This window comes from Equus caballus, chromosome 9 (genome assembly GCF_041296265.1).
Source record: "Equus caballus isolate H_3958 breed thoroughbred chromosome 9, TB-T2T, whole genome shotgun sequence".
NCBI classification, from domain to species: Eukaryota; Metazoa; Chordata; class Mammalia; order Perissodactyla; family Equidae; genus Equus; species Equus caballus.
In genome coordinates, this window is record NC_091692.1 from 30101740 (window position 1) to 30245918 (window position 144179).

The following is a 144179-nucleotide window of genomic DNA, read 5'->3' on the forward strand; positions in this document are numbered from 1 at the left end:
AGATTTCTGTAACAAGCAGCTGAAAAAAATTTTTAAATCCTAAATTGTTTTGGATGAATATTTTAGTTAAGTAAATGTATAATTATTCTAAATAAAAGTACTGCTATCAGAACATCAAAGCCTGTGAAAGTGCTCAGATTTCAGTTACTTGCAGAAGCATAAGTGATCTGGAAGGACCATTAGAGTCACAGGTGAGTATCAGGCTGATTTATCTCAGGATTGTTTCAGTGATCTGTTCATCTTCTCCCCCCCCCCACAATAATTGCTGTCCTAATTCTCTTTAAATTCATCAAAACATGTCCATAAGACCAAATGCTTGTTAATCCTCTACGTGGTAAAATTTTTTAATAGAGGTATAATTGACATATATAACGTATTAGTTTTAGGGGTACAACATAATGATTTGATAAATGTATATGTTGTGAAATGATTACGTTAGGTTTAGTTAACATCCATCACCACACGTAGTTAGAAGGTATTTTTCTTGTGATGAGAACTTATAAGGTCTCTCTCAGCAACTTTCAAATATCCAATACAGTATTGTTAACTATAGTGACCGTGCTGTTAATTTTAAAAAGTTTATGTTTAAATACATACAGGCATACCTTGTTTTATTGAACTTTGCGGATAACTGCATTTTTTACGAGACGTCCCCCCCCACCAGCAAAAAGATTATGACTGGCTGAAGGCTTATATGATGGTTAGCACTTTTTTAGCCATGAGGTATTTTTTTAATTAAGGTATGTATATACATTGTTTTTTTTCTTTTTTAGACATAATGCTGTTGCACTTAATAGACTACATGTAGTGTAAACATAACTTGTATGCACACTGGGAAACCAGCAAGTTCATGTGACATGCTTTATTGTGATACTGGCTTTGTTGCAGTGGTCTGGAACCGAACCTGCAACATCTCAAGTATGCCTGTAATTATTTTTTTATTCAGACTTCCCATTCTTAGGCTACTACTCCAAGCATTAACACTTAGTTTTCTTATAGTTAATATTTTGATTATTATCCTTTCCAGAATATTTCACTGGGACAGTTAATTCAAGTGGATAGATTATAATGTCAAGGCCACTATTTCATCTCCCATGAGATTAAGTTGGCGTTATTCAGGAAAAACCCTGTTTGGTGACTGTTGTGCTTTACATGACTCAAAATAGGAATTTTTGATTATGCACATGTCGGGAAAGAAAGCTTAGATGGTTTTGCTCCAAGATCAGTAACTAATAGAATAAAACCCCTCACTATTTGATTTAAGACAGCAGTATCATCTTTATACATGAAGGCTGGTCTTTTATAAATTTTTTTTTGTCATGTTATATTCAGTAAGAAAAACTGGCTACCTGAGCCTCTACAAGTTCTCAGAGCAGAGCTGACTGGTTGATTGGTATTCTTGTTTGTTTGTGTTTTGTTGGTTTTTTTTTTTTTTTTTTTTTTGGTGAGGAAGATTCGCCCTGAGCTAACATCTCTGTCAGTCTTTTTCTATTTTGTATGTGGGATGCCTCCACAGCATGGCTGATGAGTGGAGTAGGTCCATACCCCAGATTGAACCTACAGATCTGGGCTGCTGAAGTGGAGCACAAGTAACTTTAACCATTGGCCATGGGCTGGCCCCCAGTTGATTGGTATTCTTCCACCTTGTGAAACTGGTTTTATTATCTCTGTCTTTTAAGTCAAAATCATAAACTGGAGAAAATGATCTCCTTGGCTCTGTAATTTTCTCGATTTCATTTCTGTGAGTTATGTGTACGTGCTTGTTACCAGGCTATCTAGTCCTCTTTTCCTAGGAAATTGACGTTGCACAATGGTTAAGAGCAGGGGCTTTTGATCTGCTCAGATTCAAATCTAACTGCCACTTACTACCTGTGGGACTTTGATCCAGGTGCTTTGCCTCTGCCTCATCTGTAAAGGGGAACACCATCCTCCCTTATAGGGTTGTGAGTAAGGACTGAATGATTTGTAAAGACCTTGGAGTAGTACCCAGCTCAATCAATGAGGGGAATTTTTTTGGGACTGCCATTATTCACATTATAAATGGGCACATACACATATTCTACAACTTGCTTTTATCATTTGACGGTTTCCCTGAGAACAGTGCCAGTGCACATAGATATATGGCATTCATTTTCACCATAGAGCCATCTGTGGGTAGGTACCATTCCCTTTAAAACCTCTTCTCCCGTGGGTGGTTCTTGTTTTGATGTTTTGTAGGATAGATTCTTAGGAGGTTAACTGCTTAGCGTGTGGATGTACATTTGGAACGATGGATGTTGCCAGATTACTTTCCAAAGAGTCAAACTAGTTTAGCCGCCTGTCAACAGGATATAAATGCCCATTTTTTTACACTTTTGCTAATACTGAATTTTATCAATCCTTTTGATTTTTGCAAATCTAGGGGGAAATAGTAATACCACTATCATCTCGTTTTAATTTGTGTTCAAATGATTATCTTTTTGTGTATATTATGCTCATCTTTCCTTGTTTATTAGCTGGTTGATTTCTGTTGTTTTTATTGTGTCTTTCCTTTTCAGTCTATAGAGTTGTCCTATTAATTTGTAGGCACTCCTAATACATTCTGCATAGTAATCTTTAGTTTGTTTTATAGTCTGATGTTTGTGTTTTAATTATTTTTATGTTGTCTTTTGTGGTACAAAATTTAAATTTTTTAAATATCCAATCAGTATTTTCTTTTATAGTTCTGGATTTTATGTTTTAGTTAAGAAGAGCTTTTCCATCTGAAGTTATAAAAATATTGCCTACATTTTCTTCCAATATTCTTAGAATGTTCTTTTTTTAAAAAAACTTTTAGGAGGCTGGCCCCGTAGCTGAGTGGTTCAAGTTCTGCATGCTCTGCTTCGACGGCCCAGGGTTCACAGGTTCGGATCCTGGGTGCAGACCTACTCCACTCATTAGCCATGCAGTGGAGGCATCCCACATACCAAGTAGAGGAAGATTGCCACAGATGTTAGCTGAAGGCTAATCTTCCTCAAGCAAAAGAAGAGGAGGATTGGCAATGGATGTTAGCTCAGGGTGAATCTTCCTCATACAAAAACAAACAAACTTTTAGATCTTTAATCATTTGGTATTTACACTTGTTTATGTATACATTTTTCCAAATGGAGAACCATCCATCCCAACAAAATCAGCTTGTCAAGTTTTACTGAAAAGTTTCTTAAAACCTTGGAATTGCATTGAATTTGTAGGATACTTTGGGGGTGGCTTCAGGATTCATCATGTGCATAGATGGCACTACAGCTTTACCCACTGGATTGGTTTGCTGTAGTAGTGAGTTCTGTAATCACATGGGCTGTGACGATGTCTTTCTGAGATGTGACACGTGAAACAAATTTGGAATGGAATTTTATTTTATAGCTATGGGAAGTTCAGTTTTCATGCTGTAACTCTTCAGTCCTACAAACATTTATATGCTCTTAGCCAGATACTGTATATAAAAATCATGGATAAGGTGTATTTTCAATGCCTCTGGAGCATACAGTGTAAAGGGAAAGACAGATATGTAAACAGATGATTTGTAATAGCTCATAAGTATTTGTACAGGGTATTCTTGGAATACTGAAGAATGACACTCAACACAGTGGACGTATGACTTAGCAGGTCAGGTAAGAGCTTGTGGAGGAGGTAACATGTGAAGTAAATCTTAAAGGAAGGATAAGAGTCCGCTGAGTGCAGGGTGGCATTTTAGAGAGGGGATGAGGGGTAACAAAGGATGGACCAACTTCTCATGAGCAGGTCTGACAGTATGAAGTGATATATGTGCCTTTTCTATAAGTATATATTCTTGAGTCTAAAAGGTGGGGTTGGCTGGGGAGCCAGTAGCCCAACTATAGAGGCCCTTGCTTGTACAGCATGCTAATTTGGTATTTGTACTCCAAGAAACCCGTGACTACTAAGATTCTAAGGAGTAGAGGGGTGGTGACAAACAGTTTTGCACCTTAGGCATTGTGAAAGATGTGTTTGCATGGCTGAGATGGGTGTGGGGAGGCAGTTAGGAGGCTCTTCTGGCAATGATAACAGGCAGTGAGAGAGAATGGAGGTGAGAAGAAGGAAGGAGGGACACATGAGAAATGTTTAGGAAGTCAAATCAGTAGGGCTTGGTGATTATGTTTGGGAAAAGAAAGAGAGGGAAGAGTCAAAGTTAACACCCAGGTAAGAGCTCAGGTGACCAGCTGGGTGACTGGGGATAGAGGCAGGGGCTGGGCTTGGATGTGGGGAGGGAGTGGCGTGGGTAAGTCAAAATTTAGACATAGTTTCACTCATCTGTGGGATAGACAAGTGGAGATGTCCAACTGGCAGCTGATTCTGGAGTGCCAGAGAAAGCTCTAGACCAGATCCTGATTTTGTGCCTTGAGTCTATTGTTAGTTATTTAAACAATGAGAAGGGGATGTGAGAACCAAGGGAGAGCATAAAGGTTAGTTAAAAAAGTAAGCCAAAGCCCAAACCTTAGGGGCCATGACATTTAGTGGACAAGTAATAGTAGCAATAACTAACATGTAATAAACGCTTACTGTATTTTACATGGGTTAGTTTTAATCCTCATAGCAATGCTAGGGATAAGGTACCATTATTATTCTGTTTTTATAGAAGAGGAAACAGGCCCAGAAAGTCTGTGTACCCACTATCACACAGTAAGTGGAGGAGTCAGAATGTCTGGCTCCAGAGCCCAAACCCTTGCTGCTGTGCCCTACTGCGTGGGAAGGAAATGGGTACAGATGAAGGAAAATGTGGAGAGCTAGAAGAGCACCTCAGGAGACGAGGTAGTGTTTGAAGTAAGGCCGTGTCAGTGAGGAAGCCGAGAAGCCCACTGAGAAGACTGGGAGCACAGTGGGGTTAGACCCGGCTGGCGGAGGCCTCCCTGGAGCAGTTGGGTGCACTGTGGTCGATGGAGGAGTGAGGGGGGACGGCAAGAGTGGCCTATTGTGAAAAGGCTGATGTGAAAGGAAGAGAGGAGAATCAGCAGTTATGTAGTGCAAGTTTTGTTTTTAATTGGGAAATTCACGAATGTTTACAGTATGAGAAAAAGTCAAGGAGAAGTTGACGATATAGGAGAGTGGGGGGAAATCGATGGAGCAGATTTTGAGGTAAGAGCATTTAATTTACCACCCTCCCTTTGAAACACTCCCATTCATTTGCTGACATGTCCCCACATGTCCTTGACTTTCTTCTGACCTATATTGAGAAGGTGAATCCTTCTGAATCTCCTTTGGGAACTCTTGTTTCTCTGGCCATCCTTGCAAAGATTTCCCCTCAGCTCTTTTCATGCTATAATTCCAGGTAATCTCATTCATCTTTGTGTTGAAAAATCCCAAATCAATACTCGAGCCTAATATCTTGACCACTCAGCTCCCTCCATCCAATTGATTTCTTGACATCTTTTATATGTCTTACAGTTTCCTTATCCTTAGCATGTCCATGACTGGACTCATTTGGGATTGCTTCAATTGTGACTACCTTCCCTACACCTCTGCCTCAACACACACACACACACTCTTCTGTAGGTTTTAGCTTTGGCGTTACCTCTGCCAAAATCTTTCCGTAGCCCTTCAAGACTTCCATAGCTCAGTTCTTCCCTGTCTTCCTACAGTATATTGTAGCTGCCATGGACACATCTGTCATCCTCAACTGAATGTAAACTGCTAGGGGGTAGGGTTTATGCCTTAATCACAATTATATCCTCTTTGTCTAATGAAAAAAATTAGACTGTAGTATATGGAATCAAAAGCACGTAAGGTGTTGATGCCTTGAAAAGGAGGAAAGAACATATTCTCTGAGACTGGACTGAAGGAGGTGAGAATAGATGCTTACCTATACATATTTATAGGTTACACAGGAAGTTGATGGGGTTAGGGAACCCATTTTCACAGTAAAGTAGGAGGTAAATGTTTTACTTAGAATGAGAGTGAGGGGCTTAGGTTTGGGGCTTGAAGAGGGTAATGAAGAAATTGTCAGGCTAAAGGGCCAGGTAAGGGAGACGACCGAGAGGAGAGCTATCCATTTAGAGCTGAAGCCTGCTGTAGGCCTCTTGCAAATTAATTTCTAACCCACGACTCAAACCATGCCAGATTCTGGATGTCTTTCACATTCACTTCATTTTGGAATGTCTTTCCCATTCGTTGTAGTTATGGATTTCTTCAGGATGGTTAGGTCTACAAACCAGTACTTTTACCTGTAAGCTATGAAGTTATCCCATTTGCCTATGATTAAAATAGTGGGATTTAAAAACAAAATCCTAGTTTGGGAGCTAAAAGATACCTTGTGTATATCCTTCCTTACTTAATGTTATATTTCCCAAATATTTACATGTGAAAAAAATAAAGATTGAGATAAAACTCTTGTGCTTTATTTTTTAGAGTGAAAATACCCATATTTCTTTCAGTAATAAAAATGGAAATATGCTTGTTTAGAAGTTTTGTTGTGAACGTGACTAAGTTGTGAAATTAAAAATTCATTCTGTAGGTTCACAGATTCTCATAATAAAATAACTTTTCGACAAAAAAATTTTCTAACACGACTTCTCTTACCAAACCTTTGAGATGGATCCACTTAAGAGACAGTCCTTAACATTGACCATGTGTAGATACATATATGTGCATGTGTATCTACATACCTATATTCCAAGATAAAGTGGAACAGCATTTTCACAAGTAGTGGTCACATCTTTATAAAAAGGAAATTTAGGTCCTGTAATGTCACTCAGAAGTGAAATATTCGAAACTGAGCTTGATGGAAGGAAGAAGTAGCTGAGAAACACTTGCTGAATGTCTTTTTGGGGGGAGGAGAGTAATCAGGTACTGAACTCATGCAAAACAAAAGCAGTCCTGTTTGCTCCCATGGCTGGACGTGCTCCAGGCAGTGTGGAGTCTTTTAGTGTATCCTCTGCCACTGGGAACATGCTACTGTTATTGTAAATGTAAATATACTGTCTTTCTAAAACAGGCATACCCCATTTTTTCTAAAGTATCACTAAAGGTGGCTGCAATTTACATTGTGGATATATAGCCTTCTGTAGAAGGCAGCATCTGTTATTAAAATAGCCCCAGTATTACTCCATCAGAAGATACCACTGCCTCTAAATTCCCTGTACTGGACGTAGTCCACGAGTTCTTTTATTAATTTATTAATAATAAATATGCTTGATAACATCCTATGCTTCAACTGATTTCTCAGATAGGGACTGAAGCAAATCTTTATAGAGAGCAGAGTTCATGAATCTGGGATATGAGTCTCTGTGCATTAAGGTGTAAATCTGAAGCTGGGCATCATCGAATATGTGTTGGGATGGCTCCACCATGTTCCTATTGATGACTTCTCTTACTCGGGAGTCTAAGCTGACCTGTCAATAGAAACAAGAGTTGTATTAGACACTTTTCTCTTTGGAAATCCATCCGAAACTCCCATAGCTTATTTTGTTTTTCAAAAATCCCAAACCAAACAAGGTCATCCAAAAATCCAAACTTCCAAAAGAGAAACTGAACGCATAACGAACCAGGACGCTCAAGCTTTAGTGGCATCAGGAGAGCCTGGAAGTCTTGTTAAACAGATAGCTGAGCCCTCCCCGCAGAGGGGCTGACTCAGCAGGTCGGGGGAGGCACCTGATAGTATGGGCGGGGGGTTGTATTTCTCACAAGTTCTCAGTAATGCTGGTGGGGATCACACTGCTTTCGAAAACCACAACACTGTTTTGCTTTTTAAAAATGAGTCTATTATGTCCTTTGAAGAAAAAAGGTAGCATGCATGGACTTACCCCTTGCTAATTTCCTGATAACATTAGGGTGAAAACCCGGAGGTCCCAGGCTGTAACCAGCTAGAACACAGGGACAGACTTCTGGGAATGAGTGCCAGCCAGGCTGGCTGGTGAAGTGGAAGCTGACTCAGAAGCACCATGTGGAAGTGTTAAAATCTTGGGGCCTGTGTGTAAATCTCAGCTCTGTTACCGCTTGGTTGGTGGGCCTTAGGCAAAGTAAACTGTGCCCTGATGAACTCCTCCACAGAGTGGCGATGATGACGGTAGTTGTTGGATTTTTGAACGAGAATTTATTTAAAGTGCTTGGAATTCAGTAAGTCCCTAGAAGATGTTGGTTCTTCTTACTCTGATGTTTTGCTCATTCTAGATGAGGCTCTCTCTCAGACCAGAGCAAGCTCCTGGGCTCAGACTTTTCCCATAGGATGCCAGACAAACAAGAGGACAGGCCACTGCTGCAAAGATGAACTCACACATCTTCTCTTCTGTGGGAAGAACCTTAGCCGAACCCTCTCCACACCTGTAGGCCATGACAGTTCTAATGCTCTGCAATGCACATGCTATTGTGTAATATAAAACCAAAAATAGGATTAGCTAAATCATTAAATATGGATTTCAGTGATCTATCTTTCCAGATGCATATATCCATCTTCCTCTTAGAAAGCTCCTTTTGCTTACCTACAGGTAACTCAAACCTAATACATTCAAAACGGATTCCCAGCAAACTAGACATGCAAAAGAATGAAACTGGACCACTTTCTTACACCATATACAAAAATAAACTCAAAAGGGATTATAGACTTAAATGTAAGACCTGAAAATATAAAACCCCTAGAAGAAAACATAGGTAGTAAAACTCTTTGACATCAGTCTTAGCAATATTTCTTGGATCTGTCTCTTCAGGCAAGGGCAACAAAAGCAAAAATAAACAAATGGGACTACATCAAACGAAAAAGATTTTGCATAGTGAAGGATGCCATGAATGAAACAAAAAGGCAACCTACTGAATGGGAGAAGATATTTGCAATTCATATATCTGATAAGGGGTTAATATCCAAAATGTATAAAGAACTCAATACCACTCAATATCAAAAAAACAATCTGATTAAAAAATGGGCAGAGGACCTGAATAGACATTTTCCAAAGAAGCCATGCAGATGGCCAAGAGGCAAATGAAAAGATGCTCAGTGTCACTAATCAGGGAACAAATAATAAGTGTTGGAGAGGATGTGAAGAAAAGGGAACCTCATGCACTGTTGGTGGGAATGTAAATTGCATAGTGCAGCCACTATGGAAAACAGTATAGAGCTTCCTCAAAAAATTAAAAAATAGAACTACCATACAATCCAGCCATTCCACTACTGGGTATTTATCCGAAGAAAATGAAAACACTAATTCAAAAAGATATCTCCCCACCTACGTTCACTGCAGCATTATTTACAGTAGCCAAGATATGGAAGCAACTTAAGTACCCATGGGTAGATGAATGGATAAAAATAATGTGGTATATATACAAATGAAATACCACTCAGCCATACAAAGAAGGAAATTCTGTCATTTGAGACACTGATGGACCATGATGGGCACCATGCTAAGTGAAATAAGTCAGAGAAAGAAGAATACTGTATGATTTCACTTATATGTGGAATCTAAAAAAAAACCCAAATGAACAAACAGGACAAACAGAAACAGACTCAGATACAGGAAACCAGTGGTTGCCAGAGGGAGGAGGGGGTGAGGGAAAGGGCAAAATATGTGAGGGGGATTAAGAGGCACAAACGTCCAGTGGTAAAATAAGTCATGGGGATGTAACGCAGAGCATAGAGAATATAGTCAGCAATATTATAACTTTTGTATGATGACAAATGGTTACTAGTCTTATCAGGGTGGTTATTTTGTAATGTATATAAATGATGAATCACAATGTTGTACCCTGGAAACTAATACAATATTGTATGTCAACTATATTTCAATTAAAAACAAAAACCCAGATTCCCAGCATCTCCAGATCTCTTTCTTGTACAGCTTGTGAAGGAATGGAACTATTTATTCCCACCTAGTTCAGAGTCCTGCTCCTCCCTCAGTTTCCCTCTGGCTCTATATTCAGCCACAAAATCCTTGGGACTCTTCCTCTTTAACACCTCTCGAATCTGTCCACCTCTTCCCTCCTCTCTGCCATGACCCTTATGGAGGTCACTCAGCGTTTCCGGCTGGATTTGTTCACCAGCCTCTTAACTGGTCTCCGGCTGTCCGTCTAGTGCCTCTCCCAATCACTCCACGGTTAGGCCAGAGGGATCTTTCTAAAGTGCAAAGCCCACGCTGACACTCCAGCTTCAGACCTTGCACTGGCTGGTCAGTGCTCTCAGGATCAGGTCGTAAGCCCACAAGTTCCAAGTTTAAACTTTTGAGGCCCTTAACGATCTGCTTCCACTAATTCCCCAGCTCTACCTCACTATTACACTCAAGAATTTAAAGAATTTCACTTGAAACTTAAAGAAAGTAAGAGTTAGGACGAGCTGGTCTTTGTCCTTCTGTCTGAATAATCTTTCCCCCTACTCTGTCTCGCTCAGTCTACTTCTCCTTCCCGTCTTGGTTTAGATGTCCTCCACCCGTCCTGGGAAGCCTTCTCCAACCACCTAGATGTGGGTCCCGTGCTCCCTAAGCTATCCCTGTGGCAGCACTCACCACTAGAAAAGCCTCTCCTAGAAGCTTCTAGAATATAAAGGCCCAGTGCTTAGGAGCACAGCTCCTGCACAAAACAGGGGGACTCAGAACACATTGTTGGCTGGATGGAGGAAAGCTCCTACGCTTGTTAGAGAATTAGGCTAAGAGTTACTGCAGAAAACACTAAAAAATATTCTAGTTCACAAAGAGGGCACAAATGGAACTATTTCATTCTGTACAGCCTTCATCTGAAGAATATCCCTGTGAGTGCTCGGCGGGGATGGTGTCTGCTCAGGATGGTGAATGGACACAGAGGGTCACGGAGAGTGGCCGGCTGGGGTGTGCCTGCTCCGGCGGGCACTGAGGCAGGGTCTGCTCCCGTCCTGCCTTCCAGTCCTCCCGAAAGTTCGAGCCAGGGGTGATGTCCCATTCATACAGAAATACACTCAAGGGGATGTAGCGATTAAAGGAGAGAACTGGGGTTCAAACCCAAGTGAATCTGACCCCAAAGTCTATGCTCTTAAAATTTTTAAGCTTTTACATTTCAAGTAATAGACGCTTATATCTGGGAGGAAAGGGTCATCTTTTTATATCATTTTTGCTTCATAAATTTGCTAAAAAGTTTTTTGGTTGTATAATGCTTTAAAAGACAGTGATGAAAATCTTGCCTAAAAAAAAGGAAAATCATGACGAAATAAAAATACATGGAAGCCACAAATTAAAGGACAAAAATTCTCTTGCTTTTTATCAATTCAAAATGGAAATAAATTTCTGAACCTCGTATTCATACATCTGTCAGCTGAATACTGCCACTTCACAATGCAAACCTAAGTAAGCAAATTGAGCCCCACTCCCTTTCTCCCAGGCATGCTCCCCACCCTATCAGTGAACTACGCCACCCCCTGGTCTGTCCAGACCAGGCCTGTTGGAGTCACTGGAGACTCAGCTTGAGCTCAGCTCAAAGCCTTCCTCTCTCATTTCTCTTCAGCTGGCCTACTGAGGCCCTCCTCATGTTCAGTTTGGACAACTGAGTTGGTCCTTCAACTGTCTTCTGCCTCTAGTCTTCATCTCCTAATGCATTCTGCAGCCATATTGGCCTTTGAAAAATCCAAATTTGATGATATTACCAGGCTAAAATCCAACAGCTTCCCAGGAGATACATCAGAAAACCTCAGCATGGCTCCCAAACCTCTTGATCCTCTCAGACCATCCCCTTTTCTAAACTCTCCTCCCGCTGCCTGCTGCCAGCCCAAAGAGTTTGGAAAACAGCTACACTTCAGCCACAGCAAGCTGCTGACACCCTCAGTGTCCATGCACCTGCATGCTTTTATCCTTGGTCCGCCTATTTCTATTCTCTGTGTTTCTGGTAATTTCCTTTCATTACCCTTGGTCCATCTGTGTCCTCCCCCTCATTCCTGCCCACCTCACTGCTGATGGCTCCCCCCACCAGCCCCTGTTAGGAACCTGAGGCAGCTCACCATGGGCTCCATGTCTGTTGGCCTCTTGTCTATGAGTTCCCTGACAGGAGAGGCCTGTTTTATTAACTTTATATTCTTAGCCACATACAGTAGGAAATAATGCATGATTTTTAAAGTTAGAGCTACAAGGCACTTAGTTTTGAGACCAACTTAACTTCCTAGATTTTAGATTTCAAGGCACAAAACCTCTGAGAGATGGAAACTTGCTTGATTTCACCCATCTGATAATTTCCCTGACATAAAAAGGACACCCTGGGGAAACCTTTGTAGCATCAGTGATGCTATTACTATCTAAACAATAATGATACCTGTAAAAAAGATTTTGCTCAGAATAAAAGGATAATTTTATTTAAAGCAATGCTTATAGGGTGTGACTTTTAAAAACAGTGTTAATGATAAAATGCATAGACTCCCTCTTCTGGAGAATGTGATGAAAGTTCTGGATACTTTTTCCAGAAAAATAGTCTTTCACAGATTTTAGGGGCATTCGGAGCCCACTGGTGGGACCATGGTCAAAGGGATTTCAATATTATGAATAGTGGTGGAGTCATTTCCTATATTTTGGGAATAGCTGGAACTATGCCAGGTGAACAGGCCCAAATTGTTCATTTCACTAATGGCCTCCTGGGAAAACACCTTCCGGTGGGTACATACCTCTTTAGGAGAAAGAATAGAAACGTAGTCTTCATATATTATCCTTGCTTTCTCTTCAATAATGTTTTTATTAGCTTCTTTTTTCAGTTCCTCACACGCCATCCAGAAAAGCATATTTTCTTCGCTGAATTCTGTTCGGAGGAATTCTCGGAAAGCATTCCTTCCCGCGGGAGTGAGCATCAGCTTGTCGAACGACTGAGCCCAGGCGCTGACTTCTTCCAAAGTGGGAGCTGGGCTTGGTGGAGACCGAAAGAATCGGGCAAAAGGGAGCTCTGTTATTGTCAGTTAATTTGAATTTCATCATGAGAAACATGTCTTTGTCCCCTCTGAAAATGAAAGTGTGCACTTAGGCCCTTTTAGGAAGGGAAAGAACTGTTCTCACTTCCTTAAGCCTTTGGCCAAAACACAGGAGTATGATACTTTCAACCTGTCTAGCTGGACTGCACGGCTACTGCCTAAATGCTTGCAAATGAAATGGCTGGAACAACTGCTAAGAACATACTTGTTTACATCTAGGCACATCCTGCCAAGGTCTTTAAATTATAGAAGTAAAGAAAAATCCTATAACCGCCTGACCAAAACTCCCAGGCACCTGTCACAGACCTAAGTCAGACCTGAGCACACTAACCTCCAGAGCAGCGAAGGGGGTGGTGTCTGTTTAGTGTTTTTCAAAACTCTGTACTATTTGAGAAAGAGAAAAGAATATGTTATATAAATGCAAGTTACAAAGGTTGACAACAAAATGAACCCTTAGGAATTCACCATTTCCCTTCAGAACCAGGCCACCACCAGCAGCTGCGTTCACCTCGGCGCTGCATCCACACGGGGCTCGCCTGACGCCCCCATCCCCAGGAGAACCACTATCCATGATTTGCGGCCTACCTTTTTTCATTTGTTTTTATTTTAATTGTATTGGGGTCAGAAAACACAGTCTAGTAATTATCTGTGCTGTCTCTTTTCCATTACTCTGTTTTTCAGTTTTTATGTATGTATGTAGCTCTGAAGAATATATTTTCTACTTTTTGTTTTAACTGTATAAAATTGGCTTACTATATGTTGTCCCCTGCCACTCGCTTTTTTCACCCCAGGTGTCTGAGATGCACCCGTGGTGGTGTATGTGGCCAGAGTTCCTGAGGAGGATGCATCTCTAATTTTGCATTCTTGTACCATCCTCAGCTGGTGTTGGTGTCACTGTTACATTGGCCTCTTAGACATCTGGGTGATTACACAAGACATGGATAACCTTGGAATGATCTTCTCCTGGAACTAACCCATAAAACCAATTGGATCCAGTGTTTATTTTGTAGGAAGGGTTGAATTTTGTCATGGGTTGAATCGTGTTCCCTAAAAAACTTGTGTTGAAGTCCTAACACCCAGGACCTCAGGATGTGACCTTATTTGGAAATAGGGCCTTTGCAGATTTAACCAAGTCAAGATGAGGTCATCACAGGGAGCCCTAATCCAACATGACGGGTGTTCTTTTAAAAAGGGGAATTTGGACACAGAGATGGACACATGGGGAAAAGGAGGTCATGTGACTGGCTTGATGTAGCTACAAGCCAAGGAATACTAAGGATTCTTGGCAACTACCAGAAGCTGGAAGAGCAAGGAAGGATCCCCCCCCTTAGAGCAGTGAGATCGCGTGGCTCTGCCAACACCTTGATTTTGGACTTCTGGCCTCAAAAAAATTTAAAAATTAAGAAAAAAATACAGAGGGATCTCACATATCACTTGCCCAGTTTTCCCTGTTGTAACATCTTGCAGAATTATAGTACAATGTCACAGGACTCCTGGACATTTGTGATAGTTGAATGCTGCTTACTCATTTTTGTGATTCCATCTTTAGGTGGTTTAAACATTTCAGAGACCATTTTATTTTTTATTAGCTTATATTTTATTACATTTTATGTTTTATATTTTTATTACAGATGATTCTAACATCTGAAGTCCTTCGGGTTCTAAATCTGAATGTTGTTTCTACTGACTCTCATTTGTGGTATGTTGTTTCCTTGTAGTTTCATAATTTTTGGTTGATCTTAATCTTTGGGAAACCAAGAGTCAAAATTGAGGATGCTTTCTTTCCTGCAGAGAGGTTGTGTTTGCTTCTTCTGAGATATAGGAAGTGCTCCTGACCCAGGACCGCCCTAGCTCCTTTCGCAGATCAAGGCTTAATCGGGAAATCTCAATTTCAACAGCTTGTCCCACACCCATGCGGCCTCCAGCAATTGTCTTCCCGGCCTTGCCCTCAGAGAAAACCCCACTCTCCTGTGCTGAGCAGTCTCCACTCAGGGTTTTGTTTTTCAGGTACTTTGTCATTTTCCTTACTTTCTGTGGGCCCAGCAATGCAAAAACTTTGAGATTTATGTAGAATCTGTTGTTTTTAAGATAAAAGCTGTTTTTAACAAACTCATAAATTGTGGAAGATTTTAATATGCTTCCCAGACTTTGAAAAATCTGGGTAAGGATAAATAAGATGAACAAAGAAGAAAAACATTTAAGTAAACTTTTGGGCTTCTTGTATTTTTTCCCCTCAGAAATAAGCAATTTAATACAAGTCCTATTTGAACAATGCGTTTAGGCGATTTGTCTAGTATGTGCAATTATATAGGCATAATACCAAGAAAAGGTGTAAGGACAGTTAAGTGAAAGGAAATCAATTGATAGTATAGGAAGGAAAAAAGACAATTTTAAAATTTGGCACTATGGAAAGTCATTTATTTGTTGCTTTTCAACTTTTTCTCAAAATACTTAAACTTAAAAAATAAGGGGCCGGCTGGTGGCGCAGGGGTTAAGTTCACATGTTCCGCTTGAGCGCCTGGGATTCACTGGTTAGGATCCTGGGTGCGGACATGGCACCGCTTGGCACACCATGCTGTGGCATGCGTCCCATGTATTAAAAAAAAAAAAGTAGTGGGATAGCTGGATCGTATGGTGGTTCCATTTTTAATTTTTTGAGGAATCTCCATACTGTTTTCCATAATGGCTGCACCAGTTTGCATTCCCACCAGCAGTGTATGGGCGTTCCTTTTTCTCCACAACCTCTCCAACATTTGTTACTATTAGTTTTAGATATTTTTGTCATTCTAATGGGTGTAAGGTGCTATCTTAGTGTAGTTTTTTTTTATTGAGTTAATGATAGATTACAATCTTGTGAAATTTCAGTTGTACATTAATGTTTGTCATTCGCGTTGTAGGTGCACCACTTCACCCTTTGTGCCCACCCCCCACCCCACCTTTGCCCTGGTATCCACTAAACTGTTCTTAGTCCACATTTTTAAATTCCTTATATGAGTGGAGTCATGCACAGATTATCCTTCTCTAGCTGGCTTATTTCACTTAACATAATTCCCTCAAGGTCCATCCATGTTATTGCAAATGGAATGATTTTGTTCTGTTTTGCAGCTGAATTGTATTCCATTGTATATATGTACCACATCTTCTTTATCCATTCGTCTGTTGATGGGCACTTAGGTTGCTTCCATGTCTTGGCTATTGTAAATAATGCTGCAGTGAACATTGGGGTACATAGGACTTTTGGGATTGCTGACTTCAAGCTCTTTGGATAAATACCCAGTAGTGGGATGGCTGGATCCTATGGTAGTTCTATTTTTAATTTTTTGAGGAATCTCCATACTCTTGTCCATAGTGGCTGCACCACTTTGCATTCCCACCAGCAGTGTATGAGGGTTCCTTTTTCTCCACAACCTCTCCAACATTTGTTACTATTAGTTTTAGATATTTTTGTCATTCTAATGGGTGTAAGGTGATATCTCAGTGTAGTTTTGATTTGCATTTCCCTGATGATCAGTGATGATGAGCATCTTTTCATGTGCCTATTGGGCCATCCGTATATCTTCTTTGGAGAAATGTCTGTTCATGTCTCCAGCCCATTTTTTGATTGGGTTGTTTGATGTTTTGTGGTTGAGTTGTGAGAGTTCTTTATATATTATGTATATTAAGCCTTTGTCAGATATATGACTTGCGAATATTTTTTCCCAGTTAGTGGGTTGTTTTTTTGTTTTCAATCCTGTTTTCATTTGCCTTGAAGAAGCTCTTTAGTCTGATGAAGTCCCATTTGTTTATTCTTTCTATTGTTTCCCTTCTCTGAGAAGGCATTGTGTCCAAAGAGATCCTTTTAATACTGATGTCAAAGAGTGTACTGCCTACGTTTTCTTCTAGAAGCCTTATGGTTTCAGGTCTCACCTTTAGGTCTTTGATCCATTTTGAGTTTATTTTGGTGAATGGTGAAAAAGAATGGTCAATTTTCATTCTTTTACATGTGGCTTTCCAGTTTGCCCAGCACCATTTGTTGAAAAGACTTTCTTTTCTCCATTGTATGCCCTCAGTTCCTTTGTCGAAGATAAGCTGTCCATAGATGTGTGGTTTTATTTCTGGGCTTTCAATTCTGTTCCATTGATCTGTGCACCTGTTTTTGTACCAGTACCATGCTGTTTTGATTACTGTAGCTTTGTAGTATGTTTTGAAGTCAGGGACTGTGATGCCTCCCGTTTTGTTCTTTTTTCTCAGGATTGCTTTAGAAATTCGGGGTCTTTTGTTGCCCCATATGAATTTTAGGATTCTTTGTTCTATTTCTGTAAAGAATGTCATTGGGATTCTGATTGGGATGGTGTTGAATCTGTAGATTGCTTTAGGTAGAACGGACATTTTAATTATGTTTATTCTTCCAATCCATGTACATGGAATGTCTTTCCATCTCCTTATGTAGTCATCCAATTCTCTCAGAAAGGCCTTGTAATTTTCATTATATAGGTCCTTCACTTCTTAGCTAAATTTACCCAAAGGTATTTTATTCTTTTTGTTGCGATTGTGAATGGTATTGTGTTCTTGAGTTCTTTTTCTGTTAGTTCGTTATTGGAGTAGAGAAATGCTACTGACTTATGCAAATTGATTTTGTACCCTGCAACTTTGCTGTAGTTGTTGATTACTTCTAACAGTTTTCCAGTGGATTCTTTGGGGTTTTCTGTATATGAGATCATGTCATCTGCAAACAGCAAGAGTTTCACTTCTTCCCTCCCTATTTGGATTCCTTTTATTCCTTTTTCTTGCCTGATTGCTTGGCCAGGACCTCCAGTACTATGCTGAATAAGAGTGGTGATAGAGGGCATCCTTGTCTTGTTCCTGTTTTCAGGGGGATGGCGTTCAGTTTTTGCCCATTGAGTATGATGTTGGCTATGGGTTTGTCATATATGGCCTTTATTATGTTGAGGTAGTTTCCTTCTAAGCCCATTTTGTTCAGAGTTTTTATCATAAATGGCTGTTGGATCTTGTCAAATGCCTTCTCTGCATCTATTTGAGATGATGATGTGGTTTTTATTCCTCAGTTTGTTGATGTGGTGTATCACATTGATTGATTTGCGGATGTTGAACCATCCCTGTGTCCCTGGTATGAATCCCACCTGATCCTGATGTATGATTCTTTTGATGAATTGCTGAATTCTGGTTGCCAAAATTTTGTTTAGAATTTTTGCATCTATGTTCATCAGTGATATTGGCCTGTAGTTCTCTTTTCTCGTGGTGTCCTTGTCAGGTTTTGGTATCAGCATGATGTTGGCCTCATAGAATGTGTTAGGAAGTGTTCCATCTTCCCTAATTTTTTGGAATAGCTTGAAAAGGATAGGTATTAAATCCTCTCTGAAAGTTTGGTAGAATTCCCCAGGAAAGCCATCTGGTCCTGGGGTTTTATTCTTTGGGATGTTTTTGATTGCTGTCTCAATCTCTTTCCTTGTGATTGGTCTGCTCAAATTGTCTGCCTCTTCTTGAGTGAGCTTTGGGAGATTGTAGGAGTCCAAGAATTTATCCATTTCCTCTAGGTTATCCATTCTGTTGGCATACAGTTTTTCATAGTATTCTCTTATCATCCGTTGTGTTTCTGCAGAGTCTGTTGTTATTTCTCCTCTTTCATTTCTGATTTTGTTTATTTGAGCTTTCTCTCTTTTTTTCTTTGTAAGTCTGGCTAGGGGTTTGTCAATTTTATTTATCTTCTCAAAAAACCAGCTCTTTGTCTCATTGATCCTTTCTACTGCCTTTTTCATTTCAATAATATTTATTTCTGCTCTGATTTTTATTATTTCTCTCCTTCTGCTGACTTTGGGCTTCATTTGTTCTTTTTTCTCTAGTTCAGTTAGGTGGAGTTTAAGGTTGCTTATTTGGGATTTTTCTTGTTTGTTAAGATATGCCTGTATTGCGATGAATTTTCCTCTTAATACAGCTTTTGCTGTATCCCATATGAGTTGGTATGGCATGCTATCATTTTCATTTGTTTCCGGTATCTTTTATTTCTTCTTTAATTTCTTCAATGATCCATTGCTTGTTCAGTAGTGTGTTGTTTAGTCTCCACATCTTTGTGCCTTTCTCAGCTTTTTTCTTGTAATGAATTTCTAGCCCTATAGCATTATGATCGGAGAAGATGCTTGTTATTATTTCAATTTTTTTCAATTTGTAGAGGCTTGCCTTGTTTCCCAACATACGGTCTATCCTTGAGAATGTTCCATGTGCACTTGAGAAGAATGTGTATTCAGCTCCTTCAGGGTGGAGTGATCTATATATGTCTATTAAGTCCAATTGTTTTAGTTTTTCATTCAGCTCCACTATTTCCTTGTTGATTTTCTGCCTGGATGATCTGTCCATTGATGTGAGTGGGGTGTTGAGGTCCCCTACTATTATTGTGTTGTTTTTAACATCTTCCTTTAGGTCTGTTAATAGTTGCTTTATGAATCTTGGTGCTCCTGTGTTGGGTGCATAGATATTTATAAGCGTTATTTCTTCTTGATGAAGTGTCCCTTTGATCATTATATATTGTCCCTCTGTGTCTCTCTATCCCTGTCTTATTTTAAAATCCACTTTGTCTGATATAAGAATTGCAACACCTGCCTTTTTTTCCTTGCTATTAGCTTGAAGTATTGTCCTCCACCCCTTCACCCTGAGCCTGTGTTTGTCCTTGGGGCTGAGGTGTGTTTCTTGGAGGCAACAAATTGTTGGATCTTGTTCTTTAATCCATTTTGCCACTCTGTGTCTTTTTATTGGAGAGTTCAATCCATTCACATTGAGAGTGATTATTGATGCATGTGGACTTAATGCTGTCAATCTGTCGCTCATTATCTTGTTTTCCTGCATTTCTTTTCCTGTGTGCTTTAGCCTACCCATTTAATACTGCAATTTCTTATGCTGGGTTTCTTAGATTTTTCCTTATTTATGATTTGTGACTCTGTTCTGTATTTTATTTTAGTGTCTACCCTGAAGTTTGTATTTAGAATCTCGTGTATAATATAGTCTATTCTCTGCTGGTCTCTTACTTACTTGGCCAATACTGATTTAGACCCTTTGCTCTTCCCCTCCTAAATTATTATTTTCATTTCTTATTCTAACTTGTGTTATGAATTTGTAGTTAGGGTGCTAAGATCGTCCTTGTTTTGGTAGTTTCCTTATTTTTACCCTAATGCTATAGTTGAATATTTGCTATCCTGTTTTGGTTCTATCCATCGGTCTCCCTAGTCTGTGGATTGTGACCTCTTTCTCCCTTTTTTCTTTTTTCAGGTATGAGAGCCTTCTTGAGGATTTCTTGTAGTGGAGGGCTTTTAGTTACAAATTCCCTTAACTTTTGTTTGTCTGGAAAAGATTTAATTTCTCCCTCATATCTGAAGGAAATTCTTGCTGGACAGAGTATTCTTGGCTGAAGATTTTTATCTTTTAAAGCTTTGAATATGTCACTCCATTCTCTCCTAGCTTGTAAGGTTTCTGTAGAGAAATCTGCTGAAAGTCTGATAGGGGCTCCTTTATAGGTTATTCTCTTCTTTTTTCTTACTTCCCTGAGTATTCTTTCTTTATCTTTCCTTCTTGCCAATTGTACTACTATGTGCCTTGCGGTAGGTCTTTTTACATTGACAAATCTAGGAGATCTGAAAGCTTCCTCTACACACATTTCTCCGTCAATTCCTAGATTTGGGAAGTTCTCGTCAATAATTTCGTTAAGCACACTTTCTGCTCCATTTTCCTTTTCCATGTTCTCAGGAATTCCTATGATCTCTAAGTTCTTACTCCTCATTGAATCCACTATCACTTGGAGATTTTCCTCTTTTTTAAAAATTTTTAGTTCTCTTTCTTCCTCTGTCTGGAGCCATTCAGCCTGTCTATCTTCAATTATGTTAATTTTCTCTTCTATGGTGTCTACACAGCCATTCAGGGAATCCGTATTCTGTTTTATCTGGTCCATTGTGTTTTTCATCTCAAGTAATTCTGTTTGATTCTTCTTTATGATTTGAATCTCTTTTGTGAAGTAACTCCAGAACTCATTGGCTTGTTTTTCTATCTTTCTCTCTACCTCATTGAGTTTTTTGATTATAGCTGCTCTGAACTCATTATCACTTAGTTTACCTAATTCCAAGTCCTCAGGACTTAATTCTATGTTTTTATTGTTTTCCTTCTGGTCTGGGGCTTTTATAAATTGCTGGATGGTAGAGGAGCGGTTTTTTCGCATGGCGGTAGAATTCGGTTGCAGTTAAAGCCTGTCGCCACTAGACGGGGGGTCGAGAGCCACGTGTTCTGAGCTCTCCGCCTTTGGGCAAGATGGTGGTGCCCAGTGCGCTTTTCTGTGAGGGAGGGGCTGCTATTCTCATTCACCGATCTGGATTCAGATCAGTTCTGTTCTCTGGTCTCCCGAGGCCCTGGGTTTATGGGGTCCCTGCACACGGAAGCTTTCCCCCGTCAGTGGGTTTCCACTGAACCAGTGGCAGGAGTCCTGGATGATCCCCTAGTCATGCGGTGCCTCCCCAGCTCCTTCCCAACCCGTGCCGCAGTGATCGCAGACTCTAGGGGAGGAAGCGATGTTCTCTCCTACCCGTTCCAGTGCCTCCGAGGCTGTGAGCAAGGTTTATGATCTCCGCCTTCTTGGTATTGTAGGTCTCTAATGTGTTGGCATTAGATTTATTCTCTGAAATTCAGTTTTTCCAATCCTTTGTTGTATTTTGGAGGGGAGAGAATCCTGGGTCAGCTCACCCCACCATTTTGCTCCACCCTTTCTCTATATTAGTGTAGTTTGGGTTTGCATTTCCCTGATGCACAGTGATGATCAACATCTTTTCATGTGCCTATATGATCCAGCTATCCCACTACTGGGTATCTATCCAAAGAACCTGAAATCAGCAATTCCAAAAGTCCCATGCACCTCTATGTTCATTGCAGCATTATTTACAATAGCCAAGACGTGGAAGCAACCTAAGTGCCCATCAACAGATGATTGGATAAAGAAGATGTGGTATATATATACAATGGAATACTACTCAGCCATAAAAAAGAACAAAATTGTCCCATTCACAACAACATGGATGGACCTTGAGGGAATTATGTTAAGTGAAATAAGCCAGATAGAGAAGGACAATCTCTGTATGACTCCACTCATATGAGGAATTTAAAAATGTAGACAAAGAGAACAGATTAGTGGCTACCAGGGGAAAGGTGGGGTGGAGGGTGGGCACAAAGGGTGAAGGGGTGCACCTACAACACGACTGACAGACAATAATATACAACTGAAATTTCACAAGATTGTAAGCTATCATTAACTCAATAAAAAATAAAAGAAATAAATAAATAAACAAAGTAGAGGAAGATGGGCATGGATGTTAGCTCAGGGCCAGTCTTTCTCAGCAAAAAGAGGAGGATTGGCAGCAGTTAGCTCAGGGCTAATATTCCTAAAAAAAATAAATAAATAAAAATAAAAAATAATACATTAGCTAAAGTATAAGTTTATAATTAAGAAAAACATGGACTTTTAAAACTTTCTTGAAAACCGAACATGTGTTTCATTATGGTCTTTTATTGTAAAAGCATATCATGTAAAAACAAAACAATGTCATACGTTTTGTCAAGAAGCATCGATTTTTATTTATGATATGCAGGGATGGGATTATAATGGAACTAAGTTTTCTCCCTGTCACCCAATGAACTAAAAGGAATTCTTTAGGGTGAAAATGTGATGGCTGTTATGATTTGATATTATTAAAGTGCATTTGGAGAAACTGTGTGTTCTGTTGAAACATATAATGCAAAAAAAGTCAAACTAATAACGTTGCCATTTCTGTCCATTTAGTGAGCTAACCCATATGAGAGATTACCTTTCTTCACAGGTTGGAAGGTCTTCTCTTCCGAGCTCATGGGAAGCCCTCATGGGTCTCTGTTCTTCTTGGTTTCTAACAGTGAGACTGCACGAGACAAGACGTTTACATGTCAGTTGAGATCATTCTGTAGCAAGGAAAGACTTTTTAGAAATATTTTAAAGAGAACTACAGATTACGAAGTAGAATTTCTTCTTTTTCTTGAAAAAAATGACCCTGATTAAAGGTTTTCTTAAGAAAACCAAAAGCAGGACAATGAAGTATTAGCAAAATAAATTGTATTTATAATATTGTGGTCTACACTAATTGAGGGAGAGTTAAAATTATTATTCAATTACAATTAGAAGAATAATCTTTTCTTTTTTTAAAGATTGGCACCTGAGCTAACAACTGTTGCCAATCTTTTTTCTTTTTTCTGCTTTCCCCCCCCCAAATTCCCCAGTACATAGTTGCATATTGTTAGTTGTGCGTCCTTCTAGTTGTGGCATGTGAGACGCCACCTCAGGGTGGCCTGACAAGCGGTGCCATGTCTGCACCCAGCATCCGAACCAGCAAAACACTGGGCCACCAAAGTGGAGTGCATGAACTTAACCACTCAGCCACAGGGCCAGCCCTGGAATAATAATTCTTTTCATGAATATACATCCATTAGAAAGTAGTAAAAAAGTAAGATTATCATAATGTTTTGGGTTTTCATTTCATATCCTGCACCTTGAAAAAAAGTATACATTCTCCAGACTTCGTTTCCAGTTGAAATGGAAGTTTTATAAATTTGTAGGGACACATACAAAAGTATTAGAGAAAACTGTGAAAGAGTACAATCAAAATCTACTACAGCCATGCATCCCTTAACTATGGGGGTATGTTCTGAAGAATGTGTTGTTAGGCTATTTCATCACTGTGTGGACATCGTAGTGTGTGCTGTGCAATCCTTGATGGACTAGCCTACCACACACATAGGCTCTATGGTACTAATCTTATGGGACCACTGTCATAGATACGGTCTGTCATTGACAGAAACATCACTAGGAAGCTCACGACTGTATTGTATCTTTCAAGAGAGTTCAAATTTGCTTATATACACTTTGTACATTTCATTGTAAATTTATTCCAAATATTTTTGTTGTTATTGTAAATGGAATTTTCACTTACATCTCATCTTCTAACTGGTTATTATTTATACACACGAAGGCTGTTACTTTCTTAATAGCATTATTGAGCTATCATTTATATATCATAAAGTTACCCACTTAAAGTATTCAATCCCGTGGTTCTTAGCATAATCACCAGGCTGTACCACCATTACTACTACCTAATTTCAGAACATTTTCATCACCCCCCAAAGAAGCCCCATACCGGTTAGTAGTCACTCCTCCTTACCTCCTATCTCCCACCTCCACTAGCCCTAGACATACACTAATCTACTTCCTGTCTCTGTGGATTTGCCTATTCAGAATTATACAATATGTGGTCTTTTGTGGCTTCTTTCACGTGGCATAATGTTTTTAAGGTTCACCATGTTGTAGCATGTATCAGTACTTCATTCCTTTTTGTGGCTGAGTAATATTTCATTGTATGGCTATACCACATGTTGTTATCCATTCATCAGTTGATGGACATTTAGCCTGTTTGCAGTTTTTGGCTATTGTGAATAATTTGACTAGGAATAGCCACATACAAGTTTTTGTGTTCACGTCAGTTCTTATTTCTCTTGGGTAGATACCTAGGAGTGCAAATGCTGTCATATAGTAACTATATTTTTAAAATTTTCAGGAAGTCCCAAAGTGTTTTCCAAAGCAGTTGCACTATTTTACATTCCCACTAGCAATGCTGGAGGAACTTATTTCTCCATTTCCTTGCCAACATTTGTTATCCTCTGTCGTTTTTGTTCTGGCCATTTAAGCAGGTATGAAGTAATATCATATTGTGATTTTGATTTGCATTTTGCTAATGGCTAATGACATTGAGCATCTTTTCATGTGTTTATTGGCTATTTGTACATCTTCTTTGGAGACATGTTTATTCAGATCCTTTGCCCATTTTTAAATTGGCTTATCTGTCTTTTTATTTTTGAATTGTAAGAGTTCTTTACATTCTGAAGGCTATTATTTTTTACGTTAATTTTATATCTTTCTTCTTCACTGAATTCTTTTGTGTTTGCATCAGTGTAGCAACAATTCTCTGGGGTTTCCAGGTGTACTACTCTCATATTATCTGCAAATAGGGAGTTTTTCCTCTTCTTTTCCAGTGCTTAGGCCTCAGGTTGTTTTCTCTTGTCTAACTGCATTGAATAACACCTAAAATACAGTGTTACGAGTGGAGATAATGGACATCCTGCCTTGTTCTTGACTTTAGCAGGAATGCTTTCAGTTTCCTATTAATATCAAAATGGATTTTTATCTTTATTTGAGTTTGCTTTATCTTACTACTGCTACTGTATTATCTTTTCTATTCCCTTTATGATATCTTTCCTTAATAATCTACACCATTTTATAAAAGTGTTTCAGCCTATTTTCAGCACATCTGCTTATGAATTTTTAGTAACTGTGTGTGTAGTTCTATTTTTCTTTAAATGCAGTCATTAGACATGCAGGAACTCTTTTGACTTACTGCTTTCATGATGCCAGAGCTAAAAAGTTTCAGTAAATAATGGTTTCTTAAAACAAGAACAAAACAAAAACACACTTGAGAGGCACTTGGGTGGTATTCTCTCTGTAGGAGCATGAATAATGCCTGATGTCCTAAGCTGCTTTTGTAAGCAGAAAACATTACTAAAAAGAAAGGAGGAATTTGACACAAGATTCCTAAGACAACTGGAAGTTACATTGTGACTAAATAATGCAATATTTATTTAAGCTTTGACATTTTTTCCATGTCTTGTTCTTTTAAAAGTAGGAATATTTCTTAAGGAGACAATGTGTTCTTGAAAAAGTGAAGAACATATTTTCTGTCAATTTGTTTTAACCTGAGTTTATTGTTATTGTTATACTAGAACAAGAAAATGGCAATAGAGGGGCCAGCCTCGTAGTGTAGTGGTTAAGTTTGCTCGCTCTGCTTCGGCGGCCCAGGCTTCGGGGCTTCACATCCTGGGCAGAGACCTAGCCCTGCTTGTTAAGCCATGCTGTGGTAGCAACCCACATGAAGTAGAGGAAGACTGGCACAGATGTTAGCTCAGCGACAATCTTCCTCAAGCAAAAAGAGGAGGATTGGCAACAGATGTTAGCTTAGGGCCAGTCTTCCTCACAAAAAAAAAAAAAAAAAAATGTCAATAGAAGCCAAAATGGTTGCTCACTATGTTCTAGAACTATTCAGTAAAAGAATACCCATGATTAGACATATTTTGGTAAGTTTTTGAGTTACAAAGAGGAAAAATTCTTCAACCTTCTAGAAAGGAAAAAAATCAGTTTATTTTTAAGAGATCAAGAATTTGCATGACTTCTTTCACAAAATGGAATTTCAGAAGGACATGAAGCAGAATTTTGAGAAAGATAATACAAGGGCTTAGAAAACATGTTGCCATTTACCTTTGTTGAAAACCGACTTTACTATGTATTATCAACATGGATAAATCTCAAAAGCATGTTGAGAAAAAAAAGTCTAGGAAATTAAATATTGAAACAGTTGAAGTTTGCTGTGTGCTTGGACTTGTTTTCCATCTCATCTTTCCCCCCTCTACCCCTGAGATAACAATGGGCCTTAATTGTTGTTTATCATTACCATTCATAGTTAAGCTACACTCTCTATATATGTATAAATCTATAAATCCAAACATATTTTCAAACTCTGTAGATGTTATTATACAATATGCATTGCTTTACAATTTGCTTTTTTTCGCTAGCACATGAATTTAAGTGCTGTATATGGTGTTACATTGTATCACATACTACAATGTATTTATCCATTCTTCTGTTCATGAACTTCACAGACATTTTCAGTTTTTCTTAGTTTCTCATCCATGTCTCCCTTTGCAGATGTGTGAGAGGTTTTTCTAGGGAAAAGTGTTAGATTTAGAAGGGTATGTATTTAACTTTCTTATATTGGATCCTTGTTAGTAGGAGCTCAAGTGGATTATCTTTTCTGTTTCATTTCATTTGCTTACTTTTCTTTTCGTCATTATTTTCCTATTAATCTCCTAAAGTTCTTTGTATATTCTAGATTTGAATTTTTTGTTAAATGCATTGTAACTATCTTCTCCCAATATGTTTTAGTTTTTCATTTCATTTCTGATGTCTCTTGTTGAACACACATTTTTCAAACAGCTTTATTAAGATATAATTCACGCATCATACAACTCAGAAATTTAAATGATACAAATCAATGGTTTTTAGTATGTTTATACAGTTGTGCAGCCATCACCCTGATTTTAGAACATGTCATCACTCCAGAAAGAGACTCTGCACACATTAGCAGTCACTCCCGTTTCCCCAGCCCTCGGCAACCACTGTTCTACTCTCCGTCTCTGTGGATTTACTTATTCTGTACAGTTCACATAAACGGAATTGTAAAATATGTGGTCTTTTGTATTTGGCTTCTTTCACGTAACATAATGCCTTCAAGGTTCATCCAGGCTTTACCAGTATCAATATATCATTCCTTTTTATGGTGGAATAATATTCCATTGTATCAGTTGATGGACACTTGGCTTATTTCTACTTTTTGGCTACTCTGAATCATGCTGCTAAGAATATCCAAGCGCAAGTCTTTGTGTGGACATATGTTTTTACCTCTCTTGTTGAACCCATTTTTATATTTTAATGTAGTGAAATATAAGAATCTTTTCCTTTTATAGATTTTGCTTTTATTTTTAAAAGTAATTCTTCCCAACACCAAGATAATAAAGATATTATCTTGTATTTTCTTCCTGGCTATTCACATCAGGCCTATAAGCCATCTGCAACTGATCTTTTTTTTGGTGGGGGGATTGATTTTTACATATGGTGCAATATAGGAATATAAACCCATCTTTATGGATTTGGATACTAGGTAGGGTGAGCAATCTTCCCGGTTTGCCTGGGACTTGAGGGTTTTCTGGGATATGGGTTTTCAATGCTAAAATCAAGGAAGTCTCAGGCAACTGGGATGAGCTGGTCACCCTAATATCCTGGTATTTATAGAACAGTTCATTCTCTCTTTGCTGATGCCAGCTTTGTCCTATGCTGATAAAGTTTTCTATATTTATTTTGCTGTCTTCCATTAATGTGGAGCCTGTATGTAGTATTTCTGGACCAATCATGAATACCATTAATTTTGAAAGGAAATGTTACAGTTTTTTCTAAGGAAGTCTGAAGTTGTTTGATTTATCCATCATTAACATGGGATTATTTGTTTACAGCTTTGAAATTAAATACCTTGTTTTATAGCCATATTTGATTCCCACTTGTGTCTGTCATTGTTACTTGTTTCCTACGACTATACTCTGGGTTCACTTTTTTTCCTGAAGTATACCCTTTCTTAGTTCTTTTAGGGAGAGTCTGAAGGTAGTTAATTCTCTTGGCCTTTGTATGTCTGAAAATGTCTTTTTTCACCTAACTCCTGAATTATAGTTTGACTCTGTTTTTAGTCGCTTTGCTCCAGTATTTTGTGGGCATTGCTCTATTGTCTTTTATATATACACATAATATGTGCTGCGTAAGTGGTGGCTATCATCATGATGTCTAGGTATAGATTTATATTTTATTTGTCCTAGTTGGTGCTAGTAGGAGGAGCCTGCTCTGGGATCAGCCACCACCATCAGTCCCATACATTGTGCCTTCCCAAGGCAGCAGAGAAGGCGGGGAGGGGGGTACACACCAGCTCGGAGTCTCACCATTGCACATCTCAGATGATCACCTCTAATCATCTCACTGAGATGATTAGCAGAGTGAAAGAGTGGGAAAGCGTCCTAAACATAGTTTCTTCACCATTGTTGGGTGTCCTCCCCATCTAGGGTGGGTCCTGGACACCCACATGTGTAAGGTGTGCCAACATGTGCCTCTCCTCTGGTTTCTGGAGTCCTCTAGGTTCCTTCGAGGGGCTGAACGAAGTCTTACCTTCAATGCCAGACTGCTTAGCTGTTGCCAGCCCCATTTCCCCCATATTCCTACTTGCTGTCTGGGGCTCTACCCTGAAAGAACAGACCACCCAGAATCACGATTCCGTTAGTGCTTGGAGTGTCATATTGCTGGGCCCCACCACCAGACTGGAACTTCTGGGAAATTAACACTGGCCCAAGTCAAGCAGGAGCAGACCAAACTTTCCCAGACATTTCATTTTCAGCCTCCAGCTCCCTGTCAGTCCTAATGTCACTGTTCTTGATCAGTCCCAATATCAGTTTTTCTTCTCCACTGGATAGCAAGGTCTTGGTACAACTTGTAGTCAAGCTGACACAAATTTACAATAATTTAATTGCCTAAAGTTATGCACACATTTTGCTGGCACCAAGCACTTTTCACATCCAAGATTCCAGAAATGCAATCTCATGTTCCTACGATTTCTAGGTGTAAATCATATACATTTCTCCAGACCTTTAACAGTGACTCAAACAGTCAAGGATGCTTTCCATTCAGGTTGTACATCTCTTTTTTTAAAGCAGTGACTGTGTCTCTTCCTCTACTAGTAAGTTAGCCTATGTTTTTAGATTTTTCTCTCTGTTAAGAAAATATTTTGACATTTTTCATTATTAAAAAGCAAAATTAATAAAACAGCAGCAGCAGAAGATAAAATCCCAGCTCTCTCTACTTCATAACCCTATTCCTTTAAGACCTATCTTAAATTCCAGCTCCTTCCCAAAGCCTTTGTCACCAACTAGAGAACCTTGAGCTCATGCCTTTCCAACCATCCGGGCATTATTTCTGCTCAAATGTTAATATTCGGTCATCAACTGCCTTAGACTGCTCTGTAGTTGTTAACATACATGAGCCTGATTTCAGGGCTTGGAATACGCATCCTTCAAGGGCTGGGGTGAAGCCTCTTCTTGTTTTTTGGTTGTTGTCGTTCACAGAACCCAAATCAGTGTCAGGCACATAGCAGTTGTTTAAAAAACACTTACTGAATTAATCATAAACTGGCACTCTTCAGGGGTGCCATTTCCCAATCAGGAGCGCAATTAATAAAAAAGCCCCCAGCCTTACCAAGAACAGCTACAACAGCAGCACCAGCAGAAGCAGCAAGCATTGGACCCTCGGTTCCCCACTCCGTGCTGGCCTACGGTGGAGCCCGGTGTCTCCTGGGCTGCAGACATCTGCCGCTTCCGCATCTCCATCCGTTCAGATCCCATTGGCTGCAACAGGCAAAGTCAAAGGGGGCGGGGGGAGGGGGCCAGAGTTACCACAAAAGAAGCGCAGAGAGTCAGTTGTTTGGATCATTGTGAAGATGCAATGTGACTAAACCCAGGTCATTCCTGCTAATTCCCGTAAAATTTGGTGCTTTGAATCTTAGAATCCATTAATTTATCAAATATTTATTTAATGTTTAGCATCTGCTAAGCACTATGATAAATTCCAGGAATAAAATGACAGAAGGAGGGTCCCTGCCCCCAGGTGCTAGCGGTTTAGTAAAGGAGACAGACAAACACAGACATCACATACATTTAAGATGGTGCAGTAAGGGCTACAACAGGGGCATTTCCCAGCTCCAGAGTTCCCTCTGGGCTGAACCAATGGGTAGCAGCTATAGGTAACAGCTGAATTACAGCTGTCCACAAGGCCAGCACACAGATGCACGGGGAAGCCATGCCAAAAAGGTCAGGCATGCTAACAGAGCAGTAGGAGGAAATGTCAAGAAGTCCTGGGAGGCTGCCCAGTTCTGAGGCCCAACGACAGATCAAATCCTTACTAGCTGCCAGACCTTGAAGAAGTCACTCAACTCAAGTATGTGCAAAACACTCAGAACTCAGCCTGGTATGTAGTATTGCTCAATTATTCCCAGGACGTGAGGCGGGACTGTGGCCTGTGGCCTGGCCAGACCTGTCCTGCCGTTTGCAAAGACAGTTGTCCTGGCCTACCTCAGTGGAGATCAAGCCATCAGAAACAAGGTCCATGCCTCTGACCCTCTTCTTTCTCTGAGGACTACAAGAACGGCTGAAGGAGAGAAGCATGAAAGCAGCAGAAGAAATGAGAAATTGCTGAGCCCACTTTTGCTTTTGATACTATTGTTGAATTGTTGGTGGAGTAAAAGCAAAAAATATCAAAGCCACATTAAAGAACCTTAAATAAGACTTTGGAAGTAAATTCTGGATTTGTTAGTCTATTCCAACATTAGATTTCTCTCTTCCTACTATTACCAATTCTTATATGCTATTGGACTTTGTTTTAATTATTATAGTTTTATTATATGTTTTCATATTGGGTAGGTCAAGTTCTCTTCATGAATTAAAAACAATTATTTTTGGCTGTTCTTGCCTGTTTTTTCTTCCTATTGAATTTTGGAATCAGCTTGCCAACCCATGGTGGGATTTTGATTAGGCCCATACTGAATTTATAAGAAATATTTATGACAAATGACATCTGTTTTAGTATCTGCCTAATCAGGAATGACTCCTCTGGAGTAGCTCTTTTGCTGTAATTATACCAGACGTAACTTCCAGGATAGCAAGGGAGACCCATCAAAGGGTTTTACTGTCCCTTCATCCACAGCCAAAATGACACTCACAACCCCTGTTGACACCACCTGAGCAGTCCAGGCCTCCTGAGCTGGGGCGGTTCACCTGGTCAAAGGGGTGGAGGTAGAGACACCTGCCCAACTCACGGCCACGTTTTATGCGCACCACTGGGAGACAGACCCCTTTAACGCCCCTGGGGGAGAAACTCTGGGCTCCTCTGGGCATCTCCTTCTCAACACATCTGCAGCATTTCAATGGAGACAGAGACTGGGGACGGTTTACTTCATTCAGGACACTGAGGGGCAAGAACAAGACAGTACAATCCGCAAACAAAGATGCTTTGAGCTAAAGACGTTCCAGGGAACTGTTATTTTCTAAGAGATGTTGATGCAACTTGCCTCATTAAAAAAAAACCCCAATTGCTTCTCAAAAGAAGGAAGGATTGTGACGTGGTAATGTCAACAGGTTTCAGGGGACTATTTCAACATCTTTGCAAGAATAGGTCTTCCCAATCAGTACATGAATTATTTATTCATTTAATCTTCTCTCATGTATAGTTTAAGAGTTTTCCTCCAACAGGTCTTACATGTTTTTGGTAGGCTTATTCCTGAATATTTTATAGATCAATTTTTGCTGCTGTTGTAAACTCCCCCTCCCCCACCATGTTTCTAAATAGTTACTTCAGAGTATAGGAAACCTAAGGATACTATATCTGGCCTTTCTACTGAATTCTCTTATTACTTCTAGAAGTCTTCTTGCTGTTTCTCTTGGGTTTTCTAGTTTGATGACCATACTGTCTAATAATAATCACTCTTGTCTGCTGACTTTCTGTACTTTTCCAAGCTATAAACATCTTTCCCCTCCTTGGTCTTATTTCATTGGCTGGGCAGTTCAGTAAATATTGAAAAGCAGTAAGAATATTAGGCACCTTTGCCTTCTTCATGACTTCAATGAGATTGTTAATACTTTGCCCATATGTGTGACATGTGTTGGAGGTTTCTGGGAGAAGGTAACTTTACCGAGTTAAGCAAGCTTTATTCTATTTACATAGTATAAAATAAGTTGTGCCAGCCTATGATATTAGTTAACGTATTTTATTTGTTTGTATACACCTATTTCTTTGTAAATACCTGGAAGAATCTTAAGGATTCAGTGAGCAAACTCTTAGAGAATATCCTAAGGTTGCTCAGGACTAAATACAGCCTTCAGCTATCAGAGGCAAACTCCATCAAAGTCTGTTCTCACACACTTTTGAAAACAGCTTTACGGAGGCCTATCGGACATACAGTGAACGACACGTGTTTGAAGGGTACCATTTGGTAAGTTTTGAAATGTATATACCCTTGATACTACCACCACAATCCAGACCACATCATCAACCTCAAAAGTTCCCTCACACCCCTTGGGAAGCCCCTGTCTTCCCCTCCCTCCTGCTCCTGCCTGCCCCGGACAGTCACTGACCCACTTTCTCCCGCTATATGTTAATTTGCATTTTTCAGAATTTTGCACAAATGGAATCATACAATATACACTCTTTTTTGTCTGGCTGCCTTCACTCAGCATAATTATTCTGCAATTGTTGTGTGTATCAATCGTTCTTTCCTTTTTATTTCCTAGCAGTGTTCCATTGTATAGATGCACCACAATTTGCTTACCCTGCACCTACTGACGGACATAACACCTTTTTGATCATTGCTGAAAAGATTACATATGTCAGACACTGTCTGTTTTGAACATGTAAGTCTTTTATCAGACAAAATAAGAAGTGCATGTTGCTGAGACTGTATTAAAATTTGCTGCACTGTATACGGTTGTAACACATTTCTACAGATGTTTTTCCACATTGAGCAATGCCTGATGATTATGTTCTTTTGGTATTTCTATTGGATTAGTCCTGGGTTCTTAACCATTTTCCTAATTTATAAGTGCCTCATTTCTTTTTTCAATGTTCTATGTCTCAATTCCTCTTTGTAGAGTTTCACCTGGTCTCATAACCCATTTAATTTTTCCTCTGTATATCATTAGAACTTCTTGTTTAGTTTCTTGGAATTCTTACACATGGTTCTGTATTTCGGCATCTTAAGTCATTTTAAGCTTTGAATGAACATGTGTACAGAAATACATGCTATTCCAACAAATTTGCTAATAACCTATCATCTCTCATTCCAAGAATTCTAAATTAATAGGCATGGTTTTCACTCAATTACTGGATGCTGGAGCGTTTAGTGGCGAGAGTGGTCATGAATACTCATGCCCTGCTGAGTCGTGGTGAAATAGGAGAGCCTGAGATGAAGCTAGAAGTGTTAATAAAACATGAATATTAAAGATAAGCAAAATGTTGATACTTGAAGTTGTGTCATGAACACGTGAGGTTTGTTATACTATCCTCTACATTTATGTATGTTTGAAAATTTTCCTTGATAAAGCTTTTAAAATGTTGAATTCTATCATATTAAAAAAATCTATTGAGATGATCATATGAATTTCCTCCTTTCAGTAGTTAATGAAGTGAATTATGTTAATGCATTTCTTAATGTTGAATCACCCTTACCTTACTAAGTAAACCCTCGTTGGGTACAAAATATGATTATTCTTCTATTATACCACTGAAATTGATTTGGCAATATTTTATAAGGAGTTTTTTTAAATCTATCTTTATAAGAGAATTATTTTTTCCCTGAAGATTTGTAGAATTTGCCTGCAAAATTACTGGAAGCTTTTAGGAGTGGTTTGTTGACTATGTTTTCAATTTCTTCTTTGATTTCTGTTCTCTTCATAGTTTCTTCCTCTCTTTGAGTCAATATGGCAATTTTCACTTCCTGAAAAAAAATCCATCGACATTTCATCTAATTTTCAGATTTACTGGAAGTTATTATTATCAGTCATTTTCTGATTGTCAGAATGAGATGCTTTAAATAACTCCATGCTTGTTTGAGAGATAAATATGTACTTGCTTATGGGAGAGTTGCATATTTAATGTCACTAAATATTTGTAGAGAATTAATTTTTTAATATAATAGCTAATTAGTATGAAGCCTGACAACATATATTAAATGAATGCTACCTATTTACAAGACTTTAAAAATAGGCCATGAGCACATATGTTCATTCAGCTAGTCCTTTCAGACATTGATATATAATCTGACTAGCCAAACTAGCTTCATGCGTCTTTTCCTTTGCCTTCATCACATCTGAGGGAGAACTACGTACACATTTCATTTCCATTTGTTCTTTCCAAATACCATGAAATCAGTGCTTCTTTAACATTGCTTTTCTATTCCTCTTTTGGTCTGTCTGGCATAGACTGCTGGGCACTGTTTTAGTGCCTGTTGGGACGACTCAAGCACGTCACACGCATCATGCCCCAGTAACTGGCTGCCTTTGCTTGAGGGTCCTGAGACTCAGAAGTTAAAGGAATGTAAAACCAATGTCAGTGAATTCAGATGCTTTTTTCCTTAATTTATGGCATTCTAAAAGCAGCCTGAGGAAATGGGGCTAATACAGCTTGGCAGTTCATTAAATATTCAGATCTTAACCAAGAGATAATCCTACTCAAACATGGCTTTTTCAAATCCCTAGGAACACAGCAGTTAAGAGAACTCTTTCAAATTTCAAGTAAAGGCAAAGGCAAACTCTTAATCTTATCACAATCTTTTACTAATTTGGAATCAAAAACAATAAGTAGTTAGAAAAAAATTTAACCTAACCATAATTAGCTCAGAGAAGTTATTTCTTATTTTCTGGTAAACTTAAACTTGATGGTTGGATTCCATTAATAGCTGCTTATTTTCATTATAGTTTCTAAATTCTGAAAATGGCTATTATTGAATTACACATTGGGACCATGATGAAACATCAAGTATCGTGTAAAAAAAAGTCTTATCTCTTAAGGCCAAAGACCTGAGTTCCTGTTCCACAGGGTAAAGAATCATAGACAAGATCCCAATGAGGGAGAACCAAGAACCTAAAGGACATAAATTCAAAACCATCCTCAGCAACCCTTAGAAACATGATCCTACCATCAGGGGACAGTTTTGGGTCCTGAAAGAGTTAAATCAGAATAAGAGGAAATTTGAAAGGACAGATTTCCCTGGAGGTGACCCAAATCCCAAATCTACTTATACAGCCTCTGAGTTACTTTTTCTTTAACAAACCTTGGCCTTTGGGCATTACTGCTAGGTAGATAATGAGTGCTTCTGGATAACAAGATGTCTGTCAGAGCAAAGTGCTGCTCAAAGTACTTCTCAGTACTACCTCCGTTACCTGCTTTAGACACTGACTTGAAACATCTTGCCTAGTTTTAACTTCCTTATTTCGTTAGCCTGCCTAGAATCCAGCTTATGATTCATTTTCTTGCCCTTGCCCTTGTGAACCCTGCCACAGGCTTCACCATTACCTGATCCAAACTCTGCTCCTGCTCCTGTGTCTTGTTGATCCATTCCACTCATCACTCTCCAGAGAGATATCCCGAAAGCTACTGTGAACGTTCCAGAGGAACTAAAGACACTAAAGACTGAAGTGTTTGAATTCAAATTCTGGAAGTCTTGGGACTCTAGTCAAGCTGGGGCAATGAGTTCCCACTTTGATCACTCCCTCCATTCCAAACAAAAGCAATGATAAGAACAATCCAAAAAGAAATGGGGGAGCTGAAAAGCAAGATAAGTATATCTGAAAACCAGACAGGAAATGGACATGTCAGTGAAGGGGCAGAGTAGAAGCAGTGGCCTGCTTGGCTCTGGGGCCAAGAAACAGACAGAGGCAACATTAGTCTGGAAGGTGAAAGTGACTAAAATTGCTCCAGGAAAAATGGGGACTGGAGATGTGTTCACTGCTTTACAAACAGAAAGGAGTCTTGTCTTTCTTATGAAAGAAGCTGTAAAAGAAACAACAACTGTGGCTGCCCTCTGCTGGGCTTCAGAAAGCTGGAGGCCTAGTTATGGGACAGAGGGAGGATGCAGACACCCTCACAGTCAGGAATGAGCCAGAACTGCCGGCGCTGAGATCAAATCTGGCATAATCGCAGTATCCCATGGGGCAGAAATTCTGAATTGCCATCATATCTGGTTCTCAGTAGGATGCTCACATGTCCACTGGAGAAAATCTTAGTGTTTCATAACAGATAGTTGAAAACAAGAAAGACAGACAAATCATCAAAAAGAAAAAAACCCAATTCCTTCAAAATGAACATGTAAACCAAAATCCAAAACACACTTAGAAATATAAGGCTAAGAAAGATAGTCATCAAAGTTGCCCATTGGAATATGAATTTAATCGTATGGAAGAAGATGAAAAATAAATGTTAAAGCGATCAAAGAAACAATGAAGAAATCATTTCCATTAAAAGAGAAAAAAATTAGGAAACAAAACCAGATAAAAATGAAATAAGAACAGATGCATAGGGGCCAGCCCCATGGCCGAGTGGTTAAGTTCACGTGCTCCACTTCAGCAGCCCAGGGTTTGGCCGGTTCGGATCCTGGGCACGGACATGGCACGGCTGGTCAGGCCATGCTGAGGCGGCATCCTACATGCCACAACTAGAAGGACCTACAACTAAAATATACAACTATGTACTGCGGGGATTTGGGGAGAAAAAGCAGGAAAAAAAACAAAAAAGAAGATTGGTAACAGTTGTTAGCTTAGGTGCCAATCTTTAAAAAATAAAAAAAAAAAAAATAGGGTCTGGCCCCGTGGCCGAGTGGTTAAGTTCGCGCGCGGCTCTGCTGCAGGCGGCCCAGTGTTTCGTTGGTTCGAATCCTGGGCGTGGACATGGCACTGCTCATCAAACCACGCTGAGGCAGCGTCCCACATGCCACAACTAGAAGGACCCACAACAAAGAATATACAACTATGTACTGGGGGACTTTGGGGAGAAAAAGGAATAAAATAAAAAAAAATCTTTAAAAAAATAAAATAAATACAATAAAATAAGAAAAGATGGATAGCAGAAAGTACCAAGTAGAAAGTTTCAAGGAAATTAGAAAATAGTACTGAAGGATTAATTTAGAATTTTATGCAGAGAGACTAAGAGATAAAGAAACAGGGAGGGGTGAGACCTCCAGAACCGCTATGTGAGGCACTCAGACCCTCTCCCTAGCAAATATTTAACTGGTATAAAAAAAAAATCTCTGGAGTTTTAAATAAAAAGTTACAAAAAGTCTTGGGAAATTGACTTACATATAACGTAGGTAAAATTACATGCAGCAAATGGAGAAACATGTATCCAAGAAAATCTACCTAATGTTAGTAAGAGTCGGTGGCATTTGAGCCATGACCAGCTCCCATCCTCCCCATGCTCAGCTCTGTGTGCTAGAAACTGTACTCTTGGTTGGTGTAGCCGAGAAGACACCAGTGTCCTCTCCCCTCAGTTTCCAATGTCGGGCTCTAGTTTTACCCCAGGAGGGTAGCAGCAACAGCCTCTCTCATTCCGCCCTAGCTCTGTGTTGCAGAACCTCTATTCCATGTGACCATAGCCAAGAAGACTAGGTCTCACTCCTCCCGCCCAGTCCCCATTTGTAGGGTCGAAGCTCAAGCTTGCTTGCAGGGCAAAGATTCTACAATGGGAGGAGCAAGCTGAGAAGACCTGGGGCTTCCACCCCACCTCACCTCCAAGCTTGCTTGTAGAGCTGGAGTGTAACTGCAGGAGAAGCAGGCTGCAATCCCCGGCCCCAGCTCTGGTGCAGTGGTTCCAAGGTTCTTCCCAGGGGCCGGGCAGACCTTCAAGACAGAGCGCTCCACAGGGTACTAACTTTATTTTGGTTGGAGCACGGAAGAGTTCCTGCCTAAGGGCACTGTCAGAAACATTGGAGATTTTAGTGGCAAGCATTTAAGAATGGGCTGGTAACTCCATGACACTAGTAGCAATAAGAACAAAAGCGGCCAGCCCACACAGAACAGAATCAGCAAGGGAAAAAGACAGAAGTGGAGACTGAGAAATCCATGTGCAGGCTTCCCTCAGCTTTCTCCTTCTCATGAGGAATCACACAGAGCACACTTTCCAGCAACAAAAATGCAGCAACATGTCTGTGATGTTTCTGCCCAGTTAGTCCATTAGAGATTCAATACCCAAGATTTTTGTTGGGGGGCTGGTCACATAGGCACCTTCTGGCCGGCACATACCAAAACTCCAGACTTCCAGAAGGAAAGCAGGTATTCAGCATAAAACATACTGTTTGCACAAACATTCTAGGCACGTTGAATGATCGCTATGAATTAACTGTTGATTGAAAACACTTTGAGAGTCAATTCCCAGTCGCCAGCCAAGAGCAAATATTGCCAGCAGGACTGGAAAGATTCTAGGATAGCAGTCTCAAACTTACTATAATACGTTTTTGCACAAGGACAGAAAAAAATATTTGAAGACACAATGGCTATAAACTTCCCAAATTTGATGAAAAACATTAATCTACATAACAATCAACTTCAAGCAGGATAAGATCAGAGATCCGCACTGAGACACATCACAAAGTTAAATGCTGAAAGCCAAAGATAAAGAGAAAATCCTAAAGTAGCAAGAGAAAAATGACTCATCACAAACAAGTAAATTGCAGTAAGTTTAACAGCTGACTTCTCATCATAAACAACAGAGACCAGGAAGCAGTGGGATAACATATTCAAAGTGCCAAAAGACAAAAACTGTCAACAGATTCATATATCCCAAAAAGCTATCTTTAAAAACTGAAGGCAAAATATATTCCCAGATAAGCAAAAACTGAGCAAATTTGTTGCAAGCAGGCTTGCCTTATCAGAGACACTAAAGTAAGTTCTTCAGTTTGAAAGGAAGTGACAGCAGATAATAATTCACACACACACACACACATGCTCCAGTAAAGGTAATTATGTAGGTGATGATAAAAGACAGTATGATTACATACTTATTTTTTTCTCTTAACTGATTTAAAGGCCAATCACAAAAAAGAATATCTATAAAATTGTATTGTACTTATAGTGTATAAAAATGTAATATCTTTGACAAAAACAACAACTATATACTGTCTATAGGAGACACTTTAAATTCAAAAATACAAATAGATTGAAAGTAAAAGGATGGGAAAATGAGAGATGTGCCAAAGAGCAACCATACGACAGCTCGAGTGGCTATGCTAACAGAAAACAAAATACACTTAAACACAAAATGCTACTAGAGATGAAGAGGGGACATTTCATAATGATAAAAGGATCAATCTCTTAGGAAGATATAACAACTTCAAATATATATATATATCTAACAATTCAGCCCCAAAATACATGAAGCAAAAATTGACAGAATTGACAATTGAACAACAATAGTAGTGGAATTCAATGCCCCACTTTCAATAATGGATAGAACAACTAGGTAGAAGATCAACAAGGATACAGAGGACATGAAAATACAGTCACGCACTGCATAACGATGTTTCAGTCAACGAGGGACTGCAAATACAGCAGTGGTCCTATAAGATAAGTACTATAGAGCCTAGGTGTGTGGTAGGCTATACGATCTAGGTTTGTGTAAGTATACTTTATGATGTTTATCCAATGACAAAATCACCTAACGATGCATTTCTCAGAATGTATCCCCATCATTAAGCGATGCATGTTTGTACTATAATCTAACTAGACATAACTAGACATCTATAGAGTACTCCATCCTACATCAGTGGAATATACATTCTTCTCAACTACACATGGAATATTCTCCAGAACAGATCATATGCTAGGCCATAAAGCAGCCTCAATAGATTTTAAATGACTAATATTATACAAAGTATGCTTCCCAACAACAACGGAATTAATTTAGAAATCAGAATGAAAGATATTTGGGAAATTCAAAACATGTGGAAACTAAACAAACAGGAAACAAAGAGGTGGTATTACTACTGCTCTTAGAGAAATAAAAATAATTATAAGGGAACACTATGACCAACAATATACTAAGAAATTAGAAAACTTAGATGAAATGGAAAAATTCCTAGAAAGACACAAACTACCAAAACTGACTGAAGAAGAAAAGAAAAATTTAAAGACATTGAATTAATAATAATATAAAAGAATCTCACAAAGAAAAGCCCAGATTGAGATGGTTTCACTGATGAATACTACAAAACACTTAAAGAAGAATTAATACAAATTCTTCACAAACTTTCCCAAAAAATAGAAGAGAAGGTAATACTTTGCAACTCATTCTATGAGGCCGGCATTACTCTGATACCAAAACCAAGTAAAGATATCAAAATCATCTCCTACGAACACAGTTGCAAAAATATTCAACAAAATACTAGCAAACTGAACACAGCAACATGTAAAAAGAGTCCCATCACCAAATGGAAGTTATCCCAAGATCGCCAGGTTAGTTTAATATAAAAAAATCAAACAATGTAATAACCATATTAATAGAATAAAGGACAAAAATCATATGATCCTCTCAAGAGACACAGAAAAAACATTCAACAAAATCCAACATATTTAATGATAAAAACATTCAACAAAATAAAAATGGAAGGAAGCTTCTTCAACTTGATCAAGGGCATCTGCAAAACACCTGTAGCTAACACCATACTAAATACTGAAAGACTGATGGCTCTTCCTCTGAGATTAGTAATAAGAAAAGAATGTTTACTCTTGCCACTTCATTCAATACATTGTATTGGAGGTTCCATCCAGGACAATTGGACAAGAAAAAGAAATAAATAAAGGGTATTCAAATTAAAAAAGAAGTGAATGAAGCTAGACACAAAAGGCTACATGTTGTATGATCCCATTTGTAAGAAATATTCAGATTAGGTAATGCTATAAAGACTGAAAGTAGACTAGTGATTGCCAGGAGTTAGGGGCAGGGGGAAGGAGGGAGTGATGCCTAATAGGTATGGGGTTTCTCTTTTTATGAAGAAGATTAGCCCTGAGCTAACATCTGCTGCTAATCTTCCTCTTTTTGCTGAGGAAGACTGGCTGTGAGCTAACATCCATGCCCATCTTCCTCTACTTTATATGTGGGACGCCTACCACAGCATGGTGTGCCAAGTGGTACCATGTCCACACCCAGGATCCAAACTGGCGAAGCCCAGGCTGCTGAAGCAGAATGTGCGAACTTAACCACTGTGCCACTGAGCCAGCCCCTGGGGGTTCTTTTTGAGGTGATGAAAGGGTTTTGGGTTTAGATAGTGGTGACTGTTGCACAATTTTGTGAATATACTAAACACCACTAAACTGAACACTTTAAAATGGTGAATTTTATGGTATGTGATTTAGATATCAATTCTTAAAAAGGAATGAAGTACTGATATATGCTATCACAGGAATAAATCTTGAAAACATTATGCTATATGAAAGAAGGAAGACACACAAGACTGCACGTTGTATAACACCATTTATAGGAAATGTGCAGAATAAGTAAATCTAGGGAGACAGAAGGTAGAGCAGTGGTTGCCTAGGGCTGTGGAGTAGGGGGAAAGAATGGAGAATAATTACTAATGGGTATAATAAGGTTTCTTTGTGTTGATGAAAATGCCCTAAAATTAGATTAGTGTGATGTTTACACAACTCTTTAAATATACTAAAAACCATTGATTATTCACTTGAAACAAGTGAATTTCATGGTATGTAAATTTTATCTCCACAGTGCTGTTTAAAGGAAAAAGAGGGAGTACAGAATTATCAGTTTCAATATACATTTAACAGGAGTTTCATACGAAGAAAATAATGGGAGGACAGAGGTTCTCAGCGGGGACCAGGTTGTCTCTGAACTCCCATGACAGATTTACAAACACTTCCTTGTTCTTGACTTTGCTGTGGCTGAGGCAGCAGAGGAACCAATGGAGAGAAAGTGAAGAAGTGACAAAGAGATAACATCCTTTTCTGCCTTCTGACTGCCGCTCTGGTGAATCTCTGAAGAGGCCTGAGCTGGGTGAGGGGAAACTGAATTGGATGAGACTACAGTTCTGATTTAGACTAGACTGAGCATTTTGAATGACAGAAAATGAAACTGTTCTAATACTGACACTGACCTGAAAGCTACGGGACCTGCCCAAGACAGAATCAAAGGGAGAGGAAGGGAGATGCAACAGTGTTTGAAGGTGGTGTAGAAGAAGAAATTCATCACTTGTTTGCACTTGAGTCCAGCTTGTTTAATTAGTGAAGTATGTAAAGAAATACGAGAAAATCTAGCATGGGAGAGAGGCAAAAGTTGGCAAAGGTCACACATTAGATTCTGGGTGCAGGGACATTAATAGAGATCAATAAGGGGTGAGATAAAAAATAGGCGTCTTAGTGGAGAAAGAAGGAGACTTGTGGAATCCAAAGTGGATGCAAAGTGTCAGGGCTAAGAACATAAAATTGGGTTGCTATCAAAGAACTTAGAAGGGAGACAGTAAAGCCAGGAGGTCATAGGGCCGGAATCCAGTTGTGATGAAAATAGCCATGCCCGCACAGCTTTTCTTAGAAACCAGAAGGATGTCCTCCATTTCCATGTAAGAGGAAACCTTAATGTCTATCTTAGTTTCCTAAGGCTGCCACAGGAAATTACCACAAACTGGATGGCTTTAAACAACAGAAATTTATTGTCTCACAGTTCTTGAGGCTAGAAGTTCAAAATCAAGGTGTTAGCAGGGCCAGGATCCCTCTGAAGTCTCTAGGGAAAAATCCTTCCTTGCCCACTCATGTCTGGTAGTTGCCAGAAATCCTTAGCCTTCTTTGACTTGTGGCACCATAACCGCTAACTCTGCCTCCATCATCACATGGTCGTCTTCCGTCTGTGTCTGTCTGTGTCCCAAGCTCACTCTCTCTTTGTAAGGATACCACTCATTGGACTGAGGGCCCACTCTAATCCAGTATGAACTCATCTTAACTTGATTGTACCTGCAAAGACCCTATTTTCAAGTAAAGTCACATTTATAGGTACCAGGATTAGGACTTTGTCTTAGTCTGCAAGGGCTGCTATAACAAAATACCGCAGACTGGGTGGGTAGCTTTTAAATAACAGAAATGTATTTCTCACAGATCTGGGACTGGAACCGATCAAGAATCCAAGATGAAGGTGCCAGCATGGTTGTGTTCTGTTGAGGACCCTCTTCCTGGCTCATAGCTGGCACCTTCCTGTTGCGCTCTCACATGGTGGAAGAAGCCAGGAATCTGTCTGGGGCCTCTTTCATAAGGTACTAATCCCATTCACGAGGGCCCCACCTAATGATTTAGGACCTCCCAAAGGTCCCACCTCCTAATACCATCATCTTTGGGGGCCACCGTTTCAACATATGAATTTGGGAAGGCACAAACACTTCAACCATAGCAGACTTCTAACATATTTTAGCGGGGGACACAATTCAACCTACAATGTCTAACGTGGAATGTGGGCTCCTGTGAAAAGATTTTAATGCTTCTATCCGGAACTATCATGTGCATGAGCATCGAGATGACTGAGGACTTCAACCTGCAGCTGAGACAATGAAACAATGTGCTAATTATGATATTACTTTAAAAAGTCACTTTAAAAGATGGTAACACATGCACATGGTAGGAAAAACCATACAATACTGGCGGATTTACTATAAAAGCTGTTCCCCAGAGGACAACACTGCCGTCTGTCTTTTTGTATATCCTTCCAGATATCTACACACATACATACATTTTTAAGAGAATGGGAGCACGGTACACAGACTATCCTGTGCCTCTCTTTTTCACCTGACAAAGTATCTCGAAGTTCTTTTTACATTAGGACATGTGGTGTTCTGCTCACACCAGTATGAATTAGGTTTCTCCAACTTACAATAGTCCCCAGAGCTCAGTATCTCAGAAACAACAAAGCACACCCAAAATGCTTTGCTTATATAGTGTTCGGGTATACCAAGATTATGAATTCATTTATTCAATAAATAAAAACACATGTAGAAAAGCAGAGTCTAGGGCCAGCCCCAGTGCCCTAGTGGTTAAGTTCAGTGTGCTCTGCTTCAGTGGCCTGAGTTCAGTTCCTGCGCATGGATCTACACCGCTCTGTTAGCTGCCATGCTGTGCTGGCAGCCCACATACTAAAAAATAGAGAAAGATTAGCACAAATGTTATCTCAGGGCAAATCTTCCTCAGCAAAAAAGAGAAAGAAAAGAAAAAGAAAAAAATATAAAAAAAAAAAAGAAAAGGAGAGTCTAATAACATCTTAAGGAGTTTTCTTATCCTTCTACAGGGAGTATCAGCTATCACTCTGAGGCCAAGCATGGCTGGGGGTGGAACTTCTGTGCTCAGCTGAGTAGATGGCAAGAAAAGGTCTGTTGAATGAATGAACATTTAGAACAAAAACAGATGCTTTGTTTTAACATCACATCCCATATAAAATAATGACTATACTTTTGCTATGCTAAAGAGTTTCTCCTAGTCCTTTTACTGCACCATAGATAGAAAAAATAGTTCCATTAATATCATATTTGAAAGCCCCAATTTGATGAGCAAACTTCAAGGCCAATTAAGAGAAGAATGCTTTATATTTTTATAGGGCTTTATAGATTACAAGAGACTTTTATATGTCTTACCTCATTCTTTCCTTCCCACAGTGCTGTAAGCCAGGAAAGGCAGTTATTATTTCCACTTTTCAGGTGAAGAAACCAAGGCTTAAAGAGGCATAACTCATTCCCTGACGTGACTCAGATGACCTGTAACCCAGGTCACCAACCCTCCGTCCAACACTTTCATCACACCAGCCTGTCAGTGCAAGTGGCTCTGTCAGAAATATGACAGCTCAGTGTAGACACATGCATTTTAAAAGACAGCAATGTGGGAATATTTCCAGTTATGATGTTCACTGTTACTTTACTGTGATCTAATCTACTTAATTTTTAGGCCAAAAGAGCAAAGGTGACTTGTCCACGATCACATGGCTAGTTGAGAGCATGTACGTGACTGGAATCCTACAAACTGCTAACACACACACACACACACACACACACACACACACACTCACACACAGAGTCCCTCTTTCCTTCCAGTACATCATGCTATTTCCCATGAGATTCCACTTACTTTTATAAACATTTACATGCACTTGACTTAGATCTTTAAACATTCCAACCAATTTTTGAGATTTCTCTTGGCCCAAAATGCAGAAACCATTTGCAAATGAAATTGACAGATAGAAAATTTAACCAAAGGCAGAACATTAATTCAAACCTGAGCTTGAAAACAGTAAAACTAATTTTAAACAAAAAGCAATATCCCAAATAAAATAGGAATACATGCTGCTGAGCCTTCAACCCCGCTTCCATCCACAGCACAGAGCACACAGAGAAAGGGCAGCTCCCCGCACGCTCTAACTCTTCTCCCATCCCCAGAAGTAATTAGTGTTAAGATTTTGATATGAATCTTTCTAGAAGTGTTTCTATGAAATTAACAACATATAATTAACTATACTTTAAAACAGATTTAGTATGTTTATCTAAATGGCATTAGATGATATGTATGATTCTGTGCCTTATAATTTTTACTTTAAAAATGTCTCAGAGGGCCAGCCTGGTGGCGCAGCTGTTAAGTTCACATATTCCGCTTCTTGGTGGCCGGGGTTCGCTGGTTTGGATCCTGGGTGCGGACATGGCACCGCTTGGCAAAAGCCATGCTGTGGTAGGCGTCCCACATATAAAGTAGAGGAACATGGGCATGGATGCTAGCTCAAGGCCAGGCTTCCTCAAAAAAAAAAGTCTCAGGAATCTTTGATAGTACACGTAGTTCTCTCTCATGCATTTTAACAGTTGGAGCTCTATCTCATTTGTTTCATTGTATCTCATAGTTTAGATACTCAGATGTATCATAATATTTTTACTATCTCTGCCAGGGATCATAAAAGATTTGCAGATTTGATTATATAAAAATGCTAAACTTCTGAGCCACAAGAGACAACATAAACAAGGCTGCTCCTGACCAAGCATGGGGAAGTTTAAGTATCAATAAGAATAATAACTGCAACGAATTGGAACACGTCCGATATGTGTAAATCCATGATTTTGGAATGATACTAAAACACTCACTGATTACTTTTTAGAAGATGTTAGGAAACCAACTGATTTTGAAAACTGGTAAATAAGGACAAAGAACCAAGTGTTTACCCTTCCTTTCCTATAAAGCATTACTTCAGGATAACCTAATAGTTGATAAGGAGAAGTTTCCTTTTACAAAATTTTACGAGCTAATAAATGAAGAAATCGTACACACACACACAGAGGCACACGCATACATATAAATCATCTATGAAAAAATGTTCAGTTTTACCAAAAGTAAAATTTGCAAGACTATTGGCATTCTCAATGGAGTCTCAGAAACAGTAGCTGAGAGCAAGTAGGATTAACTCATCTGAGAGGAGAATGGAATAATGAAGGATTCCATAAACACTGAAGATGCAAAATCAAAACTAAAGTGATTCAAGAACAAAGATCAAAATTTACATGGCAGAAAATCATAGAAGGAAAAGAGATGTGAATAAAACCAGGTATCACTTTTTAATTATGAGACTGGCAAAAAAATTTTTCAAGATTATTACATCCATTGTAACTGAGGATTTAGGGAAATCGGTTTAAGTCCTAACTCCGCCAGCAATTAGCAATGTGACCTTGGAGAAGTCAGCTCATCTCCCTGAGCCTCGGTTCCCTCACGCATAGAACTGGGATAGTAAGGAACCTGGAGGTGAAGGTCGAATGGAGCAAAACCAGTGAAGCACTTGAACGGTGCTCACAACATGGAGTGAGCACTCAATAAATCTCTGTAGTCTTGTGCTTTGTGTTGCTATTATGAATGGGATCTTCACTCACTTCGTGAGATTGGTGTAGAATTTTATTTTTTGGGCTATCCTTGTCCAGTTTTGATCTTCTTGTTCTGCTCTCTGTTTAAACTAAGCTGGAAAAATTTCCATCTGTTTTAATGCACTGGAACATTAGAATCACCTGGTTTTTAAAGATATGCTAGAACCCATAAAAATCATCTTATCTTAATCAGATTTGCCAAAGGTTAGTCTGTATTTCTGCTTTCCAAAGAACTGACTTTAGGTTTTTATGGATCAATTTCACTTTCTGTTGACTGTAAATTTCATTCATTTCTGCTTTCATTTCCATAATTCTTTATCTAAAGCTACTTCGTTAGTTTTCTCTGGTACTAAATTTTTAGTTCATTTATTTCTGGTCATCACTGTTTTCTAATTGATGCATTTAGGGCTACACATTTTTATCCACTTGCTGCCTTGATCCTATTCTATGAGTTTTGCTATATGGTATTATTGTTTAATTCCAAATAGCTCAGATCTAACAGCTCAGCTCCAAAGAGCTCAGATCTAATTTCAGTTCAGAATTCTCTTTTATCCAAGGTTCCACGGAAGCTTATTTCTAATTTCTTGACTAGCCTGTCATTAGCTTATAATTTTTTTGCATTGTGATTTGAAAATGTGGCCTGTATGATTTTACCATTTTTGAATATGTTGAGGTTTTGTAACTTTCTTCAAGATTTAAAAAAAATGTAGCTATAGTTACCTATAGTTTTGCCTTTTCCAGAATGTCATATAAATGAAATCATACAGTTTTTAGCCATCTCTAGAATTTTCTATTCATTTTCTGGATCACTGGATGCAACATGTTAATCTACTGGCCACTTGCCTCACTGTAGCATCTTTACTTCCGAAACCAATGATGTCTCTCTGATTCTTTATTTTGGAAAGATTCTTTAAATCTTTATAGATACAAGAAGGCTGTCAAAACATAGAAAATATCAACTGTTTCGCAAGAAAAGTGACTTATAAACACAAGGAATTCTGTGGCTCCCTTATGTGAGATAATGAAGAGTGGGACCAGTCAGAAGAGGTGGGAATATTGCACAGGATACTGACCCGTGCCACCGACCAACTCAATCATTCCTACCAGATTTCCGGATGGTGCAAAAGTAACTGATTTGAGTTTTGCCCCTTTTCTATTTTCACACTGAGGAAGTTACTAATGAAGTTAAAATGGGGTAGGAGGTGAAGATAGAGACTATTTCTGCGTATTTTATAGGCTTTAGTAATTCTAAATGTACCAACTATACTAGACTGACAACAAATAAGGAGAGTCTCCCCTCCTAGACCATAAACCTAAGACTTCCTCTTGCATTATACTAGGGCACGCTAATTTTACCTTATTTCCTCAGGTGTGCCCTATAAATATCTCTCCCAGAATTTTTTTGAGCCTATTCAAATGACCAGGGCTTTGTTGCTGCTCTGTCTTAGGAACAAAGCTCCTTTCCTCATGAGCCCCTTCTCCTGTTCATTTTTCTCTCGCTGCTTTGTGAGTTCCCACTGATGGTGGTAGCCAGGTGCATCAAAAGAATGGCGATATTCCAGGAATCTTCTCTGTACTGCGGCCTCAAGAGAATCTCATTTCCTTGTTCTCTGCAGTCATGTTTCTGAGTATTTAGCACAGTTTGCTGCTGACTTTACTCTCCTTTTGGGCTTCCTGCCTTCTAAGTTTCCCCAGCCTGGGAAAGCTTTTTCTAACATTATTTTCCCCTGGAAGAAGGATGATTTTTCACAGAAAGTAGGTTTAGTTGTATATTCTACATCACAACACTGCCTGCTGGGCAAGCATATCCAGCGTGTATTCAATAGTGATGTGGTAGAGGGTTGAGTGTTAGCCCCTTGTAGGTTCTTCTGCAAACATTTCTTCTTAAAATTGGGTGCTCACCTGTGAGTGGGGGTGAGGGAGTTATGATCCAGGTCCCTCTCTGCCAGTGCCTCTCACTTCTGGTAGAACTGGAAGAAATCAAGTGAAGAAGCTGGGGAAAGGGAACTGTTAAAAGCTCTTAAGTGTGTTGGAAGGAGGTACAAATCTGGCATGATGAGCACCAGGCTTCCAGAACCTGAAGGGAGCTGTTTCTGAGGATGTTGGCTTTGAGGCTGATGAATCCACGGGAAGTCTTTTTTGGCTGCTCATTCTCTCTCATTTAAGAATCCACACAATGAAGTTTGAAGAACAGACCAACCGCAACCAGCAGGGCCTATTTTACTGCTGAACTCTTCCCTAGGTTTAGCTACCTACTCTGTAAATAGCAACAGGTGAATATAGCTTTCTCTGAATCCCACACCCCAAGCATAAACACTGATCACCTGATGCTAATTAAGTCACAAACAGGTCCTCTGCCTGCCCAAGCCTTCCACCTGTTATTATTAGCTCCTGGGAAATGAGCTGACTCCCAGTCAACAGTGATGTTTCTATTTTGTTTAGTAGGATCCTGAAATAAGCCAATTTTAAGTTTGAGAGAACGCTGGCATGTTATCCTATGGTATAGTCATCACCAGAAAAAAGTCCAACTGACTCTACCTCATGAAATATTAACGAAGAGCTGCAGTCACTTGCACTGACTTCAGCACAGTCAAAAAGACCAAAAATCAAAGCTGTATCTTCCACTTTACAGGACACAGAAAGCTATAACTTTTAATAGCTAGTGAATTTTAGCTGGAGTTCTTAACTGTTCCTCTGTGCAAAACTATGAGTTTTCAAAATTTTCTGTCTTTTGGTTTTACTGTCTGAATATTTTAGGGCTATTTTAAGAAAAAGCTGGTTCATTGTTCTAGTAGGGGAAGTCAACTGAAAGCTTAATAATAACAATAAACTTTTTAGAATTATAATTACTTCCAGATGGATGCTTACACATGTCCTCACCTTTAAAAAAACTACTTAAGTATGTCACCATCTGTTTTTCAGTGACTTTGCATGGAAATCTTACTCTTTTGTTTATACAGCTGTTGCCAAGTTTGTAACTTAAGCCACTGAGGATTTAAGACCATAATGGTAATGTCTTTCTCTTCTCTTCTGCTGTTACTAAATGAACATATTGTATTACTCAACTTTTACAACTGCCTTTGGGAAATATCAGAAATAACAAGAGAATATGATCTGAAGGAAATTAATAAATTATGCATATTTTTACTTGTTGTTGCATAATACCAACCAACAATTAAACAGCATTTTGGAAGTACTAATTGAAATCTTTACATTGGGCCTTTCTTATCCCAGGAGACCAAGGGAATTTCTCAGGGAGATTGCAGATGGGTGCATTCGCAATGATAACTCAGCCCAGGGGAACCTCTGAAAGCATTAAACACTTATTAAAATCTTTGTCTGTGGGCTGCTTTAAGCAATCTTCAAATCGCTGAAGAATGTGTCAGGCAGTCATTAACAGTTTGCATGAGAATTCCTGCCAGCTTTTTAGTGTTCCACAGGAAGGAATAGGCTCCCCAACAGAATTTCTGAGCAATCACTGCAAATTACAGAAAAAACCAGGACAAAATATTTGCAACATGGAAAAATCAATGTCTAAAATCAAACGTATCATTTCCCTGGACAAACCTACCCTCCTTTCCCTTTCTGATCTTGGGAAGCAGCGGTACTACCTATCCTGGTCCAAAAGCTTGAAGTTACCCTCAACTCCTCCCTCTTCCAGCTCGTGGCAAAACCAAATGAAGTCTATCTGCCCGCATGTCTCTCACGTCCACCCTCTGTTCTCTCTGCATGTGCCCCGGCCCCAGACGACACCTCCGGCCTTGGGTCATGAAGGAAGTCTCCATATCAATCACTCTGCTTCCATTCTTGCCTTGGATCACTAGAAAAAACGTAAAATTCTGGAAAGAACAATGAGAGAGTTATAAACGTGCTTCCTCCCTCTGTGGTGCTTCTTTTCACTCCTTCTAAAGAAGTATTTTAGGTGGTGAGACGTGGTAGGGAGGGAGGTGACTTCGGATGAATGTGCTTGCTTGGGAAATACAGTCGACCCCGGGTATCCTCTCCCTCCTCCGCCCCCATCAAAATCCACTGACGCTGGAATCACTTATATAAAATGGCGTCATATTTGCATAAAACCTACACACACTCTCCTGCATACTTTAAAACATCTCTAGATTACTTATGATACTTAATATAATATAAAGGCTATGTAAATGGTTGTTATACTGTATTGTTTAGGGGATAATGACAAGAAAAGAAGTCTATAGGTGCACGTTCAGTACAGACACAACCAACCGTCATAGACCTTTGGATCTGCGGTTGGTTGAATCCGCGGATGCGGAGCCTGCAGATATCCAGGGCTGGCTGTACATTTTCATTTTGGGTAGCTGAGAAGGTATGGTCGAGGTACAGAAGAGCAGGCTATCCCGTGCTGCTCTGGCTTAGGTGCAGAAGCCCTGCCAGAGAAGAAGCATGCAGAGTGAGAGACTGTCACCCTAAGGTCATCAGAGTTAGAGTCCTTGCAAAGATGGTGGGCAGAAACCTGAGGAATATGGTTTGCTTTTGGTAGTTTCTTGTGTGCAATCTCTCAGGCACTATGCTGTGGAAGGTGGCTAGCTGGAGTGCACATGTAGCCAAGATCAAGGTTAAAATTAGCATTCCAGGGTAGGCAAATTTGACAAGTTTTTCTAAACTGATATCCCTCTTCCTATAACAACTATTGGATGTCTCATTGTTTGTTCACCATCTCCAAAATATTTTAAAAAGAAAACTACATTAAAACATTAATGCAGTGATTTTTTCATGCAAAATAGATGGCAAAATAGTGCCCAGCATACAGTAGGCACTAGAAACATTATAAATATATGTGTCAAACAAAACATATATTTATATATGTATGTATATACATATGTCCATAACATGCATGTATACACACACATGCGCAGTATTGATGACACGACTGCTAAATAAATTAACTTGCCCATTCTGATTTAGAGGAAATAAAATTAATCGCCAGTATATGGACTGATCCACCTGACCCTTCTGTCAAAAACATAAAAATCAGTCATTTTGTTTTTACATTTTAAAGCCTATCTTTTTCTTCATTTTCATAATAGTATCCACAACCTAATAGTATAATGATCCAGTGCAGATATTGCAACTATTAAAACATAGAGAATGGCATGCACATGCGCGCACACACACACAGAGACACACACACACACACACCCCAGAATGGCTAAAATAATGAAGAAAATGCCAAGTGATGATGATATGGAGCAATCTACACTGCTGATGAAAGTCCCAAGTGGTACAACCTAAAGCTGACCATATGCACACCCTCTGACCCAGACATTCCTGTCCTTTTTATTATGTACCCCCCAGAAAGGTTGCACCAAAAGCATGCATTAGGATGTTCCTGGATATACTACAGATAACAGCCTAAAACTACAGTCATGCATCACTTAACAAACAGAGTATGTTCTAAGAAATGTGTCGTTAGGTGATTTTATCGTTGTGCAAACATCATAGAGTGTACTTACACAAACCTGGATGGTATAACCTACTATACACCTGGGCTATGTGGTACTAATCTTATGAGACCACCGTCATATATGCAGTCCACTGTTGACTGAAATGTCGTTATGCAGCATGTGACTGTACTCAAATGTTCATCAACAGCAGAATGGATAAATTGTGGTATATTCATACAACGGAATATTATTCCGTAATGAGGATGAACCGTCTACAACTACCTCAACCTGTGGGTGAATCTTACCAACAACATTGAGTGAAAGCAGCCAGACAACAAAACCTATAGACCTAAACCTGTATGAGTCTTTTAAAGGAAATATAAAACTGTTCTATGCTGTCAGGAGTCAAAATAGTGCTCGCCCTTGATGAGGAAGTTTCTGGGAGCTGCTGCACAATTTGGGTGCTTATTACACGGGTGTGTTCAGTTTGTGAAAATTTATCAAACCGTATGTGCACTTTTCTATTTGTATGGCATAATTTTAAAGAAAGCTAAAGTGAAAACAGGAAAGGCTAGAAGGAGGTATGCTAATGGAAGAAGGATGGAACACAGATTTTATAATTATCAGGATGCCTGTCACCCACCAGGGCACTGGACTTCCATGAGCCTCACAAGGAACATGAGGCAGGTGAACCACTTGCCTGGGAAGTCTTTGCAGCTCTAACAGCATGCACGTTGGACACCAGACACTTGCTTGCCTACTCTCTCATATTAAATATTCCTTCACAGATTTTACTCTTACTGCAAGTTGTTTTCTTTGTCCTTTCAATGTTTTTGACTCTTGTGTTCAAGAAATGGAAAGCATGATGGAGGAGGAACTTTTTAAAAAAGTATAATAGTGATTGAGATGGCATCTGTTTCATGCAGAAACCCTACAAAGCTCTTTGCATAAATCTGGAGTCCACTAAGCACAATCATGGCCTTGCAAAAGATTTTTATATTCCCGCAGCATCCTGGGATATTGTCAACAAGACACTGTAAAAAATGGTAGAGGGGATAATGTTCTTCACATCCTTCCTGGCTGCTTTGTTTCAGAGTTTCTCAAATGTTGAAAATATGCCGGGTCTTTGTTTGATGACTTATCAGAAGGATGAGGTAAAGAATGACCCTATTATAAATCTGGGTAAAAAGGTTAAAAAAATGACTCTTGTTTGTTTTCAAAGTGTTTTCCTGTTGAACTGGTCACAGATGTTTCTGAGCGCCACCTATACCAGTCAGTGTTGCTGGCACTGGGCCTACAGGGGTGAGCTAGAGTGTCTCTGCCAAGGGTTTATATTCTAGTGAGAGAACAGACAAAAACCATGAAAGAAATAAGAAAGAGAACTTCACGTCTAAGAAGTGCTACAAAAATGGTAAAATGGTTGATACATGACAGCATGATGAGAGGAGGGTACCATTACAGTTAGTGGCCAGGGAAGGTCTCTCAAGAGGAAACACCTGACCTGAGAACAATGATACGGAGGGTGGGCATACAAAAATGTGGGGGATGAGGCTTGTAAGAAGAAGGAACTGCAAATACTAATGAGATTGGCATGCTCCTGGAACATGCAGGAGGTGTGGTGAATGAGGAAGAGAATGAGGACACGTGAGAGTCAGGGAGATGAGAAGGGGCTAGAGGCCTTAGAGACCAGAGAACTCATGGAGGAAAGGACCAGAGTGAGTCAGTGTGAGGGAAGGGAGGTGCGGGTCACAGCTGGGGGTTTGCTGATGAGATTTCTGAGGAGGTTGGTAATGGCAGATTCTAGGGGATGGTCATGTGAGTGAGGGCTGAGGTGTGGCAGAGGAATAGATTTCTGGGGTCAAGAAATGAAGGAGCTGGGAGGCCAGAGGGTAGCACAGGTCATTTACAAGGATGTTGAAGAAATCGAGAATGATGACAAGAACAATGCTGGCGAGGAAATGGTGGCCCACATGCTGGAGTGTTCTACATGAGGGGCAGGAACCAGAGGGTGTGCAGACTGAAAGGAGCAGTAGTGACGGTTCAGTCTAAGACATGCATTCAAAAGAGGTATTTAAAAAAAAATTGTGGTAAAGTTAAATAACATAAAATTTACAATTTTTCCCGTTTTTAAGTGTACAGTTCAGTGGCATTAAGTACATTCACACTGTGGTACAGCTATCATCCCATCTGTTTATTTCATCTGCCCACACCGAAACTCTGTACCCATGAAACATGAAGTCCCCAACACCTCCCTTCCTCCAGCCCCTGGTAGCTACCATTCTACTTTCTGTCTCCATGAATCTGACTATTCTAGGAACCTCACATAATATTTGCCCTTTTACGACGGGCTTATTTCACTTAGCATAATGTCTTCAAGGTTCACCCATGTTGTAGCCTGTGTCAGAACTTAAGAGGTAGGGTTTTTGAGGGAAGACATGTTTTGGAATTGGCAACAGAGAGCAAAGAGAAACCTGCCTTTACTTTTAAGATTGGAAGTAAGTAGTGGAATTTCAACAGAACGATGTCTCCAATTATCAGGCCATGGGGGAAGCCCTGTGTGCAAAGAGTAGCCAGATTTCTGTGAGGGATGAAAGGGACATTAAAAGACAGTTGTGAAGAATTAGGGCATTTTGCTGATTATAGACTGAGTTCCACAGAGCGCAATGGATGATGGGAGGTAGAAGTGTCCGACGAAGTCAGATCACGAGATGAGCATCCTTGTGGTGACCAGGTCAGAGAGGCCAAGTGGGAGTATCAAGTTTATTTGGAGGAGTCCTGCAAGTCCAGGGCTGGCCTTCCAGCCCACAGCTGGTACTTACAGAAGAATCATTGAAAAATAATGAACAATGGATCAAGAATGTCAAGAAGTCCATGTAGTGGCCTGTGCCATATAGGGAAGAAAGCATGGGGTTTCAAGTCAGAGGTCCTCTTCCATTCTGCCCTCTGCCCTCTGTGAGGCCTGGACCAAATATCTTCACCTTTCTAAGCCTCCTGCTCCTCATTTGTATAATATTAGCTATATCGATTTGTTAAAAGTAGTAAATGAGAGAATGTATATGAAAACTATTAAGTGCTACTAATGCCATTATTATTATTATTATTTTAACTTAGTATTTACTGATGATATTTAATGTAAAAGATAGGATGAGTAATGTGGAAAGTCCTTAAATTGTATTTTGAGATCATAAACAAATTGATCCTATACCTTGCGTCTATATTTAGCAGAGAGTCAAGTAGCCAGGTCCCCAATTATCTACACTCAGGCATCTGGCACCTCAACCATTCACAAACCTAGAAGGAACACAGCATGTCACGAGTGCATGCAAGTAGTGACAAAAATAGCTGAGAAAGCTGAAAATGGAAAGACTAGAGAAGAGGGGTGTAAGTCTGTTAGCTGGCCAAGCAGAGCGGAGAGTACTTTTTGCACTTTGACTAGGGAGGCGTGAGGAAAACCCAACGGTGGGCTGAGCAGGCCGAGGGTGGGTCCAGCTTTACTCTCCACACTTAGGCTTTGTGACCTCAGCAATGGGCCACCTCCCTGGGCCTCGGTTTTCTCGTCTGCAAACTGAAGGAGCAAGATGATCGTTAAGCTTTTCTTCTTATTCTATGATGCCGTTATTACATGGGTAAATCATGCAAATATTGATAAGTGAAAAGGCCAGATATAAAAGGCCACGTGTTGCATAAACCCATTTATGTGAAATGTCCAAAACAGGGAAATCTGTAGAAAGAGAAAGTAGTTGCCAGAGGCCACAGGAGAAAGGGGCTTGGAGGGTGACTGCTAAGGGGTGTTGGGTTTCTTCTTGGGGTGACGAAAATGTTCTAAAGAGGTTTATGGTGATAGTTACACACTCTCAATGTACTGAAAGCCATTGAACTGTATGCTTCAAATAGGTGAATTGTATGGTTTGTAATTATATCTCCATAAAACAGTTTTAAAACGCTGTTATTTTAATTTACTTGAAAGGCAGCATGGTGGACTCGAACAAGTGCCGAAAGAACAGGAATGCTGGATGTGGGTTCTGTTCTGTCCCTATATTGGTGACCTTATAAAAGTCATTTGCCTGCAGTGGGCTTTGGCTAGCCAAGTCATTCCCCCTTTCTGTTCCATAAAGTTAATTTTAATTGGGCATTGTTAATTTTGTTGGGTATGACAAAGCTGAGACCATAAGAAAAGGAAAGAAAAAATATCCAAGGAAAAAGAGTAAGGAGGGATAAAAGAGAGCAGGAACACCAGCTGTGGGTGCCCGTGCAGTGGGAGCAGTGACAGACATGAGTGCCGCAGGCATCATGGCGACGAGGAGGAGAGAACAAGAGCCTCAGACAGCACTGGGGAGGTGAGCAGCCTGACTCCTGAGGGAGATGCTCCGTCAAAGCCAAGAACTACATATAGTTCCTACTACTTAGCAGAAATGTTAAAGTGTGTATTTGGGAAAAAAAAATACATCATGAAAATACTTTCCCTGAACATCATGTTACAGTGAGAAATTCAGATAAACATGCCAGTCATATTACGTAGCATTTCCATAACCTCCTTTATAGACACAGGTTGGTATAAAGATCAGGAATGCAGGCTCTTTCCTCGGTTAAAAGCACTTGAAGTGCTCTTTGGCCCAGAGAATTACTACAATTATAGTCTTTCCTACTTCAACAGTGGAGAAGTGGGTCCCCAAAGTGCATTGGGAGAAACAGAAATGCATAAAACTTAACTAATTACATTTCAGGTTGTATTTAATAGAAAAGACAATGAATAAGTGCAATTAATGCCACATAAGCCCTTACTACGTTCAATCTCATACATATTTCATATCTATCTCTGGTTTTGAAATCTAAATAAATCTAGAGCCCAGGGAGTATCGTGTATTATGTGTGCTTCAATATAACCCTAAGAATGTGAATTGAAATTTGATGTGAATTCAAATCCTCTACATATCCACACTTCTATGAAAGTGCCTGAAGTAATGATGAAAGCAATAGAGCATTAAGAATCAAGTCAGTATCATCAAGAAGACAAACAAGTTGGTGAGGATGTGATGAAAAGGCAATCCTTATACGCTGTTGGTGGGAATGTAAGTTGGTCCAACGACTATGGAAAACCATATGGAGGTTCCTCAAAAAATTAAAAATAGATCTACTATATGATCCAGCAATTCCACTACTCAGTATATACCCAAAGGAAATGAAAACAGGATTTCGACAAGATATATGCACTCTCATGTTTACCGCAGCATTAGTCACAATAGCCAAGATATGAAAACAATGTAAGTGCCCATCAAGGAGTGAATGGATAAAAAAAGATGTGGTACATATACACAATGGAATATTATTTAGCCATGAGAAAGGAAGATATCCTCCCATTTGCAGCAACATGGATGGATCTTGAGCACATTTTGCTAAGCAAGATAAGTCATACAGAAAAAGACAAGTACTGTATGATATCACTTATATGTGGAATCTAAAAAAGTTAAACCTATAAAAAATAGAGTAAAATGGTGATTACCAGGGGATGGTGGTGGGGTTGGATAAAAGAGATGGTGCTTAAGGGTACAAATTAGTAAATAAGCCATTGAGATCTAATGCGTAGTATAAAGAATATAGACAATAACGTTGTACTATAATGATGTAATGTGATAAACATTGCTACATTGGCACTCATATTACAATACATAGACATATTACAATATATAATTGTGTCAAAGTAAACTGTACCCAAACTTACACAGTTACACATCAAATTTATTCAATAATAATAATAAAAAGAATGAATCAAGTTTCTTCTTTGGTTCTGAAGTGATACGAGGAATATATCCTCCCAAGGGGAAAAAGGTCACAGCCCCTTCAATGTTCCCTAACGGCCACTCATATTTCTAGGTACCCTCTAAATACCTTTCAATACTAGGACAAGGGTCCGGGAACATCTGATATCCTCAGATGCATTTCTGGAGGTGATGCAGTTTCTTCTACCCAGAACAGTTCTCCAAATTAACAATGCAGAGGGGAAAGACATCATCATCATCATCGATCCCCAGTCCAGCCAGGGAAGTGACAGCTAGGAGGAGGCAGGGTAGCAGCTCCTGGTGGTGCAAGGGGAGGAGGAGAGATCAACTGCATAGGCATCAGAGAGTCATTCTGGCCCTGCTGAGGGTCAGGGCTTCAAAGAGTCTGCCTGGAGTGGACAATGTCAAGATCTTTTGGCAAGCAGAAGGCTCCTGTAACAAGAGTAGCACCTGTTAACCTTTGCAGCATGTGCCCATACACAGCTTATACCTATCAGCCACTCTGTAAACGTTGAAATGACCTACCAGGTGTTCAGAAGGGCCTTTATGAAATAACATCTTCAGCATAACTAAAAGTAGCCCAGTCATGTAGACATTGTATCCCTCTGATGGGATGCAGTAGGAAGTGCAAGCACTATCCATGAAACGATCTGGTCCATTGGAGCCTTTGGATCTAACATTGAGTTTGCAGGAATTTAGGGAATAGAGGAGAAAGTTAGCATCATGAGGAAGAAGCAAATAAATTCAGGATGTAGGACAATCCACGGGGCAACAGATCCAGTTTCTTCCAAGTTAGTGTGTGAAAAAGAAGGAGGAGGGTAGAGGAAGCAGTCAGAGTAAAGAGACTGAGGAGAAAGAAGGTGATAAGGTTAGTGTCATGGACTGAATATGAATAGAATTCATATGTTGAAGTCCTAACCCCCAACACTTCAGACTGTGACCGTGTTTGGAGACAGGGTCTTTAAAGAGGTCGTTAGGGTGGGGCCCTAAGCCAATCTGACTGTTGTCCTCATAAGAAGAGGAGATTAGGACACACAGAGAGACAGCAGGGATGTGCACACACAGAGGGAAGGCCATGTGAGGACAGAGCAAGAAGGTGGCCATCTGCAAGCCAAGGAGAGAGGCCTCAGGAGAAGCCAAACCTGCTGACACCTTATCTTGAACTAGCCTTCATGCTGTGAGAAAGCAAATTTCTGTTATTTAAGCCACCCGGTCTGGGGTGCTCTGTTATGGTAGCCCTAGGAAACCAACATAGCTGGTATTAAATGATGCCAAAATCGTGTTAATTTTGTTGGGTATGACAAAGATATTGCTGCTATTATATGGATATTATATATATATATATATATTTTTTTTTTTTTTTTTGAGGAAGATTAGCCCTGAGCTAACATCTGCCAATCCTCCTCTTTTTTCTGAGGAAGACTGGCCCTGAGCTGACATCCGTGCCCATCTTCCTCTACTTTCTATGTGGGACGCCTGCCACAGCATGGCTTGCTAAGCGGTGCCATGTCCGCACCCGGGACCCTGGCCGGCAAACCCCAGGCCACCAAAGCAGAATGTGCACACTTAACCGCTGCGGTACTGGGCCGGCCCCTGGATATTGTATTTTAAGTGTGTTATTACGCATTACGTATAAGGTTATTACGTTTCTTAAAAGTAACATACATTTTTATTTTAACTGTCTTTAATGAATCACATTTGTAATGAAGCTTCCTATTATTGCCCCTATTATTGGCTGGAACTGTGGAAACTCTTACAGACAAGTCATCCTTGTTTGATCATGAGAGCAGGAACTCACCCAGTGCGGCAGAAGCCCCCGTCCCTCTGGTCCAATCTCCTGGGGCTCTCCCAGCTCGTTCTGTTTATGCTGGCCACAAATCTTACAGACATTAGGCCTGGATGAATATTGGGTGGTTGAAGAACTTCTTTTCCACCAGTTACAGCAGATGGGTTATGAAATGTGTTAACGTACATGCAAATTAAGGATAATAAAAATGTACGAAAAGGTGTGTTTGTCAGTAACTAACTAGCCTTATCTACTCTAATAGGTCTGTCTGGGCAAATTTTCCTTCCATGTCTCTTTTTCCATAAATTATACTTTTTCCTATAGAAAATTCTTCATGATCCCTTAGTGAATGGTAGCATTGGCTCCTCAAACTGTGCCTCATGTCCATTATTAGTTAGCATTTTTCATCCTGTGCTGATGATCCTATTATAAATAATGTGGAATAGCAAGCTCCCATCCTATTTAAAGCTTTTAGTCTGTAAGTAATTTGATCCCTGAAAGCCTCTAGCATCTGAGCTCATACACAAAACCTTTGTGCATATTATTTCCCTTTGGTGCTTCTTCCTTAGTACTTCTGGGGCTTGTTAATTGTCATTAAGTTTTTTTGTTAATGTGAAAATCTCTTGAACCCTCTGCTGTACATCTTACTATAAAGTAAGTATAATTATCCCTGTTATGCATATTTAGAATCAGAGGCTCACAAAACCAGTGAGCAGGGTTGAAATTCAAACCCAGTTCGCTTTATTTCAGCGCTCAGGCATCTTACATCACACGACTGCAATTTGAAGCATACAGAGCTGCAGGGATTACAACATGCTTCTTTTCCTTCTAATGTTTTTAAACTACAAAACCTCTATTACATTTTATACTTATAAACGGCAAAATTTTTAATGTTCAGTTTCTGAATTGCATTGGAAACAAATGATATTATAGAAAGATAAAAATGTGATCCAAAGATAGAAGAAGAAACTTAATTCAAGAAAAATAACTTCAAGAAAAATGCTAATAGGTCAGAGCAGACCACTGTTCTGATGCAACAACTAAAAAAGTCAGATAAATAAAACCACATTTCTAAAGACATCAGAGAGCTGTGGAAGCAAAAAGATTAAGTTTACTAAAATTTCTGAGCGGGGGAGCTCTTCAAAAGTGAGCAGCTGTTACTAGGTGTTTTTTCTCTGAGGGCATTTGTAGACTCTGAGCATGGGCTGAGGACATAAGGGGACTCAACAGTCTCATGTGGGAGAACAGGTCCCCCTTCAGTCACAAGGCCCTCCTCAAGCACATGGCTGGCCTCCTCAAGACATTCACCAGATGTGGAAGCCACCTGGGGAGGGTGGAGGCGGGAAAGCAAAGCTCAGAACCTTCGAAGGTGAGACCGAGTCTGTCATCTTCCAGAACTGACGAGACAGAACTCACTAAGCTCTAAATCCAAAGCCCAGGAGGAAATACCTGAGGAATGAGAAATGCCCAGAGGTTATGTAAGTCTTATTAAAAGTGAAACCAGCTCCAACCCATTTCAATACCTATTAGGACTGAAGTAGTCAGTCCCTCATCCTCATAGAGGAAATCTCTCCAAGGGAGATTCCTTGCTGGTGGAAGATACTATCTGAACCTCCACAGTCTCTTTATATAAAATATCTACATATAATAAAAATTACTGGATGTGCAAAGGGATAGAAAAATGGGGTAGAAAAAACAAACAATAGATACAGCCTCACAAACAATCTCAATATTGGATTTAGTGGACAAGAATTAGATGGACAAAACTGATGAAAAGATGGGAAATTTCACCAGAGAATTTAAATGTATTGAAAAGAATCAAATGGACATAGTACATTTAGAACAAAACAATTTCTGAAATTAACAACTCACTAGCTGGGGTTTTTTTTAACACGAAGAAGTGAAGATCAGTTTTGTGTGTGTGTGAGGAGGACTGGCCCTGAGCTAACATCTGTTGCCAATCTTCCTCTTTTTCTTTTTTCTCCCCAAAGCCCCAGCACATATTTGTATATCCTACTTGTAGATCATTCTAGCTCTTCTATGTGGGATGTCGCCACAGCATGGCTTGATGAGCAGTGTGTAGGTCTGTGCCCAGGATCCAAACCAGCGAACCCCAGGCCACCAAAGAGGGGCACGCAAACTTAACTACTTGGCCATGGGGCCGGCGCCTCACTAGATGGTTTGACAGAAAACTGGGCACAGCAGAAGAAGGTTACGTAAACTAAAACACAGGTCAAAAGAAAACATTCAAATTAAAGAAGAGAGAGACAAAAAAACGGACAAAACGGAGCATAGAATAAGAGACATGAGGGGGAAAAAGGAAAAAGTCTACTATATGTTAGATTTGAGTCCCAGAAGCAGGAGAGGAAGAGAGAAAACAGGTAAGAAGCAATATCTAAAGAGATACTGAGTGAAAAATTTCCAAAGCTGATGAAATATATCAATCCACAGATATACGCAGCTCAGTGAAGTGAAAGTAGGACAAATTAAAAAACCACCTCTAGGTACATTATATTCAAACTGTGGCAAGCCAAAAACGAAGAGAAAAATTTTAAACCAGCCAGAGGAAAAAGACATGTTACCTTCAGAGAATCATGTCTTTTCAACAGAAACTACAGAAGTAAACACATAATGGAATGAGAGTGTAAAGGCAAGCACAGATTGGGATTTACAATACACACAGACACACACTTTTTTTTGTTTTGAGGAAGATTAGCCCTGAGCTAACTACTGCCAGTTCTCCTCTTTTTGCTGCGGAAGCCTGGCCCTGAGCTAACATCCGTGCCCATCTTCCTCTACTTTATACGTGGGACGCCTACCACAGCATGGCTTGCCAAGCGGTGCCATGTCTGCACCCAGGATGCGAACCAGCGAACCCCGGGCCGCCGAGAAGCGGAACGTGTGAACTTAACCGCTGCACCACTGGGCCGGCCCACACACATTTTTGACAATAGCTTATATCTAGAATCTACAAAGAACTCTTCCAAATCATAAGAAGAAGACAGAAAACACAATGGAAAAATGGGCCAAAGACTTGAAAGGCAGTTTACAATAGGAGATATACAAATGGACAAGAAAAGGTGCTCAACATCATCAGTAATCAGGGAAACATTAAAACCACAACAATACACCACTACAGAGCCACCAGAAGGCCTAAAATTAAATGAGTGGACAAGATAATTGCTGGTGAGGATGTGAAGCAGTATATATATTGCCGGTAGACGTGTAAATTGATTTGGATGTAAAAACAGTTTGAAAAACTGACAGTATCTAATCAAGCTAAACATACACTCAATCTATTAGCCAGCAATTTCATTCCTGGGCATCCAATGGAAATAAGGGCTTATATTTATCAAAAGACATGAATAAGAATGTTCATATTAGTATTATTCATAATAGCCGCACACTGGAAACAACTCAAACGTCCGGACGTAGTGGGACGGATAAAAGAACTGTGATGCAATCACATAAAGTAACAGTGGACAGCACTGAAAAGTCACAACACATGCAACGAGTCGATCTCAAAAACATAGTGCTGAGCTAAAGAAGGAGATGCAAAGAATATGTCTTGTATAATTCCATATGAGGTTCAAACAGGCCCAACTAATATAGGGTTTGAGAACTTATATGACTGGTTACCTGTGAGGGTATTGACTGGAAGGAAGCAAGAGGGGGTCTTAAGGATTTGGGCTAAAAATGATCCTACATCTTGATCTAGAGCAGTGGTGACTGATCTTCCAGCCGCTGTCCCCGTCGCCGTCCCACACCCCCCCACGGCCATCCAAAACATTAGGCAGTCTGGAGACATTTTTGCCTGTCACATTTAGAGAGGAGTGCTGCTGGCATCTAGTGGACAGAGGACAGGGACACTGCTAAACGCCCTGCAATGCAAAGGACAGTCCTCAGAACAGGATGTATTCAATCCAAAACGTCAATAGTGCTGAGGTTGAGAAATCCTGATCTGGATGATGGTTACATGGGGGTACACTTACGAAAAGTTGATTAAGCTGGACACTTAAGATGTGTACACTTTACTATAAGGTATAACTCACCATAAATAATAAAGTTAAGAGCAATGATGAAAGTCACAAAAATACCTATAGCTCCTTGCTGAATTTAGCAAATTTACATAGAAACTTTGTTTCAATTTTATAAATAGTCTAACTCATTAAAGAGTCCCAATAACCTGAATTTGCCAGGAATTACATTAAGTCAGGAAGAATGGAACTCTTTATGTACAGTCCCCATTAAATGCAAAGAAGTATCTATACCTTTCTACGTAACAGAAGATGTATGAATTAGTATCTGGCTTATCGCTGGAAATGGGTACTTGTAGACACTCAATAAATGTATATTGTAAAGTCCACACACCAGGGGTTCTCTTGGAGCCATCAGAAGACACACAAAAATATACGTTTACTTTTAAAAAATGTTTTATTTTATTGAGGTTATAATAGTTTATAACATTGTGAAATTTCAGTTGTACATTATTATTTGTCAGTTACCACATAAATGTGCCCTTTCACCTCTTATGCCCACCCCCTTCCCCTCTGGTAACTATTGAACTGTTCTCTTCGTCCCTGTATTAGTTTATCTTCAACATATGAATGAAATCATGTGGTGTCTGTCTTTCTCCCTCTGGCTTATTTCGCTTAAGATAATACCCTCAAGCTCCATCCATGTTGTTGCTAATGGGACGATTTTGTCTTTTATGGCTGAGCAATATCCCATGAATATACATGTACTTTTAAACAGTAGTCTAACCTTAGGTCCAAGGATAATAACTTCTTGCCACCAATTATTAACAAATGAAGAAATCTATTAGTCCCTTAAGTGTCATTATCATCCTACTCTGAGACATGATAGTCATTTACAAGGGAGGGGTAAGGCATAGGTTGCATCACTCTTCCCACTGTCCTGCATAAACGGATCAGCTATGCCAGCCTGTGCTGATGGAGCCATGCAGCCCCAGAAGGGTCAGAAGTGCTGGGTGTCGCAAACCTTAGAACAGCACCACAAATGTGTTCTAGCCTTGAGCAAACACTGTTCAAGCAGCATCAGGGGTGACAAGAGCACAAACGGAGACAAACCCAAGAACAAAGTGTTCTCTACTTCACTGCTGGGCTGAGGTGCACGTTGTACAACCCAGACCTCAGGAAGTCAAACTGCTGGGTAACTTTGCATGGGACGCCATCCTCTAAAATCCAAATACTAACATGTACTTAAAAAGAATTTTACAATTTGGAGTAAAATTAAATAATAACTAGAAATCAAGTGCTCCCAAAATGATTTAATAATCAGAAGTAATTCAAGTAAAACATCACTGCTGGGCAACAGGGCATATTACTCATATTTCATAAATGATCCCCCATGCAAATAGCTGGATTCTAATCAGCTGGATTAGAATCAAGGTAATTTATTCATGAATTCTTAATCGTGTAATATTACCTTGAACACTCAGTCACTTCAAATTTTATTGTGAATGGCCGCTACAAAAGCCCATTCAATGGTGCTGTGAACTGACTCACCCCATGCAGCCTTGTCTAAACTCTTGAGCTGTTCAAGGTAACATTCAAGGACCATCTCAGATAGTGCCGGGTAGTCAGTGACTCACACATATAGTACTAAATGCTAAGCTCTGACTCAGAGTGAACGCTGCTCGTTGCTGACTGACGCTATATGTATTTGAATAGAAGCTCACATTGTGAGTCACCTGGTGGTGCACTGAAAACCAATCCACAATCTTTCCAACTGGACAGTGATTCACATTACAATCATACTGGGGCCTGACCTAACACATGTGGTTTCAAAACGCAGTTCTGTTGAACTGGCTTGGGAACATGCTAGAAAGTCACTCCCTGCTTAATGGGCTGTATTTCTGAGAACACGTGGGAGGTATATATACAGAGATGCAAAGTCAAGGGTAGGATATCCAGTTCGAACGCTGGAGAGAACCATAGTTTCCTTCTTCAAGGATGCAGGCACAGTTCCTGGAAGTGCCTTCCCTGAAAGACACACCATTCCTATAAATAACTTTGCAAGGCCAGATGCTCACTTCAAAGGCTCTGCCATGTAATTCCTAAACCACTCATGTGAGGGCTGGACCTTTACGCCACAAGCTGCATCTGTTTGTGGAAGGTGAATGTCATTAGACTGCCATATGCAGAAATAAAGGACAGCAGGATTTTAGAAACTGATATTCAAACGCCTGGAATGAAACCACTAACCAGGCTATTGCATTAAAATAAGAAAGCTTTTTTCTCTCTCATTCTTTTTTTTATTTTTTTGAGGAAGATTAGCCCTGAGCTAACATCTGCTGCCAATCCTCCTCTTTTTGCTGAGGAAGACTGGCTGTGAGCTAACATCCATGCCCATCTTCCTCTACTTTATATGTGGGACGCCTACCACAGCATGGCTTGCCAAGCGGTGCCATGTCCACACCTGGGATCCGAATCTGGGAATCCCAGGCCGCCGAAGCAGAATGTGCAAACTCAACCGGTGCGCTGCCGGCCGGCCCATCTCTCACTCTTGCTTGTCCGCAAAATCTGGAATAATAAAATCTCCTAGGTAACTTTGAAGGCCTTTCCTAAAAAGCTCTTTTACCGGAAAGACCTTTGTCAAAGCCAGCAGGAAGGAGATTCTAAGAATTTAAGAAAAGCTCAAAAATGGTTCCTAATGTAAAACTGCAAGGGATTAACAGAATATGCAACTAATTGTATACTCTAGTGGGACTTTAAATTCTAATGCTGGCTCTGCCTCTAGCTTCATCTGTGACCTTACCTTATCTTAGGCAAGCCATGCGGTCTTATCTTCTGCTGTGAGGGTCCATGCTGAAGCTGTGGGACTACACTAGCCACATTACTGCCTGGCCTCTCTTGTGTTGGAAATAGGATCATCAGTGTGGTGTGGAAGAGCCCTGGGTGAGTCAGAAGACCTAATTCTAATCCTATTTCAGCCCCTATTAGCTGGAGATCTCTGGCCTGGACCCTTAACCTCTCTGAATGCTTCCTCATCTGTAAAGAGAAGAAGGAGGAAAAAGTAATCTCACTTTTATCACTCTATATTCTTGACATCAAGGGTATTTTGGGTAAAATGTTTACAATGATCTTAGAGAAGTTATCATTTCTAGCTTCTAAGGTAAGTTTCCAGTTCTCATAAATACAACTGACTCAGTGCAATATTTTGATGTAAATGTGGATTTTCTGTATATACCATGACCTAATGTGTATTTTTTATGCATATCTGCTTTACAAAGTGAAATATTTTGAAACTTAGAGATAATTTTCTTAAAATGCTGTTTGAAGCTTGTATGTAAATATGTCATAATTATTTGAAATAAAAGGAGTCCAGATGATTAAGAAATGCATTGTACTTAAATTTAAATATTGACATAGAAAACATTTACTGTTTCTAATTTTGATGACGGACATCTTCTATTTCATTATGTACACTCTTTATAGCATACAAAAACATGCATTTTGTTCCTGATCTTTTTATACTTTGAAGTCTACTTAGCCAATTTGGCATCAACATAATAATAATAGTAATAATAGCTTTGTTTCACATGTGCTAGAGCTCTACTATATTAATTTACTGAATGCTGGCAGCTGCCCTATGAGGTAGGTATTTTTACTGTCCCATTTTACAGATGATAAAACTAAGGCACCGAGAGGTTATGTAACTTGCCTAAGGTCACACAGCTAGGCTGGGATTTGAAAACAGTTACAGAGCCCAGGACTCTTACCCATTAGGCACTACTGCTTCTCATACGCGTTACTAATGCGTAATACAAAAGGCGCCACTTAATGAACAGAAGATAAACAGGATGAGGCCCAGCAGAAAATTAGGTTATGAGCAAAAAATAAGAATTTACAGATAGAGTCACTTCATTAGAAATGTCCTTGCCAAGTCTGGGGAGGAAGTCAGACTGTTTCGTGAACTCGGACCCTTGTTTAGGCAATTTCACAATCTGGAACCATCAGAGGTGAAACGAAGCCCAGCCACACAGCGGTCCTGCGACCTGCGCCCCGGAAGAGGGGAAATGACCCAAAGATGATGATTGGAGATCGGTGCAGGAGCTCCCTGCTCCCCACACTCCGGGGGCAACGCAGAGCCCGGGTAGGCAAGTGACTGCCCTGCTAGCCAGTGGGCAAGAGGAATCGCGCCCGCATCCAACGCACCGGATGCGGTTGGGACAACCAGCGAACTCCAGCCAGATGGCCTGGGGAGAGTGGGGTGTCGACAAATCGTGATTGGCCTCCTCCGGATTCTGAGAAAGAAGCGAGGTGAGGAGAGACTTGCACTCTAGCCCTCCCCTCCTCCCGGACAGAAAATCCGCTCTCGCGCTCACTCCTCCGCCTGTCTGCCGAGGGTGCTCCCCCCGGCGCCCAGCCCGCGCCCCCTCGCCTGGCTCGAACGCTCTTCACCGCCGCGTCCCGCCTGCCGCTGGAGTCGCCTGCCTGGGTTTTCCTCGAACGCTGGCGAGTCCTGGAGGATCGCAACCCACTCCTGTCGGGACGCACCGCCTCTCCCACCGTCCTTCTCCCGCCCACAGCCCCAAAGGCAGGGTGGGCAGGTCGCAGAGCACAAAGACTCCCCAGTATCCAGCCTCTCCCGCCCACTCCGCTCAGACGCAGGAGCGCCGCGGGGCACACACAACAGCCCGAAAACGGGCCCTTCTCCGAGCGCCGCCTGTTCCAAGGCCCCGCCCACGTTCATTCACTACCGGTTGGGGGGAGGGCCGCCGCCCATACCGACCCCTAAAAGCCCACCCCGCTCCCGGCGCGCCGCCTCTCCTTAGGTCCCACGCCCGCCCACTCCCCTCTCCAGTCTCCGCAGCCTGGGCGCCCAGCCGCATTCCAACTTTCCGAGCACAGCTCCAAGAGTGCAGAAGAGTCAATCACTCGGGTTTGTTCAAGAAAAATCTCCCCGGCGCCCGCACCTTAACCTCCTTGGCGTGGGGCAAAGACTGGGCGACAGTGCCCCACCATTCGGCTTTCAAAAGCGTAAATGCCCACACCGAGTCAGCCCCTCCACGGTCCACGCGCGGGTGCCCACATCCCAGTCCCGCTCGTCGGGTGCCCCGCCTGAGTTGCGCTTCTCTTAAAGGGAGGTTTTGCGATTTAGGGAGTGTCTCCTCTTTCTTCCCACCTGCGCTCAAACTGTCTGCCTCTGGCGCCCGGCCCCTTCCTCGTCCTTCTCCCCACCCAGGGGAAACCCACCTGGAGTTTCCCAAATATACTTGGGGTGTCACCCCGTATTTTAGGGTTTAAGGGATAGGCTCCTGCGTGCCCCACCCACTCACTGACCCCAGGACACACAGGTTGAATCGTGCGCACGCCCTGGTGGACCCGGTAGAATTGATCCTGGTGGCTCGACGCCCCCTTTCCAACACGGACACACCCTAAGCCTACAGCCCTCCCCGCCCCGGCCCCCTGCCCCCGCCAAAATTCGTACTGACTCACCGACCGGGCTGGAATGGCAGAGGAGGCGACCAACCCACACCCGCTCCCGCCACCGCGGCGACGAAGAGAGCGCCAGGTCCTGCCCAGCGTGGGCACCCCGCTTGGCCCCGGCCACTTCCCAGACTGAGGCCTCGGGGCAAGTCCGAGAAAGAGAAGGGGGCGTTGAGGAAGCGGAGTACTCACGATTCCACCGTCCACGCGGTGAGCCAGAGGGGAAGCTCCGACCCGCTAGTCTCCGTCGGCCGTGCGCATGCGTCCCGCGTGAGCCTTATTTTTATTATAATCCCGAGTGCTGTCGTTACTACGCCCGCGATTGCTCTGGCTCTCGGTCTTTCCCCTGGGAAAAGGAGGCTCTTCTCCCTCCCCCTCTCTCCCTCCGCTCTGCCTCCTCCCCGCCCCCTCACTCCGCCTCCCTGGCCGGGCAATCCCAGGTCTAGCCTCCCTCTCGCGGTGGCGCGCCCCACTGCGGCGGGAGCTGACGGTGGTGGGGTGGCGGTCGTGTGAGGCTCCAAGCGGCACCCAATCCGCGCTGGGACCGTAGCCCCTCCTCCAGCCTGGGATTAGAAAGTACCGAGAGTGTGGGCGCGAAGCCAGGCGAGCGCTGAGGGCATCAGCAAAACCCCTCTGCTCTCCTTTCGCTCCAGCGCGCGGGGGCCGAGCGAGACTCCCCCGTGCGGGAATGCGTGCTCCGACCTTGTGAATGAAAGGGGGCGGAGGGAGGTGCGAGTGTGTGTGTGCGCGCGCGCAGGAGGTGCGCCGCGCGCAGGAGGGGTGCTTGGTCCGGGGAGAGTCACGCCGTGGACTGCCTCGCCTCTGGAGGGCCGCCCCTTACCTTTTCCCTTTCCCCAGGGTGCTTCTCCGAGCTCTATCCCCGCCCCACTCCGGGGCAGCCTCCGGGTCTGGTTGTCCCGCACTGGAAGGGTGCTCCTCTCCCTCGCCCGGCCAGCAGGAGCCGGAGGCTCCACCTGGCTGCGCGGAAGAGGGGGCTAACTCCCGACTCTGGATCTCATTGAGACCTTCGGCAGCCGCCCTCGGTCCCCAGGGGACTCCGGAGTCCAGAGGAGGGCAAAGACCCAGAGGGTGGCGGAGGAACCCTGCCGCGCAGCTCTGCGGGCACAGAGCACCGCGTGTCCCTGTAGCCCTCGGTGAGTCCTCAGCAGCGAGACGCAGTCGGACCGCCGGGGCTGTGCGCCCGAGCTCTGAGGGCTAAACTGAAGCTGTAAGCTGACCTGACACAAAAATAACATCACGTCATTTCCTCCCCGGCCTCCAGAGCCCGCAGAAGCCGAGAGGGCAGAAGAGTGGGAGCGCGAGGAGGGGGCAGAGGTGCGTCTAGGGGAGGCTTGTAGGAAAGAGGAGACAGACACGTTGAGAACGAGAGTTTGAGAAGCAGCCTCAAGAAGGGCTAGGGCTCTTCCCGCTTCCATTGACCATAGAAGGAAATGGCCCATGAAAAAGTAGCTTCGAGGGTCTCCTGCGGCGAGCGGGTGCCAAGCGAGCCGCAGGCGCCTTTTCTTTGAACACGTTCATCACTGTCTCGACCTTCCCACCACCCTCCCCCTTTTGCTGGCTGGTCCCTGCTAGCCCCGCGTGGAGTGGGTCAGTCGGGGTTAGGAAGGAGCAGGATATGCTGGCATCCGAGTGAGGCCGGGGGTGGGGCGTGGTGGAGACAACTGTACTCACCGGCATGGGCGAGCTCTGCCCAGCGCTGGCGTCCTCTTCCCTGGGCAGGCGTCCCCTTGGGGGTCGACCAGGCAGTGCCAGAGCTGCCCCGAGCAGGAGCGAGAGGCGGCCCGACCGCTGCTCGTGCCTCTGCGAGAGCCCAGTCACTGGCAGGGCGGGAAGCAGGAGGGAGAAGTCCGGGCGCCTCTGAGGAGCCTCACGAGGGGGTCTCCGGAGAAGGTGAGAGAAGAACTGCGCGAGGCCGGAGAGCGTGCTAGAGAGGAGGCTGAGCAGCTTCGGGGCTGCCCCGGGCGAGTCCGGGAGCTGTGCAGGGCCGGTGGCAGGAAGGGCAAGGGGCAAGGGAGGGAGAGAAACAAAACCAGCACACCATTACTGTTGGGTCCAGCTAAGAGTGACGATAACGTGCACTTAGTGCTATTTACTATGAGATTTTGAGGCTTTACTTTGGGGGTGCAAGAGAAGGTCATTGAGGACGAAAGGAAAGGCCTTTGGTTAGTTTCGCCCCCCTCCTTCTCTCCTTTCCCTCCTTTCTTCCCTCTTCCTCCCCCTCTCTTTTTCTCCCTCCCCACCCTTCTAACTCTGCTGTACTCAAAGTGTGGTCCTTGGACCAGGAGCTTCATAACAACCAGGAGCTTGTTAGAAATGCGAATCTCAGACCCTATCCTTCCTTACTGCATCAGAATCTGAATGTTAACGTTCCCAGGAGATTTCACATTAGTCGTGAGGTGCCGTGTATAAAAGCATCTGTGTCCGTACCTCTTCGTTCTTTAGAATTTGGATGAAAATCTCCTAGTTCTCTTTTGCAACTCTTGCTCTTCCTCTCCCTAGCTCAGTCTCCCTCTTTCCCTCTGTCCTTTCCCACCTTTCAAAGCGCTAGAGCTCTACCTGCCAGAGGCACAGAAGTTGGACTTGGTCACTAGGTTCTATAGGGATAGGTGTCTAGGGGAGGCTAGATAGTGGCAGAAGACTGAGGGACCCCAGACCCAACTCAGGCTGGGTAGGAAAAGCAATGGTCTGATTTGACTTTGGCTGTGCTGGGTGGGGTGGGGTGGGGTGGGAGGCCAGGACTGTGTTTGGGCCCTGGGTGCACACTCTGCGGGCCCCCTTTCTGCACTCCATGTGTCCAATTTATTCTCCAGAACACAGGCCTTTCAGCCTTCCACTTGGTTGCTTAGGAGATCTAAGTGGCCAGGGTGGAGGCAAAAGTCTTATTTTTTTCTCAGAAAGTAGAGGGAAGCATTAATTTAGAAGTCAGAAGTCCAGGGTTCTAGACTTGCTAACTTGACCAACTAACCTTGGAAAGTCTCTCTATTCTTTGAGTTTGTGTGCTTCATTTTAGAATAAAGGAATTGAACTCAGTGGCTTTTTAAGGCTCTCATTTTTGAGAAGATCTCAGGGTTTCTTGGTCCCTTAACATTTGGTGAAGTTACAAACTAGAACCGAACTCAGCCAATTCAAACAGCCTCCTTAAACAAAACAAAAAGACAATCTGTTTGTGAAAAACGAGAATGGTGGTTGCCAAGAAAAATGAAGGTCGAGGCGGGAAGCAGCGAACAAAAGTGATAGGGCGGCGAGGCGCAGGAGAGGAAGAGGCGCGCGGCGCGGGGCGCGGGGCGCGGGTCCCAAGGGCGCGGCGGCCGCTCTCCAGGGTCCTGAAGGCGGGAGCGGCCGCGGGCGGCCTCTTGGGTTTGGCGCGGTTCCCCAGCTCCGCAGTCGCCAGGCCCGGCATGTTTTTTTTTCGGCGGTGGAAGTCTTGTGGGAAGCGATTGTCGGGAGGGAGGGAGGAAACCTAGCAACCCATTCTCATTCATGAGGCCCTTTCTGGGAAGCCGCTGAGCGCGTTGGCTGATTTGTCTTTCGGTCGTTTGTATGCGCCCAGAGAGAGAGAGTGGAGCTTGGTTTGCATTTCCGAGTAAGTTCACACTGTTTCGCTCCCCCTCATTACCTTTTCCTGGAGAATGGGGTCGTCCTCCTAGTATATTCATTCTCCTCGTTCAAATGCTTCTCCCCAATCCTCCAACCCCGCTGTCTGCCATGGTCCAAATATGTTAGGGGTTGGAGTTGGGAATCCAAGAGCCTTCTGGAGAAGCGCCAACAGCTCGCTCGAGGGGGGAAAGGAGCGATTTGGAAAAGGCTCAGAGAAGGCCTTGGCGCCCAGCGTTTGTCTCGCTGGGGAGGAGGGCAGGGGACGATCCTCTCGGGTAGAGGTTGGGGTGGGTCTCAGCCGGCGCCTAGTTAGCTCGGCTGACCTGGGGCAGTTGGACCAGGGCTGGTGGCGGCTAACCCCGTGCGCACCTTCGGGGGCGGCTGCCTCTGCCTTGAGAGCGCTACCGGGTGGCGCAAGAACCTCAGCAAACACAGGCCCCGGGGCTGCAAGGACCCTATGCTAAGGAAGTCAAGACAGAACCGGCTCGGTTTTGGCGACTCAGAGCTTGGCTAAGCCCACCCAGGGTCTTCCCGACCGGCCTTCATGCATGGCTTGAACAAAGTGGAAAACGCTGAGAGTGAGCGGCAAGCACACTTCTGAGACGCATGACCCTCTCTTAGGGGCCGGAAAGAAGCTTCATGGGCCTTGCGTGGGTCCCAGATTTTGCATCTCCAGCTCACGATTTCAAACGGTTTTGTGAGAATGTGTGAACCTGTAAACCGATTCTTCTCTCGCCCCAGCCCTTCTTCCCAAGTCACTTGCACGCCTCTTCCCCGAGTATGCTTCATTAGGCATTTTGTTTCGGTCCTGTGCTTCAGGACAGATGCTTGTGAGGGAAATAGTGGAAACGTTCGGGAGAATGTAAGTCCCAAACTCAGTCCCAGAAACACAGTGCTGGGGCTCCGTTGCTCCTCTGGAGACATTCACCTTTTACCCTTTCCTAGACTGCTCTTTTCCCTCCAGACCAGCAGCCTGCTCCCCGATTCTGGCTCATGTCTGGCCACTTTGCAGTCACAGCGAGGCTGTAGAGTCTGGTGAGGGACCCAAGGCTTCTTTAGCTGGGGTGTGAAGCATGATGGTATAGGGTGCTGAAATCCATCAACTTCCATTGGCCCTTCTGCAAGGATAGAGCTAGGGAGTATCAATGCAGCTACAAAATTCGATCTGATAAAAGTTATCTGAAGAAAGATCTTCAGCTGCCCTCAGTGCTGATCACTACAGAGAGCCCCCACTTCCGTTTAGGCCAGATTCTAGGTAACAGTCTGAGGGCTTCAATAACATCAGCAGCAAAATGGAATCATCTTGGAGTCGTATTCCTGAAAGCACTGCTCCTTAGGGATCCAGAAGACTGAGGGAATGCTTTGTTCTGACTGAATATCCACTTCCCGAATTAATCGTGTTGGCTATTGAACCATGCAGAGGAGAAAATCACCACACCCCAAATCAATGTAAACAAAATCTCACCCCTGTAAAAAGCAAATTGAAAATTTTCATTCATGCCTAAATAGTACCGTTCCATAAAGGAAATATCCATGGCAGAACTAAACTACTTTTTTACCAAAAATTTCTGAGAGCCTTTGGAATTAAAACCACAGTTGCAATGAAATTTGAAATTAGATTTAGTTTTATGAAATGACCTATTTTCCCCTGAACTTTATTTTAAAAATTCTATTTTGCTGTGGTTTAGCTGTTTCATACATTTTTATTTTCTGTTATTTGGAGAAGTAGTTTTTCTACTTGGATCTAAGAATTTGACAGTGATTGAAAACTATAAAGGCAAATCTTTGCTTGTGCTGACTATAAATCATGCAGACTGCAATGACAATAAATAAGATAAACAGACCATGGATATTAGAGTTCCAGGTTAACATTAATTGGAGGCCAGCCAAGCTATTAAGGACATGTTTCTATTAAGGTTCACTTAGAATCTCAAATGTTCCTAGTGAAAGTACAACTGTTAAAAAGAATGTCTCTGCAGCTTATAATTAGTTTTCAATTCATTCACTCTTTTTTAAAACTTTATCTTATTGAAGTCACGTTGGTTTATAATATTGTATAAATTTCAAGTGCACGTCATTATATTTCAACTTCTGTAGAGACTACATCATGTTCACCACCAAAAGTCTAGTTTCCGTCTGTCACCATATACTCGTGCCCCTTTACCCCGTTTACCCTCCCCCTACCTCCTTGCCCTCTAGTAACCACCAATCTGTTCTCCATATCTACGTATTTGTTTATCTTCCATATATGAGTGAAATCATACAGTATTTGTCTTACTCTATCTGGCTTATTTTGCTTAGCATAATAACATCAAGATGCATCCATGTTGTCCCAAATGGCATAATTTTGTCTTTTTTGTGGCTGAGTAGTATTTCAGTGTGTGTGTGTGTATGTATAAATATATATATGTGTGTGTGTGTGTAACATCTTCTTTATCCATTTATCTGTTGATGGGTACTTAGGTTGCTTCCAAGTTTTGGCTATTGTGAATAATCCTGCAGTGAACATAGGGGCACATGTATCTTTTTGAATTAGTGTTTTCATGTTTTTTTGGATAAATACTCAGAAGTGGAATAGCTCGATCATATAGTATTTCTATTTTTAATTTTTTGAGAAATCTCCATACTGCTTTCCATAGTGGCTGCACCAATTTGCATTCCCACCAGCAATGTATAGGGGTTCCCTTTTCTCCACATCCTCTCCAACACTTGTTATTTCTTGTCTTTTTAATCATAACTATTCTGGTGGGTGTGAAGTGATCTCTCATTATAGTTTTGGTTTGAATTTCTCTAATAATTTGTGATGATAAGCATCTTTGCATGTTCCTGTTGTCATCTGTAAATCTTCTCTGGAAAAATGTCTGTTGATATCCTCTACCCATTTTTTGATCTGGTTGTTCATTTTTGTTGTTGCTGTTGCATTGTATGAATTCTTTATATATTTTGGAAATTAACCCCTTATTGGATATCTGACTTGCAAATATTTCCTCCCAGTTGATGTCTTGTCTTTTAGTTTTGTTGATGGGTTCCTTCATTGTGCAGAAGCTTTTTAGTCTGATGTAGTCCCATTTGTTTATTTTTTCTTTTGTTTACCTCGCTTGAGAAGACATGTATTTAAAAAGATACTACTCCGTCTGATGTCAAAGTGCGTATTACCTAAGCTTTCTTCTAGGAGTTTTATGGTTTCAAGTCTTACATTCAAGTCTTTAATCCATTTTGAATTAATTTTTGTGTATGGTATAAGAGAATAGTCTACTTTCATTCTTTTGCATGTGACTGTGTAGTTTTCTCAGCATTGTTTATTGAAGAGATTTTCCTTTCTCCATTGTATGTTCTTGGCTCCTTTGTCAAAAATTAGCTGTCCATAGATGTGTGGTTTTATTTTTGGACTCTCAACTCTGTTCCACTGATCTTTGTGTCTGTTTTTCTGCCAGTATGATGCTGATTGGATTACTATAGCTTTGTAGTATATTTTGAAATCAGGGAGTGTGATACCTCCACTTTGTTCTCTTTTCTCAGAATTGTTTTGGCTATTCGGGGTCTTTTGTTGTTCCATATAAATTTTAGGATTCTTTGTTCTATTTCCGTGAAAAATTTCATTGGGATTCTAATTGAGATTACATTGAATCTGTAGATTGCTTTAAGTATTGTGGACATTTAATCTATATTTATTCTTCTAATTGATGAGCATAGAATATCTTTCCATTTCTTTATGTCTTCTTGGATTTTTTTCAATGTCTGATAGTTTTCGGCATATAGGTCTTTCACCTCCTTAGTTAAATTTATTCCTATGGATTTTGTTCTTTTTGTTGTGATTGTAAATGGGATTGAATTCTTGATTTCTCTTTCTGGTAGTTCATTGTCAGTGTTTAGAAATACAACTGATTTTTGTATGTTGATTTTGTGCCCTGCAACTTTACTGTATTCTTTAACTATTTCTAATACTTTTTTTGTGGATTCTTTAGAATTTTCTATATATTGAGTCATGTCATCCACAAAGAGTGACAGTTTTACTTCTTCATTTCCATTTGGATCCCTTCCATTTTTTTTTTTTTTTTTGGTAAGGAAGATTTCCCTAAGCTAACATCTGTGCCAATATTCCTCCATTTTGTATGTGAGACGCCACCACAGAATAGCTCAATGAGTGGTGTGTAGGTCCATGCCTGGGATCTGAACCCATGAATCGTGGACTGCTAAAGCAGAGCGGGTGAACTTAACCACTATGCCACTGGGCCAGCCCCTCATTTCTTTTTCTTGCCTATTTGCTCTGGCTACAACTTCCAATACTATGTTGAATAAGAGCAGTGAGAGTGGGCATCGTTGTCTTGTTCCTGTTCTTAGAGGAATAGCTTTCAGTTTTTCGCTGTCGAGTATGAGGCTGGCTGTGGGTTTGTCATATATGGCCTTTATTGTGTTGAGGTACTTTCCTTCTATATCCGTTTTATTCAGAGTTTTTATCACAAATGGATGTTGAATCTTGTCAAATGCTTCTCTGCATCTATTGAGATGATCATGTGATTTTTATTCTTCATTTTGTTAATGTGTTGTATCTCCTTGATTGATTTTCAAATGTTGAACCATCCTTGCATACATGGAATAAATCCCACTTGACTGTGGTGTATGATCCTTTTAATGTATTGTTGTGCTCAATTTGCTAATATTTTTTGATGATTTTTACGTCTATCTTCATCAGTGATGCTGGCCTGTAATTTCCCTTTTTTGAGTGTTATCTTGTTTGGTTTTGGTATTGGGGTAATGTTGACCTCATAAAATGAATTAGGAAGTGTCCATCTTCTTCAAGGAAGAGTTTGAGAAGGATAGGTCTTAAATCTTATTTGAATGTTGGGTAGAATTCACCAAAAAAGCTGTTGGGTCCTGGACTTTTGTTTTTTGGGGAGGCTTTTGATTACTGTTTCAATCTCTTCACTTGTGATTGGTCTGGTCAGATTCTCTATTTCTTATTGATTCAGTTTTGGGAGATTGTATGATTCTAAGAATTTATCCATTTCTTCTAGGTTATCCAATTTGTTGGTGTGTAACATTTCATTGTGTTCTCTTATAATCCTTTGTATTTCTGTGGTGTCAGTTGTAATTTCTCCTCTTTCATCCCTGATTTTGTTTATTTGAGTCCTCTCTCTATTTATTGAGTCTTTATTATTTGAGTTTAGCTTAGGGCTTGTCAATTTTGTTTATCTTTTCAAATAACCAGGTGTTGGTTTCATTGATCTTTCCATTGCCTTTTTAGCCTCTATTTCATTTATTTCTGCTCTGATTCTTATGATTTCCTTCCTTTTACTGACTTTGGGCTTTGTTTGTTCTTCTTTTTCTAGTTATTGTAGGTATAGCGTTAGATCGTTTTTTTGAGATTTTTCTTGTTTTTTGAGGTAGGCCTCTATCCTATATACTTCCCTCATAGTACCACTTTTGCTGCATCCCATTTTGGTATGGTGTGTTTTCATTTTCATTTGTCTCCAAGTATTTTTTGATTTCTCCTTTGATTTATTCATTGATCCAATAGTTGTTCAGTAGCGTGTTGTTTAGCCTCCACATATTTGTGACTTTCCCAGCTTTCTTCTTGTAGTTGATTTCTAGTTTCATACCATCATGGTCTGAAGAGATGCTTGATATGATTTCAATCTTCTTAAATTTATTGAGACTTGTTTTGTTTCCCAACATATGGTCTATCTTTGAGAATGTTCCATGGGCACTTGAGAAGAATGTGTATTATGTTGCTTTTGGATGGAATATTTTATATAGATCTAAGTCCATCTGATCTAGTGTTTCATTTAAGGCCAATGTTTCCTTGTTGACTTTCTGTCTGGATGATCTAGCCATTGATGTAAGTGGGGGTGTTAAAGTCCCCCACTGTTAATCTGCTGCTGTTAATTTCTCCTTTTAGGTCTGTTAGTAGTTGCTTTATATACTTTGGTGCTCCTATGTTAGGTGCATATATATTAATAAGTGTTATGTCTTTTTAGTGGAATGTCCCTTTCATCATTACATAATGTCCATATTTGTCTCTTGTTATCTTTTCTGGTTTGAAGTCTGTTTTGTCTGATATAAGTATACTATACTCGCTTTCGTTTGGTTGCCATTTGCTTGGAGTTTCGTCTTCCATCCCTTCACTTTGAGCCCATGTTTATCTTTAGAGCTGAGATGGGTCTCCTGGAGGCAGTATATTCTTGGGTCTTATCTTTTAATCCAGCCAGGCACTCTGTGTCTTTTGATTGCTCAATTCAATCTATTTACATTTAGAGTGATTATTGGCATATGAGGGCTTAATATTGCCATTTTATTTTTTGTTTTCTGGTTGTTCTATATTTCCATTGTTTCTTTTCCCTTGTGCCTGCCATTTCAGATTGGTAGTTTTCAGTGATGTTTTTCCAGTTTCATCTTTATTTATGATTTGCGACTCTGCTCTGATTTTTGGTTTTGTGATTACCGTGAGGTTTGTATAAAAGATCTCAGAGATGAGATAGTCTTTTTCTGCTGAAAGCATCTTATCTCCATTAGCCTATGTAGTTTCCTTCCTTTTCCTCCTCTCCTTCTATGTTTTTGTTGTCTCAAATTATCCTTTTTTGTATTGTGAGTTTGTTACAATATTGATGTGGTCATAGTTATTTTTGATGCTTTCTTCCTCTTTAGCCTCTGTGTTATAATTGTTTACTAACCTATTCTGATATAGAGCTGCAATTTTCTGACCTATCTATATATCACCTGTTCAAAGCTTTTTAAACCTTTGCCTTTTGATTTCAAGTAACAGGTCTCCTTTCAACATTTCTTGTTAGGCAGGTTTAGTGGTGATGAACTCCCTCAGCTTTTGCTTGTCTGGAAATCCTTTATTTCCCCTTGATATCAGAAGGATAACTTTGCTGGATGGAGTATTCTTTACTGATTTTTTTTTCAATATTTTGAATATATCATTCCACTCTCTCCTACCATGTAGAGTTTCTCCTGAGATATCCACTGATAGCCTGATGGAGGTTCCTTTGTAAGTTATTTTCTTCTCTCTGGCTGCCCTTAATATTCTTCCTTTGTCATTGACTTTTTTTTTTTCGCTTCCTCTTTTTTTTGTTTTATTGAGTTATTGATAGGTTTGTCATTGACTTTTGATAGCTTTAATTTAATATGCCTTGGAGAAGGTCTTTTTTCATTGAGATAATTAAGAGCTCTGTTAACTTCTGTTAGCTTCTGGTATACTTGTATATCCAATTCCTGCCCCAGGTTTGGGAAGTTCTCAGCTATTGCTTCTTTGAATGAGCTCTCTGCTCCTTTCTTCCTCTCTTCTCCTTTTGGGATATCTATTATCCTTATGCTGCTTTTCCTAATTGAGTTGGATATTTCTTATAGAATGTCTGTATTTTTAAAAAATCTTAATTTTCTCTCTTCTTCCACTTGAATCATTTCTATATTTCTATCTTTGAGCTCACTAACTCTCTTCTGTAAGGTCTGCTCTATTTCAAATACTTTTTACTTTATTTTTCATTTCATTAATTATGTTCTTCATCTCCAGAATTTTCGTTTGTTTGTTTGTTTGTTTTTTAGAGTTTCAATCTCTTTTGTGAAGTATTCTTTCTCTTCATTAATTTTATTCCTGACCTCTTTGAGCTGTCTTTCTCAGTTTTCTTGTAACTTGAGTTTCTTCATGACAGCTCTTTTGAATTCTCAGTTAGATTGTAATCTTCTGTGACTTAAAGTTTGGTTTCTGGAGAGTTGTCATTTTCTTTCTATTCTGCAGTGTTACTGTAGTTCTCTGTGGTGCTTGATGAGTTGATCCTCTGCTGGCAAATTTGTTATAGTAAACACCTTTCTTCTTTTGGTAAGGCTTTGGGTACTTTGATTCTGAGCTGCTTCTGATTGTTTTTGAGAGCTGCTCTTTTAACTCTCCACTGCCTCTGCAAGGGGCATCATCAGTGCCCTTGTTGTACTGCTTGTGCCTTTGAGGTTGCTGGTGCCTTGCTACTTACAATGTTTGCTGCAGTCTTGGGTGTTGCTGCTGGGGTCACCAGGCTGCAAGCACTCCTGCTTCTCTGAGGTTGCCTGGGTCTCATGTCCCCCACTTGCTCTCAGTGAGCTCTCCACAGGCTCAAGTATTGCTGCCCCATGCACCACCTGCACTTCTGCACCTGGGTTTTCTGGGAGTGCTGGCAGCATCGCTGCTAGGGCCTAGGGACTTGTATGTAGCCCTCACTGCTGGTAGAGCTGGTGTCAGGGGTGCTGCCACTGGGGGCTTGGTCACAGGTTCTGCTGTGGCTCCTAAAGCCTCAGGTTGCAGGTGCCGCCTGCCACTTCAGATGTATAGATGCATGGACCTCTTAGGCATTCTGGTGTGCTGTGCAGGGAGTCCTTTGCTGGTCAATGGATGTCCCACAGGGTTGTAACTTAGAGGGTAGAGACAAAGGGAACAACTCATTCTGCCATGATGCGACATCACCCTCCATCCATTCTTTTAATAACTTTTAAAGTGGATTTGTAGCTAGGGCTTGTGTGGAGGTGTCACATGGAAATGTATAATGAAGCAACGATAATGAGGAAGGTGGGGCTAGGAACAGAAGTGGAGTAGATCAGATATGAGGGCTACTTAGGCAACATGTATGTCTTGGGCAGGGAAACACTCACAGGCTGTCTGCTCTGTTCTTGCAGAGATAATTGGGCCCTCTGCCTTCCTGCTGGTATCGCTAATCAAGAGGTGAGGCTTTATTTGAACATATCCATACATTTATTTAAATTATATCCAAAACTGAACTCTTGATTTTCCCCTCCAAACTTTCTCCTCCTGCAGTCTTTGTCATCTTAGTAAATGGCAACTTGATTATTTTTGTCCAGGTCAAATATGTCGGAGTATCCCTGACTCCTTTCTTTCTTTCATACTCTTTAGTCAAATCCAACTGCTTCTCATATTTGCAGTTATCAACATGTGTTATAGGCTGAACTGGGTCTGCCCAAAATTTGTATGTTGAAGTTTTAACACTGCTACCTCAGAATATGACCTTATTTAGAAATAGGATTATTGCAGATGTAATGAGTTAAGATGAGGTCATGCTGGAGTAGGGTGGGCCTCTAGTCCAGGATGACAGATGTCCTCATATAAAGAGGAAATTTGGACACAGACATGTACACAGAGAGAATGCCATATGAAAATGAAGGCAGAGCTCAGGGTGATACATCTACAGGCTAAGGAATGCCAAAGATTGACAGCAAACCACTAGAATCTGGGAAGAGGCATGGAACAGATTCTCCCCCAGAAGGAATTCGGCCACAAGACTGAGACATAGAACCCTGCCTGAGTTTCCAGCCTGCTTGACCTGCTCTGCAGATTTCAAATCAAGACCAAAACATCAACTTTTACCTGAATTTCCAAACTACTGGCTTTCCCTACAGATTTTAGACTTACCAGCCTCGACAACTGTTTAAGTCAATTCCCTAAAATCAATCAATCTCTCTTGCTCTGTCTTCCACGTATATATCCTATTGGTTCTGGTTCTCTGGGGAACCCTGACTAATACACCTTGGATCTTATCATCTTTCACCTGGACTATTAGAATAGCCCCCTAACTGGTATTTCTACTTCTCCTTTGCCCCATTCTCCATCATAGTCTAGTCTCAATACTGAAGCCAGAATCATCCTTTAAAATGTGGGTCAAATTATGTCACTCTGCAACTCCAAACTTTCTCTTGGCTTCTTATTTCAGAGTAAAATCCAAAGTGCTTATACTAGCCTTCAAGGCACTACATGAATGGTCCCACCCTACCCCTAAGACCTCCTCTTCCTATACAGCTATCCCTGCAATACTGGTTTTCCATAGCACCCATTACCATCTGACATACCGTATACTCACTTGTTTATTTGTATGTTATAAGTAGTAACTTCTTTTTTGTTCATTGCTCTATCAATAGTGCCTATGGCAGTGCTTGACCCTTAGCAAACTGCTCAATAATTATTTGTTGGACAAATGAATTAAAAAACAAATTCAAATATTATTAGTTATAAAAAGGAATGGAATTCTGATATATGATACAACATGGAGGAACCTTGAAAACATTATGCTAAGTGAAAGAAGCCGGACACAAAAGGACAAATATTATATGATTCCATTTATATGAGGTACCCAAAATAGGAAAATTCATACAGATAAGAAGCAGAATAGTGGTTACCAGGGGCTAGGGAGAGGATAATGGGGTGTTATTGTTTAATGGATACAGTGTTTGGGTTGATGAAAAAGTCCTGGAAATGGATAGTGGTGATGCTTCCACAACCTTGTGAATATCTTTAATGCCACTGAATTACGCACTTAAAAATGGCAAATTTTAAATGATTTATATTTTACCACAATTTAAAAAAACACTAAAAACTCTTCAAGGTGTGAGCTGAGAGGAACCTGAGAAAGTGCACCAAGTGGGGAAGGACAGCTGAGTTAATCACTCCTGATTCTGCCACAGAGAATTCTCCTATCTCCTGGGGATTCTCTCACTTTTATTTCTGCTGCCACCAACTAAAAGTGTTTGCAAGATAGACCTTGCTAATCCTCATTCTATTCCCAGAATTTAGTGGAACAAAGTTTGTGATATGGGGAAGCGGAAGCAGAACAGCTGAAGCAGGCACCAGACCAAGAAGGATCTTGTAAGGTGCTCATTTATTCATTCTTTCAACAAACAGTTATTACGTGTCCCTTAAATACCAGGCACTGTCCAAGATGCTCTGGATTCAAAGTGAGTGAGGAAAGAAAATGACCTGTCCTCATACTGTGGTGAATGAGGAAGAGTCTATAAGAGTCTATGTAGACTGAATAGGGCAAGCAAGTCATGGTAAGCATTTTGGATTTTACTTTAAAAGCAGTGAGAAGTCACTGAAAGGTTTTAAGCAAGAGAGCAATAAGATCTGATTCATACATAAATGTGTTTTTGCCTATGTGAGGAAGATTGGCCCTGAGCTAACACCTGTTGCCAATCTTCCTCTTTTTGCTTGAGGAAGATTGATGCTGAGCTAACATTTGTGCCAATTGTCCTCTATTTTATGTGGGATGCTGCCACAGTATGGCTTGACAAGAGGTGCTAGGTCTGCGCCCAGGATCCGAATCTGTGAGCCCTGGGCCACTGAAGAAGAGGGTATGAACTTAACCACTATGCTGCCGAGACAGCCCCTGATTTATAACTTTTAAAGACCCCTTTGACCACTTTGTAATGGAATGAACTGGAAAGGGGGTGAGGGTGGGAATAGTGAAACAGGAGGCTTTGCACTGGTCCAGGTAAGAGAAGATGATGACTTGGACAGGTAATGGGAATAAAACAGAGAGAAATGGACTGATTTGAGATACATCTTAGAATTAATGGGACTTCAGGTGGATTGAATGTACAGTCAGAGAAAAAGGGATCAAAGATAATTCCTAGGTTTTCTGACAAGCAGTTGGGTGGCTTGCTGAAATGAGGAAGACGGGGGAAGGAAATCAGGAATCCTGGTAAACTCATTTTTTAGACGCCTATGAATCATTCAAATGAAGATGTCAAGTAGGCTGTTGTAAAAGAGCCATCAGCTCAGGGTAGAGTTCTGGGTGGGAGTCTAGGAGATGTAAATTTCAGAGTCATTAGCACAAAATGGTATCGAGACCTATTGGAATTGGGTAAGATCCCTAGAAACAGAAGAAAAGATAACAAGATGGAATCAACTTAAGGAGTTTGAACCATGTCCAGATGGGAATGAGGAGCCAATGACAAAATTTAATGAGAGAGTTAACATGATCAGGTTTGTATTTTGGAAAGATCTTTCGGTCCTCTGGCATTACTTGGAGGCAAGCATGACTGGAAAGAGGGGACCAGGGAGAGGCTGTTGCATTAATATTTTGGGACATGATACTGACTTGTTCTAGGAGGGCATTAAATGAGATGGAGATAACTAAATGAACAGAGCAAGAGATAATTTTGAATAGTGTGGACAAAACTTGGGGATTGATTAGTGGTATGAAGTGAGGATAAGAGCAAGGTCAAGGGTTATTCCTCTAAATTTCTATTTCAAAACTGGGTAGATGATGGTACCATTTTACTGAGATAGAGAACTTAGGAGAAGAAGAGTTTGGGGAAAGGTAAAGACATATTGCTAATTTTGAACTGCCTGTTAGACATTTGAATCTAGATGCTTAGTAGACATTTGTATATTCATATCCACATGTGAAGTCATGATGTCACTGCAGGAGTCATCAACCCATAAGCTGTCTCAAAGCCATCGACACAGCCAAGATTAGCCAGGGAGAATGAGTCAAATGGGAAGAGAAAAGGGCCAAGGATGAAAACCTAGGGAATTTCCAATGTTTCAGGGCTAATAAAGGGAGAGGAATTTGCAAAAGAGACTAAAAAAGAGCAGCCAGAGAAACAGAAGGAAAACAAGATAAAAGGGACATTGTCTATTACATTCCAGACACCAGTCATATATGTCATTTATTCCTTTTAATAGCCCTGGATGCAGGTATTAGTCTCATCTTCACTTTACAGAAGACCGTACTGAGACTCAGAAAGGTGAAATAATTTGGCGAGACTCTTATCTAGAAAATAGCAGAACAAGTTTGAAGGAATTTAAGCAAAACCCTGGGCTATCTGATTTCTACCATTTGATCTTTAGTAAAAGGAATGAAGTGTGTATGAGCGTCCACATATGTTAGTATATACATAGAGCATCTCTAGGAGGACACAAAGAAGCTGGTAAGGGCGAAGAGAAAGGAGATGGGTGACTGATGCGACGGAGACTTACTCTCTACACTTACTTACATTGGTGTGCACTTTCATGCTCTGTATTATCATAATAAAGAGTCTGTAATAAAGAGTTTGATGCCATTTTTTTTTACACTTGACTGTTGACAGCTTTCAGTCCCCACTACTCTTGTTCCCCTTCTGCCCCACATCTGGGCAAGCTGCTAAGAAAGCCTAAATACTCTCTCTTTTGGCACCTGTGGGAAGTTCAAACCATGCAAGTCCTGGCCTTTGCAGAGGTGAACCCTCGACTTAGCCCCCACTCTCTTTTCTCTGCTCTCTCAAGCTATTTTTGGACCTGTGTGCCTCCTGCCCTGCTCTCCTCAGCGGGCCTCATGATGTGAATAATAAACTTCTCTATGCTCTCTCTTTTTTTTTTTTGAGGAAGATTAGCCTTGAGCTAACTACTGCCAGTCCTCCTCTTTTTGCTGAGGAAGACTGTCCCTGAGCTAACATCCGTGCCCATCTTCCTCTACTTTATATGTGGGACGCCTACCACAGCATGGCTTTGCGAAACGGTGCCATGTCTGCACCTGGGATCCGAACTAGCGAACCTGGGGCAGCTGAGAAGCAGAATGTGCGAACTTAACCGCTGGGCCACTGGGCCGGCCCCTATGCTCTCTTGATGTATGTGTGGCCTCATTGTTCTGGATACTCAAAACAAATTTTGGGTAGGAGGGGTCCATCCTGCCTATGTTAGGGTGACCACAACAATTATATTGGTTCACAACTGTAAGGCTGTACTAGTCTAATTTTGAATATTCTAATTCAAAAATGTAAATTAACTAAAACATTTTTAAATGGTAAGAATAAAAAGGGTCCATGTGCCAAAGTCTTTAAGATTTCAAGATCTACCTGAGTTTTCTCCACCATCTTTCTTATTTGTTACCTCAGTAAAAAGGCGGAAAAAGAAAACAAAACTAGACTAAAATCTGTGCTTTTTCTTCTGTAATATTCTATATCTCCAGAGGTCAGAAAGGGAATTGTTATTGCACAAAACATCAAAAAATTGAAAAGAAAAACTCAAAACTCATTTTTGAAGCTTTAATGATGTTTTCCTGAGATCTCCAGCTCTATAAAAATTGCATTTGTCCAGACTACTATAATTTTCTTTTATCATGGACGCTTACAATTCAAAAAATTTTGTGTGTATGTAAGTATATATGTATTTACACACATATATATATTTTCATCAGGCAAGCTATTCGTAGGGAATATAGGCAGTACCCTAACAAAATACCCACTATATTTTGCATACTTATTTTTATCGTAAAAGTAATTGACTTTTTTACCCTGATGTACAGACATTTACAAAATGTTCTCATACATGTTAGTTCACTGATCACTGCCCCCTGACCCGCAGCTATTTAATGAGGAAACTGCAGACCAGTGAGATTAGATGATTTCTGTTAGGACTAGTAAGGAGCAGAACTGGGCCACCAACCTGAGGGCTCTGTGCCCAGTTGTGGTTGACTGTGATACTTTCTGACACAAATCCAGGGGACGTGGTCATTATTTACTGATGCCAATGACAGTAATTGATGACAGTGATACTGTTGACACATATTCTCCGAATATCTATGCTAGTTTCTAGTTGTAATTCAGTACCTTCGGCCACATTAATTCTCTTAGACCAAAATTCCAATTTCTCATTCTTCTCACACTCAGCAAGAAATGAGAATTCCAGGACTAGTTATGCTCCCAAACCTCCACTGGAAGTTGAGTTACTGACTAGAACTCTATAGGTACTGGGTCAGTTAATCACATGGCTGCTAGTTCTCCACTTTCCTTAGTAAATTGGTTAGTTCTCTGAGGTCCTAAAAGAATAATACAACTTATATAATAGCCTGATTTATCTAAAACTAAGGAAGAGCATTTTAGGCAGTAACAGAGAAGCCCTGACATTTTAGATAGTTGGGAATACACACCAAAGTGAAGGCTTTAGGAGAATCCGCCTCATAGAATGTCAGACACCTTTGGTAAATTAAATCCATGGAGTCCAGAATATTGTTATTCTGAAATGAAATGCAATATAGTTGAAACTCTGTATAATTTCTGAAGTTTCTATTTAATTATTTTTTCCAAGAAAGCTTTTAATCTGAGTGCAGCAAAGCTTTCCAAAAAGATTGACAGTCTAGTCTAATATAATTGTAAATCATACATTTTTCACTTCATATACAGTTTCTCTTAAGGAGATATAGAACGGATCAACAGGGTTCATATTGTAATATTTCGTCCTAAGGCTTATCAAGGATTGACGTAGTAACTATGAGAAATGAAAAACCCTTTCATCAAAATCCTAAGAGCTGGTGGAGGCAAATGCAAGTTTGAAAAACACAAGCATGAGAAATGCAGGGGTTGGAGATGCTCACAATAATCAAAATCTCTTTCTTAAGTTGTATATGTATAAAGGTCTCCAACACTGCTGTCATTTGAAACCTAACATTTTCCCTGGGCTCTGTTGCTCTCCTCTGGTGCCTAATGAAATGAAGGCAGAAGGCTGGCAAAGCACAGAGCTGTGGAAAAGCCATGGATAGAGGAAGGGGTGGCCGAGTCAGGAGATGGAGCCCCTCCCACCAGTTTCCTTTGTGGCTTGGGGTAAGTCTGCACTCACCTGGCTGCAGTTTCCTTTTCTGCTTAAAGAGGAATATAGTGAAGGTGGTCCCTAGGGCTTCTAACAGAGCTGACTTCTGGGTTCAATGTGGCGCCCATTCTCTGACACATAATTACTCTCCATTGCCCTTTCTTGAGAACTCCCCAGCTGCCACCCCATACACAAACACACACACACACACACCAACCCCAATCCCAAACTCTGGCCCTACCTTAAAGCAGAGAAGCAGAGCAGAATCCACAGAGAGAGCTCTAGAGCCAGTAGCCTTCCCAAACAGCCACTTAGCAACATCCCCCTGTGACTTCCCCAGCTGCTTAATTAAATTAACCAGCCTCCTAAACAGGTCCCGCCTTGCAGCCTACACAGTGCCTCTGTCCACTCTAACCTGGTCCCCACCCTGCAGATGAATGATCTTTCTAAAAGCAAATGTGATCATGCTACTTCCCTCCCTCTAACCGCTCAGCAGCCCCTCATTTCTCTACAGGACTTAATGTGGTGTATAAGGCCTTCCATGATTTGTCCGTCTGTACTCTTTACTTACCCATCTTTCTCACTATTCCTTTGTACTCAAAGCTCCAATCGTATTAAGGTTCCTTCAGTTCCTAAAATCCTCTTGTTCATTCTCATTCCTGGCATTTTGTATAACTGCTCCCTCTGCCTGAATCACACCCCTTTCCCAATCTGCTCCTCTTCTTTCCCAGGGCAATCTCCTACTTAGCCTTCAAGCCTCACCTGCGATGCCATTTCCTTCGGGAAGCTCCCCCAGGTTGGGTGAGCTGTGTGTTGGCTTCCTCCTATAGCACACCTGTGCTATACTGTGATAGTCTCTTTCCCTATTAGACTCTAAGCCCTGTGAGGGTCAGCACTTTGCCTTATTCAGACCTGTCTCTCAAAAACCTAAAGCCGTACTTTACACTTCACTAGAGACATTATGAGTATTCAATCAATATTGTTAAATGAATGGACTTGGAAATGACATGATCTGGAGCTGAAAATTGTTGAAGCTGGGTAATGGGTACATAGCATTTTATTATGTCATTTTTCTCTGCTTTTATGTATATTTGACTTCTTCTGTAATAAAAAGTTTTTAAAAGACATAATTTTTAACTTCTAAACAGTGTCTCTTATCACTTTTTAAATTGCAATAGACAAGAAATGGTGGGATAGACGCTGCCACAATTCCATGTGCAAGCCTCCAGGGTATGAGGTTATTAAAACAGTTGTTCAGAAAGGGCCTGCTGCAAAAGGGAACGTGAACAGGTCTTCCCTGAGGAGCCTTCACTCCATTTTTCCCCATCGTCCTGGGCCAGATCCACCACTTTCACACTGGTGGAGCGCAAAAATCAACAAACAAGATGACAAGAACAAGGGAAGACATTGTTCTGTCCAAAGTGGGCAATCTGTGACAGGGCTCAGGATGGCTGCACGGGCTTTGTAGCTTTTCCAGCGGTTCCTAATAAACCAGGCTTTGTGGAGCCTCACTGGGCCGTGCGGGGCCCTGTCCTTCTAAGGCTTTCTCCCTGTTCTGGCCTGGCTGCCGGAGAACTTGTTAGCGGTCATTGATTTCCTTGAGTTGGACTCAACTGAATTGGATTGCTTTGCTTTGCATTTTAAAAGGGGTGTTTTTCTTGAGGAAGCTGGAGGTTGGCACTGAATTGAAATTACACATTTGTGGAGCACTCAGGATTCATAACTATCATTAATTTTCTTCAGGGCACGTGAGACATTTGGCTGAAGAAATATTATAACAACGACCTTAGCTTAAAGAGGTCACCCACATGGTGGGAATGAAGTTAAGGAAATAATGCATTTCTTTCTACTAATCAATCAGCTAATCAACATTGACTGTGCCCTTATCATGTGTCCAGTAGGTGTCAGGGCCCACCTGTAGATGGAAATAACAGGTTAACAACTATTGTGGGAGAAACTGGCTACAAACAAGCACGTGAGTTCCGGGGGTTCCCCAGGGCAGCAGCACAGGATTAATGAGAAGCCTGGCCCATGAATATAGATTGTTTTTTTAAAATTCTAAGTATCTGATTTAAAAAAGGCCTAATAAAATTAATGTGACAGGTATTATTGTCTTGATTTTATAAATGACAAAACCAAAACTCAGAGAATTAAACCCAATTTGGACCTGAATTCAAACACCAGTTCTTACCATTCCAAAGACATTGCTTTTATGTCATCATACTGCCTGGTGGCAGTTTGTACTTGGGTACACCAAAAGGATGCACAGAACTGAACTTTCTCAGTTGAGATAAAGGGTGTCTTCAAGCAATCAGACTTTGGTTAGTTACAACCAAGCTTCAAGTTTTACTAGTTTGAAATCCTGCAATGCTTGAATTTCCACCAGATGTCACCATTTACCATTCTTCACTCCCCTCAGGCCGACTTTTACAAAGTGTTAGGAAAGAAGAGCCCATCTTGCTCTTGGGCTCCTCAGAGTGGTTATTGCATCTGGGCATGTGGTGGAGGGCTGTGTGCCAAGAGGAAGCAGCTGAGCTCTGAATCCTGATTCTGTGGCAAGGAATTTGAAAATGTCGTGAGCCCTCTACTGTTCTGATTTCCTAAAACCCAAAGGCATTCTTTTTTTTTTCTCCCCCTTGTGATTTCATGTATCTAAAACACAGCCCATTTCCGATGCACAAGCCAAGCAGAGTTATAACCTGGCCTTTGGCCAGGGCTGCAGAGAAAAAAAAGAGGTTTCGAAGTGAAGGGAGGATGCCAGGAATGCCTCGGCTTCTCTGTAATCAACAATAGAAGCCAGTGCCAGATGGGCTGGGCTTTGGAACAGCCTGGAGTGTGGCTGCTGAGGAGGGGCCAGAAATAGCCCCAAACACCAGGTCTCCCTCCTGCTCGGATTTTATATGTCCCAAATTACATTATTGGGAGTTCATTCTTGTGGACTTATTATTAGCAATCCCTATAGATTTTGTGAGTAGGCACAATATATTAATTCAGTTATATCTAAGCGCAAATGAATTTGAACTTTATTTTTTTCGTAATGGGGACCAGTCCAGAAGGAGAGAATGAGGTGCCTAGGGTATGCCCGGAGATGTTGGGGAAGGGTCTAAGGTGATGGGTAGAGGAGAGAGAGGGAGGCGGACTTCTCCTATCTCTCAACGTGGCCCAGGCTCGTGGACACAGTGCCTGGGAGACCTACGTTTGCTTCCTGTTCCTCACACTCTTCATCTTGCCTACCTCTAGTACTGTAAAGAATGCATGTGAAATAATGATTGGCTCCCAATAGCCTGGACTCCCCCACGGGCCAACAAATGGTGGAAGATGCCTGGCTTTCTTCTCCAAAACTGCAACTCTGGGCAAGGAGAAGCTTACGGATCTTAATGACACTATTAAGTTGTTAAAAATAGTCAGTTTACAGCTAGTTTTAAGAAAAGACAAAAGCAGGAAAAAGGAAACAGTGGTACCTGGCTTTATTTGCTTATCATATGCTTATTTTTCAATCCAGCAAACTTATTCTGCAACACAACTGTCTTCATAATTAAGTGCATGTCCTCCTTGGGTGGTGCTGATGGTAATAAAGCTCTTTCTTCCACTGAAAACCTCAAAAAATATATTCCTCAGAACATGTGATCTCCTGGGCAAATGGCCACAGAAGAAAGTCTTATCTAAATGGGACAAAATCTAACTTGAGAAGCAGAGAGAGCAGATTTATTGTAGAATTGGGAAATGTGGTGTGAAATCGGTAATATCAAATGCTTTGATCATTTCTTTGTAGTAATGTTTTACATATTCTATTTGGTCATATTTTGCTTAACTATTTTTACACAGCCTCGAGCAACCTTTACTTATAACTTAGAGATAAAAATATTCACGTCAGTGTGTCTGGATTATCAGACGACCCACATTGCATCAATCTGGCTTGACTCAAGAGAACAGAAAGGGTCACACAAAAACATTGCAGTCACCCGTGTCCTCTGGGGGAGGTGGATGTATCTGGTGACTCTAGACTCTAGTTACTGTGGGGCCCATGCACAGATCTTTGCTAGATAGGGAATAAACAGAGGTAATGTGTGGATTTATGTCTGGGCTGTGATTATAAAGCTTGTGAGTGATAGATGTAAAAATGCCAGGACTTGAACATCTAGATCAGGCTGCTCCTTTGAGTATTGTAGTTGCTTTGGGAGGCACATAGGCTGGTTCAAAGTTGCAGTCACTCAAAACCTGTGTTGGACAACTCCTTTAATTATTGCACAATCTACAGGATGGCCAGGGCTGATTGACCCAGGGGTAGGTACCAGACCCATAGTGGGCCAGATTCTCTCTCCTGGGCATTGGAAATGAGAACCTGGGGATGTAATGATGGGAGGATGTTTGTTGGTGCTGAACTGTCTTCCTAGCATCTCCTACAGACTCCCGGGCTCAGGTTCCCGAGCTGCCAGGCTTCTGCCTTGCTGCTGTTTTCTTTAATCTTCTAATCACACGCAATTTGAAATGGCATTTACAAAAAGATGTTGAGACTACGCTTATGCTATTTTAGTTCATTTGAAAATGAATCCTTACGATTTTTAGTGTTGAGAATTAAAAATCGTATAAGCAAAAATATTTTTATGGGAAAACACATTTGGTTAGATCATTGATGTCAAATTAAATTACTTATGGAGTCTGCAATTTGGGATTCATTCTTGAATATATTCCAATTGTCACTACCTGATGTAAACTATTATCTTTCAACATATTTGCTTCATCTTAAAATTCCTTTTCTCAGTCATTTTAAATGCAGTAACTGTAAAACCATTCTATAGAAGTTTCTAAAATAAGCTCTTGAATTATACAAGCCTAATCTGAATTGCTTTTACTCACAGAATGGAAAGAAATGGTTCATTCAGAGCCTCTAACAACAACTTTACTATCTAAGGTTCCCAGGAAAGTTCATCTACAACTTTAACTTGCAAGAAGGCAAAACTTTAATGTAAACTTTCTAGGACGTTTGCAGTGATTTGATGGTTTTGTGAGGGCTGCCTTGATTTTGGCAGGAAAGCCAACATAATTTTGTGAGATCTTTTCAACAGTGGAAATGAGACTTTAATATATTTTTTCATAACCATTAATTTAAAATCTGAGAGTTATAAATTTCACGAAAAAAAAAATCAGATGGCACACCAAGGCTGACCAGGACTTTTACAGTGTGTTTTTTAGACTTCCAGACAGGATCTTTTGCCACTTTTAAAGATCTTTCTAAAAGGCCAAGGTCAATTGTGATAACCAGTGAATGTCAGAAGCACATACTAGCAGCTCCCACTGTGGTACATAAATAGAATATGGAAAGCTGTATTTTTGTGTTTATGTTGGCCTCTGAAAACATAATCCAGGGGTGAAAACTCAATCTTTAACGTAAAACTCTGAAAGACAATTATTTAAATATTTAAAAAATTGGCAAACATGACCAAAACCTGTATTTAAAAGTTTTTATGTAAAACTTTGAAGAGTGAGACTGATGTGGATCTTCTTTGTATACTGTTACCTTCAGAGTAGCAAAATCTTTACTTCCCCTGTGGAAAGTGAAGACGCTCACATTGAGGTTTAGTAAGCAAACACTTGGATTTTTTACATGATATGCCCACTGAAGGACTAAAAAAGTCACGTTTTTCTCAGAAGGTTCACTTTGTGATAGTTAATGAAAAATAATTAATGACTGAATTCTTTAACTTCAGAGGATTGACTTTTTCAAGTCAATTGGAAAGCACAGCTGTACGTTATATATTCCTTATGTATGTGTATATATTTATACGTATCTTTTAAAGATATACATTCTTTTCTGAAGTATAAAGGATGCTTTACTCTTTTTTTTCTTTTTGGTAGTCATCCGAGTTTTCTAAAAGAAATTAGAGCTCAGGGCTGAGTGGAGGGTGTGGTGGGGCCTGTAAGTCCTGCTCAGTACCTTGGTCTTCTCCACCTCCTCTCCAGCCTCCTTTGCAATTAGATTGGCTTTGTACTTGGCTCTGGTTAATAAATGTGAACATGAGTGGAAGCAATGGGGTTCACCTCCCATGGAGGGGGTTAAGCTTAAGGTACGCCTTTCCTGCTCTCCCTTTCCTGAATATGCCTCCAGAGCGAGCTCAGATTCACAATATGTCAGAGCCACAAGATGGAAGCAACCCTAGTCCTGAGGTCACTGCTTAAAAGAGAATAGCCTGACCTACCTCACACTGTGGCGTGAGTGAAAAATATGCTTTTATTTGCAAGCCGCTGAGATCCTAGGGGTTTATTTGATACTGCAGTGTGAGCTCGCCCTCCTGACTGATACAGATGGGTTGTCTGAAGTGGGCTACCTATACTGAAGACCTAATATTTGGTGTCTGGTGTTTTCGTCAGTCAAGGTGAAACATACTTGTTATTCATGAAAATATCATTTATTTCTTAAATTTTATAAAGATTATATGAGAGATTTTGGTGGTTGATTTTTGCCATTCACTTTTAAATTGATCACCATTTCATTTATTATTTTGAAAGGCATTCGCTGGTATCTCAATGCTTCATCAAGTTTAAAGAGAGTCCAAATTACCTATATAAGCAAAACTCTGAGACAATAACAATACCCTTCATGACAAGCTGAAATACTATTTGACTTTATTTTAGTTTTGCTCTGAGTGTTACACAATAGTCCTGGATTCTGTTAGCTAGTAATTCTGTGACTGAGTAATTGAAGAAGTTTTTTCACCTTTCTAGAGACTGCACCCACAGACTTCTTTACGGTCCCCATCAAAGGAAGACAATGAGCACATAGCTCATTGAGAAGTCAAGTCCCTGAGTCTGGAGCCTGGTGAGCCAGACTACCTTTGGGTTAACAACAGCTATACTCCCTTTGCCCCATCTGGAAATGCCCTGCAATAGGTACTGGAGGATTGCCAATTAACATGTGTGGGCTCACTAAGGAAGATGTAATCATGACAGACTTCCAAATGAGCCTTTTCCAAAAGAGGCTTGTGAACATCTCAAGTGCTAAACTAACTACTACAGAAGTCTTTTCAGAGGGGCTTTGAAAGATAAGGACGAACTTTGTACTTCTCAGTGAACCTTCTCTTTCACAAATGGAGGCAGGATATAATAATTTTTTCTTCTGAATACATTAATATTAAGATATTAGATACCAGAAGCATAATTCCTTTCTTACTAAGATATTCTTCCTTTCTTCTTTCCTCTATTCTTTTTCATCACACAAAAGCTCCATCATCTTTGTAGCTACCCTTTGGGTAGCTCAAGAGACCACACATCTAGAACAGGAGAGCACTTAGAACCTGCATTCTTAGAGGGGCAGTGACATTGGAATGCTATGAAAAATAATTTTGTGGAAACAACTTTCTAGTCTAAGCTTTGACCACTTTTATTACTGAGAAAGAATGCAAACACGTGTATACATACATTACATACGTATCTATATTGATCAATTGATAGATAAATAGGTAGATGTTTGGCTTTTACAGTGTGTCTGTAAAGCTTTCTCTCTTTCATGAAATCCTGCCATTTTTGACAACATGGATGGACCTTGAGTGTGTTATGCTAAGTGAAATAAGTCAGATGGAGAAAGACAAATACCACACGATTTCACTCATATGCTGAAGATAAACAAGCAAATACATAGACACAGAGAACAAGTTGGTTATCAGAGGCGAAGGGGGATGGGAGGAGGGGGAATGAGGTAAAGGGGCACACATGTATGGTGACAGATGGCAACTAGACTTTTGTTGGTGAACATGATACAGTCTATACAGAAGTTGAAATATAATGATGTAGACCTGAAATTTACATAATGTTACAAACCATTGTTACTTCAATAAAAATAAATAAATAAAATGTGTACTGCAAAAAATGCTTTCTCTCAATCTCATGTCTATCACTTAGGAAGAATGACTGGCCCAGGGTGCACCCTGCCTCCCACTTGCACTCTTTGCCCTGAGTGAAAGGAAGTAAAAATCTTTGTAGAGAAAAAAATTCTGAGTGCATGAGTTTGTATGTGTGCGCATGTGCACACATGTGTGTGTAGGTATTAATTTATTTTGTAGTAAATTAGTGGCCCATGTTGGGGTACTTTGGGCAGAATGCACAGGGAAAACACTATTAAGAAGGTGAGCTTCAAATCCAGAAAATTATAGCCTGCTTTCTAAATCACTGTCAGAAGCAATCGAATTAGTGATAAAATCAGTGTCAGAAAAATCTAGGTTCAAAGCACCCTCAGCTGACTTCACATTTGTAACTAACAGTGTTTACAAACTTGTTTTCTCATCTCTAAAATGTGTCTAGTGACATCAATGCTACTGACCTAGTGAAATTGGTTAAGGATCCAAATGGAAAGAAAAACTGAAAGAACTATAACAATAAATACAGGCAAATGTTGTGTTGGTATCATTAGTCTAACCTGCCTGGAGGTTTTTTTTAAACTCTTTGTTTTGAAATAATTATAGACTCACAGGAAGTTCAAAAAAAACAAATGTGCAGGGTGATCGCATGCACTCTTCACTCAGTTTCCCCCAGTGGAAAATTCATAAGACTGGTACAATACCAAAATTAGGAAACTGACATTGATACAACTCAAAGAGTTTATTCAGATTCCACAAGTTTCACATGCAGCTCTATGCAATTTTATCACATGTCTAGGTTTGTGTAACCACCATGGAAATCAGGATAAAGAGCTGTTCCATCACCATAAGGCTCCCTAGTACCACCCGTTTGCAGCTACATCCATCACCCTCTCTCTATCCTAATCTTTGGCACCACTAATCTGTTCTCCATCTCTCTCATTTTATTCCAAGAACGTTATATAAATGGAATCATACACTATGTGACCTTTTGGGACTGGCTTTTTTCTTTCTGAATCATTCCCTTGAGATATATCCAAGGAATAGATATCAATAGTTCATTCCTTTTGTGTATCAATAGTTCACTTCTTTTATTTGCTTCATAGTATTCCACAGCATGGATGTACAACGCTTTGCTTAATCATTCATCTCTTGAAGGACTTTTGGGTTGGTTTGAGTTTTTGGCTGTTATGAATAAAGCTGCTATGAACATTAGCACACAGAGTTTGCGTGAACGTAGGCTTTCATTTCTCTGGGATAAATGCCCAATAGTGAAATTGCTGGGCCATAGGATAGCTGCATGTTTGGTTTTGTAAGAAACCGCCAAATTGTTTCCTGACTGGCTGTAACATTTTGCATTCCTACCAGCAATGTATGGGTGATTTAGTTGCTCTACATCCTTGCCAGCATTGGTTTTGTCACTGTTTTTCATTTAGCCATTCTGATAGGTGTGTAGTGATATTGCAGTGTGCTTTTAATTTTCATTTCCCTAATGGCTATTGATGTTGACCATCTTTTCATGGGTTTGTTTGCCATTTGTATGTGTTCTTTGATGAAATTTCTGTTCATGTTTTTGCCCGTATTCTTAATTGGATTGTTTGTTTTTTACTCTTGAGTTTTGAGAGTTCTTTATGTATTCTAGATACAAAGCTTTTGTCAGCTATGGGTTTGCACATGTTTTTTCAAAGTCTCTATCTTATCTTTTTAAATAGGGTCTTTGGCAGAGCAAAAGTTTTTATTTTTGATGAGGCTCAATTTATCAATTTTTCCTTTATGGATTATGCTTTTGATGTCTAAGAACTCTGTCTAGGCTTAGGTTGCAGAGAGTTTCCGTCATTCTTTTCTAAAAGTTTTATAGTTTTCATATTGCTGTACATTTGAGGCCAGGGTCCATTTTGGTTTAATTTTTGTACGTGGCGTTAGGCTTAGGTTGAGGATTTTGGAGGGTTATATCCTGGGGCCTGGACCTCTAGACACATGGTAGTCCATGTTCTCCCTGTCTGCTTCCCTATGTTCCTAGACATTATTTCACATGTACCTTAAATTTCACCTCTTTCACTTTTTTATTAGGACTTTTTCAGTTGTTTTACTTCATATTGATTATATTCTATCCCTAATTTCTTACTGCCTTACTGATTGAAAGAATGTAATTACATAGATATCCTCTATTATTGACATGTCATACCAATAATATGATAATATGTATGATGATAATATGTTGATATGTTTGTCTTTCTCAATATATTGTCAGTCTGTAGAGAGGGAGGAGCATAACTTTCTCTTTCTCAAAATCAAGTTTAAGGTTTTGCAGATAGCAAGGACTCAATGACATTTGTAGAATTGAAACCAGTTGAGTTCTGTTTTGCTTACATTTTCTAGAAGAGGGATATGTGCATCTATATTCAGATGAAATATGAAAAGATCTTTCAAAAAGACAAAAGTTAATGGAGAGGCCAGTAGCATCCTAAATGGATCACTCCTGACTGCTCACACTGCTGCTGTACAGGTTGGAGCCTGTTTACTGGGGTTAACGTGTTCAGGATGGCGGCTTGCATTGCCCAGCGTCAGCAGTGCCTTCGATTCCAGGATGCTGTGGGAGGGTGTACTGCTGATTCTTAAATACCTTTGCAATTCATTTGCCTATGATTCTGCTTAAAGCATACTCTCAAGACAGTTTCTTTGAAATTATATGTGTGTGCACCTGCTATATATATATATATATGTGTATATATATATATGTATATATATATATATATATATGTACACACACACACACAACATATGTATGCTGTTGTTGCTGTCTGTTTCCTCAGAGGAGCCTCCAAATTCTACCTTCTAGAAATCTCTTTTGCGTGTGTTGCCTACATTTAGATTCCCATTAATTAAGGACTTCTGGCCACGATATCCCGTTTCTTTCTAGTTTCCTAAAGACCTAGTGCTTAGGTGATAATAGGGGGTGTGGAATTTCATGTATTATTTGTTCTCGTATCTCTCAAAGCTTAGAAACAAAGCTCAGTACATTTCTACAGAAAAAGCCTCCTAATGACTTGGTTTTTTAAATTTTTCTTTGCCTTGTACCAATTGGTTAAAATGACATCAGGGAAAAGGTAGATCCAGAGAATTAAATAGAGAGACTACAAATAAATAATGATTATTATCAGGATACAAGCTGTGGCACAGGGAGAAATGAAATTTCTGGTGTTACAGTGGTTGGACAGGTTTGCTGTACTATGATTTTAATTCTAAGCTCTGCTCATTATTTGTCAGACATTAACACATGCCCATCCCCCCCACAGCAAATAACCTTTTAAGAGATGGTTCTATTAATAGTTAAGAGGATTTACAGACTTAAACTCTACTTTTTGTAAAGATACACACAACACCGAGCTGCAAAATTGTCACTCTTTGGGGAAATGATGTTATCTAGCTTAGGAAATCTACCTTAGGAAACTATGAATTTAGGAAAAACACCCTTTAACTCCTTAATGTTCTTACGTTTCTGTATTAGTTTAACAATTTTTTTCTCCAGCAACTTTTATATAAAGCAGTCTATAATTTTTCTTTCATTATTATATGGGATGTAATCTTTATATCAGAGAAAAACATTCAAGGGTTATTAGCGATAGCCACAAAAATCTATGTCTAGGTTTTCTGCTTTTTAAAGCATTACCTCCTGAAACAAACAAAAATAAATAAATGGTCATTTGTCTTGGTAAAGGGAAGCTGTTTAGGTTGGAGGAAACTAGACATAGCAGGTAATTATCATCAAGGTTCTAGTTTTTCTCTTGGGGTTGGTTTGAAAACATTTTTGATATATCATCAACAAGATAAAGTGAGCAATGGCAGTAAAGCTTGCTTATGGTTTAATTCTTTCTGGATAAACCCTTTCCTTGTCAAGAAATTATCATGGCTTGTGGAGATTGTCTTACCTTGAGATCATGCACAACCTTGGTGCCGCCTTCATTTTCCATGGTTTGGTGAATGTTTGCATCATATCCCTCAGCCCGAGGCAGGGGCAGAAATTGCTTCCACACAGACGGCTTGGAGCAATGTGTCTGGAGACACTCTGGGCTGTCTTGGGATAGCTGGGGCATGTTTTTACAGTAAGGGCTCCAAATGAGTCCTGTGGCCTGATTTTAACTAGCTCCGGGTCCACTCTATTTCTCTTTGTTTGGCTGATGCTGGGCCGTCTCTCATTCTGCTGAGGACCTCCCTGGAAAGTTATACTAATGGAAGCAAAAGGATTATCTGTTTTCTGGATCAGCAGCTTATCCTCAGATCTTTAGTGTTCTATTCCAGGTAGAGCCTCCTATCCTTAATGTCTAGGTATCTTATGACTGCCCTCTACAGGTAGCAATGTATTCTAATTCAATTTAATCCTAAATCAAAAATGAAAGAAGTTATTCAAGTGATGTATTGCTTGGTATATAATGATAAAAGAAGTAGATTGCTTGGCAAAATTCTGTATTAGTAGTTATGTGATAGGGAATAGTGCTTGACATCTTGGACTACGCAATCGAGAGGCAGATGGTCCCCTAATCTATCTAGGTTTCTTAAAAGGTCATTTTAGCAGCAGTCAGCTTTGTAGCTAGAAACGTATGCTAAACTCATACCCAGACTTAAGCCCGAGGATTATTACACTTTTTATTTATCTCATGCAGAATGAATTAAAGTGTTTTCTTATGAGGTAATTAGTTATCTAATGATAAAGTCAAGAATTGGCTTCTAACATCATACTTCATACTTGTAAAGTGCTTTATAAATATAGGATTATTAAACAGAATGTGAAAAGGTGGAACATAATATCTTTCTCTCAAGAGGTATCTAATACCCAAGTAGCCTCTCCTGGGTCTGAGGGTGCACAGAGGTAAGGGCCCCAGGTGTGTTCCTGGAGACCATGAACTGGAGAAGTTTCCTTTTATAAAATGATACCAGGCACCCCAAATTGATCTACAAAACACACACAAGCCTTATCAACCCTAGCTCCCTTTTTTTGCAGAAATTGACAAGTAGATTCTAAAATTCATGTGAGATTGTGAGGGACCCAGAATATTCAAAACAATCTCATAAAACAAGAACAAAGTTCAAGGATTCACACTTCTCAATTTTAAAACTTACTACAAAGCTACAGTAATTAAGATTGTGGTGCTTGCATAGGACAGACATATAAATCAATGGAAGAGAATTGGGAGTCCAGAAATAAATCCATATATTTATGGTCAGCTGATTTTCAACAAGATGCCAAGGCAATTCAATAGGGGAAGGAGTTGTCTTTTCAGCAAATAGAGCTGGAACAACCGGATAGCCACAGGCATAAAAATTAAGTCGCACGTCTACCTCTTACCACATAGGAAAATTAACTCAAAATGAATCATAGACCTAAATGTAAGAGCCAAAACTTCTAAAACTCTTAGAAGAAGACATGGGGGTAAATGTGACCTTGGATTAGGCAAAACCTTCTTAGATACAATACCAAAAGCAGAAGTGACTAAAGAAAAAATAGGTAAACTGGATTTCATCAAAATTAAAAACTTTTGTTCTTCAAACAACATCATCAAGAAAGTGAAAAGACAACCACTAAACAGGAGAAAATATTATAATCATATATACGTAATAAGGGATTTGTACCCAAAATGTATAAAGAGCTCTTACAACTAAAAACAAAACAAAAAAACTACTAAAAATGAGTGAGATGTCTAAATAGATATTTTCCAAATGGCCAATACAAACGGCCAATAAGCATGTGAAAAGATGCTCAACATCATTAGGGAAAGGCAAATCAAAATCATAATGGGATACCACTTCATACTCAGTAGGTTGGCTTGAATCAAAAGGACAGGCAATAACAAGTGTTAGTGAGTATGTGGAGAAATTGGGACTCTCATACAAAGCTGGTGGAAATGTAAAACATTGCAACCACTTTGGAAAACAGTTTGGCAATTCGTCAAAATGTTCAACATAGAGTTACCATATGATCCAGCAATTCCCTCTTACATATCTATCAAGGTAAGAGAAGTGAAACATCTGTTCACACAAAGACCTGTGCACAAATGTTCAACAACTGGAAAAAATCCACATACTCATCAACTGGTGAATAGATAGACAAAGTGAGGTATATCCATACAATGGAATACTATTCAGCAACAAAATGGAATGAAATTCTGACACATGCTACCACATGGATGAACCTTGAAAGCATTACGCTAAGTGAGAGAAGCCAGTTACAAAAATCCACATATTGTATGATTCCATTTATAAGAAATTGTCCAGAATAGACAAATTTTTAGATACAGAAAGTACATTGGCAGTTGCCTAGGGCAGGAGGGTTTGTGGAGAGATGGAGAATGACTACTAATGAGTAAGACGTTTCTTTTCAGGGTGATGAAAATGTTATGAAACTGATTGCAGTGATGGTTGCACAACCCTGGGAATATACTAAAAATCATTAAATTGTACGTGTTAAATGGGTGAATTGTATAGGATGTGAATTATATCTCAATAAAGCTGCTACATTTTAATAAAAAGAGAGGCAACTTCCTCAAGTGACCAAATGTTTCAGGGCAGGGCAACAAATCTCTTGACAGTTAAAAAAACATGGTCCCCAGAGGCACTTGAGTGAGGAGATGGTTGAACTATTACTGTCTGAGGGTCTAGGGACCTGGTGTTTGGTTCTAGACTCTTAGAATGAAAACAGAAAGGTGGTATTAGTAGCCTCAAATTGACCTGTGTGATTTTTGGAGCTGGAAGGGACTATCAAGATAGTCTCATCCTCCTGCCCATTTTATCATCTTCATTTTGTGAATATGGAAACTTGCGGGAAATGTTAGGTGATACGTCTGAGGGCTACATATAGCAGTTTGCTTGGTTCCAGCCTCCACATCTCCCTATATTAGGGCCAGAGCTACATCCTACTCTGCAAACCAAACTGTTTGTGTTTCCCTTTTTCTTTAGGGATGTCATTTAGGTTCACCAGCCTTTTTCTCTTGCTCCCACTTTCACTTTTGCACCTTCTATTCTGTTGTTAAATCTTGGAGGAAATATTTCATTTGAACATTTGTTAAATTCTCTCTAGCACCTTCCTCATATCTGTAAAGATTCTCTGTTTTGGAAATTTCTTTCTACTTAAAAACTATTTCTATGAATATTCTTTCATCTTCTTAGATTTAATTTTTTAATGACTTTGAGTAAGTCTGCTAATAAGATGTTTTGTACTCAGTGCTGGCAGGATCCTAGAAACATTGTTTTTTCATATTTGAGGGGGGTGTGTGTGTGTGTTTGTGTGTAGTGGCACAGTTGCATTGATTGGCCTTCCCCGGCATTCTATGTAAACCAATTTTCGTGAAGATTACAGTAAGAGGAGTTTGTATGAGAAAATAATTTTACAATTTGCCAAAAGTTCAGTAAAGCACTTATGACAAATACATATATTTATTTTGCATTATTTCAAGTAAAAGGACATTTCCTAAAGGGTCAGTGTAACAGGCAGAACTGAGAGAACTCTGTGTAACAAGCATAAACATCTCAGAGTGTAGTGGCGGAGGTAGGTTAAGGGACCACTAATCTATAAAACTTGGTTACTATGAACCTGATTACTAACTCATGACAGTGATAGAAAACAAATGGATTGACAGCCAATTGAGTAGAGTGTTAATGGAGTCAAAGTATCAAGACACTCAGCCTTGCAAAGCCCAGCTAACATTCTTCTCTTAGGCAAAGGAAGCTGAAGACAGGCAGATCCAGAGAATGAAATCCTTACAGAGGCCCATCTCAGACAGTGAGGGAAGACCAAGACAAGGGAGGTTTCCGTCCAAGACTGCACCAGTAGTCACAGCTCGGATTGTGGATCAAAGCATTTGCTTTACTGATGGGATAGGCGGTCTCTGTTGTGTGTCATGGATCCTTGTTTTTCCTCCACCACTGACTGTTGAAAGTGTTGGTCGTAGAAGCATCTCATAACCGTGGATTGACAGCCTTAAAGACCTGCACGTGGACCAGACCAAAAGGATTGCAAAACACCAAATGACCCTTGGCATTTAGCCAATGCAGTAACTAGAAAAGGCTCTGGGTTGTCTTCTTTTAGAATGAGTACATTTTAAATTTCATGTAGATGTGTTAAGAGTGTGTGTGTGTGTGTGTGTGTGTGTGTGTGTGTGTGTGTAAATGCCAGACTGTCAAGAGGCGAATGTAGTGGACCTCTTTTTTCTTGTCAGCATTCGTGTCTTCTTTTTCTAATAGCAGAACTCTAGTTTTCCTTTTTTTTTTAAAGATTGGCACCTGAGCTAACGTCTGTTGCCAATCTTCGTTGTTTTTTTTTCTTTTTTCTTCTTCTCCCCATAAGCCCCCCAATGCATAGTTGTATATTCCAGTTGTGAGTTGTGAGTGCCTCTGGTTGTGCTGTGTGGGACACCACCTCAGCATGGCCTGATGAGTGGTGCAATGTCTGTGCCCAGGATCCAAACCAGTGAAACTCTGGGCTGCTGAAGCAGAGCCCGCAAACTTAACCACTTGGCCATGGGGCCGGCCCCTCTAGTTTTCTTTAGGGAAATACGTCTATCCCATTCTCAGTCCCTGTGATTTGGATAGAGCTGATTTTGCCTCCAGCTCCAGGTCTGTGAACACAACCCAGGCCTGGCCAATTAGTGAATTCCATCCTTCTCAAAGTCAAGTATGTGTTCGATTAAAGTCAGCCCTAGGACTTTTGCTAAAACTGTTTGAAAAGCCGTGTTTGTTTTCCACTGGGGTTACTAACTGGTAGAATATAAGTCTGGCACCACTGACGTATGTCTTTGCCAATGCTGCCTAAGAATGAAATCAGCTTATTGTGAACAAGAGTCAAAAAGCAGGCAGAGAGAAAGACAGATTTCTGACGTCATTTGAGTAATTCACTGTTCCTGAAGATCTACTCATAGACTCTTCATTTACATGGTTCAATGACTTCTTTAAAAATAAAAAAAATATTATTTTGACAATATTATTACTATTTGCTTAAGCTAGCTTAATCTATTTCCTTTCACTTGCAGAATATACAAAGGGCTTATTATAGTGCCCAGCACATAATAAACTCTTGCTAAATGGTAGCTATTATTATTATTATTTTGGCTATGGTAACTGTATTAGTTACCTGTTGTTGCATAACAAATACTCCAAAATTTAGTGGATTAAGAGAACAACAATTATTATCTGACAGTAACAGGAATCGGCCAGTTTAGCTGCATCCTCTGGCTCAGGGTCTCTCATAAGGCTACCATCAAGATGTTGGTAGGGGCTGCATCTCAAGCTTGACTGGGGAAGGATCTACTTCTCGGCTCACTTGCACAGTTGTTGCCAGGATTTAGTTCTTCAAAAGCTGTGGGACTAAGGACATGAATTCCTCACTGGTTGCTGACTGGAGGCTGCCCTTAGTTCCTGCCACATCAGCCTCTCTCTGGGGCAGCTCACAACCTGACAGCTTTGCTTCATCACAGTGAACAAGTGAGAAGAACCAGAGAGAATGTGAGCAAAACAGAAGTCACAGTCTTTTGTAACCTGATCTCAGAAGTGACAGCCCCTCCCTTTTGCTGTATTCTGTTCCTTAGAAGAAAGTCAGTAGGTCTAGCCCACATTCAAGGAGAGAGGATTACATAAGGGCATGAATTATTGGGAGGTGGGGATCATTAAGAGCCATTTTAGAAGCCGTCTACTACAGTGACCATATTTTTAAAATTTCAAATTGTGGGAGATTTTCCTTATGGGGCCACTGGTGCAGTGTAATAAAGTTAACCTACCTGGAAAATCCTGAAGCTTGGTTGCCATAAGAATTTAGGACACTGGTACAGTGTGGAAGTGAAATCTTGTGTGATTGGTGTTAGACCTGCTTTGGCAATACCAATGCAATCAGAGGCTGTTAGGATAGTTGGTTAGAGTACTTTGTAAAGGCATCATGGTATCACTACTCAGAGCTAGTGTTAGGCCAAAGTGGGTCAGCTTCTTGCAAATGCCTGTTGTATGAAAGACAATGGAAAAACCATTCTTCCATTAAACTAATAATTTATTCAGTGAGCTGCAAAAACTTCTTAAAGTCCTTGTACAACTGAAGGTAGGCTGGTAGCATAATCTTCACTAAGAGGCAGTACTCTTTTCATGATAAATCCTCTTTTACAATAGGATTTCCTTTGACTAGAACTTTATTTCTATGGGCAAATGTAAGTTCAGTTCACAGCTGGAAATAAAAGATTGGAAGTGATGATGTTTATAACATTTCATACGTTTCAGACTTGAGAAATTCCTTTGAAATTTCATAATTTTTCCACCTCTGATCACTTCTAAGTGGTATATGTTTCCCAAACATATAATATGATCCTATTCTAATGAAAAAACTGTGAAAGATATGGGATATTGACTTAATTTGATAAATATATTAATTTTTACTATTGTTTTTCTCCTGTCAATACAGTTTTATCTTATTTCCATTGTGTCATTTGTAAATAGCAAATCTTTAATTATGAAGAAATTACAAAACAGCTCAGAGGACATCTTGCATGTGCTGTAACATATAATTAGGCCAGTTGAGGTCTCTGATAGACGTGTTGAAGAAATAATGTAAGCACCAGGAAGTACCTGCCTCTTCTCTTCTCCCTAATACCAGATAGATATCTGGTAATGCCATGATGCTTGGAAAAAGCCATCCTAAGCAATTTGTGGCACAGCCCCCTTTCTGCTCACTGCCTCCTTCCTGAGTTTGTTTCATGCCTCTGTGCCTCTCTGAAAAGAGGATGCTTCCTGAAACCAGATGAAACCTGCCACATAATGACAGGTCTGAGTCTGGGGAGGTACAGGCAAGGTGATGTGCAGAGCAGGACTGATCACCAGCTTTGCTCAGTTATGCAGAGAAACATGCTCTGCATTTTACTTGCCATGAAGTAAACTATTTCATCTTAAAAATGACAACGTTTTTAAGTGGATCAAGAGTAGAAAGAAGGAAAGGAACTCATTCAGAGTCTAAGAATCATTGTTTGTCTGTTTTGCTTGGAATGCCCTTTGCCTGTTGCTCAATGTGCCTGCCTTGCTTAGGACTAGTACAAGTGTCAGTCCTTAAATGGAGCCCTTTGACTGGTCAGCTCCCTCCTCTCTGTGAGCAGCAGTATCAGCTTCCTCTTCCGGGGGCGTAGAGTAGTTTTTGATGCAGCTCTGTTATTGCACTTGCTGAAATTATCCGACTGCATTTGTGGTCCTCAACTTGACTCTGCGCAACTCCAAAGAAACCCCTTCCAAAGAAAAAGTATTGGGATGCTCAACAAATGTGTCTCCAACTGAATGAGAGACAGGCATTAAATACGCTTGCTCTTGGGGCCACCCGATGGTGTAGCGGTTAAGTGCACGCGTTCCACTTCTTGGCGGCCTGGGGTTTGCCGGCCGGGATCCCGGGCACGGACATGGCACCGCTTAGCAAAAGCCATGCTGTGGTAGGCGTCCCACATATAAAGTAGAGGAAGATGGGCATGGATGTTAGCTCAGGGCCAGTCTTCCTCAGCAAAAAGAGGAGGATTGGCAGTAGTTAGCTCAGGGCTAATCTTCCTCAAAAAAAAAAAACAAAACAAAAAGAGGAAAAAAAAAATATTGCTCTTGTGTTTTGTACCTGCTCACAGGGGTTTTAGTCTCTATTGTCAGTGATGTTTATTCATACTTTTGTGTGGTAGTGTGATTGAGTGGCTTCATTTGTGTTGTGTAATAGTCTGCTTGGACTGCCATAACAAAATACCATAGACTGTGGCTTTACCGACACAAATTTATTTTCTCACAGTTCTGGAGGTTAGAAGTCTGAGAATGGGGTGCCAGCATAGTCAGGTTCTGGTGAGAGCTCTTTTCCTGGCTTGCAGACACCCACCTTCTTGCTGTGTCCTCGTATGGTTTTTCCTCGGTGCTTGTGCATGTTGAGAGAGAGGGCTCTCTGTCTCTGGTGTCTCTTCTCATAAGGGTACTAGTCCTCAGGGCCCACTCTCACGACCTCATCTAACCCTAATTACCTTCTACAGGCCCAGTTTCCAACTACCATCACATTGGGCTTTAGGGCTTCAACACATGAATTTTGAGAGCAACACAAACATTCAGATAATAACGTTAAAAGATCAACTAAGGCACATTAAAAATTTCAAGAGTTCAGTTGAGCAAACATCAATCCTAATTGGGCAGCACCAAAATCAAAGTGCTGTGTTGACAGGAGGTGGGGAAGCGGTTTTTTTAGAGCAGATGTGGAAGCAAAGCAAGGAAATTACTTGATTGGCTATAGCTTAAGCAGTCACCTAATTTGGGAAAGGTTAGTTAGCTGTTTGTGATTGTTTTAGTTTCATTTTCTAGGATACAAGTGCATTTGCAGGAATAGATCCTGTGTTACATAGGCGACCAAGGCATTAGAGCCATCTCAGTTTAATGGCCTCCTTAGTTAATTATTTTAAGAGTTACCCTTTTGGGCCATCCTCTCGTACATGAGAGACTGACCAAAAATTTGGCACTAGTGCCACTCTCAGTCACCCTCATGGTTAAGTTGTTCTTGTCTCACTGTGAAAGTCACAGGTCATGATGTCAGGTTTGTTGAAGGTTTCTGCTGTTCATCTCATTATTCATCTTGTTTCTGTTTCTGTGAGCTCAGTGAAGCCATCTGATGTACTGCTGATGGCTATGAACATACATTAAAGACACGTGAGAGACCCTATTTTTAAGTAGAGATAACATAAAACATAATTATTGTTGAAAAGTTCATTTAACTTCTACTTACATATATTTAATTCACTTGTTCTTAACAATTACATTTAGGTTACTTGCGAAAATTTCACAAGACTTTAAACAGCTAACCATCATCTCAAGTTATTTTTCTTGCTGAAATGTTTTGTAACCGCTGTAACATGAGCTTATTTGACTAGTAAACCTAGGTAGAATTAAAGTTATATGTCTGCATCAAATTTAATGTTGATAATTCTGAAGATACGCCTGTTTTAATTAAACCAATGAACTTAGGCTAGCTTTTATTTACCAAGGATTATCCCAGGTCATATGAACTTGAAGAACATTGGGTTAATTTCCATATTTATGAGAGAATATTTAATTTATGTAAGTGCTTATTTTTCTTTCAGCCAGTTAAATAGACCTCTTCTACAAATTAATTTTGTCAATGCCACCTGGAGGTAGAAAAATCACACATCTGTAACATACATACATAGACACACATAAGCATATAGAGAGACAGTTCTAAAATTTTAGCCATGAGACAGGCATGATAATACAAAACTCACTAGTTTAAAAAAGAATAGTTGGATTCAAATTGAGTTTCTGGCAGCTGGAATAAGTTAAGATTACTCACTTAGATGACTAAAGATTTTTACTAATATTTGTGGAGAAAACTTTAAAATTTTTCTCATTTGCTTTTTGTAAGAAAACTTTAAAAGAGGCAATGTGTAATTCACTTTGTCTCTTAGAAGCTTCTGTGTACCAATCAAAGGATGCATTCCATTATTTTGGAGAAGTTTGGGACCCCTTTTTCTCAGGGCATTTTGTAAATGAATAAGCTTATCTAGGTTAAAAGTCCCCCACTGTGGCCACTGTAATTGGCCAATGTAATTGGGTTGGTACACATCCCCTTTGCCTGTTAGAAAACAGTCTGTTTGTGAACCGGTGCGCCTACATCGGTTTGGGCCAATGAGACATTGGGAGAGGATTGTGTGAGATTTCTGAACAAGAGGCTTTTCTGCTTTTAAGACTGAGCCATTGGAAGCCAACTTCTTTTGTCAGATGTAAATGAGGAAGTATGTAGCCTTGATTGCTCTTGGTAGCCATCTTACAACCATGAGGAACCTTTCAGTGAAGATGACAGAGAGGAGATTCAGCAAGAATCTGGGATTTTGATGCCATTGTTGAATGGTTGAATCAACCAACCCTGAAGTTGGCCCTAACTCTGCAGCATTCCTCTTCTGTGAGCTAATAAATTTCCTTAGTATTTAAGCCAGTTTGTGTTACATTATCAGTTACCTGCAGCCTAAATAATATATCGGGGTTCTAATCTACATATTGCTCATGACAAATATCTTTTGAGACTATAGAAATAGTGCCTTTCAGAGTCATTATTGATAGTGAATGTGCACAAAATGTTAGCATGTTGGTAGCTAGGTCCCTGCTGCCATCTGTTCACTGTGGATCAATCCAGATAGGTGATATTGTTTTGTTGTTCTTCATTCATCAATTTCGTAAACAAATTTAGCCGAATGAGAATACCCTGGGATAAGTAAGCTCTGAGGGTTGCCTGAAGAAATATGGCACATTTCCATCCTACATCTCCAAACCTCTAGCTGCAGATATTGAAGAACGTTGTTAGCATGCTCAGTAGTATGAGGTTCCTAAGCCAACCCTGACTAAGGCAGGCAGTATCTGAAGATCCTCCGCTCTATCAGTGTTTGGGAAACAGACATGATCTGGCTTTCCTGGGCTCAGTACCTGGTGTCCCATGATGTGTTCCATGGTGATATTTGCAGCTAATTGAGTGCTGATTGCCCTTGCCCTATCCTTTCTTGGTTTCTATCCTTTCCCTTCCTGCTGCTGAGGTTGCAACATGCCTCATGGCAAGAAGAGGTTGTCAATGGATCATATTGTGATACAATGATCTACTACATGCCTCTTTCCCATAAGTCATCTTTTTCACTCCCCAGTGTTTGACATGGTTTCTGACACATAGTTGATGCTAAATAAGACATTAAATAAACTAAAGGTTGAAATTTTCTTTCCCCCTAACAATATTGTAAGTGCTTTGAGGGCTGAGACCATCCCTTATTCGACATTGCATCCCCAGTGCCTAACATATTCTGACACATAGAAAAATCTCTAAAATATGTGTTGAATAAATGCATGAAATGTGTTTCTGTGTAAACTTTGATAGCAGTATCATATAAAAATATAGAAAAATGCATAAGTTTTAGATTAAGTAACAACTGAATGATACAGATAGTAAGTGTTATAGGTAGGTCATGGGCTTGGCCCTGATTGACGGGTGAAGGTGATTAAGCACAGGAGAGCCAAGAAGGCATTCCTGGTATGGGGAGAGAGGTAGAGTGAAAGAGAGAATACAGAACCCGTCAGGTCTAATAAGCATATGATAACAATTGGACTGTAACACAAAGGAAGTGAAAGGAGATAAGCTTTGTAGGGAGTTGTTGGGCCCATGTTGCAGGAGACATTGAATAGACCGGGAAGTCTGAGTTTTGTTCTACAGGCAACAGGCAGGAATGCCTATTCTTCAGCAGTGTTTGTGTCCTAATCTCCTCTTCTTATAAGGACACCAGTTATATTGGATTAGGACTCACCCTAATGTTCTCACTTTACCTTAATCACCTCTGTAAAGACTTTACCTCCAAATATAGTCACATTCTGAGGTACTAGGGATTGGGACTTCAACATATGAATTTTAATGGCAGACACAGTTCGGCCCGTAACAAGAGCCATGTAAGTCAATTTAACATCAGTGGTTTAACTTGTTATTTCTGAGTTTTCAAAGTATTTTCCCACAGAATAAAAATAAATTCAATTCTTTTCTTTTTAATCTCTTCCTCTCAGTATCTGTACTCTTGACAGATTGATATTGTCATTTAGATACTTTCAGATTCAATTTACAAGAAAGGTATGGTAGAATAGGATTTCTTACTATCCCCTCTCAGCTTTACAATTCAATAAGATCAGTGTTTTCAACTATTTGTTAAAATGACAGCTTATTATATCTCTCTTTTATATGTGTAAATCAATATTTTATTATGATCAACATATTTTAAATTGAATTCCTTGATTTTTATCAAGTTTAATTTCTGGTTAATTCGTTAAAATATGAAAATTGCCCATGGTACTCTCACCCATTCTGGTTTATTACTTCCTTTACTTTGACCAAAAATATACATACACAACATGCAGCAGTTTGAATAATTCCTAAATCTACCAACAACATTTGACTCTTTTGTGTAAAATGGCATAAAAAATTCATTTTTATGATATTTTAAAATGTGATATTTAAAAAGTACTTTGAAGATGAAGACACGCATTGGGGCCCTGAGCCCTAGGCCCTTTTCCACCATCAGAGCTAGCAGGATAATTAGAGGAAGTGTGTTGGGGGTGAGTGGGTGAAAGCCCCTGTTTATCTAAATGCCTCAGGAAAAAATTCTGCATGAATAAAGTGAAAAACATCTTGATTTCTGCACTTGGTTTACTTTGAAACCTGGTCTGTGAATAAATACATTTAATCGATGGTAGTGACAAATCATATTCATAAAATTTTAGGGAGATAATAGGCCAGGTAGTAGCTTCTTAAAGCATAAAAGAGATGTTACAAGATTGGTTGTTGGAATTCAGTCTTACCAAGCAAGTTAAATGAGTGGCTCTTTGATCATGTATAAAGACCATTGTTAACTCCAGCCTTTAAAAAATTCTATAAAACTATAATAATCGTCCAGTACTGCCCTGAAACTTCTGCCACCAAGGCCAAGAGTGATCTCCTAGTTACTTACTATTTTGGGCCCTTTTCTGCCCTCCTTTCACTTGATGTGGCTGTGGCATCTGACATGGTAAATCAGTCCCTCTGTTTTGAAACTCTCTCCCCTTAATGTCAGTATCCAATAGATTTTTTTTCCTACCTATCTGGAAACTTCTTTTCATTATTCTTTTCCTTCTTCCTGACTCATAAATAGTATGTCCCCTAGGATTCTCCTTTCAGCTGATTTTGCCTTCAATTCCTACCCTTTCAGCTGTCTGCATTTATTCTCAAGACTTGAACTTCATCTTCCACACTGATGATACTCAAATCATATCTCCTGTCCAGATGTCCATCCTGAACTCTAGAAAGATTGATTTAACTGATTCCTTGCCATGTCCACTTGGTTGTTCCATAGGAATTTCAGACTCAACATGTCCATATTACTGGCGCCAACAGGTCCATTTTATTAAGACTTCCAGGGCAGCTTCCAGAAAATAGAGACCAGTTTTATTCAAATATATTTTGCTAACCTCTTGATGCTGGTAGGCATCAGAGAGAATAGGTTGTGTCCTGCTTTCAAACTGACTTATAGAAAGAAACTTTACATGGATATTATGGATCAACTTCTGGGCATATTACACTATACATTCCAATTTCATCCTATTTCAGCTTCATTCACACAGCAACCCACATCCCATAACTAAGTTATTAACAAAAATGATAAGAAGGGAGGATTTTGATATTTGGTTTTTCAGATATATAGTTAAAATCCTCATCTTTTTCTCTGAAATTCTTGACATCTCATGATTTATGATATTATGTTGTTTAAATTCCAGAATTCTACATCCGTTCTTTGTCTTCAAGGCACCCACCATGACATGAATTGCTAGGGGATTTCCTTCAACATCAGAGGCACTGAAGTATACATTTTATATCTCAATAGTGGAAACTAGTTTCCTCATAAGTGTGGACTAAAAATAATGATGACATGGGAAAATGCAGGATGCTGGAGGAGGAAGAGAGCCATTTTAAGATGAAAGAAACTGAATACATTTTGATGAAAGCTTAGCTTATCATTTACCTCTTGGATTGAAAATAAAGTAGGAAATATTTTTCTGATTTTTTTAAAATAACATAATTCTGTTTCAATTTTTGGGAATTTATTAGCCTATGACCCATTTCTGCTTCTACTTTTTCTATGAAAGCTTTTTCTTTTCGATTTGCTTTCAAAAGGAAACATAGACTTCTGCTTCTGGCCAAGAAAGAATGACTGGATGAATTTACCTTCCCAGCTGAAACAACTAAAAATTCAACTAAGTATACAGAAAAAACAGCACTCAAGATATTGGATGTCAGCAATCAAGGGAATGACAGGAAACAAGTGAAGTGAGCCCTACTGATGACTTAGCTTACTGCTTTGGGGAAGTTTCCAGGCTCTGGCTAAGGGGCAGGAACCCAGGTGGAGACTGGTGGTCTCCTAGATGTGAGGAGATGGAGCAAGGAGTCTGGAGGGGCCAAGGCAAGTAGAGTTCACAGGGCAGAGTACTGGAGAGGAAGAGCTGCACAGTGAGAGAGCTTGGAGAGTTTCAGAGGGTCCCCCTCAAGTGTTCAGCTGAGTATTGATCAGTGAACTCATGTAAGGAGACTAATCAAGGCTGGGGAAAGAACCACCAAAGGATTAGAGAAAATAATCCTTGGAGCTCACAAAGTGCTGGGGATAGCACCTGTTCTCAAAGCCCAGGGTGGGAATATTTACAATTCACAAGGCACTGGCTGTTCCGAACTCAGAAGGGTTTTGCTTCAGTATTGGGAAAATTAACCCTAGATTACACATTGCTTTGGTCCTGCTTAACAAGGTTTAAAAGCAAGACCTAAAAGGATTAAACTGTGGGTAACAAAAGTGTGTCCCAGAACAAAACTCAAAAATATTTATGGGAGTAAAAGAATATCCCAGCACCCAAGAAGGTAAAATTCACCATTTCTGGCATTTAATAAAAAATTACCAGATGTTCAAAGAACCAGGAATATATGACTCATAATAATGAGATAAACCAATCCATTGAAACTGACCCCAAAATGACATTGATGTTTACATTAGTAGAAAAGGACATTAAAAGAGGTATTACAACTGTATTCTATGTATTCAAGAAGCTAGAGGAAAAGTGAAACATATTAAGTAGACACATGGAAGATATAAAAAAAGACTCAAATTGAACTTCTAGAGATGAAAAATTCACTTGATGGGATTACTGGCAGATTAGATGTTGCAAAATAAAACACTAGTACACTTGAAGACATAACAAAAGAAATTATCCAAAATAAAACAGAAATTAAAAAACTGAAAAATCAAATACAGCATCAGTGAGCTATGGGACAACTTCAAGCAGTCAAATGCATGTGAATTCAGAGTCCCCAGTGGAGAGGAGGGGGGGAGGACATAAAAACATTAGAAGAAATAATGACCAAAATTTTTCCACACTTAATGAAAACTATAAATTTTCAGATGCAAGAATCTCAATGAAAGCAAAGCCCAAGAAACATGAAGAAAATGATACCAAGACATGTTGTAATTAAATTGCTCAAATCAATGATAAAGAGAAAATCTTAAAAGTATCCAGAGAAAACAAGGTATTTTAATAAGAGAAGATCAAAGCTAGGAATAATAGCAGATCTCTCATCAGGAACAATGTAACTATAAGACAGTGGAGAAACTAAAAGAGAAAAAGAAAAAATCAACCCAGAATTGAAGTACTGAAAAAAAAAGTACTATCAACTAGAATAATTTACCCAGTGAAAACAGCATTCAAGAATGAAGGCAAAATAAAGCTGTTTTCAGACATACAAAAACTACAAGAATTAATCACCAACAGATCTGAGCCAAAATAAATGTTGAGGGCAGTCCTTCACACAGAAGGAAAATGATAATCAAATTCCCACATCTGGTTATACACAAAGGAATGAAGAACACTGAAAATGGTAACTATGAGGACAGATAGAAGGACTTAAAAAATTATTATTATTATTATTTTTGAGGAAGATTAGCCCTGAGCTAACTACTGCCAATCTTCCTCTTTTTGCTGAGGAAGACTGGCCCTGAGCTAACATCCATACCCATCTTCCTCTATTTTATACGTGGGACACCTACCACAGCATGGCTTTTGCCAAGTGGTGCCATGTCCGCACCTGGGAACCAAACCAGTGAACCCTGGGCTGCCGAGAAGCGGAATGTGCAAACTTAACTGCTGCGCCACCAGGCCAGCCCTAAAAAATTATTTAATTCTCATCAAAAGATGAGAGTTTGTTTCAAGCAAAAATAATAACAATGTATTCTGGGGTTTATAAGTATGTTATGAAGAAAATAGTAAAGATCAGAGTGGAAAGCAGTGAAATAGAAAACAAAAATCAAATGGAAGAAAAAAAATCAATAAAATCAAAAGCTGATTCCTTGAGACTAAGAAAATTGATAAACCTCTAGCCAGAAGGATCAACAGAAAAAGAGAGAAGACACTACTGATGCAAGAAAAATTTAAAATACTCAGGTGTATGAGGAAGATATTCTGGTTTAAACTTGATTTAGACTGAATTTTATTTTAACGAGAGCAGCCTGACTTATGGCCTGACAAGCATACATTGTACATCTGCTTTAAGTCACTGTCCCATAGCAAAGTGTGCATTCTTTGAAGACAGGGATGAATGCTTCCCTTCCTCGGATGTCAATACAAGTACTCTTTTGAAGATAACTTTTTCTTTCCAGGAACCAGGGTCAAGTTGACCTGCTGTGTATGTGCTAAACTGCAGCAAAATATCTCCTCAAGACCTTAGAAAAATGTATCCCTGTCATGCTTGATGTATGTTCTTTGTTGTGAAATGGTATATAATTATGCTGTAAACCATGCTTCTCCAGATTGCTTTCTCCCTTTGTGGAGACTGCCTTCCTAGCTCAAGTAAAATCACCTTCTCTTTCCTACTTATAGAATGGTTATTTGTTATTTGTGTTGATGCTACTAATTACCAACCTCAAGAATGAGAGAGGTAACCTCAGCACTAATTCTACAGATATTAAATAGATAATCGGGACTATTATGAGCAACTTTATGCTGATAAATTAGATGGTTTAGATGAAATGAACAAATTCCTTGAAAGACACAAACGATTAAAGTTTACTTAAGAAAAAATAGATTGCCTAAATAGCCTTATATCTATTAAAGAAATTGAAACTATAATAAAAAACCTCACAGAAAAACTTCAGGACTACGTGACTTTACTGGTGAATTGTGTCTTCAGTTTTCAAAGTAATACATGGTGATTAAAAAGAATGCAGTTATAGAGAATTATTTAAAGTAAAAATCAAAAGTCAGCATATCACATCCCACTCCCCACAGTTATCCATTTTTTGAAAGTACTTTAATGTGTATCATTACAGATTTTTATGTTATGTACACACACACACATATAAAATCTAGTTAAACAACATAAGTGATATTATTATGTACATATTACCTGAGCTTGCTTTTCTCATTTAACACAGTACAAATATCTTCTTGTGTCAGAACTCAAAGCTCTATATAAATTCTTTTTGAATAGCTGCATAATACTTCAATGCATGATATTGTATTACTTTCTCCATTCCTCTGTTGATGGAATAAATTTGGGTTGTGTTACGGACTGAATGTCTGTGTTCCCTCAAAATTTGTACGTGAAAGCCCCAGCGTCCAATGTAACTGTATTTGGAGATAAGGCCTTTAGGGATGTAATTAAAACTAAGTGAGGTCATAAGGGTGGAGCCCTGATTCAACAGGATTACTGTCCTTACAAGAAGAGAAAGGAGAGAGCTCGCCTGAGCATGCTCTCTCTCCACCACGTAAGGACACAGTGAGAAGGTGGCCATTTGCAAGCCTGGAAGAGAGGCTACACCAGGAACTGAAATGGCCAGCACTTTGATCTCAGACTTCCACCCTCCAGAACTGTAAGAAATAAATTTCTGTTGTTTACCACCCAGTCTCTGGTATTTTGTTATGGCAGCCTGAATTGACAAATAGAAATTGCCTTCTGTTTTTGTTTTGCAAGTATAAAAAACATCGCACTGAAATTCCTTGTACATTTGTCTTTGCACACTCATGCTAATAGGTTTATAGCAGATATTCCTGGAAGTCTGATTACTTGGTTATGGAGTGTGCACATTTAATATTTGGGTAGATACTTATGTTATTTTTTTGGCAGCACCTAGCTCTGTATTCAGATGCTCCACAAGGATACCATCCTCTAATAGGAAGGCCACCTCTCCACTACAGCCTAGAATCTGCCTTCCTATTTGGAATGACAGTCAGATAGAGACAGTCATCCACCCACTTTATCCACAGGAGCACTACTGACATTTTCAGCTGGAAAATGCCTTGTGTGTGGTATTGTGATGGTGTCCCTACCCAAAATTTATCATCTTTGGTTCCTGGGCACCAAACGCCAAGTAGCATTCCATCCCTAGTCACTGCAATACCCCCAAAAGTCTCATACAGTTTCAAAGACCCCCGATAGAGTAACTTCCCCACTCCTATAACCTCCAAAACATGTATCAAGTTTAAAAATATTTTAGTTAAAGGGAACAGTTTTGTGACCCATAGGTTTGTCACCAATGAGTTATCTTACTAAGCTATTATTGAGGATAGCATCTGCAACCTTTTTTCGATTCTAATTCCAACTATTTTTTGGTAACTAAGTCCTTCATTGATTTAGGTACAATTTCACATATACTTGGACGCAACCCATGGCGTCAATTTTATTAAAGAAAAATTTCAAATAAATAGAACAATATAAAGAATATCTATGCATCCATTACTCAGGATTAAAAGATGAACATTTTGCAATAGTAGAGCTCTTTCAAAAATTTTACTTTAGAACTATAACATAGATATCATGGAGGGCCCCTTTGTATCTTTACTCAGCCACTTACATTAACCTAGTGTGTATCTTTCCCTCTATATTTGTGATAGGCAGAATAACGGTCCCCCAAAGATGTCCATTATCTAACCTCTGCCATCTGTGAGTATGTCAACTTACATGGCAAAAGGGAACTAAGGTTGCACATATGATTAAGGTGAAGGACCTTGAAATGGGGAGAGTTGCTAGGATTATCCAGGTAGGGCTAATCTAATCACATGAGCCCATAAAATCAGAGCGTCCTTCCGAGTTGTGGTCAGTGAGAGAGATGTGACTATGGAAGAAGGTTCAAAGAGATGTGATGTTGCTGACTTTGAAGATGGCGGAAGGGGGTCACGAGCCAAGGATTTGGGGAGCCTCTGGAAACTGGAGAAGGCAAGGAAATGGATTCTACTCTAGAGCCTTCAAAAGGAACTTAGCCCTGCGAAATAGCCCAGGGAGACCCATGTCAGACTTCTGACCTAGAGAAAGTAAGATAATGAATTTGTCTTGGTTTAAGCCAGAAAATATGTGGTAATTTACAGAAGCAGTAGAAAAACAATACAATATTATATACTGTTACTGTATGTGTTTATTCATAATCAACGTATAATAATGGTTTTGATTTTTAAAACTTGGCCTAAATTTGACATTTGTAGTAGAAATGTATTGGTTATACTTATAAATCCCTTTCAGTCCTGATTAAAACAAACGTTATTATGCCTACTGACCACTAGTTGCCGTGTAGCATTACTCATTATCTTAAGACAAAGACGGTAACCGAGCTTGGACTGGGAAAACGTGGGCTCAAGAAAGGGTTGCCAGATAAACGTACAAGGTGCTTTGTTAAATCTGAATTTTAGATAAACATGAATAGTTTCTTTTAGTATAACTGCAAATATTTCATGGAACACGTTATTTGCTAAATCTGTAAACCCAGGGCAAGGTAACTTTTGTGACCCACGTCTCAGCACCAGTTTCGTACTTAAAATCGGAATAAGAACTCCTGCTTTATTGAGCTGTTAAATCCAAGTGAAAGTCAATCTCTTTATAAGTACTAAACTTTTCAAAACAATGAGGGTTAAGACAAAAGAGTTTGGACCGGGCTCTCTGCCTATGGCTGGGGCCCTGGGCCGCCCCCAGGCGGGGGGCAGGGTTTCGAGATGTGGGGTCCACATGCCAGCCCCGCTCTGCTCTCTTTCCTGAGGGGCCAGCCAGGGCGCGAGCTCTGAGTCCCTAAAGAGAGCCTATATCGTCGGTCGCAAAGACTCCAGCTACCCACTCGGCACACGCCCCTTCTGAGCGCAACGCCCCTCGGCGGGCTGTTTGGGACTCTTCCGGCTTCCGGCTTCCGCCTTCCGGGCGGTCACGTGCCTCTGGTCACGTGACGGGCGCTCCTGTCATTCTGCGGCGGCCCGGCTTCCTTCTGCCTCTGCCGCCCTCAACGTCTCCTCGGTGGGGAAGGTCTTCACTTCCCAGCGCCCGGGTCTCCAGCCGCCGCTTGGGCCTCCGGACCGGGCAGGAGACGCCGACTCGGCTCTGACCAGGCGCCCCAGCCCGGCGGTGGCCCTGACGCTCCGGACCGCCGCAGCTCCCCGCCGCCTCTGGTGCGTTGTAGGGCCCCGAAGGTTCGCGAAGTCAGGCCGCGCTCCGCTTGTGTTGTCTTCGGCACCAGCCCGCGTGAGGCCACGCCTGCGGTTTCTCCAGCTTCCCTGGTGCGTGCCGGTTTCTCGGCGCTCTGCCCCTCCTGCCCTCCTCCGGTTCCGGGTTCCCAGATTCTTCCCTTCGGGCCTCGACTGGGTTTACGAGATTGCAGAGCCTGCCCCGCAGGGGCCAGGACGGGAGAGGGACGGGCAGGGGAGAGGAGGACAGATCGAGGGTATGCTTTCTTCAGGCTTAGGCCACGGCCCTGGCCTGCTGGAGGTTCGAGTTGTTCAGGGACCCAGGTCACTGCCCCGGGACATCTTCATCTACACCGCTGGGGCTGAGCCTGCTTGGTTCCAGGGTTCCAGCTTGGCCCGGACGGAGCCTGTTTCTGCCTGGGCCCTGCCAGTCCGCTTCGCTCTTGTTTGTTTAGGCAGCAAATCCTCAGATGTAGAGATTAAGTTCCAGACTGACGAAGGTCATTGGGATCCTGGGGTAGAATTTTGCGTATGGTTTTTAACTTCTTTGAGGCATAACTTTGAATTTATATTTTGTGAAAAGGAACCTGTATTTTGTGTCGTGATAAAATGAGGCTTAAACTATTATCTGTTAGTTTAGGAGTGAGAATTACTTAAAAGCTCATTATTGTAGGTTCTTGTCTACAGACCAGACTCCCATTGTTGGCTGTACCTAAATTGTAATTGGTATTTGTTTCAAAAATTTCTCCCAAAATTGATTTTGAAAATACTGTGAACTTTGGTTGAAAAAAGAAAGCTCTGTCTTCTTAGAAATTACGGTGTCACTTTGGTTGGGCATTTTAATTTGAGTAATTTTAGAAAGGAGTTTTACATTTTTCATATGTCACTTCAAAATGATGCTGAGTAAATGTAAATAAAATAATTGGTCCGACTTGTCTTATACAGGTTCTTATTTTTTCTCTTTCGGAAGAGGAAAGTTGATTCCAGTTGTATACATTTAAAATACTTTACTATTTTGTATACCTGTTCTATTGAAACATGATTTCTGATGGCAATCTTAAATGGTTACTTTAAAAATCTTACTGCAATATTAGTGCCAATAATTTAAAAACCTTTCCTGGAAAAGTAGAAACCTATAGAGAACATTTTTATGGAGCAGTGCATAATTGAGCAAGATTTGAAACATAGTGATATTGATATTTACTGTTTAGGAGATTTAATATTTGAGTTGAATGCGTGGAGAGATTAAGGCGATAATGATGATATTAATAATAATAATAGTAGTAGTTGTTAAGAAATAATAACACCTGGTATTCTGGTTTTACCTTGCATCAAAATTGAAGATCTGTTGAGTAACATTCAAGACCCTAAAGTTTAGATGACCAAAATGGATATCCGGGGTGCAGTGGATGCTGCTGTTCCAACCAACATCATTGCTGCCAAGGCTGCAGAAGTTCGTGCGAACAAAGTGAACTGGCAGTCCTATCTTCAGTAAGTATTGATTTGCAGTGAATCATGGATAATCATGTGCTTTTGCATCAGACTTTTTCATGGTCATGCTTCTATGAGAGAAATGTGGAAAAAGACTTAAATGTGGAAGAAAACACTTCCTCCTTAGAGTAATTAGCTGTCATAGGATGACAGTGTAGTGTGGCGGAAACAGCTTGGGCTGTGGGCTGTGGGCTTTGGAGGGCAGAAAAGGATAGTGTACAAAGCCTGCCCGACTGGCTCAGTGTGCCTAGATGATCAGCGTGGGGACAGATGGCGTTGCAGAATGGCTCTTACTGCTAGTAGAAAGTGTAGATATTTGAGTTTCAAGACCTGGGTTTGGATTCTGGTTCTTCTTTCTACTAAGTAGGCAAGTCCCTTAACTTCTCTCAGGTTCATTAAAGTAAGTGTGAAGTGAGGATACATATCCCACAGGATTGTTGCTGAAATAATGTATTTAAAGTGTTAGCACAGTTGAATACAAGCAGTCGTATGTTGAATACACTGTGAATAAATTTTAGTTCTTTCTCCTTCCTTCTTCTTGTATCAGGATTTAGCATGCTGGTGTTCTGTATTTATCTGTAAAGTAAGTGTTCACTTATTCTTGACCATATTTTATCATATTGACTGTACTTCCTATTTGTTTATTTTGGTATATTTATAGCAGTGAATTATTAAGGAAATTCAGTTCAGATTTGCATATACATTTTGAAAAACAAATTGAGGATCCTTAGTTTTATATATGGCAGTTTGTTTTAAGAGGAATATGCAGTGCAGAAAAATGCTCCTTTTGTTTCTGTTAATTTAGTCAGTTATCAAACATTCATTGACCACCTTCCAAGTCTGAAGCATTTTTCCAGGCCTTGGGGCTACAAAAATATAAACTCATAATCGAGTAGGAAAGTCAGATGTATAAACAGATCATTTTAATTCAGTATAACTGTGATAGTAGAAAGGTACAGAGAAGGATGAGTGCACAGAAAAAGGCCAGCTGCTCCTACCTCCAGGAAGTTTTTCTGAAGGGGATGTTTCCTGAACTGCGTTTTAAAGGATGAGTGGTATTTAAACATGTGACAAGAAGGGAAAACTTTCCAAGTAGAACAGACTGTGAGCAAAGGCAGGGAATTAAAGACAGCATGCTGGGTGGGGAATAATGCATGTTTTGGAGGCAGCCAGTGGGAGAGCTGAGGCTGGAGAGGCAGCCATGAGCCAGTTGTGAAGGCCCTGGGCGCCAGTGGAAGGAGTTTGAACTTGATCCTATCAGTCAGTGCTTTTACAGATGTTTCTTAAGCTGTGAAACCCGTGGTTCATGTGAAGTCTGGTAAGGAAGCTCAGCAGGTAAAACAGATGAAAATGATATAGTCAAGTGGAGGTAGGAGTGTTTGTCTTGCAACCCTCTTTTGAGACCATTCACCATCCTCTTTAGGATTCTGGGAGCCCAGTTTTTCTTTTTTTTTTAAAAACCGCTGTCTTGAGGTATGATTGACATACACAAAGCTGTACCTATTTAAGGTATACAACTTGATGAGTTTGGAAGTAAGTGTACACTCATGAAGCCATCACTACAATCTATGCTGTAAACATATTCGTCACCTCCAAAAGTGTCCTCTCCTTTCTTTATTTTATTTTACTTTATTTTGTGATAAGAACCCTTAATGTAAGGTCTACCCTCTTAGCAAATTTTTAAGCAGACAATACAGTACTGTTAACTATATGCCTTATGACGTGCAGTAGCTTTATAGGACTTAATTCATCTTGTCTAACTGAAACTTTAAATCCTCTGACTAACACCTCCTCATTTCTCCCTCCCCCCAACCCCTGGCAACCACTATTGTGCTCTCTGCTTTCATGAGTTTGACTCTTTTAGATTCTTCATATAAGTAGGATCATGTAATGTTTGTTCTTTTGTGTCTGGCTCATTTCACTTAGCAAAATGTCCTCCAGGTTCATCCATGTTGTTGCAAATGGCAAGATTTCCTTCTTTTTTCACGATGAATAATATTCCATTTTATGTAAATATCACATTATCCATTTATCTGTTCACAGATGCTTAGGTTGTTTCCATTTCTTGGCTACTGTGAATAATGCTGCAGTAAGTGTTGGAATGCAGCTGTCTCTTTGAGATTCTGATTTCTTTTCCTTTGGATATATACCCAGAATTGGGATTTCTGGATCATATGGTAGTTCTATTTTTAATTTTTTGAGGAGCCTCCACACTGTTTTCCGTAATGGCTTCACCACTTTACATTCCCACCAACAGTGTGCAAAAAGATTCCCTTTTCTGCACATCCTCACCAACACTTTTTATCTTTTGTTTTTTGATAATAGCCGTCCTAACAGGTGTGAGGTGATATTTCATTGTAGTTTTGATTTGCATTTTCCTCACTATTAGTGATATTGGGCACCTTTTTACATACCTGTCGGCCATTTGTATGTCTGTGGAGAAATGTCTATTCGGATCCTTTGCCCATTTTTAATTGGGTTATTTGTTTTTTGCTGTTGAGTTGTAGGAGTTCCTTATATACTTTGGATATTAATCCTTTATCAGATATATGGTTTCCAGATATTTTCTTCCATACTGTAGGTTGCCTTTTCACCTTGTTGATTGTTCCCCTTGCTGTGCAGAAGCTTTTTAGTTTGATATAATCTCATTTGTCTGATTTTGCTTTTGTTGCCTGTGCTTTGGTATCATATGCAAGAAATCATTGCTAAGGCCAATGTTAAGAAGGTTTCACTGTGTTTTCTTATAAGAGTTTTACACTTTCAGGTCTTATGTTTAAGTCTGTAATCCATTTTGAGTGGATTATCGTGCATGGTATAAGACAAGGGTCCAGTTTCATTGTTTTGCATGTTGTTGTGCAGTTTTCCAAAAGCATTTATTGAAGAGACTATCTTTTCCCCATTGTGTGTTTTTGTCATCCTTTTTGAAGATCAGTTGATGGTATATGTGAGAGTTTGTTTCCGAGCTCAAGGAGCACATTTTTAAAATTACTGTTGTGGGTGTTGGAAACTACTGACGTTTGTAGATGGGAGTTAAATGATCGGTTCCATCTTTTGGTTGGCTTGCTCTGCCGACAGTGTACAGGGGGGATTTGTGGGTAACAAACCTAGAGCTAGGCAGAGGCTGTGGCAGTATTTGAGGATGTCGGAATGGAGACAGTTGGATAGATTTGAGAAAAGTCTTAGTGACTGATTTGCTGTGTGGGGGCAAAGAAGAATCTAGGATGACTTCTGAATTCCCACTTTAAGGGGCTGGATTGTTGTGGGCCCACTGACTCAAGGGCAGAGGAGCAGGGACTTTCTGATGTTTTCTCTGTTCATTTATATCTGTGTAACTGTTTAAATCCCCCGTGAAATTAGGGTTTCGACTCTGTTTCCTAATTTTAGTTCAGAGTGTGTTTAGACTAGAGGACAAGTACTGTCGTGTTTATGAAGCCTAAACCTGTTTATAGTCTAAATGTGGTAACACTGTTATTGATCATAAGGCACTGACTGACTGGAAGAAGCTCTCCAGCATTGGCATTTGGAACATTTGCAGTTACAGGGAGATTTTTAATTCCTTTCTCTTCTGTTCCTCCTGTTCTAGGGCCTCCATACTGCATAAATTGTATTCTTCCTTTTTCCTATTCTGTCCTTTTTTCTGTTGTTCATTGTACCAATTTCTTTTATAAAACCCCTCTACTGTGTAGGTCTGTGCACACATGTTCACCAAATGCTAACTGTGTGCCTGGCGTTGAGCCTGTTGTGGAGACACTAGTGGGTAGGAAATGTGCGTCCCCTAAAAGAGCTAGCAGATTGTTGGAGGCTGGCGTGACACCTGAATTGTCAGTGAATCTTGTATCACATCACATACTGATAAAACCTGTGAAACAGTCCCCCAAGGTCAAAAGGCCATTATACTTTATCCTTCACAAATTAATGTGTTATTATGAAAATACAATATTTTAAGAATCTGTTTATATTTGATTAAACTGTTTTTTAATAACTCATATAGACAGTACATAAATGAACAGGCGTGGCTATATTCCAGTCAAACTGGAATCCAGTAAAACTATATACTGAGGATATAAGAATCGTAAAATAACATCCTTTCTCTTGAGTTTAAAGTTTAATGAGGAAACAAACTTTTAAGTAAAAAATTAAGTAATAAATTGTGGTAAGCATTAAAGTGCAGATATATGCAAAGTTTTTCTCAGATGAGAAAAGGAGGGAGCAAACATTGGGAACATCTTCACAGGACACGTAAGGATACAGGTAGGCGTTGTCCATGCAGAGGAGCTGGGGGCTGTGGTGAAGGAAGCTCCAGGCGGGGAGCTGAGACATGGAAGAACATGCAGTACTTGGGGAGCTTCAGGTAGTTGGGTGTGAGCCACCCCTGCTGCTGCAGGCCAATTTGTGGCACCTTCATTCACCACTTTTGTAGACCAAAAACCGAGGAGTCATCTTGACTCTTCTCTTTCTCTTACAATCCTTATCTAGTCTGTTAACAAGTTCTGTTAAACTCTACATCCAAAATACTTCCCAATCTGTCCACTTCCCTCTGGTTCCACTGCTGCTAACCTACGGCAAGCTATCCTCATCTCTCATAGTCTCTTCTTACAGCCTCTTTCCTGGTGTCTCTGCTTTCACTGTTCCCCCATGGGAGCAGTTCTTTCCATAGCTGCGACAGTCATTTCAAAACTGTAAATCAGATCACACCACCCTGCTCACAACCATCTAGCTACTCTGCCCTTCTGGGTCTTTCTGATACAGCAAGCTTATTGCTACCCCAAGCTCCTTGGACTTACACTGCTGTCTCTCTGCAAATTCTCCCCTTAAATCATTTGGCACATTAACTCGCTTCATTCAGGTGTCTGTGCAGGCAACCTCAGAAAGGCCTTCTCTGTAATCCAACTAAAATATGTCCTTTCCTCTGTTGTCACTTTCTAGCTCCTTACCCAGCTTCAGTTTTTTTGGTAGCATTTACAGTCCTGTCATTATGATGTTATTTTTAAAAAAATCATTTATTTTTATATTTGTGTATTTTCTCTTCTCCCCACTGGAATGCAAGCTCAAAGAGGGGTGTCTCATTCATTCATTGATGTGTCACCTATTCTTAAAGGTCCCTGGCACACAGTAGGTCCCCAATTAATATGGGCTGATTAAATCATGAATGAGTAGAGTACTTTTTGGGAAGTGGTGGAGAGGAGTGTTTGGAAAAGGAAGTAACGTAATACTTGGTAAGTATCATACTATTTCCCATTGTTTTCATTGCAATACTGTGACTTAAGCTTTTCTGTCCTTATTTTAAAGATGAGGAGATAGCTGTTCAGATAGGTTAAGTAATATCTATATGCTCATATAGGTTTTAATTAGTCAATTGATTAAAAAGATTTTTATTGAATGCCTCTGCCTAAGTGCTAGGTAGAACTGCCATTTAAGTCACAGCCTGACCGATATGAAACGAGTAATATGATGAGATGTGTGCTTGAGAAAGCTATCTCGTAGGTAAGAGGGGTGTGGAGGGGGGTTGGATGGGAAACTGGAAAACCTGTTGGTGGATTGTTACTGTAGGACTGAGCTACTCCAGAGGCAGGGAAGTTGAGAGGAGGGTGATATTAGGTGGACGAATTGTTAAGACTGGTGTGTGATTGATTGTGGGCCGTTAGAGAAGAGACCAAAATCCCTAACCTCCTAGATTATGGGACTGTCGAAGGAAGACTCAGAGACAAAAGAATTTAAACAATGAAAGAAAAAGTTACTTGGAACAAACGCAAGGGTGTCAGACTTCAGGAGGAATGGCTTGCCAGGTAAAAAAACACAATTATTTGAATGGAAAAGAAAGCTGCAGAATTCTAAGATTACCAAGTGTAACCTTTGTTGTATGCTTTCTTCATGGTGGAAAAACTGTGACTTTTCCACATGATTATCCTATTTACAAAGGTTATGACATGCTTACTACACTTCTGCATAGCAAAATTTGGGGGTTAAATTGTTTTAGCTAGGGAGTCCAGATTTATGAAAAAAAGATTTCATTTGTTTTGGGATCAGAACCAGACAGAATGACCTTGTTATCCTGGTTTAGCCCTGCGTGCAGAGTGCATTTTCTCCTGACTGGTATGTGAAGTGCTTAGCTGCAGTTGAAACGGGGCAGAGTGTCCATTTTTGCTTCCATTGTCCCATTACCCAGGCTGGGGATGGAGTGTTTGGGGATATACATTAATGATCTCAGTTCTGCTCCTGTGGGGTCTGGAGTGCCTCCATGATCTGTGGGAGGAGAGGACCCCTACACACATGAGAGTGGGGACTGTGGGAGCTAACTTACCAGTGGAGAGGGTAGAAGAGAGCTCTCAGGGAGAACCACAGAGAAGGAGATGAAGAGCACCGCCCACAGAACCTGAGGCACAGGGAAGGAGATGAGGAGTAGGTGAGAGCACCGAAGAGAAGTGGCCTGAAGGGGACGAGAAGAATTTGGAAGCTAAGGAAGAGAGAGAGTGTTAAGAAATGCCTACATTGTCTCTTCCCTCGGAGATCTAGAAAGACAAGTACTGAAAATTCTCCTTTGGGTTGTTAAGGAAGGGATCCTTGGAAAAAGTGTGTGAGAATAGTTTAAAAAAAAAAAAAAAGCAATGTTAAAAAAAAAAGCGTATATGAAAACAAAGTTACAGTGCTTAAAACTGTGGAACTGATACAAGATAGAACAGTGGATTACAAAATCCAAAAGTAGATTAGAAGTATCTAGAAAAACTTGGTATGTAGTAATAGTATATATAAAACGCAGAAGGGATAAAGTAAAACGCTGAGATTTTGAATACGTAAAAGTTGAAATCTTCTTTGGAGGAAGGTGGGGTTGTGGGTAGGTGTGGCAGGGAATGTGAAAGTTCAGCTCCCGTGTCTTGGGGAGGGGATGGCTCTGAGTACCTTGCCTTCTCAGCCTCTCCTGTGCGCTCAGGGAAAGCTGTCCTCTTTGGGAATTTGCCTGAACCCTGGCTGGGCTCTTTCCCTTCCATGTCGTGTGTTCCTCACTCCATCTGTGGTCTCTCCTGTGAGCACTTCCTTCATAAATCACCTGTATACCAATCCTCATCTCAAGGCCTGCCACTGGGAACCTGATCCAAGACAGCTCTGAGAAGGGACCATACTTCTGTAATGATGCATAGTGGGAAAGCTGCTTCAGATTCAATGTTTTCCTGGTTTTACCAGCTTCTCACCCAAAGGGGAAGGGGGTGGATGGGGAAGGGCAGCTTCTTAAAATACTGAGTTAAGAAAATATATTGATGCTGTTTGAATGACAAAGCATATTTTTTTCAGTGCATTTTTCAAAGCATGTTTTTATTTTCAACTTTCATTTACTCTGTGCTTATATACACCAAGTGCTTTTTCTTATATTTTTTCTCATAACCACTCAGTGGAATAGGCCAGGTAGTATTATAATTGCCATTTTATTGGTGTGGAAAATAGCTATCAGAGGGATAGTGACCTGTCAAAGTTTCACAACTGGAGTTGAAACTCCTCCTCATGTTAATTCTCATTGTATACTTTTCCCACCATAATGATGGTCTGAAAGAGTTGATGTGTATCCTGAAGTGCTCAGTCTCACACTGTTCTAGTGACAGGTCTTTTCACAAGGAAGGGTCCGACAGGAGGTTTGCTGTGATGGATGAGTCCTTTTTGAGTGGAGCAGTTGGGAAGTCAAGCCAGGTAGAAAGGGAAGGTACAGGTTCAGTTGTGATGATGCTGAATTTGATATGTGAAATTCACACAGGATAGTGTGGGGTGTTTGCTGAGAGGATGGGAGATCAGGATGGAGAGTTTATTTTCTCAGAGAGGGGGTGGATCACATTTTTATGAGTGGAGGGTAAGAATATGCTGGAGAAAATCATCATAGAAATTCATATAAAGTGGGTTTGGTCTTGATGGTTTAGAAAGCCAAGTAAATTGTCTTGGCAGGGGGAATAAAGGAGAGACTTCAGATAGTGCTAAGAGATGACTTTTTATTCAGTGCTTACTTGGGCCAGGCACTGCGCTAACCATCTTATGTGAATTACTTATTTTCTTATGTTCTTATTTTCTTTGTTTTACTTATATGTGAATTATTTAATTTCTTCCTCAGTTCAACCCATTAAAGGCAATATGGTTATTCCCATTTTGGAGATAAATTAACTTAGGTCCAGAGAGGGCGCATGATCAGTGAGTGGTGAAGCTAAGCTTTCACCTCAGGTCCGTCTGATAATAGGACTTGTGTGTCAACCCTAGAGTTGTGTGTCAACTACCACAGAGAGAGGAGAAAGACTGGGAATCTCTATATCACTTCCTCACAGTGGCTGTTCAACTCTTATTCTTACCTTCTAGGGGGCAGATGATTTCTGCTGAGGATTGTGAATTCATTCAAAGGTTTGAAATGAAAAGAAGTCCTGAAGAGAAGCAAGAGATGCTTCAAACTGAAGGCACTCAGGTGATCGATATAAACATATGTCATGAACACCTTCCTGTATCATTAAAAACTCTAGAAAAAATTTTTAATGGCTATGTGATATTCCCTTGTAGGTATGCATCATAAGTTCAGAATCTTTTTTTATTTGAAATCATTTGACTAATTTCCAGTTTTCTTTGTTAATTTTGGATAAAACGTTTTATCGAATGTGTTTATTTCTCCCTCCTTTTCTGCATTTCTGAAAATTCTTTTAGATTAGATTCCTAGAAGGGAAATTACTATTTGAAAGTATATGGTGTTTTTTTTTTTTCATAGATATTAAGATTGTTTTTATTTTAATATTACCAAGAAGCACTGAGATTATTGTAATTCCTCCAAAACATAGAATAAAAACAAGATAAATTACAAACTTAGAAAATGTTACAGAAATTTGGAAAATATAGTCTATATGACATATTACGAATGCCATAAGAATAATTGCATTTACAATAGGCCCACTGACACTGAAAAATGATTGCTATTTATGTGTTTATTAATGATCCACTTAGCTATATAAAATAGGATTGTCCTTTGACATTGCCTCACAGGCAAATTACAGTATATAACTAGTTCATTTTTATCTTCAGCAAAGCCCCAAAAACTAAATGTTCATGAAAAATAAATCAGTTAAAAAATTGAATTACATTTATAAAGTCTATGAGATGTGAGACCAATGTATTTAGCCTACTCAGATTTTCTGGAGACAAAATAATCACTTTTCATGAATAAGAACATTATCCAAAATATTATTTCTGTATTTTTGTGTGGCATATGAAAACATACAACAAAACATAGAGTAAAAACTTCCAGACCTGTACAAACATTTTCATTGAAACTCTCTTGCCAATCTAATTCTTTTTTAAAATTTTTATTTATTTATTCATTTTGGAGAGGAAGGTTGGCCCTAAGCTAACACGTGTTACCAGTCTTCCTTTCTTTGCTTGAGGAAGATTGTTGCTGAGCTAACACCTATGCCCACCTTCCTCTCTTTTATGTGGGATGCCGCCACAGTACCAGGTACACACCTGGGATCTGGGCCTGCGAACCCCAGGCCGCTGAAATGGAGCGCACATACTTAACCACTATGCCACCAGGCTGGCCCAGATGATCTAATTCTTTTTTTTTTTTTTTTTTATTATTATTTTTTTATTGAGTTATTGATAGGTTACAATCTTGTGAAATTTCAATTGTACATTAATGTGTGTCAGTCATGTTGTAGGTGCACCACTTCACCCTTTGTGCCCACCCCCCACCCCACCTTTCCCCTGGTATCCACTAAACTGTTCTTGGTTCATAGTTTTAAATTCCTCATATGAGTGGAGTCATACACAGATTATCTTTCTCTCGCTGGCTTATTTCACTTAACATAATTCTCTCAAGGTCCATCCATGTTATTGCAAATGGAATGATTTTGTTCTGTTTTGCAGCTGAGTAGTATTCCATTGTATATATATACCACAACTTCTTTATCCATTCGTCTGTTGATGGGCACTTAGGTTGCTTCCACGTCTTGGCTATTGTAAACAGTGCTGCAATAAACATTGGGGTGCACAGGACTTTTGGGATTGCTGACTTCAGGCTCTTTGGATAAATACGCAGTAGTGGGATGGCTGGATCCTATGGTAGTTCTATTTTTAGTTTTTTGAGGAATCTCCATACTGTTTTCCATAGTGGCTGCACCAGTTTGCATTCCCACCAGCAGTGTATGAGGGTTCCTTTTTCTCCGCAACCTCTCCAACATTTGTTGCTATTAGTTTTAGATATTTTTGTCATTCTAACGGGTGTAAGGTGATATCTTAGTGTAGTTTTGATTTGCATTTCCCTGATGATCAGCGATGATGAGCATCTTTTCATGTGCCTATTGGCCATCCGTATATCTTCCTTGGAGAAATGTCTGTTCATGTCTCCAGCCCATTTTTTGATTGGGTTGTTTGATGTTTTGTGGTTGAGTTGTGAGAGTTCTTTATATATTATGGATATTAAGCCTTTGTCAGATGTATGACTTGCAAATATTTTTTCCCAGTTAGTGGGTTGTTTTTTTGTTTCAATCCTATTTTCATTTGCCTTGAAGAAGCTCTTTAATCAGATGAGGTCCCATTTGTTTATTCTTTCTATTGTTTCCCTTCTCTGAGAAGGCATGGTGTCCGAAAAGATCCTTTTAATACTGATGTCAAAGAGTGTACTGCCTACGTTTTCTTCCAGAAGCCTTATGGTTTCAGGTCTCACCTTTAGGTCTTTGATCCATTTTGAGTTTATTTTGGTGAATGGTGAAAAAGAATGGTCGATTTTCATTCTTTTACATGTGGCTTTCCAGTTTGCCCAGCACCATTTGTTGAAAAGACTTTCTTTTCTCCATTGTATGCCCTCAGCTCCTTTGTCAAAGATAAGCTGTCCATAGATGTGTGGTTTTATTTCTGGGCTTTCAATTCTGTTCCATTGATCTGTGCACCTGCTTTTGTACCAGTCCCATGCTGTTTTGATTACTGTAGCTTTGTAGTATGTTTTGAAGTCAGGGATTGTGATGCCTCCCGTTTTGTTCTTTTTTCTCAGGATTGCTTTGGAAATTCGGGGTCTTTTCTTGCCCCATATGAATTTTAGGATTCTTTGTTCTAATTCTGTAAAGAATGTCATTGGGATTCTGATTGGGATGGCGTTGAATCTGTAGATTGCTTTAGGTAGAATGGACATTTTAACTATGTTTATTCTTCCAATCCATGTACATGGAATGTCTTTCCATCTCCTTATGTCGTCATCCAATTCTCTCAGAAATGCCTTGTAATTTTCATTATATAGGTCCTTCACTTCCTTAGTTAAATTTACCCCAAGGTATTTTATTCTTTTTGTTGCGATTGTGAATGGTATTGTATTCTTGAGTTCTTTTTCTGTTGGTTCATTACTGGAGTATAGAAATGCTACTGATTTATGCAAATTGATTTTATACCCTGCAACTTTGCTGTAGTTGTTGATTACTTCTAACAGTTTTCCAATGGATTCTTTGAGATTTTCTATATATAAGATCATGTCGTCTGCAAACAGCGAGAGTTTCACTTCTTCCCTCCCTATTTGGATTCCTTTTATTCCTTTTTCTTGCCTGATTGCTCTGGCCAGGACCTCCAGTACTATGTTAAATAAGAGTGGTGATACAGGGCATCCTTGTGTCGTTCCTGTTTTCAGGGGGATGGGGTTCAGTTTTTGCCCATTGAGTATGATGTTGGCTATGGGTTTGTCGTATATGGCCTTTATTATGTTGAGGTAGTTTCCTTCTATGCCCATTTTGTTCAGAGTTTTTATCATAAATGGCTGTTGGATCTTGTCAAATGCCTTCTCTGCATCTATTGAGATGATGATGTGGTTTTTATTCCTCAGTTTGTTGATGTAGTGTATCACGTTGATTGATTTGCGGATGTTGAACCATCCCTGTGTCCCTGGTATGAATCCCACCTGATCCTGATGTATGATTCTGTTGATGAATTGCTGAATTCTGGTTGCCAAAATTTTGTTGAGAATTTTTGCATCTATGTTCATCAGTGATATTGGCCTGTAGTTCTCTTTTTTCGTGGTGTCCTTGTCAGCGTGATGTTGGCCTCATAGAATGTGTTAGGAAGTGTTCCATCTTCCCTAATTTTTTGGAATAGCTTGAAAAGGATGGGTATTAAATCTTCTCTGAAAGTTTGGTAGAATTCCCCAGGAAAGCCATCTGGTCCTGGGGTTTTATTCTTTGGGATGTTTTTGATTGCTGTTTCAATCTCTTTCCTTGTGATTGGTCTGTTCAAATTGTCTGCCTCTTCTTGAGTGAGCTTTGGGAGACTGTAGGAGTCCAAGAATTTATCCATTTCCTCTAGGTTATCCATTCTGTTGGCATATAGTTTTTTGTAGTATTCTCTTATAATCTGTTGTATTTCTGCAGAGTCTGTTGTTATTTCTCCTCTTTCATTTCTGATTTTGTTTATTTGAGCTTTCTCCCTTTTTTTCTTTGTAAGTCTGGCTAGTGGTTTGTCAATTTTATTTATCTTCTCAAAAAACCAGCTCTTTGTCTCATTGATCCTTTCTACTGCCTTTTTCGTTTCAATAGTATTTATTTCTGCTCTGATTTTTATTATTTCTCTCCTTCTGCTGACTTTGGGCTTCATTTGTTCTTTTTTCTCTAGTTCAGTTAGGTGGAGTTTAAGGTTGCTTATTTGGGATTTTTCTTGTTTGTTAAGATATGCCTGTATTGCGATGAATTTTCCTCTTAATACAGCTTTTGCTGTATCCCATATGAGTTGGTATGGCATGCTATCATTTTCATTTGTTTCCAGGTTTTTTTTTATTTCTTCTTTAATTTCTTCAATGATCCATTGCTTGTTCAGTAGTGTGTTGTTTAGTCTCCACATCTTTGTGCCTTTCTCAACTTTTTTCTTGTAATTAATTTCTAGCCTTATAGCACTATGATCTGAGAAGATGCTTGTTATTATTTCAATTTTTTTCAATTTGTAGAGACTTGCCTTGTTTCCCAACATATGGTCTATCCTAGAGAATGTTCCATGTGCACTTGAGAAGAATGTGTATTCAGCTCTTTCAGGGTGGAGTGATCTATATATGTCTATTAAGTCCAATTGTTTTAGTTTTTCATTCAGCTCCACTATTTCCTTGTTGATTTTCTGTCTGGATGATCTGTCCATTGATGTGAATGGGGTGTTGAGGTCCCCTACTATTATTGTGTTGTTTTTAACATCTTCCTTTAGGTCTGTTAATAGTTGCTTTATGAATCTTGGTGCTCCTGTGTTGGGTGCATAGATATTTATAAGCGTTATTTCTTCTTGATGAAGTGTCCCTTTCATCATTATATATTGTCCCTCTGTGTCTCTCTTTCCCTGTCTTATTTTGAAATCCACTTAGTCTGATATGAGAATTGCAACACCTGCCTTTTTTTCCTTGCTATTTGCTTGAAGTATTGTCCTCCACCCCTTCACCCTGAGTCTGTGTTTGTCCTTGGGGCTGAGGTGTGTTTCCTGGAGGCAACAAATTGTTGGATCTTGTTCTTTAATCCATTTTGCCACTCTGTGTCTTTTTATTGGAGAGTTCAATCCATTCACATTGAGAGTGATTATTGATGCATGTGGACTTAATGCTGTCAATCTGTCGCTCATTATCTTGTTTTCCTGTGTTTCTTTTCCTGTGTGCTTTAGACTACCCATTTAATACTGCAATTTCTTATGCTGGGTTTCTTAGATTTTTCCTTATCTATGATATGTGACTCTGTTCTGTACTTTATTTTAGTGTCTACCTTGAAGTTTGTATTTAGAATCTCGTGTATAATATAGTCTATTCTCTGGTGGTCTCTTACTTACTCGACCAGTACTGATTTAGACCCTTTGCTCTTCCCCTCCTAAATAATTATTTTCATTTTTTATTCCAAATCGTCTTATTAATTTGTAGTTAGAGTGCTAAGATCGTCCTTGTTTTGGTAGTTTCCTTATTTTTACCCTAATGCTATAGTTGAATATTTGCTATCCTGTTCTGGTTCTATCCATTGGTCTCCCTAGTCTTTGGCTTGTGTCCCCTTTCTCCCTTTTTTCTTTTTTCAAGTATGAGAGTGTTCTTGAGGATTTCTTGTAATGGAGGGCTTTTAGTTACAAATTCCCTTAACTTTTGTTTGTCTGGAAAAGATTTAATTTCTCCCTCATATCTGAAGGAAATTCTTGCTGGATAGAGTATTCTTGGCTGAAGGTTTTTATCCTTTAAGGCTTTGAATATATCACTCCATTCTCTCCTAGCTTGTAGGGTTTCTGTAGAGAAATCCACTGACAGTCTGATAGGGGCTCCTTTATAGGTTATTCTCTTTTTTTTCCTTACTTCCCTGAGTATTCTTTCCTTATCATTCCTATTTGCCAACTTTACTATTATGTGCCTTGCGGTGGGTCTTTTTACATTGACAAATCTAGGAGATCTAAAACCCTCCTCTACACACATTTCTCCGTTGATCCCTAGATTTGGGAAGTTCTCTTCAATAATTTTGTTAAGCACACTTTCTGCTCCATTTTCCTTTTCCATATTCTCGGGAATTCCTATGATCCTTATGTTCTTACTCCTCATTGAATCCATTATCTCTCGGAGATTTTCCTCATTTTTTTAAATTCTTAGTTCTCTTTCTTCCGCTGTCTGGCGCCATTCAGCCTGTCTGTCCTCGATTATGCTGATTTGCTCCTCTATATTGTCTACATGGGCATTCAGGGAATCCGTATTCTGTTTTATCTGGTCCATTGTGTTTTTCATCTCAAGTAATTCTGTTTGATTCTTCTTTGTGATTTCAATCTCTTTTGTGAAGTAACTCCAGAACTCGGCTTGTTTCTCTATCTTTCTCTCTACCTCATTGAGTTTTTTGATTATAGCTGCTCTGAATTTATTATCACTTAGTTTACCTAATTCCAAGTCCTCAGGACTTAATTCTGTGTTTTTATTGTTTTCCTTCTGGTCTGGGGCTTTTATAAATTGCTGGATGGTAGAGGAGCGGTTTTTTCTCATGGTGGTAGAATTCAGTTGCAGTTACAGCCTGTCACCACTAGGTGGGGGTCGAGAGCGGCGTGTTAGCTCTCCGCCTTGGGGCAAGATGGCTGCGCCCACTGGCTTTGCTGTTGGGGAGGGGCTGTTACTCACACCCGCTGTCTGGGTTCAGATCAGTTCTGTTCTCTGGTCTCCCAAGGCCCTTGATTTATAGGGTCCCGGTGGACGGAAGCTTTCCCCCCGTCAGCGGGTCTCCACTGAATCAGCGGCAGGAGTCCTGGATGATCCCCTGTTGCACGGCCCCTCCCCCGCTCCTTCCCGACCCGCGCCGCAGCGATCGCAGACTCTAGGGGAGGGAGCGATGTTCTCTCCTACCGTTCCGGCGCCTCCAAAGGTGTAAAGCTAGGTTTATGATCTCCTCCTTCTTGGTATTGTAGGTCTCTAACGAGCTGGCATTATGTTTATTCTTTGAAATTCAGTTCTTCCAATCTTTTGTTGTATTTTGGAGGGGAGAGAATCCTGGGTTAGCTCACCCTGCCATTTTGCTCCACCCTTCTCCAGTATATGATGTTTTTAAAGTTGCTTAACTTTCTTTTAGAAATTTTTTTCCACTTTGTATTCTCATTAGAATAAGATGCAATTCTGCTTTCCATCAGATTTTCTGATATGGGGTCATGATTGGCTAAAAGAGCCCATATACAACTCAATCTGATTCTCAGCAGTCCTGGGAAATTGGGGAAGAAACATTATTGGCTCCAGTTTTTGTTGAATCCCAGAGCGACTGTCACGTAGTTGATAAGTTGTGGAATGGGGACAGCAAAGCCTTGGGATTCCAGTCCGCAGTACTCTTGTTGGTCTAGTGTTCTGCTTCCCAGTAAATGCAGGAAAACAATTCAAAACCGATAATAAGTTTTGATTGTCTGTATAACTTAATTTTTATGTCGTCATGAGTAGTCAAGAGTTGATAGTAGCTAGGTCTATTTGAAAGTAGTAAACATTTTGAAATTGATCACCAAAAGTGATCAAATATCTGATGCAAGTCATAGCATGGTCCTCCCATATTTCATCACTATATTTGTAAAAGGTGTACATTTTCCATAATTGAAATCTGTTGGTTAATAGCGTTTGTATCCTAATTTGTGCAAGAGAAATAATATTTTACTGATATTCCATTAAAATGTTGTATTTGCAGTTGATAACAATAATTAACATTAATTTCATTTTTTTCTAGTGTGCCAAAACATTTATAAACCTGATGACTCATATCTCCAAAGAACAGACAGTTCAGTATATACTAACTATGGTTGATGATATGTTGCAGGTAGGTTTATTCTTTACTTAATACATTTAGTGACTTTTTGTGTCCTACACAGTAACAGCATTTTTGTCAGGTTTCACTTAAAGCATTGCTTCTCTTTAGAGTGTAATAATATATTTTTCTTCATTATGTGGATTGTAATTTGCTAATAGTGATAAAAATGGGAATGTCCACACACAGACTGTTTTCTTTTTATCAGTGTGTCAACTAATCAATCTGTATTTTTTCCACAATACCTCGGAATTCTTTGTTGAACACCAGCAACTTTTGGTGAATCATTTGGGCTTTCTGGATGCTCTGGGTACTGATAGATGATATGGCTCCTTCTGTTTCAGTCATTCAGCAGGTTTCAGAGCCCCTGTGTTCCAGGCCAGTGCCATGCACTTGGGGGTTCACTGCTGAATTTAGGCGAGGTGCTTGCGCTCAAAAGTCTTGTCTCTCTGGGGAACATTTCGCTTATCATCTAAGACTTTTCCAGTTGCATAAAGTTTCTATTTACTGTTAAACGCAGAGGGGCCTCCTTTATTCACAATTTTTTATTTTACACTAGAGTATAATCTAGAGTTAGATTGTTGGTATATAGAGCAGTTCTTGTTGAAACAGGCTGTCTGGCTGCTAAATCCAATGTCTGTCTCCATGTCTTAGGAGACTTGAAGAAAAGTGTCAGTCTGGTTGCTTGGGGGGCATTGTTCTGTCAGTTTACAAGGAAAAACATTTATTCATGGCCTTCTGTGTGCCAAATACAGTGCTAATTATTACTGAGGATACAAAGGTTAGGAAGAATGGTGCTGTCTACTTAGGGGCCATCATATCATTTACAGGAATGTAGTGATTTTGCTGTGTGAGTAAGGATAATATCCTGCCTGGGCTGATGGAAGCCTGTCTGAGAATGATCTTGGTCTTAGCACTTTTTCCTTTAAAAAAGTAAAGTTAAGAAAAATGGGGAGTCTTGTGGTCTGCCTTGATTATCCTAGTTATTATATGGGACTACACCTAGAATGAGGAGGCTATGAGTTGGCATGCAAATCTTGGTTTTATTTATATGTAAACATACACACAATACACACAACACAAATATCCTCAATTTTTATACACACCCACATATCTGTAAATTAAAAACCATGCGTTCACACTCTCTCCAGTGTCATTTCAGCTCAACACCACAGAGTTCATTGTAGTCTCCCTTTTCCATATTTGTAACTGTCTTGTGATAGTGAGATTGTGAGCTCCTCTTAGCCTCTATTTACTTGTTTGTTTTTCCTTATGATACAAAGAAAGTGGTGTCAGCATTGCTGACCCTACAACCATGAACACAGCCCTTTACTCGGAGCTCAGTGTTCATTTGCAGTGCTTGCTCTTCAACTGAGGGGAGCTGGTCAGACCATTATGTTCATGTTTTTCTCAGAGTGCTTATATTATTTTTCTTGAAATACAGTTAGATTCATTTGTTTTGTTTGTATTATACACTAGGTTTTTTTCCTCATCCTTGTTGATTTTATTTTATTATTTTTGATTATGTAAAAGATTAACATCCTTCCAGAAGTCAAAACTATACAGTAAGGTATACTCAGAGAAATTTTAACCCCCATCCGATCCCTTGAACCCTATTTCTACCCACCTCTTATAGATAACCAGTATCATAGATTTGTGGTTTATTCTTCTTGTTTTTCTTTTTGCAAAAATAGGCAGGTTCATGTGTATTTTCTTATTTCCCCCTCTTTTATATAAAATATATACTCTGAGAAGAAGGACTTTATCCACATTCTCTTGAAGATTTGTAACTTGGGTACCTGGGACAATAATGGCTGGAGGTTTGTTTTTAAGCAGGAATTGAAACCGCAACAGACTAGTTGAGGAAGGTGGATTTTAAATTTATTTAAAACATATGAAATAGTTTCTGCTTTTTCTGTATGTAGAGTACTTTGTTCATTTATGCGTTCAACGAGAATAACAGTTTTAACTTTGGAAATAATCCGCCAGTGGAGTTAATGATGGTCAACCTGAATTTTGAGTCCTTGGCTAAAGTTATTATCACAACTGTTTCAATTGTTATTCTAAACTATAATGATTCGTTATGTAAGGAGATGACAGTCTATTCCTCAAACAGGTGACTGTTAGCATAGACCAAAATTAAAACCAGTGTATTTAAAAAGAATTAAATGTTGATATGAAAATTAAAATTATTGTTTATATTGTTGTACTTTTACCAAATATTGCTATTTAGCAACCATATTCACTTAGTGAACCAGAAAGTGGATTTCAGCCAGTGATATGCAGAGAACTTTAGGTGAGAGGTAGAGCTTGCATGATTTGAACTAATAATTAATTGTTCCTCAAATCCTCTATCTACCTGTTAGTGTGATATGCTGTTTTTTTGCTGTCTTTACCTGCCCTGATTTTTCTATCATAATATGCTAGGAGTAACCTTGAACATTTGAGGTTTGTCAAATTTCCTCTTTCCCTTGCTTGCTTGTAAGTAGCTTGATGTGCTTCCTGTTGATCCTTCCTTCCAGAGCTAATGTGTGATCTTTCCGCCCCTCCTGGTATTTTTCAGGCTGAGAAGTGGTGTAACTTAGAGTGTTACATCTTGCAGGGCTGGGATCTGCTATCTTGGTTCGCTTAGTTTAAACTAATCATAATAATTAAAGGTGATTTTATTTTTAAAATACCTATCCCTGCCCCCATCCCCACCCTCTGTCTCATAGTAATAATGACACAGAGACAGATCTCATACACACTGGAAAAAGAAAACATATTGATTGATGCAACATAAAATGAAAGGTTGAGAAGCAGTGCACAATTGTTACATGTTTTAGGAAAATGCATTCCAATTAGTGATATTTCTTTCTTTCTTTTTTTTTTTTAGGAAAATCACCAGCGTGTTAGCATTTTCTTTGACTATGCTAAACGTAGCAAGAACACTGCCTGGTCCTACTTTCTGCCAATGTTGAATCGCCAGGATCTCTTTACTGTTCATATGGTAAATTTTGAATTGATCAAATTTCTGATTTAGGGAGGGAACACACCCAGGCCATTTTAGACTTGGTAACCCCCAGTTCCCGGAGGAGTAACTGTTGTGATGTTAACTTTTCAAAGCAGTGTTTTTGGTGTTTAGTAACGTGGGGATTTTGGGAAGTCAGAGGAGGTAGGGTTGCTCTGATACAAAGTCTTACAGAGTATCTGATGAGTTCATCAGCATAAAGCCTTTGGTAAATTCACACATGCAAGCTGCTTTTGATTGTCTATGATAGGATTAACCATATTTTACAATAGAAATTAAATATTGCTTTGAAGCAGCTACTGTGTTTAATTTTTATTTTAATAAGTATTTACTTAATTGCTTTTTAATACCTTAAATAGACTCCTGTCCTGTTTTAAGCTTAGCCTGAAAGGCTATCTTTGGAAGTCTTAACACTGAACAGTTTTTTATAGAGTATGAAGAAGGTATGAGAGGATGGTTGAGACAATAAATCTTTGTTCATGCATTTTCTGTTCGCAGTGTGGAGTAGGCTGCATGGGGGGAGCTCCTGAGGCTGCTCATTTCAGTAGATGTCTTTAAATTTTTCAAATCAAAAACCATTGTTAGTGAAACATTTTTGAGTATGTGTGCTCTCTCTCTTTCGCCATATATATCTATATTCATTTATGTACTAGTGTATTCACATAGTGTATATATTTATAAAAAGAGAAATGAAAAACTAAACTGTGTAAAATAAACTCATGAAATAAGCTGTGTTTTAAAACCCAATAATGTATTTTCTTCTTTCAAATTGGAAAGGCTTGTTTTCACTGTCTGGAGACATAGTTTAAATGTCTTCCTAATTTTGATGGTTTTGAAATAAAATTGACATATATTAAAGACCAAATATGCAGTTAGGGTAAGACTCATCATTATTAATTGTGTAGCCAAATCTATGTTTTAATTTCCTTATGATTTCAGTTACTTTTGGCTAATCTTTCAAATTTTGAGAGCCAGATTATCATTGGTTTACCATGTGCTGATGAAGAGCTTATGCTAGGAGTGGAAACATCAAGTCTCATGGTCCTTTGTCTTTTCCAGTTTGCTTATGCTTACGTTGCTGATGGTGTTTTCAATCCCTGGTTTCCTTACAGGAATCCTTTCAAGTCATCTGTCTATTTTGTGGAGGTTAGGTCAGCTTAAACTAGATAATATATCTGTAAACTCACTTAGATGGGCACATGAAAATGTCCATATATCACAACTCAGTGAGTGAGTCATAGTGCTGCTCTTAGCCCTCCGTGGTGTAGAATTCCAAGTATGCCATGACACTTGAGTGCCTGACATACTGACCTTGAAAGTGTGCCTCTGTCACCTGGCCCAGCTCTATCTAAGTATAAGAACAAACATCAGCCACCAGCACAGGAATTATTTTTGGGTTGGCTAACCTCAGCCTTCTGTATTCTACTTGGATTAATTATTGCTGAATAGTTGGAGGTTTGAACCACTGACTTGCTTTCAGAAAGTACTGAAAGAATAGTAAATTGGGTTTGTTTGTGGAGAAATAGTATTTTATACTATGTATCTTGTGTGTGTGTATATATATTTGTCCAGATTTATTAGGTATAATTGACAAATAAAATTGTAAGGTATTTAAAGTGTACAGTGTGATGATTTGATATATGTATACTTATACTGCCTATTTAATAAAAAAACTCATTAGTTTTACAGCTTGAAGAAAATTGAGAAATCTTTGAGGAGAAAAGGGTATTTGTTCATATCGAGAGAGATGGCTATTTAATAACCAAGATATATTTTATACCAAGATACAGATTTTTAAGTGTGAGAACTGTCAAGGGGCTGGGAGTGAGTGAGGTAGTGGCTGGTAGTTTATTGTGGAGATTGCTCAGAACTCTGGCAAGTAAAAGTCTGCCTCTAAGAAAGATTTTTGTCTTCTTTTGTTTTTTGCTGGTCTTACGATGAATCTCAATCTTACTTTTCTTTCTGTTGAGCAAGATTGTCACTGAGCTAACATCTGTACCAGTCTTCCTCTATTTTATATGTGGGACGCCACCACAGCATGGCTTGAGGAGCAGTGTGTAGGTCTGCGCCTGGGATCTGAACCCGTGCATCCTGGGTTACCAAAGCAGAGTGCATGAACTTAATCACTACACCACCGGGCCAGCCCCCTAATCTTAACTTTTGAAACTCAAAATGATAAGGGAATGTCATGAAATTCTTAAAACACAACTAATTTATCTCACTTTAATTGAAATGTTTAAAAATGCATTTTGACCGTATTTCAAAATATGTCTTGAAAAATGAAATGTAAACTATTATTTTTGGAGGAGTTGAGTGTTAAAAAATCATGCAGTAAAATGATTACAAGTCCTGGTTTTTAAGGTATGTGATGTGATTTTTAGGATCAATGTAGTATTCAAATGTATTTCTTATTTTTCAGGCAGCAAGAATTATTGCCAAGTTAGCAGCTTGGGGAAAAGAATTGATGGAAGGCAGTGACTTAAATTACTATTTCAATTGGATAAAAACTCAACTGAGTTCACAGGTAAAAGACATTTCTTTTAGTGTCTTTGAAACGAATATAACAGCCATGTTCTCTTGAGCTATTTATGGTGATTATGTGAAATTACAAAAAAAGTTACATTAAAGTAACGCCATTTTGCACTTGATAAATAACCAAACTACTTTTAGGTATGATAATGCGCTTCACTTTTTCTCTCTTTGCTGGCTTCAACTCAAACCTTTCTGTCTTTCTGCCATTTGGGATTTTCCATTCATGCTTTTCAGTGGGCAGGGAGTGTCTTCCTTCCATGTGGCTGCCAGGATCACATAGGTTGGAGAATTGAAAGGAACCGCACAACTCCGAAGAGCAGACTCGTGTCAGCCCTACGAGAAAGGGACAGGAGCGCTGCGGCAGGGCACGGAGTGCAGGCAGGCTTCAGTGCTCAGACACTTGGAGGTGTAGCTCCCGTGTCTGCCTTGGGACTCTGAACCACTGAGATTTGTGTGAGAAATTTTGGTTTTGGGGGCTCCAAAAGTTTCCAGTGGGATCTTTTATGCCCTTCTGGTCACATAACCAGACCTCACTTTCTAACCAGTTACACCAATAAACAAAATGGCGTTAGCTGCTGTCAGAGGAGTTTCAAACTGAAAACAGCACATTATAGATTATTGGTCAAGCCATTTATCCTTATTTTGGCCAAGAGTCTGTACC

The 144179-nt window shown here is 40.1% G+C and overlaps 2 protein-coding genes across 15 annotated transcripts in view; one reads left to right on the plus strand and one right to left on the minus strand.

Moving 5' to 3' along the window:
• Nucleotides 1-4985: 4985 nt before the first annotated feature.
• RGS20 (regulator of G protein signaling 20) lies at nucleotides 4986-70652 on the minus strand. Of its 6 annotated transcripts, none has more exons than XM_014728018.3 (5): nucleotides 70284-70652; nucleotides 29799-29947; nucleotides 22690-22776; nucleotides 12563-12797; nucleotides 4986-7358 (listed from the first exon to the last, which is right to left on the minus strand). In XM_014728018.3, exons 2-5 carry the CDS (start codon nucleotides 29942-29944, stop codon nucleotides 7170-7172), a joined length of 657 nt encoding a protein of 218 aa, XP_014583504.1. In that variant the 5' UTR covers nucleotides 29945-29947; nucleotides 70284-70652; the 3' UTR covers nucleotides 4986-7169. The 6 variants fall into 6 exon arrangements, with proteins under 6 accessions (XP_014583504.1, XP_070078352.1, XP_014583503.1 ...); XM_070222251.1 differs by lacking the exon at nucleotides 70284-70652 and adding an exon at nucleotides 70023-70158; XM_014728017.3 differs by lacking the exon at nucleotides 70284-70652 and adding an exon at nucleotides 69635-70153.
• A 49257-nt stretch (nucleotides 70653-119909) lies between these two features.
• ATP6V1H (ATPase H+ transporting V1 subunit H) overlaps nucleotides 119910-144179 on the plus strand; it is a 129726-nt gene continuing 105456 nt past the window's right edge. For 2 of the 9 annotated variants that reach the window (XR_011421596.1, XM_005613166.4), the window contains exons 1-6: nucleotides 119947-120229; nucleotides 121588-121735; nucleotides 130064-130166; nucleotides 137899-137988; nucleotides 140852-140965; nucleotides 143406-143510. Coding sequence is in view for 6 of the 9 variants with exons in the window: in XM_005613166.4 (XP_005613223.1) it covers nucleotides 121623-121735; nucleotides 130064-130166; nucleotides 137899-137988; nucleotides 140852-140965; nucleotides 143406-143510 (525 nt within the window). In the remaining 3 variants the exon portion in view is untranslated. Of the gene's footprint in view, nucleotides 120502-121587; nucleotides 121736-130063; nucleotides 130167-137898; nucleotides 137989-140851; nucleotides 140966-143405; nucleotides 143511-144179 lie in introns of all 9 variants that reach the window. The other 7 variants (XM_005613165.4, XM_005613167.4, XR_011421595.1 and 4 more) reach the window with 7 other exon arrangements.

Bases quoted from the DNA above. Each gene is read 5' to 3' on its own strand.
- RGS20 (XM_014728018.3), bottom strand. From the start codon at position 29,944: ATGGGATCTGAACGGATGGAGATGCGGAAGCGGCAGATGTCTGCAGCC. The intron at 22,777-29,798 runs GTAAGGCTGGGG...TGTCTCGTGCAG, and splicing joins TGCTGTTGTAGCTGTTCTTG to TCTCACTGTTAGAAACCAAG. The intron at 12,798-22,689 runs GTAATCTCTCAT...GTCTCCACCAAG, and splicing joins CTTCCAACCTGTGAAGAAAG to CCCAGCTCCCACTTTGGAAG.